The 144,179-nt window shown below is 44.3% G+C and overlaps 1 long non-coding RNA gene across 1 annotated transcript; it reads right to left on the reverse strand.

The window, feature by feature from the left end:
* Positions 1-23,581: 23,581 nt before the first annotated feature.
* LOC138648390 (uncharacterized) lies at positions 23,582-104,268 on the reverse strand. The gene is made up of 3 exons (XR_011315099.1): positions 104,125-104,268; positions 32,549-32,598; positions 23,582-24,787 (listed from the first exon to the last, which is right to left on the reverse strand). It is a non-coding gene; the product is annotated as an uncharacterized lncRNA (long non-coding RNA).
* Between the last annotated feature and the right edge of the window lie 39,911 nt (positions 104,269-144,179).

The following is a 144,179-nucleotide window of genomic DNA, read 5'->3' on the forward strand; positions in this document are numbered from 1 at the left end:
TTTTTTTCAATCTTCTTCTCCTGCAGCGCCGGCCGCCCCCAGCATTGTGCCGCCCGGGGCGGACCGCCCCCTCCGCACCCCCCTTCCTACGCCACTGGAGCCAATTGGTCTGTGTTTAGTCGCCTTATTACATCTAGGTATGGTCTTTATCACCTGTGTTGTTGTGATGTTGTCTACTTGTTTTTAATTGTGTTTTTATCGTTTTGTAGTGTGTTTTTTTTTTGATCTGTTAATAAAATCAGTCTATTTATCTTATTTATTTTGTTTGTATTCTTTGATGGAGTGCGTATTTTTGCAGTAATGCTTTTCTTTTTTGTTACATAGTTTATGTTTATTGCTGCTTCCGCACCCTCATAGTTTTGTATCTATTGGCATTTGTTATTAGCAGTGCGCTCGACTCTTTTGCTTATTGACCGATGTGTGTCCGATGTCTGCCCTGAAGTAGCACCTGGCCTCCATCCGGAGCCAAGTTTAACCCCACCATCAGGGGCTCTAGTGAAGAGTCAGGTGTTCGCTTAGCCACGACCCTCCAGGCTCTCCAAAGTCTACTTACTATGTGCTCAATCAGCGGGTGTAGAAGTTTGCTCAGGCCATGGCGCCTGCTGAGCCCCATGGTCCTTCTCTCTAGGAGATATACCAATTATTGTTTGGCCAATATGTGCAACAGGAAGATATTTTTTTTTATCATCCACAGACTCTGGATACCTGATTGGAAGCCCTGAATTTTGCTGCATCAGCCCAAGGTGCAATTCCTGCAGACATGCTTATTCAACCTGTGACTTGAACTCCTGGAGTGTAACCTTTCTTGTTTGATCCGCCACGGTACGATGGTAATCCGAAGCAGTACCATGGGTTCCTGGAGCAGTACATGCAGCACTACGAATTTTTTGGTCATAATTTTCACTCCGATCGGGCTAAGGTGGGATTCCTTATGTCTTACCTAGCAGGAGATGCCCTAGTATGGCTCAACCCCTTGTGGCAGAGAAGGGATCCTTTTGAGGAGTTTTCGATTAGCCAAGTCACGAATCTCCTGCTACATATTCTCTTCGACATACAAAAGAAATACTCTTAAAAGTTATAACTTTATTAAAGCAATTAAAATCTAATTCCCAAGATGAACAAATTGCACACATGAAGTGTAAAAATATCTAAGTATAACATACATGATTAATTAGATATATGCAAAGGGATACTTTCCCTATGTTGGATTATAGATCCGTTCTTGCCGATTATCGGAGGTTAGCACCACTCTACGGTGGCTCACCCTCATTGCCCCTGATTCACCGTATACATTTGTGAACATTAATGGTGTTTATTAATATCCTAATTATTAGACTAAGGAATCTTGTCACAGAGCAAATGGGATAGTTAGATAACCTTAGTGCGGCAGCTTATAAATTCAAGGACATATTTTCCCTGTCTGTCACCTCACCAAGTGTCTTTTTACTGCTACTATTCATTAGACCAGTCAATACCATCAGAGAGCCAATATTAAGAACCAGATATGGTATCATAACCTCAATATCACTTATCTCAAGCATTAACAGAGTATGTATGTCCTGAGGAACATCAAGGCAGAATAACTGAAATCTGGAATTACATCAGGGATTTCATTCCTAATCATCTGGAAGACTCCTGAGGAACATCTGAAATGAGGGGAAACATTATGGTTATGTGCACACGTAGAATGGTCCACTGCAGATTTTTCCGCAGCGGATTTGATAAATCTGCTGGGCAAAAAGAAAGAAAGACTGAATGGACGAGGGCTCATACCACTGAACACCCGAGCTCTCACCCTGTGGGCAGAACACTACTCAGACAACACAGGGTGAGGGTAAAACAGTGGCAATAATTTATTGAACCGCTAACACACAATAGCATACAGAACAGTCCCAGAAAATACCCAAGATGGTGCAAATTACAAAGTCTCATCCTTCCGCTGACTCGCTGGGATTAGAGCTGCTTCCAGTGTCGCTTGCCCCCACCAGTGGCTCCCCGCTTTTGGCGGGCCCCCACAACACGGAGGTAATAACAAGCTTAAGAAGCTTGACCCGATTGTCCCAACTTGGATTCTTTAAGACATCTCTGGGGTTTCAATGATGGTCAATGAAGCAGTCCTGTGTCCTTCCAGTCAGGTCCGTACTACCCTTAGCTGCGATCCTGAAGAGCCACATCGATCAGAAGAAAAAGTCTCTTTATATAGTTCTCAACTGGCCTTCAACCAGCATCCAGAGGTCAGGGAGAAATGTGAATGAGGCCAACCTGCATTGTTCAATTATGTAATCTATTTGCACAGTTTTTCCTCCTCTGTTTGGAAATGCCAAGAAACTGGCTGGCATAAACAATGTAATTAATCGACATATCAGCACACATTATTCTCCAGTGGCCATGCCTTATAAGGCTAGGTTCATATTGCGTTAGTGCAACCCGTTTAGCGCTAGCGCTAGCGGGTTGCGCTAACGCAATGTTTTTAATGGGGCCGCGTCCCGGGGTCACGGTAACGTCCCCGCTCTCGCAGATCCCCGATCTGCAAGAGCGGGAAACGGACCGCGGGCGCGCCTCGGACGCTGCAAGCAGCGTCCGCGGCGCGCCAGGAAACACCGGCGCGTCGCATAGCGCGTGCCGAACATGGCACGCGCTAGTGCTGCGCGTTCCCATTGCTGTGAATGGGCGCGCTAACGGACGCGTTGCACGGCGTTAATTTCGCCGTGCAACGCTGTCCGTTAGCGCTTTCCCATTAACGCAATGTGAACCCAGCCTAACTGTTTTGCAAAGATAACAGAAGATAAACTGTAGGAGATAATATATTAGAGGTAAATATTCGTCCTACTAGAAGAGTCAATATTTCAGACAATAGTTTATGATTCTGGGCCTACTCAATTTACGTCTGGCATAATTAAGAAGAAATGCTGTGTCATCACATACACCATCCAGAGTTATCGAGGGTAAATCAGGGATAGTGAGAGTGAGCTGTGTGGAGCGTTGGCACCAACTTGTGTCCCTTATGGTGCCAACCTCCTCTGGTGGGTAGGGAAAAGATCTTTAGGCAATAATAGGGAGAGTATCCCCTGACTGTGCATAAATATTGAATTGATGATATTCAATTCTGACCACTGTCACTTTGAGGTAATAACTGTGGAACACTTCAACAGATCCCACTGATTCTGAGATTTTGTTTTTCAAGACATATTGTACTTTATGATAGTGGTAAAATTTCTTCAATATGACTTACGTTTATTTGTGAAAAAAATGGAAATTTGGCAAAAATCTTTACATTTTCAAACTTTTCATTTTTATGCCTTTAAATCAGAGAGTTTTATCACACAAAATAGTTCATAAATAACATTTCCCACATGTCTACTTTACATCAGCACAATTATTGAAACCACATTTTTTGTTAGGAAATTGTAAGGGTTAAAAGTTGACCATCGATTTCTCATTTTTCCAAAAAAATTTACCCCAATTTTTTTTTTAGGGACCACATCAAATTTGAAGTGACTATGAGGGGACTTTGACAGAAAATACCCAAAAGTGACACTATTCTAAAAACTGCACATCGCAAGGTGCTCAAAACCACATTCAAGAGTTTTATTAACCCTTCAGGTGCTTCATAGGAATTTTTGGAATGTGGAAGGAAAATATGAACATTTAACTTTTGTCACAAAAATGTTACATCAGACCCAATATTTTTTATTTACGCAAGTGTAACAGGAAAAAATGGACCCTAAAATTTGTTGTGCAATTTCTCCTTAGCATGTCAATACCCCATATGTGAGGGGAAAACCACTATTTAGGTACATGGCAGAACTTGGAAGGGAAGGAGCACCATTTGATGTTTTGAATCTAAAATTTGCTGGAATAATGAGTGGACGCCATGTTGCATTTGGCGAGACTTTGATGTGCCTGAACACTGAAAACCTCCCACAAGTGACACCATTCTGGAAATGAGACTGCTCAGGGAACTTATCTAGATGTGTAGTGAGCACTTTAAACACCCAGGTGCTGCACAGAAGTTTATAAGAAGTTTCCCCACAGAAATGTTTTTTTAGCCCTAAATATTGCATGTCACAAGGGTAACAGGAGTAACCATGCAATTTGTTGGGCAATTTTTCTTGAGTATGCCGATACCCTATATGTGGGGAAAACTACTGTTTGGGTGCACAGCTATGCTTGGAAGGAAAGAAGAACCATTTGACTTTTTGAATGCATAATTTGCTGGAATAATCAGCGGACGCCATGTCGCATTTGGAGAGCACCTGATGTGCCTAAACAGTGGAAACTCCCGACAAGTGACACCATTTTTGAAACTATACACCTCTTGGAATGTATCTAGATGTGTGGTGAGCACCTTGAACATTGAGCCGTGAAAATTAAAAAATCATATTGTTCCCACAAAAATATTATTTAGCTCAATTTTTTTTTATTTTCCCAAAAATAGCAGGAGAAAAGTTGACCCCAAAATTTGTTGTGCAATTTCTCCTGAGTACACAGATACCCAATATGTGGGGGTAAACTACTGTTTAGACTCACTAAAGGGCTCAGAAAAGGAGTGACATTTTGGAATGCAGACTTTGATATGGAATAGTCTGCCAGTGTCATGTCTTGTTTCGCGAGCCCCTGATGTGCTTAAACAGTGGAAACCCCCACAAATGGCACCATTTTGGAAGTCTGTTGTCACTGTGCAACATTAGTGCTACTTCATTGTTAGTGCCCTGTGTAAATCTATCCGTGTAGGTCCTGTGTGCACCTGTCTTTGTATTTGTCCTGTGCGAACCTGGTCCTGTCTGTCCTGTGTTCCTGTCCTTGTGTTTTTACTGTGTTAACTTGGCCCTGTCTGTTCTATGTGAAGCTGCTCCTGTCTGTCCTGTGGGAACCTGTGGTTCCTTGCCTGTCCTCACTTGCGGTTACATACAGTGGGTACGGAAACTATTCAGACCCCTTTAAATTTTTCACTCTTTGTTTCATTGCAGCCATTTGGTAAATTCAAAAAAGTTCATTTTTTTTCACAAAAGAAAAACTGAACTATCACATGGTCATAAGTAATCAGACCCTTTGCTTAGACACTCATATTTAAGTCACATGCAGTCCATTTTCCTGTGATCTTCCTTGAGATGGTTCTACTCCTTCACTGAAGGCCAGCTGTGTTTAATTAAACTGATAGGACCTGATTTGGTAAGGCACACACCTTTCTATATAAGACCTCACAGCTCACAGTGCATGTCAGACCAAATGAGAATTGTGAGGTCAACCGAACTGGCCAAGGAGCTCAGAGACAGAATTGTGGCAAGACACAGATCTGGCCAAAGTTACAACAGAATTTCTGCAGTACTGAAGGTTCCTAAGAGCACAGTGGCCTCCATAATCCTTAAATGGAAGAAGTTTTTGACCACCAGAAGTCTTCCTAGACCTGGCCATCCAGCCAAACTGAGCAGTCATCAGTGAATAGCCTTGGTGAGAGAGGTAAAGAAGAACCCCAAGATCACTGTCACTGAGCTCCAGAGATGCAGTAGGGAGATGGGAGAAAGTTCCACAAAGTCAACTATCACTGCAGCCCTTCACCAGTGAGACCTTTTTGGCAGTGTGGCCCGACGGAAGCCTCTCCTCAATGCAACACATATGAAAGCCCTCATAGAGTTTGCTAAAAAACACATGAAGGACTCCCAGACTATGAGAAATAAGATTCTCTGGTCTGATGAGACAAAGATAGACCTTTTTGGTGATAATTCTAAGCAGTTTGTGTGGAGAAAACCAAGCACTGCTCATCACCTGCCCAATACAATCCCAACAGTGAAACATGGTGGTGACAGCATCATGCCATTGGGGTGTTTTTCAGCTGCAGTGACAGGACAACTGGTTGTCATTGAAGGAAGCATGAATGCGGTCAAGTACAGAGATATCCTGGATGAAAACTTCTTCCAGAGTGCTCTGGACCTCAGACTTGGCCGAAGGTTCACCTTTCAACAAGACACACAGCTAAAGTAACAAAGGGGTGGCTTAAGAACAACTCTGTGACCATTCTTGACTGGCCCAGCCAGAGCCCTGACCTGAACCCAATTGAGCATCTCTGGAGAGTCCTGAAATGGCTGTCCACCAACATTCACCATCCAACCTGACGGAACTGGAGAGGATCTGCAAGGAAGAATGGCAGAGGATCCCCAAATCCGTGTGAAAAACTTGTTGCATCATTCCCTCATTCCCAAGAAGACTCATGGCTGTACTAGCTCAAAGGGTGTGTCTACTCAATAATGAGCAAAGGGTCTAAATACTTATGACCATGTGATATTTCAGTTTTTCTTTTTCAATAAATTTGCAAAAATTACTACTTTTCTGTTTTTTTCAGTCATGATGGGGTGCAGAGTGTACATTAAAGAGAAAAAAATGAACTTTTTTGAATTTACGAAATGGCTGCAATGAAACAAAGAGTGAAAAATTTAAAGGGATCTGAATACTTTCGGTACCCACTGTACCTGTCCGCATCTGCGATTCCATGCTTATCCCCATCTGCCTGCATCTGCGGTTCCATACCTGTCGGCACCTGCCATCCCTAGTCTGTCCGGACCAGCGGACTATAGCCTCTACTGCCAGTAACCTAGCTTTTCCTTAAGCTGTTTCTGTCTGTCCTGTCTGAACTGGGTTCTACCTGTTCCTGTTGCTGAAGTCGTACCTTCCAGCACCTGACTTCCTGTATAATAAGCTCTGTCCGCTGGCACCTGTCTGCCTGTATAATCAGCCGTGCATGCCAGCATCTGCCTGCCTGTATACCAGTCGTACCCATTAACACCTGCCTTCCTGTATCTCAGCTGTGTATGCCAACACCTGCCTCCCTTTATCTCAGCCTTGTCTGCTAGCACCTGCCTGCTTATAAGCTGTGTCCGCCAAAGCCTGCATGCCTGTATATCAGCCGTGCCCACCAGTAAATGCCTTCCTGTATACCAGCTGTGCTTGCCAGCACCTCCATTCCTGTATTCTTGCTAAGCCTGCCAATACCTGCTGTTCCTGTATACCAGCCGAATCTGTCAGTGCTTGCATACCTCCTTGAGGGTCAGCTGGTATGCGTCCGAGGTCTGCCCTGGAGTAGCACCTGGCATTCATCGGGAGCCAAGTCTAAACCCACGATAAGGGGCTCTAGAGAAGAGTTGAGTGTCCGCTTAGCCAGGTCCCTCCAAGCTCTCCTCGGTCCATGGCACAGTTTGTCCAAGAACCACATGCGCCACCTGTGGGCGTAACAGTCTGCCTTGGACCTGGTGACAAGCAAAGCTCTGTTGCATTGCTGGAACTTTGTTGTACTGCTGTCAGTTCTGCTTTTAACTCTCTGACAATCTTAGCACTTCCACTGAGTCAACTCTGCTTTACCACTGTTCCAGTGCTAACTGGACTCTGTAGCAAAGTCAGCACTGCTGTGCAGTCAACTTTGCTATACAACAGTGCCAGTTTTGCATTGAACTCTGACAAACTGAGCTCTGTCTCAGAACCAAATCTACTATATTATTAGTGAGTGTGACGCAGTGAGGTGGATCATATGCGAGGGGTGATATGTATCCCCCAGGACGTGCATAGAAGCATATTGAGGCCATGGGAGTGCATTGCAGTCACAGACATAGCTGTGATTGTAATGCAAAATAAAAGCAAGTTTTGGTCTTGGGTAAGCTATTTGCCCAAGGCCAATTTTAAGAAAACCCGCCATGGGCTTTTATTTTTGGAGCAGACTACAGGATGGTAGTGGGGCGGTCCGCTTCCTCCCGGCCATGCCTTACAAGTGGCCTATGGCCACAGATTCCTTGTAAAAACCATGCGGCAAAGGGTTGGGTGTGTTAGTCTTGGTTTGCAAACTCGCAGAGTAGGAGGCTCTGCAAAACTTCATCCTGTGTAAAGTAACACGGAGCCAAGCGAAGCCAAAGGCTTGGAACCCCTCAGTGTGACACAATGGTGCAGTCGCCCACAGCAAGCGGTCTTTGTTACGAACTGTGTTGTTTCTCGCCTGCGATCCGGAGGATACCTTTGGTGATCCAGCTGTAAGTTTCTTTTGGACATTAAATTACATTTGTTTTGAACTTTCCTGTGGTCAATGCCTGTCTGTCACACTGCACCAACTCCGATGCACTACATGAGGAATAAAAAATGGACGTTTTTGGCTGACCACGCTGCTGCTGGAAAATAATAATAATAATAATCTTTATTTTTATATAGCGCTAGCATATTCCGCAACGCTTTACAGTTTTGCACACATTATCATTATCCCTGCACTGACTGTCAGTGCCGGCCATAAAGCAGAGCACAGCGGTGACCTCACCGCTGTTACTGCCGGCGCTGACAGTCAGTGCAGGGAAGCTCTCGGCCGGAGCGCGTGCATTAGCAGCGCTACTGCCGAAAGCAGTTTTAACCCTGTGGACGCCGGGGGACGTGACAGACATCGGAATGTGAGTATGTACTGTTTTTTTTTTTACTTTTACAATGGTAACCAGGGTAAATATTGGGTTACTAAGCGCGGCCCTGCAGTTAGTAACCCCATGTTTACCCTGGTTACCCGGGTGCTGCAGGGGGACTTCGGCATCGTTGAAGACAGTTTCAACGATGCCGAAGTCGTTCCCCTGATCGTTGGTCGCTGGGAGAGCTGTCTGTGTGACAGCTCCCCAGCGACCACACAACGACTTACCAACGATCACGGCCAGGTCGTATCGCTGGTCGTGATCGTTGGTAAATCGTTTAGTGTAACCTTACCTTTAGTGAATCCACCTCACCAGATGAGACCTAATAGCAAGGAGGGGGGGGAAAGATTCCAGTGGCCTTCAGTTCATGGTCTCCCAACCCAATATGATAATCAGGGTGCCTTGTTTAATTTTTTGAGGGGCCCTTTTTTTTCAATGCAAGTAGTTATGTATTCAATAGTAGCCACTCTGTTTTGAAGACCAGTGGATTCTAGGTAAGCTGAGCTCAGAATACCACAACAATAAGGGTTAACTTATCAGAAATAATCACGGATTTGGTTATATTAATTTTGGTATGTAGAGTTAGGCTAAAGCCTAATAGGCAGCTGCTTAGGGCACCAGTGAGAGGGACATAATTTATGGATTTTTTGTAAAGTAAAGAGGTGCCTTACGCATCTACCTATTTCTCATCCCACCAATGCCACGAGAATTACACCTGTCTTCATAATAATAATACAGAGGAAATCTGAGTTCTATGTCACCATATATAAAAAGGAGCTTCAGTTCTGTCAAGAAGTTGGCAATTTATTGAGTAGAATCAGCCAAATTGGCATAAAGGGCTGTGGACTTTGATTAGGCGTCTGCTGCTCCAGAAATAATTATCTCTGCTCATTCAATGAGAACCATGTAAGCCAAAAAAGCTCATGATGATTACCATTCTGTTAATGGGCTTGGTTAATAACACACGTGACTGAGGGGAGTCAGTGAGTCCTTATGTGATACATTTTGTATGAGAATCATCTTAGATGTATAAATACAAAAACACATGGAGCATATAATCCAGAGAAAAATTATGAAAAATACTTTTTAATAAACGCTTAATAGTATACATGGCAATACATAAATAACAAAATTGTATCAATGACAGAGCTATCAATTCGAGATCTCAGGTGCACCACAATGTAGTGTAGCACCACAGGCACAGATAATGGCAAAGAGCTTATTGTGCAAATGAATAACTAAATAAAGTGACAGTGCAACTAATTAGAAAAATATAAGAATAACAATAGATTCATAACACCACATAAGGAAAACAATTCAAGGTATATATTTTCAAGTCAATAGTGATCTAAATATTACCCCCAGTAGTGGTGAGACGAATTCTACCGTTAATGGCTCTTACCCATATCCATGTCTGCAGTGCCACCAGCTCCCCAACGCGAGTTTCGCGTCAGCTTCCTTAGGGGGCCAAGATGAGATGTATGCAACTCATCTGAAACCTTAAAAACAGACTTTAATATGTTGAGGCTACAGGACAAGGCGAGTATACAATAACCTAAATGCTTAAAAGTCAGTTTGCTTCAGCTCATGCACTGCATTACAATTTTAAAAAATGTCTTTCACGACCGACACAAGATAGCCCAGCTGAGGACAACACATATTACAACAACGGGATGAAATAGGGAGAGGAAGGCTGTAAATGTAGGGAACGAGGGAAGGGACACCTCCTGACTACAAACTGAGCCTAATAACACAGGGAGAGTGAAAAACACGAGGCAGACAGAAAAAGGGGAATTGTACTTAACTACTGCTTCTGCTGCAAAGCACAAAACATAATAGTATTGAATCAAGCATATTAGATAAATATAAATAGACTAGATGGTGGCCCGATTCTAACGCATCGGGTATTCTAGAATATGTATTTATGTATGTATATAGCAGCCACATAGTATATAGCACAGGCCACATAGTATATAGGAGCCATGTAGTATATAGCAGACAAATACTACGTGGCCTGTGTTATATACTATGTGGCTGCTATATACATACATATTGTAGAATACCCGATGCGTTAATACAGGCCACGCAATATATAACAGTGGCCACGCAGTATATAACACAGCCACGTACTATATAACACAGCCCACGCAGTATATAGCAGCTACGCAGTATATAACACAGGCGACGTAGTATATAACACAGGCCACGCAGTATATAACACTGGCCACGTAATATATAGCACAGCCCACGCAGTATATAGCAGCCACGTAGTATATAACACTGCCCATGCAGTATATAGCAGCCACGTATTATATAACACTGCCCAAGCAGTATATAACAGTGGCCACGTAATATATAGCACAGCCCACGCAGTATATAACACTGCCTATGTAGTATATAGCAGCCACGCGGTATCTAACACAGCCCACGTAGTATACAGCAGTGTGAGCACCATATCCCTGTTAAAAAAATAATTAAAATAAAAAATAGTTATATACTCACCTCCTAGGATCCCCCGAAGCTCCGGCGATACGCGCGCAGCTGCCGCCATCCTCCGTTCCCAGGATATATTGCGAAATTACCCAGATGACTTAGCAGTCTCGCGAGACCGCTAAGTCCAATGGGTAATTTCGCAATGCATCGCCGGGAATGGAAGATGGCGGCCGGCGCGAGCGGTTCGGCGGACTGCGGAGGGTGAGAATAGCAGGTTTTTTGTTTTTTTTATTATTTTTAACATTACATTTTTTTTACTATTGATGCCGCATAAGCAGCATCAATAGTAAAAAGTTGGGGACACACAGGGTTAATAGCAGCGGTTACGGAGTGCGTTACCCACGGCATAACGCGGTCCGTTACCGCCGGCATTAACCCTGTGTGAGCGGTGACCGGAGGGGAGTATGCGGGTGCCGGGCACTGACTGCGGCCATTTTCTTCCGGACTGTGCCCGTCGCTGATTGGTCATGGCTGTTTTGCCGCGACCAATCAGCGACTTGGATTTCCATGACAGACGGAGGCCGTGACCAATGAATATCCGTGACAGAAAGAAGGCCAGACAGAAAGACAGAAAGACGGAAGTGACTCTTAGCCAATTATATAGTAGATTAAAGATGTGCCACAATGGAGATAATGAGTAGCAAATATGCATAGAGGACTTATAGGGGCCAGCTGCCAACAATAATTATCAAAAAGAAAAAGAAGACCAAGCAGCCATAAAGTCCCATAAAATAGTAAACTTTAAACTTTATTAATCAACATTAAAACCACCAAATGAGATACAGTGATGCAACAAAGGGGAATAGACATGCATTCCTAATGGCCATCAATAGCGGGCCAGGACACCAACACAAACCCTGCTATAATGTAATAGTAAGCCACATTGTAATAAATGCCCGTAGCTACAAAAGAAATATTGGATCAGTGCCATAGCATGGGAGAAATTGATGTCTATCAACCGGCATAAGTACATACCCAGTGTATGCAGGATGGATGGATGACCGGATCCGACCCCAACGCGCGTTTCGGAGCAGACAGCTCCTTCATCAGGGGGTAAGTGTGGTAGATATGGCGTGTGTATACATACACTCCACCAACCGGAAGTGTGCAACTCACCCATTCGCCGCAACCGCCAAACTCCATGCATGGTATCCAACACGACCGCCGCTGCCGGAAATACGTGGGGCCCCACATGATCACACGCCGGACGGGAGGAAGGAGCCTGTGCACTGCCTAGCAGATCAGGTGCATGCGCACAAGGTGGAAGCACAAATAGCCATACTGGAATGGGGCAACAATACAGGCAATATAAAAAGTACATAACAAATACAATAGGAGCCAGACAAACAAAGAGAGGTCAAACGATGGACCGAGGTGCATCATAAATGTTGTTATATATGCCCAATCACAACATCAACAATGTAGATAATACTGCTATAAGCATACAATTATAATTGCATATAGTGATTAATGGAAAGGGTAAAGATCTAACAGTCTAACAACACAGTGGAGCTGCATATAGCAAAAGAGAGTATATACAATACTTCTTGCAATATATATATATATGGTATATAAAAAAACAAATCACAAGGAAACAGCCTCTGCCATATAGTAACCATGATACTCAATACATACTGTACAAATAACAACACATATTAAATTGCACCTCATCACATATAAATAACACTAAAAATATGAGAATATATATAAACGCATAAACACATACATTGTTGATCCAAAAAGAATAAGAGGGTCACACCACTAAGACATATGACCGCAAATAGAACCATATAAGTATAGAGCCATAACCTATAAATTATACTAAAGGTGAAAGCCGTTTATGTTGACACGCTGAAACACTTGTTCTAAGAGTGACCAAAAAATTCCAATGGAGCTTCAATGTTCATCAATGGATCCAAGATGGCAAAATACTAAACAACAAGGAAAAACAAACAATGTAAAACCACAACCAAAACAATATAAAAAATATGATAAAAACACTAGGCCATAAGTCACACATTATATGTGTTCTGTGCAACACGTATGTGGATCACAGAAATGGGGCAAATGATATATTTTCATTCAACCCATTAGGGTGAATGGTGCGCAGAGTCCATATCCACCTTGTCTCTAATTGCGCAAGGCGCTTGGATAATCCACCTGTCCTAATATCAATGTTGAGGAAATCAATGCCCCGCACCTTCAGCAACGCTGCATCACAGGAGTGGAATTCCCTAAAGTGTTTTGGTATTATTTTGAGAATAGTAACATCATTACATTCTGCTGCCGCCTGTATGCCAAGAACGTGCTCTCTAACCCTAACCTTGAGTTGCCTTGTGGTCAACCCAACATAGATTAGACCACAAGGACAGGTGGCATAGTAAATCACGTATCGTGAAATACATGATATACATTTTTTGATGACAAAACTATTAGTGCCATCTGAATTAGAGAAAGAAGAGCAACGTTCAATATTTGGGCATGCAACGCATTTGCCACATGGGGTACATCCACCCCGCACAGCAGCACTGCTGAGAAAAGTGGGCACGGACTGGCCAACGTAATGGCTATGAGTAAGTTGGTCCCTCAAATTCCTAGCCCGCCGAAAGGTAATCAATGGATGATCTGGAAGAAACTTCTTGATGGTTGGATCTGCCTGTAGGATTGGCCAAGCCTTCTTCATTGCCAGTCGCACCTGCGCATGTTGGGGATGATATGATGTAACAAATCTTATCTGATTTGATATTAGACCTCACAGTAGTATTCCTATACAGCAGATTATCACAATCCGAATGTTTCGCACGATGATAAGCTTTTTTTAAAACTCGTCTGCTATATCACCTTGACAAAAAGCATGACGTAAGTTCCCTCACACGAGTCTCAAAATCCTGCTCATTAGAACAAATGCGTCGCAGGCGCAGAAATTGGCCAACAGGAATGGCCTTAATCATGTGAGAGGGATGGCACGATGAGGCATGCAGGAGAGTATTGGTGGCAGTACATTTACGGAAAATATCTGTCTGAATCATACCCCCTGCATCCCTACGAATTGTGACATCAAGAAAGTCAATCCTCCCTGTATCCCACACCGGGGTAAGACGTATATTAAGGTCGTTGTTGTTCAAAACAGATATAAATTGCACCAGGTCAATGGAGGTGCCCTGCCAGACAAAGAAGATATCGTCGACATAGCACGTCCATAGAAGGACACGATCAATCGACCCCTGTTTGTCGGAAAGGAAGAGGTCCCTCTCCCACAAACCCAGGAAGAGATTAGCATAGGAGGGCGCGAATGCCACCCCCATAGCTGTCCCCTGGATCTGTATGTGGAAGGAACCCTTAAACACAAAAAAATTGAATGTTAGAGTGAACTCTAATAGCTCCAGGATGAGATCCCTCAAAGATAAAGGAAGAGTGGATGTATCAAGAAAAAAACGAACAGCTTTAACACTAGAAGTCCCAGAGAGGGGTCATTTAACATTTCTACGTTTGGAACCCAGAGACGGGTCGAACGACCTGAAGGATTTTAGCTAACATCCTCTAATCACCGTCTTTTGTTCTGCAATTAAAGCCATTACTGTCGCACCACAGGAGGATGTTGTTTTCCATTGAGTTTAGCCATTTAGTTTCTAGTAAGGGTACCTTCACACTCAGCAACTTTACAACGAGAACGAAAACGATCCGTGACGTTGCAGCATCCTGGATAGCGATCTCGTTGTGTTTGACATGCAGCAGCGATCTGGATCCTGCTGTGATATCGCTGGTCGGAGCTAGAAGTCCAGAACTTTATTTGGTCGTCAGGTCGGCGTGTATAGTCATGTTTGACAGCAAAAGCAACAATGCCAGCAATGTTTTTACATGGAGCGTGAACGATAAGTGAGTCGCCGTTACGTCACTGGATCGTTCCTGCATCGTTCTAGAGCTGCAGTATTTGACGTCTCTACAGCGACCTAAACAGCGACGCTGCAGCGATCGGCTCGTTGCCTATATCGCTGCAGCGTCGCTGAATGTGACGGTACCTTTAGTTCTATTCTGTTTATTGTATTTGATAATATAAAGACTATACATATTGTATTTAGTTTAGTTTTATTTGAGCAAAAAAGCACTGAAACAATGAATCATTTTTTATATATTTTAAATAGAGAATTAGAAATTTTAGAGCAAGGTACAGCTGTGAGTAATGACCAGAAGCATTTGTGTCTAAGGCCTCAAGCACACTAGCGAAAAAAAATCACACAAGAGGACTGAAATTTCAGTGTGAAAAATATACAAAAGAACAACTGTTACCGTATTTGTTTCCATGCTTTCTATTTTTGTTAGAAAAACACTAAAAAAATGCAAGGAATAAAACAATTCCACACATATTTACAATAGGCTGCAGTGGGGGGCTGCATGAGTGTGAGTGGCATGTCCTTCTTGTGTGACTAGCATTTCAGCACTCACTCAGCAGTCTGTCTACACTGTCGGAACATACTTGGCACTGCCTGGGTATGTCCCTGGTACATTTGACACACGTGTACAGTCAGGGCCGCCATCAGGGCATGACAGCCATTACTGCAGTATGGGGCCCGGTACTCAGAGGCAAAAAGGGGGGCCCGAACACGCTGGCAGGTCAATCTGCTCGGGCCCCCTTCTCTTTGTTTCTGTTCATCGGGCCCCTGGACATTTTGATCTGTGTCCTGCTTCTGCCGAACGCCCGATGCATAACAACACTGTGGTGATTTAAAGATACACCTACAGTGTTGTTAATGCATCGGGCGGACGAAAATGGGCGCTGTACCTTTAAGTTGAGACCGGCGGTGCATCATGGTCCTGACATCACGCTGCTCCTGCTCGCATTTCCTCATTCAGTCTGAGCAGAGCAGCGTGCTGTGCGGTGTGCCAGGTGTCGGAGGATAAAGTAGGCGGAGGGGGAGGGGGAGGCAGCGGGCTGTCAGGCAGGCAGAGTGTAAGGAGAGTGCACTGCGTCCAGAGTCTCATGAGATGAGGCTTCAGGTGGCTGCGCCTGGCAGCGTGTGGCTGATGAGGGAAGGCGAGTGGGGGCTGCATCCAACATGGTTCAGTGGGAGGATAGTGGGACTACCAGCCCCCACTAACCTCCCCCTGGGCCCTGCAGCCCCTAGTCCCACTAGCCTCCCCCTGGACCATGCAGCCCTCTAGCCTCCCCCTGCAGCCCCCAGTCCCACTAGTCTCCCCCTGGACCATGCAGCCCCCACCAGCCTCCCCTCAGGGCCCTGCAGCCCCCACTAGCCTCCCCCCTGGGCCCTGCAGCCCCCACTAGCAGCTGCCTCCCCCTGGACCCTGCAGCCCCCCAGTCCCCACTAGCCTCCCCCGTGGGCCCTGCAGCCCCCACTAGCCGCTGCCTCCCCCTGGACCCTGCAGCCCCCCAGTCCCCACTAGCCTCCCCCTGGGCCCTGCAGCCCCCAGTCCCACTAGCCTCCCCCTGGGCCCTGCAGCCCCCACTAGCCGCTGCCTCCCCCTGGACCCTGCAGCCCCCCAGTCCCCACTAGCCTCCCCCTGGGCCCTGCAGCCCCCAGTCCCACTAGCCTCCCCTCTGGGCCCTGCAGCCCCCAGTCCCACTAGCCTCCCCCTGCAGCCCCCAGTCCCACTAGCCTCCCCCTGGACCATGCAGCCCTCTAGCCTCCCCCTGGGCCCTGGAGCCCCCAGTCCCCTCTAGCCTCCCCCTGGGCCCTGAAGCCCCCAGTCCCCACTAGCCTCCCCCTGGACCTTGCAGCCCCCAGTCCCACCAGCCTCTCCTCGGGGCCCTGCAGCCCCCAGTCCCACTAGCCTTCCCCTGGGCCCTGCAGCTCCCAGTCCCACTAGCCTCCCCCCTGGGCCCTGCAGCCCCCACTAGCCGCTGCCTCCCCCTGGACCCTGCAGCCCCCCAGTCCCCACTAGCCTCCCCTCTGGGCCCTGCAGCCCCCAGTCCAACTAGCCTCCCCCTGGGCCCTGCAGCCCCCACTAGCCGCTGCCTCCCCCTGGACCCTGCAGCCCCCCAGTCCCCACTAGCCTCCCCCTGGGCCCTGCAGCCCCCAGTCCCACTAGCCTCCCCTCTGGGCCCTGCAGCCCCCAGTCCCACTAGCCTCCCCCTGCAGCCCCCAGTCCCACTAGCCTCCCCCTGGGCCCTGAAGCCCCCAGTCCCCTCTAGCCTCCCCCTGGGCCCTGAAGCCCCCAGTCCCCACTAGCCTCCCCCTGGACCTTGCAGCCCCCAGTCCCACCAGCCTCTCCTCGGGGCCCTGCAGCCCTCAGTCCCACTAGCCTTCCCCTGGGCCCTGCAGCCCCCAGTCCCACTAGCCTCCCCCCTGGGCCCTGCAGCCCCCACTAGCCGCTGCCTCCCCCTGGACCCTGCAGCCCCCCAGTCCCCACTAGCCTCCCCCTGGGCCCTGCAGCCCCCAGTCCCACTAGCCTCCCCTCTGGGCCCTGCAGCCCCCAGTCCCACTAGCCTCCCCCTGCAGCCCCCAGTCCCACTAGCCTCCCCCTGGACCATGTATCCCTCTAGCCTCCCCCTGGGCCCTGAAGCCCCCAGTCCCCTCTAGCCTCCCCCTGGGCCCTGAAGCCCCCAGTCCCCACTAGCCTCCCCCTGGACCTTGCAGCCCCCAGTCCCACCAGCCTCCCCTCGGGGCCCTGCAGCCCCCAGTCCCACTAGCCTTCCCCTGGGCCCTGCAGCCCCCAGTCCCACTAGCCTCCCGCTGGACTCTGCAGCCCCCAGTAGCCTCCCCCCTGGGCCCTGCAGCCCCAAGTTCCCTCTAGCCTCCCCCTGCAGCCCTTTAGCCTCCCCCTTTGCTCTGCAGCCCTCTAGCCTTCCCTGGGCCCTGTTGGATGTGGCAGCCAGTCATGGACTGGGGCCACATCCAACAGGGCCCAGGGCGAGGCTAGTGGGAACTGGGGGCTGCGTCCAACAGGGTGAGGGGAGGCTGCTCAGTGGAGTGAGGGGAGGCTAGTAGGGGAAGGGTGCTAAGGGGAGTGTGCATTCAGCAGGTGGAGATTGCTAGGGGGAGTCTGCGTCCTGCAGGAGGAATCTGTTGCGGGGAGTCTGTGGAGACGGCGAGGACAACCTGGGCTAGTCGACGATACGTTTCAAGAGGGTGCCAACCTCTGTGAACCGGTAGCAAACAAGAATAGTTGACAATTGTAAAGAGTTGTGGAATTAATGGTGCTATAAAAGTAAGTAAAATAAATAATAATAATTCTTATTTCTATCAGCCAACATATTCCACAGCGCTTTACATTATAAAGGGGACTTGTACAGACAATAGACATTACAGCATAACAATAAACACAAATCAAAACAGATACCAAGAGGAATGAGGGCCCTGCTCGCAAGCTACAATCTATAGGAAAAGAGGAGACACGAGAGGTGGATGGTAAGGGTACCGTCACACAGTGGCACTTTGATCGCTAGGACGGCACGATCCGTGACGTTCCAGCGATATCCTTACGATCTTGCTGTGTCTGACACGCTACTGCGATCAGGGACCCCGCTGAGAATCATACGTCGCAGCAGATCGTTTGAAACTTTCTTTCATCGCTGGATCTCCCACAGACATCGCTGAATCAGCGTGTGTGACGCCGATTCAGTGATGTCTTCACTGGTAACCAGGGTAAACATCGGGTTACTAAGCGCAGGGCCGCGCTTAGTAACCCGATGTTTACCCTGGTTACCAGTGTAAACGTAAAAAAAAAACAAACTACATACTTACCTTCCGTGTCTGTCCTCCGGCGCTCTGCTTCTCTGCACTAGCTGTGAGCGCCGGCCAGCCGGAAAGCCGAGCGGTGACGTCACCGCTCTGCTTTACGGCTGACTGGCGCTGACAGTGCAGAGAAGCACAGCGCCGGAGGACAGACAGCTGAATGTAAGTATGTAGTGTTTGTTTTTTTTACGTTTACGCTGGTAACCAGGGTAAACATCGGGTTACTAAGTGCGGCCCTGCGCTTAGTAACCCGATGTTTACCCTGGTTACCAGGGGACTTCGGCATCGTTGGTCGCTGGAGAGCTGTGTGACAGCTCTCCAGCGACCAAACAGCGACACTGCAGCAATCGACATCGTTGTCGTATCGCTGCAGCGTCGTTTCAGTGTGACGATACCTTAACAATTGCTTTAGTTATTCGGACCAGCCATAGTGTAAGGCTCGGGTGTTCATGTAAAGCTGCATGAACCAGTTAACTGTCTAAGTATGTAACAGTACAGACACAGAGGGCTATTAACTGCATAAAGTGTATGAGAACATGATGCGAGGAACGTGATTATGGTTTACATTTTTTGAAAGGGCCACACCGGGATCATTAGGTTAATGTGTTGAGGCGGTAGGCCAGTCTGAACAAATGAGTTTTTAGGGCACGCTTAAAACTGTGGGGATTGGGGATTAATCGTATTAACCTGGGTAGTAAATAAATGGGTTGATCTCCCCTTTACTGTTGACTACTTTTTATTTTTTATACGATCACTTTGAGTTAAGTTTTGAGGTGTATTTATGTTCTACACTTTATAGATTTTTAATAAATACCAATAAAGATATTTTTTAGTTTTGCATAATAGGTGATTATATATGCAATAATATACACTGTTTCCATTTATTTGGTGGGCAGGCTGAGGCGGCAGCGGTGGGCAGGCTTAGGCGACCATTAGATTCTTCTTGACTGGGTGGTGCGCGCTGTGGCAACATCGGCTGTGTGAGTAAATAACAAGTCCATGTATTCGTTTGTCCACCATTTCAGTATGTGATTGTATGATACAATCATTCCTTTCCCCTCCCACTCCCCAACAGCAATGTATATATGTTACTGGATAAGCCTGAGCTGCTGCAAAACCTAATGCCCAGATACAACATCAGGCAGCAGCTCAGGATCATCCAGTAACTGTTTTGGTTGAGGTTGGGAAGTGGGTGGAGAATTATTGATGCAAGTGAGTCTATATGATTGGGAAGCATCTTTATTATTATGGCAGCATAATGTTCGAAAGGGGAAAATCGGTGCGCTCACACAGCAGTGCATGGATCGGGCACCGATCTCCTGACCAGCATCCTCATACATGCTGTGAGGCTGCTGAGTTCAGGTTAGGAGACCCGCGGCCCGTCCCAAGTGCAGACCGATATTCACCAACGGTTCCACTAGTCAGATTCCTCTAGTTAGATCAAGAGTCTACCTTGTCGTGGTGGCGGCTTAAAAAAATCTTTTGGTTAAAACAAAAGCTGATAGCTATGTATGTGATATGGTGTTAATGTGTGATTGGTGAGGACGGGGTGCAGAAGTGGAGTTTTTCCAAGAGTGGGCGGTGGGACTGTGGAAGGTTCGATGGGTGGAGGCGGAGCTAGGGTGGAGGTGGAACTGGGGGTGGAGCCTGGGCGGAGTTTGAGGGGGGGCCCCGAAATTTTGACAGTATGGGGCCCTGAAATCCCTAGTGGCAGCCCTGTGTACAGTATTTGTAGCAGTCAACACATCTCTCAGTTGCACAATTGTTCGTGCATCGATGGTTGACCTGACACTTCGCCCTTTTGCCAGGGCTGGGTGTGGAAGGTTGTTGCCAAAGGAGTTTCTCCTTGCATGCCTTCTTTCCAGTCACATGAGAGCCACCTAACTCATTTGCAAGCTCAACCAGGAAGTCCACCCGTCTCTCCTGCACCCCAGTGCATGCCTGATAAAGAACATGAGTATTCAGTGCTGCCATGTCAATCATGTTGTAGAACACGGCGACTGGCCATCTCCGTGTTCCTGCATGCACGCTGTACTCCCACACTATTTGGTCCATTACATCCACACCGCACTTTGTGTGGTTGTATTGTGTGACCGTGTTTGGCTTCCTTTTGTTGGTATCCTCAGTCTCAACCACGCTGTGCATGCTGCTGAGAATGTAGACGGCCTTCTTTTGTTTGGGTGCATACACTGTCAGTGTGGCACCAGTGGTTGAAAACACCTGAGTGGTGAATTCAGTGCGGTCCATCTGTCTAGCGGATTGAGGAATTTCCCAGTGACTCTTGTTGACTGTGCCGAGGATAGTGGTTTTTCGGCTAAGCAGTCGTTGTGCAAGTGACAATGATGTAAAGAAATTGTCCGTGGTTACAGTTCTGCCCTTGTCCATGAATGGTTCCATCAGCCTCAACACTACAGTTTCGGACAGGTCTCTCCCCACTGGGACGACTGGGGTCCTTGCCAAGATATGGGAAGACATTACAGATGTACTTTGATTTCAAGTCGCAAGCCACCCACTTGATGCCAAACTTGTCTGGTTTTGTTGCAAAGTATTGCAGAAAGCAGCAGGGAGTCTTTTACAGAAGCAGCTTACACTCTTTTGTTTACACTCTCTTACAAGACCTTTGTTGAGGTGGATCAACACAATTGCCCCCTGCAGATTCCTCAGGCAATGGCCACATTTACAAATGAAAGGATGCTAACTGCAGCCATCAGAGTTGTCAGTTTGGACTTAAGGTACGGTCACACTCAGCAACTTTCCAACCATCACGACCAGCGATACGACCTGGCCGTGATCGTTGGAAAGTCCTTGTGTGGTCACTGGAGAGCTGTCACACGGACAGCTCTCCAGCGACCAACGATGCCGAAGTCCCCGGGTAACCAGGGTAAACATCGGGTTACTAAGTGCAGGGACGTCACCGCTGTGCTCTGCTTTACGGCCAGCGCTGACAGTCAGTGCAAGAAGGTGACGGCGGGGGATGTGACAGACACCGGAATGTGAGTATGTAGTTTTTTTTTTTACATTTACAATGGTAACCAGGGTAAACATTGGGTTACTAAGCGCGATGTTTACTCTGGTTACCCGGGGACTTCGGCATCATTGGTCGCTGGAGAGCTGTCTGTGTGACAGCTCTCCAGCGACCACACAACGACTTACCAACGATCACGGCCAGGTCGTATCGCTGGTCATGATCGTTGGTAAATCGTTTAGTGTAATGGTACCTTAAGGGTCATTTGACCCTCTTTCAAGACATCAGAGGGGAGCTCGAAATTTCTGGGACTTCTAGTGCTAATGCCGTTATGATGTCTGATATTAGTATAGAGGGATTCAACATCAACTGAAGCTAGCAGAGTATCACTCTTCAAACACAGTCCATCGACCTTGCGCAATAAATCACACGTACCTTTGAGGAATGAGGGGAGGGTAGGCTGCAAATAATAATCAATCCATCCGTTCATGCGCTCAAGGAAATTCCCTCTCCCAGACACGATCGGTCTGCCGGGTGGCACCAGAGCATGTTTATGCACTTTAGGTAAAAGGTATAGGGTAGGAATTGTGGGCTCTTTTACGATAAGTGCCGAAGCCAGATCCTTGGTGATAACCTCGCTGTCCAAGGCCCTTTTAATAATAGATTCCAATTTAGAAACAAATGCAGAGAGGGGATTATAAGTTAACTTTCTATAACATGTGGTGTTATTCAATTGTCTAAAAGCTTCCCTCTCATACATTTGTTTCGGCCATACAACAATGTTGCCACCCTTATCAGCTGGCTTCAGCACCACATCAGGTAGTTCTTGAAAAAACCTCAACCGAGCCCTTTCCTCCCTAGTGAGATTATCACCCCCACAAAATTTGGGAATACCAAGAAACTCATTGGTAACCACCCGGACAAAAAGATCAATGCTGGGACAGGAGGAAAATGGGGGGAACTTAGCAGAACATGGACGGATGGATGGAGGGATCTTGCCTCCTTCGTTAGTATGTTCTTCAGCCAATTCCTCCAGGATTCTTACTGCCTCTTGTTCCTCCTCTTTTGGAAAAAGTTTTTGAAATTCATCATTATAAAAGTGTCTTTTGAACAACAACGACCTAGCGAAGATGTGCAAATCCTTCACCGCCGTGAAGGTATCGAACCCTGGAGTGAGTGAAAAGGACAAACCCCTGCCCAATAAAGACAGATCAGATTCATTAAGGACATAACTGCTCAAGTTGATTACCTTATTATCCCGCCTATTCACAGAAGATCCAATAGACGGTCTTCTTTTATAGGGGTATTAAGAGTGGTCCCGCAATCTATGAGATTCCCCTTGGGACGAAATTGAAACAGAAGAAATATCTGATTGTCCACTAGCCGAAGTAACTGAAGTACTTGATAGCACTCTAAGAAGATTCAAGTTGCTTTTATTTCTCCAGAGATACACTCTCTTGTTCTGGTAATCCTTTAGATCTCTATTAAATTTGGATATATGGTTATCCTGAATCTTTTTCACCAGTTGGTCCATAGTTTTATCTAATTCAGATTCAAACTGTAGTAACTTCTCCCCTGGACAACCCTTCTTAATTTCTGCTTGGGCAATGTCAATCGTCTTATTTAATTCTGCAATATCGGTAGAGTTCAAATTAATCAATAGTTGTAGTAAAGTCATTGAACATATATTGCATGCCTCTTCCCATTTCTGAATAAACTGTTCGTCATTAACCGGGAAGGTGGGGATTGCCTTCACCCGTAATCCACGTGGAATCATACTGGAGGCGACATATTTCTCCAATAATAACCTATTCCACCATAGTCTCGACCTTTTCATGAGGTATGTTTTCATCTGCGCACATTGCTGATCCCAACTATGATCCACACCCTGCTGCACATCACCCCCCTGCACCAAAAACCTGATCCAACTGGTTGAGCCAGACTTTTTCTCTCGCTCTGTAGTCCATTTCAAAGAAAAAGAAGACCAAGCAGCTGTAAAGTCCCATAAAATAGTAATCTTTAAACTTTATTGATCAACATTAAAACCACCAAATGAGATACAGTGATGCAACATAGGGGAATTAGACATGCATTCCTAATGGCCATCAATAGCGGGCCAGGACACCAACACAAACCCTGCTATAATGTAATAATAAGCCACATTGTAATAAATGCCCATAGCTGCAAAACAAATATTGGATCAGTGCCATAGCATGGGAGAAATTAATGTCAATCAACCGGCATAAGTACATACCTAGTGTATGCAGGATGGATGGATGATCGGACCTGACCCCGATGCGCGTTTCGGAGCAGACAGCTTCTTCATCAGGGGGTAAGTGTGGTAGATATGGCGTGTGTATATATACACTCCACCAACCGGAAGTGTGCAACTCACCCGTGCGTCGCAACAAACCGCCGAACTCCATGCATGGTATCCAACACGGCCGCTGGTGCCGGAAACACGTGATCACACGCCGGACGGGAGGAAGGGGCCCGTGCACTGCCCAGCAGATCAGGTGCATGCGCACAAGATGGAAGTACAAACAGCCATATTGAAAGGGGGCAACAGTACAGGCAATATAAAAAGTACATAACAAATACAATAGGAGCCAGACAAAGAAAGAGAGGTCAAACGATGGACCGAGGTGAATCATAAATGTTGTTATATATACCCAATCACAACATCAACAATGTAGATAATACTGCTATAAGCATACAATTATAATTGCATATAGTGATTAATGGAAAGGGCAAAGATCTAACAGTCTAACAACACAGTGGAGCTGCATATAGCAAAAGAGAGTATATACAATATTCAAAACTTCTTGCAATATATGTATATTGTATATTAAAAAACGAATCACAAGGAAACAGCCTCTACCATATGGTAACCATGATACTCAATACATACAAATACAAATAACAACACATATTAAATTGCACCTCATCACATATAAATAACACTAAAAATATGAGAATATATATAAATGCATAAACACATACATTGTTGATCCAAAAAGAATAAGAGGGTCACACCACTAAACATATGACCGCAAATAGAACCATATATGGTAAGTATAGAGCCATAACCTATAAATTATACTAAAGGTGAAAGTCGTTTATGTTGACACGCTGAAACACTTGTTCTGAGGGTGACCAAAAAATTCCAATGAAGCTTCAATGTTCATCAATGGATCCAAGATGGCAAAATACTAAACAACAAGGAAAAACAAACAATGTAAAACCACAACCAAAACAATATAAAAAAAGTGTGTACCAATATGCTAAAAACACTAGGCCATAAGTCACACATTATATGTGTTACGTGCAACACATATGTGGATCACAGAAATAAGGTAAATTATATATTTTCATTTAGTGTTACATACTATGTGGGCTGTTATATACTGAGTGGCTGCTATATACTGCGTGGTTACTATATACTGTGTGGGCTGTGTTATATACTACGTGGGCTGTGTTATTTACTGCGTGGCCTATATTAAAGTATCAGGTATTCTACAATATGTATGCATGTATATAGCAGCCACATGGTATATACCACAGGCCACATAGTACTCCTATATACTACGTGGCCTGTCCTATATACTATGTGGCTGCTATATACATACATACATATTCTAGAATACCCGATGCGTTAGAATCGGGCCACCATCTAGTATGCTTATAATAGGGCTTAGAAAAAACAATGGAAGTAGCTTTACCTAGCACATATATTTCTGATTAAATAGACACTTTCAAAGGGAAAAAGAACTGATGTCCTGTAGATTTGGGTATCTCTATGTTATCTTATGATAGCTGAAGTGGAAGGAATGGGGTGGTATATCACCCAGTAATTTATCCCTAATTGTTATGTAGGGGGCTAGAAAAAACTTGCTACATGCGAACGCGATGAAAAGCTTCATTTTGGACATCATTTTAAAGTTTAAAGGGAATCTGTCACCCTCTGGGACACTTTTAAGCTATTACTATGGGCATCTCTGTCGGCAGTAGCAGTGACCAGCTGGCATCTGCTCAGAAGAAGGATGAGGACACCTGCCAAAGAAGGATGCATAAGGTTTGGATAATAGCGCAAGTGTAGGGCGCAGGCACGTATTATGCTACCACAACTGCATGTCACAGGGCAGTGTGACGTATATGGGAAGAGGGTGGTATGATAATGAAGGCAGAGATTTCTACCAAGCACCGCAAGCCCCAGAGCCTGGAAGAAATTAACATATAAGATTAAAACTCAATTTCTCAACAACTACACTGCCGATATGAGGCATAGAGGTAACATTCTATTACCTGTGTAGCAAATGGAAACGGAGGCACAGGTGATGAAGTGCAAATTTGTTTATTGAACTTATTGTGGAACCACGGGACCACTACCCAGGGGGCTCTGAAGGGGACTTGACTAAGCGAACCCCGGACTCCCGTAATAAGACCCCTCAACAGGGCCAGAGTGGAAAGTTCAGGAAACGCAAGGTGCCACCTCCCGTTAGACAACGGGTACGTGGAAGCTGACTCGGCCGGACTGGCGGGCAGGCAGGTACTGCAAGTAGCGGAGAACCAGACAGGAGATGGGCAGCTCAAACAGGTAGCGGACAACAGCTGGAATGGAGAGAAGCAGGTGGTCCAGACATAGCCCCAGAAGGTGAGGAAAGCATGGAGGGTACTCTGACGAGACAAACCAGAATTAGCGAGGTACAAGCTGAGTATTACACACAAGAGCCGGAACCTGAGAACTAGCAACAAGAAACTCTTGTTGCTCAGGCACATCCCTAAGAGAAGAGGTACCTGAAATAGTACAAGACACTCAGCCATTGACTGAGACCTATTTTTGCAAATGGCCCGCTACCTCTTTAAGAGACTGTGAGTGCACGTGCACCTTTAGTGCCAGGCCAGGAGGACTGCAGGATGCACACAGCGTCCAGGAAGCAGCAGAAGGAGCAGGCAGCGCGGGACGTGGAACAGAAGCTCCAGGAGACCGGCATCCCCGCTGGGCACCGCGCTGAAGCCACGGCCCCAAGGACACAGGTGCGGACCGGGGAGCGGACCAGGAAAGCAGCGCTACAGTACCCACCCTTTACACCCCCTCTTTTTCAAGCCTGCAAAAATTTTCTCCAGTAGGAGAGGGGCCTAAATATTCTCCTTGATCTCCCATGACCTCTCCTCAGGACCGAAACCCTTCCAATCAGGGCCAGGAAAAAGGTCTTTCCCCTTACCCTTTTCGTGGCTAAAATATTCGCTACCTTATAGACATCCTCAGACGGATTTACTTAGAGGAGAGCCACACTTTATCTCCAGGCTGGAAGGTTGGATCATCCAGGTGCCTCTTATCGGCATGCTACTTCATACGCTGTGACACTCTCTTTAAAGCGGTCTTGGTATCTCCCCACACTTTGGAGAAATCTTCAACAAGAGTGTCAGCAGCTGGAATGCCCGAAGACCCAGAGACAGGAAGAGGGATTCCGGGTTGGAGTCCGAACACAATCTGGAAGGGAGACATAGAGGACTCACTTACATGATTATTGTAGGAGAACTCTGCCCACGGTAGTAAGTTGACCCAGTCATTGTGGTGCTCGTTGATGAAGTGACGCAGGTACCCAAACACGATCTGATTGACCCCCTTAACCTGACCCTTGGATTGAGAATGATACGCAAAAGAAAAATCCAGCTCCACGTTCAATCAGTATACAGATCGCCCTCCAGAACTTCGAAGTGAATTGGGCACCTCTGTCGAACACAATGTGAAGAGGAATCCCATGGAGACGGAAAATATGCTGAATAAAGTGGTCGGCGAGTTCAGGAGCAGAAGGAATACTAGACAGAGGGGTAAAGTGAGTCATCTTTGAAAAACGGTCCACCACAACCCATATAATGGAGCAGCCAGACGAGACGGGAAGATCCGTAACTAAGTCCACAGCAATGTGCTGCCAGGGAATGAAGGAATTCGAAGCGGAAGAAGACGTCCGAATGGAAGACGCTTCGCAGTTTTATTTTGGGCACAGGAGGGGCAAGCCGAGACATATTCCAAGATGTCCTTATGCATGGTGGGTCACCAGTTATAATGGGAAATGAATTGCAGTCTTCCTTTGCCCGACGTGACCAGATAACTTAGAAGAGTGATCCCACTAAAGAACTCGTCTCCTGTCTGAACTACCTACCTAAGTCTTACCGGGAGGAATCTGAGACAGATTGACAGAGGCTACTGTCACCATTCAGGAGGACTCAATGATGTTTTGAGGTTCCTCCTCCAAGTCGTGAGGCGGAAAGGACCTAGAGAGAGCATCGGCTTTGATGTTCTTGCTAGCAGGGTGAAAATGAAAAACAAAATTAAATCGAGCAAAGAACAAAAACCACCTGGCCTGACAAGACTCTGAACAGACTGGAGATAGGTGAGATTCTTATGGTCGGTGAAAATAATGACCTGGTGTATTGCTTCCTCGAGAAGATGATGCCACTCTTGCAGAGCCAGTTTGATGGCCAGTAACTCCCGATCTCCGATGGAATAATTTCTTTCGGAAGCGGAAAAAAAACCTTAAAGAAGAAGCCACAAGTGACCATTCACCCGGAGGAAGACTTCTGGGTAAGAACCGCTCCTGTGTCTATGGAGGAGGCATCCACCTCGAGAAAGAACTGTTTATCTGCAATTGGCCGATGGAGCACAGGCGCAGAGGCGAAGGCTTTTTTTTAGAGAGGTAAATGCCTCCTCTGCTTCGGAAGGCCAATCCTTGGAATTGGCGCCTTTGCGGGTCAGAGCAGAGTTGGGGGCCACCCGAGATGAGAAATGTGGAATAAATTGATGATAATAGTTAGCAAACCCCAGGAACCATTGTATCACTTTAAGCCCAGTGTGGCAGGGCCATTTGATAATAGAGGCCAACTTTTCAGGCGTCCATCCTCAAACACTGGATGAGACAATGTAACCAAGGAAAGGCAAAGCGGGTTCCTCAAAGTCACACTTCTCAAACTTGGCGTACAGTCTGTTCTCACGGAGTCTCTGTAGAACCTGACGGACATCCCTCCGATGTATGGTCAAATCTGGAGAGTAAATCAAGATGTCATCCAGGTAGATAACAACATAAGAATACAGAAGATCCTTTAAAAATGTCATTCACAAACTCTTGAAAAACAGCAGGAGTGTTACTGAGCTTGAACGGCATAACCAAGTACTCATAATGCCCATCTCGGGTGTTGAAGGCCGTCTTCCACTTGTCTCCCTGGCTTATGCAAATCAGGTTGTAGGCACCTCTGAGATCCAATTTGGTGAAGATCTTGGCCCCCTGAAACGGTCAAAGACCTCCGAAATAAGTGGCAACGGGTATCATTTTTTTTTACCGTGATCTGGTTTAAACCTCTATAGTCAATACAGGGCCGTAAAGACCCACACTTCTTGTTGACAAAAAAGAAACCCGTGCTCGCCAGAGAAGAAGACTTCTGGATGAAACCTCTAGCCAGGTTCTCCTTGATGTATTCCGACATGGCTTGGGTCTCTGCCTTGGACAAAGGATAGATTAGACATGGAGGAGGGGACGTCTCAGGAAGCAGGTCAATGGTCATATGGCCTATGGGGTGGCAACGTCTCTGTTTCCCTCTTATTGAAGATGTCAGAGAAGGACAATTAGGAAGATGGTAAACCCCGCAGGGTAGATGGTGCCACAGGACGGACGGCAGCTAGACATCTGTTGAAAGAGGAATCTCCCCAACGCAAAATCTCACCGGTCTTCCAATTTAACAGCGGCTCGTATGCTTGAAGCCAGGGTTAACCTTGGAGCAAGGGGTGAGACAAACCAGGCAAGACATGAAAACAGGTTCTCTCAGAGTGTGTCAAGCCTACCTGAAGTTCCACTAGTACAGTCTGGAAATGAACGGCTCAGTCAGGGCTTTACCATCCATGGAGGTCATCCATACAGGGTTCTGGAGGCATCAGACAGGAATCCAGTAATGATCCACCACAGTCTCCTTGGAGCGTTCTTGAAACCGGAGATCAAGCTGAGTCGCCAAGGATATCAGGTCATCCAAGGAGGTAGGAACGTCCTAGCCTGACAATTCGTCCTTGATTCTACCGGAAAGATCTTCCCAGAATGTGGCCACCAACACCTTGTCATTCCAGGACAGCTCGGAGGAGAGGGTGCGGAACTGGACAGCGCACTGAGCCACTGAGAGATACTCCTGGCGAAGGCGGAGAAGAAAAGAAGCTGTAGAAGTAGTACGGCTTGGTTTATCGAAGGTCCTGCGAAAGATCCCAAGGAAGGACTGGAGATCATTAACTAGCAGATCCCTCTCTCCCACAAAGGTTTCAGCCAGGTGAGAGCCTCTCCTTTGAGGTGAGACAAGGTGATACATCATGAAGGCTACCTTAGCCCGATCAGAAACAAACACATGGCCCAACAGTTCAAAGTGCAGCATGCACTGATTAATGAACCCCCAACACTGCGCGGGATCTCCGTTGAACCGGGTGGGAGCCACCAGACGAGGTCCTCTACCACAGGTAAAGCCGGATGTCTGGAGCCTGAACAAAGGTGGATGAGACCGAAGATTTTGAAGAGTCCACACGAGCTGACAAGTTCTGTAGCTACATCGTAATCTTCTCCTGCTGGTCTCTCAGACGGGTGACTTCCTGATATAGATCTGCGGCCAGAGGTGATTGGGAGCCAGCGAGTTCCAAGGCCTGAGCAAGCTGTAACGAAAGAAAAAGGAGGCACAGGTCTTGAAGTGCACATTCCTTTATTGAACTTATTGTGGAACCACAGGACCACTACCCGGGGGGCTCCGAAGGGGGAGTGACTAAGCGAGCCCCGAACTCCCGTAGTAAGACCCCTCAAACAGGGCCAGAGTAGAAACTTCGGGAGACACAAGATGCTACCTCCAGTTAGACCCCGGGTACGTGGAAGCTGACTCGGCCGGACTGGTGGGCAGGCAGGTACTGCAAATAGCGGAGAACCACACAGGAGACCAGCAGCTCAAACAGGTAGAGGGCAACAGCTGGCACAGAGAGAAGCAGGTGGTGCATTTGTAGTCCCAGAAGGCGAGGAAAGCATGGAGGGTACAATGAGGAGACAAATCAGAATTAGCGAGGTACAAGCTGAGCATTACACACAAGAGCTGAAACCTGAGAACTAGCAACAGGAAACACTTGTTGCTCAAGCACCTCCCTAAGGGCAGAGGTGCCTGAAATAGTACGAGACGCTCAGCCATTGGCTAAGACCTATTTTTGCAAATGGCATGCTGTCTCTTTAAGAGACCAGGAGTGCGTGCGTGCCCTTAGTGGCGTGCCAGGAGACCTGTGGGATGCGCGTAGTGCCAGCAGGAGCAAGCAGCGCGGGATGTGAAATGGAAGTCCCAGGAGACCAGCATCCCCGCTGGGCACCGCGCTGAAGAGGCGGCCCCAAGAACACAGGTGCGGACTGGGGAGCAGACCAGAATAGCGGCGCTACAACCTGTATGCCCAAAGTAATAGCTTAAAAGCGTCATTGTGCTTCATGAACTCTATATCCGCCTAAACAGTCCCAGAGAATTTGTTTTGCTTTACAGGATTTGGTTTTGGCTTAGAGAAAATGTGATTTTGATTAAAAAATTCTGGACTTGTGTTATTTTTCTTCCTTTTTAAACATTTGTGTCAATTACAATCACTTAATTTTCCTAAAGTTTCTAATAACTCATGCTTTTCATTTACAGGCAGAAAAATTTTAAATTATTACCATTTATTCGGTGATGGGATTGTTTACTTAGCACTAAAGCATGCTAATATGTCTGTATATGGGATAGGATACGTAGATGATGTTTTTTTTCCTTATTGGGGTCACTAGGGAAAGGATAGCGAGGTAGCCATATGCAATAGAAACATTCATGTATATCTTCTATAGTAGATCAGCCAATGTGGGACTTATCTGTTAGCTAAGCCCTAGCCTTTGTTGTAAGCCAGCAAAAAATGGAGAGCTCCTCAGGGGTGGAAACCTTTTTAGTATAGTATGTCTTTTAGAAAGAAAAATAGTCATTTTTGCATCCTACTTTCTGTTTTTCTCATCTATTTCTAGGCAAAAAGGATTGTCTTTTTAAAAGATGATTTGTAATGCAATGACCACTTTGAGGGAATTTTTTTTTCATTTAACAGTCTGTGTAAAAAAAAAAAAGACTTATTTTTCAATGTTCACACTGGTCACTGAAGATACTCTCAGCTCTTAAGGTACCGTCACACTCAGCGACGCTGCAGCGATATAGACAATGAGCCGATCGTTGCAGCGTCGCTGTAGAGACGTCAAACACAGCATGATGCAGGAGCGATCCAGTGACGTAACGGCGACTCACTTATCGTTGTAGCTGGTTGTTAGCTCCATGTAAAACATTGCAGGCATCGTTGCTTTTGCTGTCAAACATGACGATACATGCCGACCTGACGACCAAATAAAGTTCGGAACTTCTAGCTCCGACCAGCGATATTACAGTGGGATCCAGATCACTGCTGCGTGTCAAACACAACGAGATCGCTATCCAGGATGCTGCAACGTCACGGATCGTTGTCTTTCTCGTTGTAAAGTTGCTGAGTGTGAAGGTACCTTTACCGCCTGTTCCTTCAGGAAACCCACATGTACATTAGCAGCAATAGATTGTGAAAAGAGTAGGAGGTGAGCTGGGATATCACCTATTGTGAATGCTGGATCCTGTGTTATCTACTGTATATAGAGGTGTTATGAGTCTTGTACAGGAAGTGTTATCAGTTACTGTAATATTGCCTGTGATGATAATGAGACTGCAGAAGACATCCTATATTGCAGTAAAGAGCTGGAAGTATAAGTCTAAAATAGATCCAATGGCCAGTGTGAAAATTTTTATTTTTTTTAAGCACAGACAAAAAAATTGCCCTTTTTAAAAATATCTTTGCAAAAATCTGATATACACAACAGTTTATTTTCTGCTGATGCATTCTCTTAAAGCTCAGTCTTTTCTGCAGAACTGTTGGAAGCATTTACCGGTACTTGTGAATTTTTGCGACCATGGGAATTGCTTGGAACAAACATTTCTAGAAAAAGAAACACCAAAAGCACAACACTTTTAGAAAGGCTAAAATAACATTTTTATTATAGGTAATATAAAAACACATAAACTGGGAATAAGAGGCATTTGAGGCACTAGAGAGGTATACAATATAACCAATTAAATATACAGATGATGATATGTTGATACCATAATATTAATATATGTGCATAAAAGGTAGTGAACCAGCAAAATATACTGTAACTACTCAGTCCATTAAAGAAACATGTGAAATATCAGATATAGGGAAATAGAACAATTTGTACATAAAAATATGGAAAAAAGACCAGCTTCTATGGACGAAGCTTTCCACAGAGAAAAGTGCGCCATGTTTGGTGAGTCCCTGGCTCTGCTGGTAAATGTCATTACTTTTTATACTTGTCTACCTGCAGGGGTGGATTAAGGGTAGCCAGGGCCCTGGGCTGTTCAGACACTGTGGGCCCCCCCCCCCCGGTCATGTGACGGGGGTCATGTGACGAGGGTCAGGTAGGCTACCTGCATACCTGCTCTTGTCCTATTGCTGGTTGTATGTTATCCACGTCTAGTTACTGTATCCTACTTAATATTTCTGGACTTTTTTTTTACATATTTTTATGTATAAATTGTGCTATTTGCCTATATCTGATACTGAATGTTAGGAGTCGAGTTTCCTCTGCTGCACAGGGGGAATCTCGATCTGTCTCCGCTGCGGTCTCCCATTCTCCTCCAGCCGCAGTGGAGTCTGCTCAGCAGGGACGTCGATCCCAGCGTCTCGCTCAGTCTGACTCTGCGAAGAGTTGCTGCTGCTTCTCCAGTCTCTGTCATTAAAGTCAGTGCTGGTCAGCAGCGAGCGGACTTCTCTGGGACTAAGTCCTTGTCTGCACGTACTGAGCATGCCCAGGGTAAGATCTCCCGTTGGAGATCGAGGGTCATGTGCTCAGGCTCTGCAGCACATTCCATTGGTCCTCTTGGCAGGTCTTGGAAGGGCAAAAGTGCTGTAGCCACTTCCTGTGCTGCAACTATATAAACTGCGCATGACCGCACGGCCATGCGCTAGTATTGTCTCATAACGTTATATGTGTGTGTGTAGATGAATGTATGTCGATGGATGAAAGCTCCTAAATATCCCTCCCTAGAGTTGTTGTCTGCTCGCGGATGTTGGTAGCTATCTAGCGCCCGACTAATCATCTGCACGATACACACATTACAGCGTCCTCTTGCTGTGTCCGCCTGTACGGCGCCGTGCGCTTGCCTTGCGCTTTCCATACCCTAGCCAGTGTGGTTGGTGGCGTCCGTCTGTGCGGCATTGCTCGCACTCCTGTGCATTTATATATTTAAACTTAGTTTCCTTACACACCCAGTTGTGGTGTAGTGCCAGCGAGGGTCTAATCGGACTTCAATCCCAGTTGGGGTTAAGTACGCTGACTACTCGCTCGCGCTTTAGGTGCGGTACCGCGATCCTGTGACGCAACAGGATTGCTCCCTTCACGCTGGTTGAGGTTGAACCCACGTGTATATACTTTAGTGTACCGCCATATAGTCTGTATTTACTAGCAGCAGGTTTTCACCTGCACGGTGGACCCCGGACTGCGAACGCACCTATATCACCTTTCTTGCTGCGTTCCGCCAGTCCTAACACTGAACATGTTTCTTTAATGGACTGAGCAGTTATATTATGTTGGTTCCACTACCCTTTATGCACATGTATTAATATTATGGTATCAACATATCATCATCTGTATATTTTATAATTCATTAAATACCTCTGCAGTGCCTTATACGCCTCTTATTCCCAGAAATACCCACCCCCTTTTTCCTGTACTTGTTCTTTCCCATTCTTTGTTGGTACATACATATACAGTGGGGAAAAAAGTATTTAGTCAGCCACCAATTGTACAAATTCTCCACTTAAAAAGATGAGAAAGGCCTGTGATTGACATCATAGGTAGACCACAACTGAGAGTCAATATGAGAAAACAAATCCAGAAAATCACCTTGTCTGATTTGGCAAAATTTATTTAGTAAATTATGGTGGAAAATAAGTATTTGGTCACCTAAAAACATGGAAGATTTCTGTCTCTCACAGACCTGTAATTTTTTTCTTAAGAGGCTCCTCTGTCCTCCACTCATTACCTGTAGTAATGGCACCTGTTTGAACTTGTTATGAGTATAAAAGACACCTGTCCACAACCTCAAACAGTCACACTCCAAATTCAACTATGGTGAAGACCAAAGAGCTGTCAAAGGAATCTGCAACAGGCAAGCAGCTTGGTGTGATTAAATCAGCTGTGGGAGCAATAATAAGGAAATGGAAGACATACAAGACCACTGATAATCTCTCTCGATCTGGGGCACCATGCAAGATCTCACCCCATGGGGTCAAAATGATCACAAGAACGGTGAGCAAAAATCCCAGAATCACACAGGGGGACCTAGTGAATGGCCTGCATAGAGCTGGGACCACCGTAACAAAGGCTACCATCAGTAACACACTACACCACCAGGGACTCAGATCCTGCAGTGCCAGTCGTGTCCCCCTGATTAAAGGGAACCTGTCACCCCGTTTTTTGAGATTGAGATATAAATACTGTTAAATAGGGCCTGCGCTGTGTGTTACTATAGTGTATGTAGTGTACCCCGATTCCCCACCTATGCTGAGAAATACATTACCAAAGTCGCCGTATTCGCCTGTCAATCAGGCTGGTAAGGTCGGGTGGGCGTGGTGACATAGCTCTTTTCTTCCCCAGCTTTCCGTTGGTGGCGTAGTGGTGTGCGCATGTCCAGAGTTCCGAATCCCCTGCGCGCACGAGAAGCAAAAGCGCGCATTCTGCGCTATTGCCCCTGTCATCGGTGGGGGCGGCCATCTTCCTGGGGCCGCGCGTGCGCAGATCGAGTGCTCTGCTGCACGGGGCTTCAGGAAAATGGCCGCGGGATGCCGCGCGTGCGCATTAGAGATCAGCTCAAACTCAGCTTTGGGAAAATGGCCGCCGCGATCTCTAATGCGCACGCGCACTACGCCACCAACGGAAAGCTGGGGAAGAAAAGAGCGATGTCACCACGCCCACCCGACCTGACCAGCCTGATTGACAGGCGAAAACGGCGACTTTGGTAATGTATTTCTCAGCATAGGTGGGGAATCGGGGTACACTACATACACTATAGTAACACACAGCGCAGGCCCTATTTAACAGTATTTATATCTCAATCTCAAAAAATGGGGTGACAGGTTCCCTTTAAACCAGTACCCGGCCGGGCCTGTCTGAAGTTTGCTAGAGAGTGTCATGGTTGTGATCTGGGTTCTCTCCCGGTCCTCACGAGGTTAACTGTTTTTGTCCTCCTTTTGGATCTGGGAGGGACATATATACCCACACCAGGCTTAGGTTCCTTGTCCGTTATACGTTCATTCTGTCTGTGTGTTTGGCCCCCTGGTGTGTTTGCATACTGGTTGCCTGTGTTACCTTGAGATGCTTTGACCCGGTCCGTTTTCTGGTATTGCGCTTAGTCTTCTGATACAGTATTATCGTCCCGTCTGGTTCTGTCCTTCCGGCTTTACTTCCCCGACTCTGCACCAGTCTGTCCCACTTGTACTTCACCGTTATTTCTGGCTTTCTGACCTCGGCTTTGCATTTGACTTCGCCCACCGTCTCATCCTGCGGTATCTCTCTGACTTCCTGGTTTGACCTCGGCTCGTTCACTACGCTCTGGCCCTGCCGGTCTCAACCGTAACCCAGCGCTAGTCTCCACCTTCGGCCACTCCCTCGGGAGTCACATGTTGCAGGTCCTGCGCTTGGCACACCCCGACTCTCCTCGACCCTTCTGAGACTCAGTTATCCTGTATTCGATCCTCTGCTTAAGATCTACTGCAGGGGTCATGACAGAGAGCATTTGGATTATCCAGAAGAGTATTTGGAGATTGTCATATGGTCTGATGAAACCAAAGTAGAACTGTTTGGTAGAAACAAAACTCATCGTGTTTGGAGGAGACAGAAACACCATACCTACTGTGAAGCATGGAGGAGGCAATATCATGCTTTGGGGCTGTTTCTCTGCAAAGGGACCAAGACGACTGATCTGTGTATATGAAAGAATGAATGGGGCCATGTATCGTAAGATTTTGAGTGCAAACCTCCTTCCATCAGCAAGGGCGTTGAAATGAAACGTGGATGGGTCTTTCAGTATGATAATGATCCCAAGCACACAGCCAGGGCAATGAAGGAGTGGCTTTGTAAGACACAGATGAAGGTCCTGGAGTGGCCTAGCCAGTCTCCAGATCTCAACCCCATAGAAAACCTTTGGAGGGAATTGAAAGTCCGTGTTGCTCAGCGTTACTGTGTCACTGCTCTAGAGCAGATCTGCATGGAGGAATGGGCCAACATATTACCAGCAGTGTGTGCCAACCTTGTGACGACTTGCAGAAAATGTTAGACCTCTGTCATTGCCAAAAAAGGATATATAAGAAAATATTGAGATGAACTTTTGTTAGTGACCAAATACTTATTTTCCACCATAATTTGCCAAATAAATCTTGCCAAATCAGACAATGTGATTTTCTGGATTTGTTTTCTCATTTTGACTCTCATAGCTGTGGTCTACTTATGATGTCAATTACAGGACTCTATCATCTTTTTAAGTGGGAGAACTTGCACAATTGGTGGATAAATACTTTTTTCCCCACTGTATTTGTGTTTTTATATTATCTATAATAAAAGTGTTTTAGCCTTTCTCAAAGTGTTATGCTTTTGGTGTTTGTTATGTTCTCTTTGCTTTTTTGGCTTTGATACCTTCGATTGAGGTTTTTTTGGTGTTTGACAATCATTTCTAGGTAAAATAGTACGCTTTGGTGGGAAACCCGAGAATTTATAGACTGTTGGAGTAGATAGATTTTTATTTGGTTATTCTTTGGCCAAATTCACATATAATGACCAGATTTGTTGTAAAAAAAAGGGTTGAAAAACTCTCAGCTAAATTTTACAACTTATTGCTGTTATTTTGGACCTTCTACCTCTCATCTCTTGTGATGTTTCCTCCATGATACAATGTGGTTTTCCATAGCACAGTTGAAGTGTGTTTTTGTGTAACCCCAAAACAAACTGACCTTTGAGCTTTTCTAAACAACTTGTTTTGCATTGGGAACCACTATCAAATTTTGGCTCTGTACAAAAACGTCCACTTAAGATTTTTGATATGGAAAACTCCAACCAAGCTGCCTTTGATCCGTGACTCATCTATGCCTGAACTCACAGAGGGTATCCGAACAAGGTTTTTAGAGAACAAGACATTTTGGGGCTCATGGCAAATAAATGTTTTTTTTTTTCTGAGAGTTATAACCTAATGGTCAACCATGCTTCAATTACCTTACAACCCTTCACATGCAGTGATAATGAAACAAGTTGAATTTAGTTGGCAGTTTCATAAAGCATCATGGGGAAACCCTGCCAGCAAAGTTAACTGATGGGCCGGAGGTCCATGTCTCCTTTTTAAGGTTTTAAAGAGTGCATTAGATAACAAAACACAGCTGCTGTTATGATTCACATCATCCAAAATAAAGAAGTTAATCATTAAACAAAGTTAAAATCAGGACTGGCGCAGCCAATTTGTGCTTTAAGAATTAAAAAGTATCAACTTAACAACAAGATTGGGAAAATTCTTGGACGTGGTGACTGAACAACTAAAAAAATAAGAAGTTGGATAGCTAATCTGTGTTTTAAATCACATTTAATACAATAGCATGAAGTAAACTTTAAGGCAATGGTCCCCTATGGGCCACTCTTCTTCACAAGCACCTTGAGGTGTTAGAAGTGGACCCTGTAAACACAATGGGTCTGGGTTTTATATGAATGAATGCTGGAGGACATACATTGTGTTTAGTGAAGTTGAAGGGGGGGAGGGTTGCTTTGCTTTTAGGTAGCTAAGTTACGCCACAATTAGTGTTGGTTATACAACATACTATTTCCAGTCCCTTAAACAACATCTATTACCTATTATCACAATCACAGGATTGTGGTAGTAGTGCACATATGTGACCACTATTCCATTCACATACGTGCACTACTGTTTTTGAAGACCCATAGTGGATAGAGTGGTGGTGATGCATGTGCTCTTCTTCCATGGAAGTGAATAGAGTAGTGGTAACTTGTGCACTTCTGCTTCCTTCACGTGAAGACTTTGTGACACCTACAGAACTAGCATTATAGATGCACATGACGTACAATAGACTCTGTAAAGAGATGCAAATATGTAATAGGGTCTTATCAACATTAAAAGGTTGATAATTAAAGGTAGAACTGCTCACCTTATGAGACTTGTGTCAGACACCACAGTTATAGAGCCTGAAAAACTAGATGCAGCAGCTTCCATGAAACTGTAGATTTGAGTAGCAGGATTGGAAGTGTTTCTGGGCTCTCCGGGGGAAGTTTAGTGTGGAGTGGAGGGGGAGATTTAGTGGGAAGGGGTGAGGGAGATTTGTTGTGGGGGGTTAGTGTAGTTGGGGAAGAAAATTTTCACGATGTGAGTGGTGACGTCAGTAAGGTGACTGGAGTTCATCAGCTATAAACTCCGGTTACCATACGTCAGTGCTAGACAGTGCAGGAGCATTCTCCCACTGCTCTCTGTGTGTTCCGGCTGGCTTGCTGAGCAGTCACATCATGCCACCGCTCAACAACCCACCTGGATATAGCAGAGCTGGAGTTCTTCGGGGGGGACAGCATCACGTAGGGATTATCTGTGGACAGGTGAGGATTATTTTGTGTTTTTATTTTGATATTAATAAATTGGTAAAAGATGGTCATGGAGTTTTTATTTCAAATAAAGGACTTTACTCTGTGTTTGTCTTTCTTACATTTGACTATCGGGTTAGCAACTGTCAAAAAGTTTTTTCTAACATCTAATCTGTATCTTCTCCCTTTCAGTTTCATTACATTACTTCTCGTCTTTCCATGTGCAAATGAGAATGATGACCTCTCTACACTGACATCCCTCAGTTATTTGTAGACAGCTATTAAGTCTTCTTAGCCTTCCTTTTTGCAAGCTAAACATTCCCAGATCCTTTAACCGTTCCTCATAGGACATACTTTATGTCATAACTCAGGACGGGGCGTTTCTGGCTCCATCCTGGTCTGGTCAGGGTTAAGTTTTCCCTCTCTTTGGTTCTGGGTGGCTATTTAATGCTGGTAGTTCCTGGGTCCAGTGTCGGTGATACATCCGTTTTCTCGGCTAGGGATTGCTGACCCAGGTTACTCGTCTGTAATCATTGTGCCTCTGTGCATGTGAGCTTCTCTGTGTATGACCCGGTTTGTCCCCTGACTTCTGCATTCTCCTCTGTACTGCCCTGACCTTCCTGGTTCTCTGACCCTTTGGCTCATCTCGGTTCACTCTCTGTCTCATCCATAGGTACCTCTTTCTCATTTGGCTTTGACTTTGATTATGTTTACGTTTTGTGCCCCGTATTCCATGCTCTCAGGAGCTTCCCCGTCCTCACGCGTGGTAGCTCCACCCCCCTGTGATCACGTGACTGTTTAGTGTAAGGGCCTGTGCACACTGCATGCTTTAGCTCTCACACGCCCTGCGCTTGGTTCCAAGACCCCTGCAAGCGCCCCCAAGGCTCCTCAGGTGACACACACCATGTGTCATTATATTTTGCAGTCCGCTTACCATCCTGATAGCTCTTCTCTGAAATTACTCCAGTTTTTCAATGTCTTCTTTAATATGTAGTGCCCAGAAATGGACACAGTATTCCAGATGCGGCCTGACCAAGTAGGAGTAGAGGGGGATAATTACTTCACGTGATCTATAGTAGACTCTATGCATCTCTTAATACATACCAGAACTGTGTTTGCCTTTTTTTTGCTGCTGCATCACACTGTTGACTCATGTGCAGTCTGTGATCTGTTAGTATATCCAAGTCTTTTTCACACGTGCTGTTGCTTAGTTCTAATCCTCCCATTCTAAAGATGTAATTTTCATTTTCATTTAGTTTCGTCATTTCTGAGGCAGCTGAGGGCTGATGTTCTTAGTCTTGGAGGGGGCCAATATCCATAGGGGGACCACACGTCATCTTCTGGGGAGTCATCCTTTGTTAATAACCAATAAAGGCTAAGTATACAGCTGTGAGATGATATTAATAGCCTGGGAAGCTCCATGTTTATTACCCCATTCCCAGACTATAAGCATCAGCCCCCAGGTGACATCTTTCCCTCAGCTGGTTAAGAAAAATATGGGGGACCCATGCCATTTTTGTTCTTTAATTTATTTATTAGCTAAATACATGTACGTAAGATACACACACTGCACCGATTACATATCTAAATTTCCTCTATCACCTATCTAGCTATATCTGTATATAAGGTTGTTTTATTAGTTAGTAAACTAGCTTGAAATTATATAGAGAATTACTGCATGTAAAAGCTGATGTTAAAAACGCATGGCATACGGATTGCCTACGCATGCCAGACAGATGCTACTGGCTAAAAATCACATTGAACTCGTATTATACTTGCATGACACTCGTCCTACTTTTCAGAAACAACATCGGACCATTTTTATTTACTCTGAGTGTGAGCCCTTAAACTCACCTCCGGTTCCGGTGCCATTTCAGACTTGTCAGCACTGGCTCTTCTGAGGATCGTGTGACATTGTTATGTTACGCTATCCCTGCAGCCAATTAGCAGCCAATTCACTCTCCCTTTCCTTGGATAAATTACATACATCCAGAGGAAATGAGAGAGCAGCTGCTTTCACTTTCACTCCAGATGTACAGTACAGACCAAAGGTTTGGACACCTTCTCATTTAAAGATTTTTCTGTATTTTCATGACTATGAAAATTGTACATTCACACTGAAGGCATCAAAACTATGAATTAACACATGTGGAATTATATACTTAACAAAAAAGTGTGAAACAACTTAAATTATGTCTTATATTCTAGGTTCTTCAAAGTAGCCACCTTTTGCTTTGATGACTGCTTTGCACACTCTTGGCATTCTCTTGATGAGCTTCAAGAGGTAGTCACCGGGAATGGTCTTCCAACAATCTTGAAGGAGTTCCCAGAGATGCTTAGGACTTGTTGGCCCTTTTGCCTTCACTGTGCAGTCCAGCTCATTCCAAACCATCTCGACTGGGTTCAGGTCTGGTGACTGTGGAGGCCAGGTCATCTGGCGTAGCACCCCATCACTCTCCTTCTTGGTCAAATAGCCCTTACATAGCCTGGAGGTGTGTTTGGGGTAATTGTCCTGTTGAAAAATAAATGACGGTCCAAATAAACGCAAACCGGATGGAATACCATGCCGCTGCAAGATGCTGTGGTAGCCATGCTGGTTCAGTATGCCTTCAATTTTGAATAAATCCCCAGCAGTGTCAACAGCAAAGCACCCCCACACCATCACACCTCCTCCTCCATGCTTCACGGTGGGAACCAGGCATGTAGAGTCCATCCGTTCACCTTTTCTGCATCGCCCAAAGACACGGTGGTTGGAACCAAAGATCTCAAATTTGGACTCATCAGACCAAAGCACAGATTTCCACGGGTCTAATGTCCATTCCTTGTGTTCTTTAGCCCAAACAAGTCTCTTCTGCTTGTTGCCTGTCCTTAGCAGTGGTTTCCTAGCAGCTATTTTACCATGAAGGCCTGCTGCACAAAGTCTCCTCTTTAAAGTTGTTGTAGAGATGTGTCTGCTGCTAGAACTCTGTGTGGCATTGACCTAGTCTCTAATCTGAGCTGCTGTTAACCTGCGATTTCTGAGGCTGGTGACTCCGATAAACTTATCCTCAGAAGCAGAGGTGACTCTTGGTCTTACTTTCCTGGGGAGGTCCTCATGTGAGCCAGTTTCTTTGTAGTAGCGCTTGATGGTTTTTGCAACTGCACTTGGGGACACTTTCAAAGTTTTCCCCATTTTTTGGACTGACTGACCTTCATTTCTTAAAGTAATGATGTCCACTCGTTTTTCTTTACTTAGCTGCTTTTTTCTTGCCATAATACAAATTCTAACAGTCTATTCAGTAGGACTATCAGCTGTGTATCCACCAGACTTCTGCTCAACACAACTGATAGTCCCAACCCCATTTATAAGGCAAGAAATCCCACTTATTAAACATGACAGGGCACACCTGTGAAGTGAAAACCATTCCCAGTGACTACCTCTTGAAGCTCATCAAGAGAATGCCAAGAGTGTGCACAGCAGTCATCAAAGCAAAAGGTGGCTACTTTCAAGAACCTAGAATATAAGACATATTTTCAGTTGTTTCACACTTTTTTGTTAAGTATATAATTCCATGTGTTAATTCATAGTTTTGATGCCTTCAGTGTGAATGTACAATTTTTATAGTCATGAAAATACAGAACAATCTTTAAATGAGAAGGTGTGTCCAAACTTTTGGTCTGTACTGTATGTGATTTGTCTGAAGTCAGGGAGAGGGAAGTCAGCACTGACTGGTTTTATGGATCGCGTGACATAGAAGGCATTAGCACAGTCTGTATGTGTCTGTACTTCTGTCTCTGCTTATCCCTCTTCCCTTCTCAGAAAATTTCAATAAGCAACTTTAATCTGTCTAAATAAGTCAGTGAAGAGCTACCAACAATACAAAATGAGATGAGTATAACAGAAAAAAAAATAAAGTTAGCAAAGTTGTGAAATTTTATAATTTCCTACAAAAACTTAACTTTTAAAGACGTAGAAATCTTTATTCTTTAATTAGACCCTTTAAAATATTCCCCAGCTTTTAAAGACCCGCAAAAAAAGTCAGGGCCAATTTGCTTTTCTCGAGAAGTGAGCAACACCAAATACATTACAATTTCTAATGGTTTCCATTAAATGAAGTTCCAAGTAAACAAGTTTCATGCATTTGGCTCAGCCACAAAAATAAGAAGAAAATTTTCTGCTGCAATTCTGGGCACAGAACTCCGGGAATTAATAAATGGATTTCCCAACTTCTCCTCTTACCATATAATTGTATTATTAACCTCAAGGTTAACGGACTCCATATAAAGCCTCTTTTTAAAAATTATTCCATTCATATACAACTATTGGTTCTGCTTAGCTCTAAGGGTACCGTCACACAGTGGCACTTTGATCGCTAGGACGGCACGATCCGTGACGTTCCAGCGATATCGTTACGATCTCGCTGTGTCTGACACGCTCCTGCGATCAGGGACCCCGCTGAGAATCGTACGTCGTAGCAGATCGTCTGAAACTTTATTTCGTCGCTGGATCTCCCGCTGACATCGCTGGATCGGCGTGTGTGATGCCGATTCAGCGATGTCTTCACTGGTAACCAGGGTAAACATTGGGTTACTAAGCGCAGGGCCGCGCTTAGTAACCCGATGTTTACCCTGGTTACCAGCGTAAACGTAAAAAAAACAAACACTACATATTTACCTTCCGCTGTCTGTCCCCGGCGCTGTGCTTCTCTGCACTCCTCCTGCATCCTGTGTCAGCGCCGGCCAGCCAGAAAGCACAGCGGTGACGTCACCGCACTGCTTTCCGGCTGACCGGCGCTGACAGTGCAGAGGAAAGCACAGCGCCGGAGGATAGACACGGAATGTAAGTATGTAATGTTTGTTTTTTTTACGTTTACGCTGGTAACCAGGGTAAACATCGGGTTACTAAGCGCGGCCCTGCGCTTAGTAACCCGATGTTTACCCTGGTTACCCGGGGACTTCGGGATCGTTGGTCGCTGGAGAGCTGTCTGTGTGACAGCTCTCCAGCGACCAAACAGCAACGCTGCAGCGATCGACATCGTTGTCGTATCGCTGCAGCGTCGTTTCAGTGTGACGGTACCCTAACTTCAGATCTCACAGCAGCCTCCTGCTGCTTCAGTGTCTGCACTACTCCAGTGTTTACACCAGATAATGCCAAATCTCCTAGATTGCAGACCCTAATTTACACCCCTAAATTCATGTACATCAGCCAAAACAAGCTACTGGTGTATGTTGGCCCTCAAGTGACTTAAAGTGGTATTCCTGTATAATAAAATGGATTGATTCAGGCTGTAATACCGATATCCAATGCATTTGTGAGTAATGTTTGATTGGTGTGGGTCTGTCTGATCACCAGAATGATGGAACTTGTGTTCTCCTTCTTTTGTTGGCTGCAGAAATTCTACTAAATGAAGCTGAATGGAGTGGCAGACTGGACTAGAGTAGTAGCGCACATGTGCAACCATGCAATATAAAGCAATGTTCTCTCAAGATTACTCAAAGCTTATAAATAAACCATAGAGTGATGTTGAAATGGGGGATCACAAAGCTTCTATGATGATTACTTCAGCTTCACGTAGTAGCAACTTTGATGAATAAATACATTGTTGCTTTTTAAATGGGTTGTCCTGAACTTTAACAATGATAGGCAACCCTTAGGATAGGTCATCAATGTATGGTTGGTGGGGTTGCAACACTCGGCACCCCCGCCGATCAGCTGTTCCTGCCTGATGCCGGTGTCGGCCGGAACTGCACAGTTGCGGAGATGCAAAGCTCCGTTCACTGTATAGTGGCTGCGACCGGGTACTGTACATCTGCCTCCTATACAAATCAACAGGAAGTGGATGTTCAGTACAGTATAAGGCTGCAGCCATAATTCCATCGACAGAACTGTGCTGTGCAGCTCCACAACTGAGTTGATCTATCCTAAAGATGTTAAAGTCCCAGTGAGCCCCTTTAAAGTTTCTGTATTTAAATGAGCTCTTCCACTGATTCTGAAACATTATTTTTTGTGCTCCTCTTATCCAAAGTTTTGTTCCGGGAACAAAGATGCAAAATTTCCCTTCAAACAACTGGGCATATGCCAAAGAACTTCTGTCACAGAGGACAAAAAGCAAACACCCACATAGAAGTCCTGTGGTTTACATCCAATTGATAAAAGGGAAACTTTGCATCATTATTTCCTAGTGGCATTACTTTGGAATGAATGGTCATAGAAAAAATAGAAAAACTGTTCCAAAATCAGTGAAAAAGGAACAATTGGAGGATATACTCATCTTAAGGGCTCATACTCATCTGCGTTTATAACAGACGAGTGCAATCTGTTAAAAAAATCAGATTGCACTCTGACTAATGTTAGTCAATGATTCTGTGTTCATCTGCTATTTTTTTCTCAGATCGGATCGTACTGGGAAAAAAAAATTGCAGCATGCTGTGAGTGGCCGTGTATATTGGATAAGACTCAGCAATGCAAGTCAATGGGTGCAAGAAAAATCTATTTTTACGCACCCATCTCATAGGAAATCTGACATTTCATCAGCCAAATACAGTAAATTCACAGCCCAAACCGTCAGAATAGAATAGATATATAGATAGAATAAAAGGAAAAAAAGGAGTGGGGTCCCCCATATTTTTGCGGTGGAAAGTGGGGTAATAGTATTGGGGTTGATGTCAGCTTTGCAGTGCCAACTGACATCAATTCCAGGGGTTGGTAATGGAGAGGCGTCTACAAGACACTCCCATTACTAACCCCATAGTCAAATATAATAAAGACAAACACAGAATAAAGTCCTTTATTTGAAATAAAAACTTCCTGACCCTCTTTCATCCATTTATTAACCCCTTTCTGCCATCCAATTTACTATTCTGTCCATGTGACCTGGGCTTTACTTCCCATGAACGGAATAGTATGTCATAGTGATTAGCCGCGATACGGGTGGTGTGCGGTCGATCGCTGCCAGGTGTTACCTGATTCTCACAGCTGACACACAGAACTAAGTGCCAGGAGTGGTCACATAACACTTCCAGCAATATCTAATGGATGCACAATGTCTGGGGTGGCGGAGGGCTGATGTTCTTAGTCTGGGGGCTAATGTTCATGGCCCCTTCCTAGGCTATTAATATCAGCCCACAGCTGTCTGCATAGCCTTTGCTGGTTATTAATAATAGGGATGACCCCACGTCATTTTCTTGGGGATCAGCTTTTGTTAATAAAAAGTAAAGGCTAAATAGATAGCTGTGAGCTGATATTAATAGCTTGAGAAGCTCCATATTAATTCCTTCCCAGGCTATTAAGACCAGCTCTCAGCTGTCTACTTTCACTCAGCTGGTTAATAAAAACTAGATGGACCCCATGCCATTTTTTTTCTTTTATTTATTTTTAAATAAATACAAGTACAGAAAACTTAATGACATCTTTCTAGATATCTATTTATCATCTATATTTGCATATAGCATTGTTTTATCAGTTAAAAGACTAGCTTAAAATGACAGAGAATTATTGTATTTAAAACCTGATGTTAAAATCGCATTGCATACATATTGCATACGCATGTCCGATGAATGTCAGGTGGATGCTACTTGCTAAATGTCGCATGACACTCGTCCCACTTTTTAGGAACAACATCAGACCGATTGTATTTATGCTGATGAGCGCGAGCCCTAATTGTAAAAAAAAAAATCCTCTTTCAAATAAATTTGGGAAAAAATAGTAAATGGATAAACAGAGAGGTGCATTATGGTCTGAGGTACTGTAGAAAACTGTACTCAGTCAGTATTTGTTTACGGCACTCTGTGGTAATACCGCAGGTAGTAGGCGGTCGGTCAACAGGTAGCTCTAATAGCATTGCATGTTGTCACTCAACTCTAGTGATCCCAACCAGAGCAACCTATGTAGGAATTGCAATCTAAGAGATTGTCGATCACTTTCGGCGGCAGAGTGATTCTCCATTGTACTGTCTTTCCCTTCTTGGGGATGATGTTAGTTAGTAAGGCGTAGGACGCTCACTCCCAAATGCCGCTGAAGGCTAGTTAAGACAAAGGTTACTGCGCAGACACTTGGACAGGGGCCACTGCAAACAACTTGTCCTCATTCCAGTCGAGCAACTGTATGCTGGGACATTTTCCGCTCAGGCCATCTAGGGACAGGGTGAACGATGGGATTGGATTAAAAGGAACTTGCATAAACACAGGGTTATGGGACTCAGCCTGTATCAGCCACAGTTTATTAACAAGCAAATGTGTTTTACCACCCATAGCGCAAATACTGTCACACCTTCCTGCCTCACAATGCACGGCTGCAGTCTGGCACGCAGTAACTGGCACATCACATATCAATAGGCATTGTTCAGATATTTGGGAAACTGTCAACATTTTAGGACCTCAAATGTGTATAGTTACTGCAATAGTCCTCACTACATTCACTGGTAGAAGTGACGATAATGCTGAGTTTTAGCATACAGATGTAGCAGAGCAGGATGTGTAACTTTTCTGAGTTGAATTGGTTTTGCTTTTTAATTTTACAGTAGATTTATGGTCAGGGTAATTACCCCCAGAGCCTCTGCTACCTACAGGCCTCCAACACATCAAGAATGACCAAAAGTGGAAAGGGAACCAATGGTTTCTGGTCTTCTTAAATGCATCCTGCATAGGGTATGTGTGCAGGTTAAACATTTGGTGCAGAAATTTCTGCATCTCTTGGCAGAAAAAAAAACGCAGAGAAAAATAGCAATGTTTTTGCTGCAGCTTTTTCCTCGCTCGTTAGTATGGGAAAAATCTGCAGCAAAAACACTGAAGGGTATTGACATTGCAAATTTAAATATGCAACTTTGTTCTATCGTTTCTTTCTTCTCCTGTCTCTTTTGATTTACTGATGCAATCCCCATCTTTTCTTTCCTGTGTCTTTTTGTACGCTATGTATAGAAGTATTCCTATACTATAGCTGAGTGCCTGGAGCAGCAGCCACATTTCTTGGCACTGAGCGCCTCCCATATTGGCTGCGACTCCTTCCCCTGATTGTATAGCACGTGTGGAATTTCATTCATTACATTAGGTTAGATAATCTTGCTGACTTAGTCATAGTGTTACGTTTCCTCCTCATGTATGTCAGTAAACAGTATACAGCCGTTGCTGCAGCTTACATAACAGAGGAAGGCAGGTACATTCATACAAGTAATAGTAATGTCGAATGCAGGATATCAGGATTACCAGGCATTGCCCCTGTCATGGCAAATGAACAGAAAATATATTTCCTTTACAAGATGTACAACATTTAATCTAGATGTCTTTTTTTCTAGTGGGTTTCCTTAGTTTTCTTAATGGCAAGTCTGATACTATAGTGACATTGCTGCATTACTATGTTTCCAGTCCAGGAAGCTCAGCCACAACCAATATGTCCTCCATTACCAGTACTTCAGTAATTTTCACATAGCATTTTATAGGTATGATTGATAAATCCACTTGCATCCCCTTCTCATGTTAAACATAACTGAATTTTCCAATCAGGAGTCTGGAAACCGGTTTGATACCTGAAAGTCCCTATTATAAGTCAACATTAACCATCTCGTATCCTATAAATGGGTCTATCATAACGAGCATATGTAATGTTAAAACTAGAAGCTGTAACACTGTTATTATACTACAACTACTAGTACTGATAAAAGTCACATTAGTCATAGCATTAATAGCAATGGTATTAGAAATCTTATAATTATTGCAGATATTAATACTTCTGATGAAAGGAGTATCGTATTTGTAGTTATTATTATGACTAGCAGTAGTAATAGGAGTAATATGATTAACACTATTAAAACATCTGAGGAAAGTGAAATATAAACACAAGAGACCCCAATCAGCATTATTAAAGCAGCAGGGCATCAAAGAGTATATTCAACCATAAGGGAAATGTTATTGACAATGATTAACACGTAATAAAACAAGTAACGACAGAGTATCACTACCAACGCAGGACTAAATAAGGGATCAATAGTAAAAAGTATAACCAGAGTGCCAAAATATGTTATATTGGAATAACTGCTGACCAAGAAGAAATAAAGTTTTCATCAGGCAGTTAATCAATGTATATATGCAGGGGGACACTAGAAAGCTAATGTCAGCACAAAGCCATAGTTAGGTCTGATACTCACTCATAAGTCCCGAGCACAGGGTGAGGGGGTGGATGTCAGAACCTAACAGGATGTCTGCTTCTCAACAGAGTAAAGTGCGTGCGGTGCAGAGAAAAAAGTATTATAAAGTGCATGTGCTAGGCTAAAAAAATATTTAGAATTGAGAGTCCTCAGTGGTTGATACCTTTTAATAGCCAACTGAAAAGATGGTAGCAAATTGCAAGCTTTCAAGACTACAATGCTTGCAATTTGCTACCATCTTTTCAGTTAGCCATTAAAAGGTATCAACCACTCAGGACTCTCAATTCTAAATATTTTTCTATCTACTGGCTAACACGGTATGACGATATATATCTTTTTTGCTAGGCTAATATTTACAAAGCGATTAAAAGATCCTTGCCTGCCGCTCCTAGGAGCCGAGATCTTCTAATCACTTTGTAAGTATTAGCCTAGCACATGCACTTCATTATACTTATTTCTCTGCACCGCACGCACTTTACTCTGTTGAGACGCATGCATCCTGTTAGGTTCTGACACCCACCCCCTTACCCTGTGCTCGGGTCTTATGAGTGAGTGTCAGACCTAACTATGGCTTTGTGCTGACATTAGCTTTCTAGTGTCCCCCTGCATATATACATTGATTAACTGCCTGATGATAACTTTATTCCATCTTGATCAGCATCTATTCCAATATAACATACAGGGCCTTACAATTTAAACTTACTAGAGCTACATATTGGTACTCTGGCTATACTTTTTACTATTGACCCCTTATTTAGTCCTGCATTGGTAGTGACACTCTGTCGTTACTTGTTTGTATTATGTGTTAACTTATGTCAATAATATTTCCCTTATGGTTGAATATACTCTTTGATGCCCTGCTGCTTTAATAATGCTGATTGGGGTCTCTTGTGTTTACATTGCTTGTTGAGTTTGGACCTTTTAGAAATCCTACTTTCTTTGGGAAACCTTTTTGCCTCGCGATCTGAGGAAAACTGCAGTAGTTATAGTGTTACTGTTATTAGTAGTACAAACACTATTCTTGATAAAAGTAGTAGTTATTATTATTAAAAGTAATACTCTCAGTCAAAGCAGCAGAAGTAATAACATTACTAGTTATTGTAGTTCCAATATTATTTTTAGTTTATTATTGACACTCGTCCTCCAACAGAGTACTAGTTGTAGCTATTAGTACTACTAGTTGAAATAGTAGTAATAATTATTAATACCTCTAATACTACTAATTCTCTAATTAGAAGTAATATTCATACCATTGCTACTTCCAATAAAAGTATTATAAGGCGTTGTAATATTATGAATAGTAAAAATAGTGGTAGTAGTATGATGATTAATACCTTAATGCTTCTGATGACAGTAGCAGTAGTTGTAGTGATGCTATTATTATTTCTAGCAGTAATATTAATTCCTATACTACACCTGAAAAAGTAGCAGGAGTTGTTATTACATTATTCCAAATAATACTGGTGGTAGTATCATAATTTCATTTGTTTATACCACTAATACCCCTGGTGAAATTAACAGTAGTAGTTATAGTTATTATTACCAGTAGTAGAATCAGTAATGGTAGCAGTAATATGTAAAAGTAGCATTAATAGCAATGGTAGTAGACATGTTATAATTAAAGATATTACTACTTCTGATGAAAGTAGTGGTAGTTGTAGTTATTATGACTAGTGGCAGTAATAGTAGCAATGTTAATAATACCATTACTACTTCAGAGGAAACCGGTAGTAGTTGTAGTCTTACAATTAGTAATATTAATACAAATGCTACTCTTAATAAAAGTAGGGGTAGTAGTTATTATTAGGGCAAGTGTAGATGGCCATAGACTCTCTCATCTGGGTGAATTGGGAATTGAATTATTTATATCACTTAGTAGTAGTGCTCCTAGATATGTTAATTTGGATGACAAATTAATAATAATATTTATTATTTATTTCTCTTAGGTCAACATTTCTAATTATTAGCATTAATGATTCTAGTGGTAACACTAATATCATTGCAAATTGTCCTGATTAGTTGTCCTATGGTATAATCGTCTAATGTTGGAAATAATATATTATATTATTATGTATTGTTAGTGTTAATAAAGTAAATATACTTATGCAATATTCCTATTACTATGCTAATTATACATTTGCATATTCTGCAAAAATTCTTTTTTAGATTAGACTGGGCCCAAAACATGGTAAAAGTAGAAATCTTTTCAATATATTTATTATTTCAGCTACTTATCCAGCTTCCTATGTGATATGAGAGCAGGCCCCAGGCTTGCTATGGGTTTGGTCACATGCATATGACCTTTCAGAAAGCCATTAAATGTGTTTTTTTGATAATGACAACTGATTTTTTTGATCCCATGATGACAACTGATACCATTTTGACATCAGTTGACACCCAAGAATGGCAATATGTGGTCCAGATGCAACAGATATTTGGATACCTGGTCTATTGTTGTCATGTCTTATCAGGGGTATTTTAAAGTAATTTTTAAAAGCAAGAAGTAAGTTCAAAGTCATAAAGAATTGCATCAAATTTACTTAACGTGCATGACCCCTACTCTGGAACTCTCTACCACAACACATCAGACTCTCACCTGCCATCGAAACCTTCAAAAAGAACCTGAAGACCTACCTCTTCCGACAAGCCTACAACCTGCAGTAACCACCGATCGACAAAACCGCTGCATGACCAGCTCTATCCTCGCCTACTGTATCCTCACCCATCCCTTGTAGATTGTGAGCCCTCGCGGGCAGGGTCCTCTCTCCTCCTGTACCAGTTGTGACTTATATTGTTCAAGATTACTGTACTTGCCTTTATTATGTATACGCCTCCTTACATGTAAAGTTCCATGGAATAAATGGCGCTATAACAATAAATAATAATAATAATGATGTTTAGTAAACCTTCTGTCTAGAGCTGTTACTTCAGCTTTCACTCCATCCTCCCTACTGAAGTGAGTTTGGCAACTTTTTTTTAAAAATTAAAGTTTTAAAAACGGTCCCAAAACACTTGGTATGTGACGAAAAAGAAAGAAAATTTGTCACACATGGATTATTATTATTTTGGTGCATTTTAGAAAACCACCACAAAAATCTTCATTTAGCTGCGAATAATTGGAAGTAACAACTGAAGTGTTCTTGTAGTGTAGTTATATTCATAGTAGTAATATCAGTACTACTACTGTGGAAAGTAGCAATGGTAGATGTAGTAGCGCGAAGGTACTGCATTAATACTACTATGACGAATAATAATAATTATTATTATTAGCAAGCCACTGTGGCAAAAGTGGTATTTTAAATATTAATTACTATAAGAAGTAGCAAAAAAGTACAATAATAAGAATATGAAATCACAATTATTAATTGTTGATATATATATATATTTATAGTGTTCGTGTGTATATATATTTTTATTTATGTAAGTCTGTGTGTTGATGTAGCATAGCTGTGTATATGTGAGTATTGATGTATTGTTTTATTATCATTAGCCATCATTATTGGAGACCCTCCACTTTTTAAGGGATTTTTATTTGGATTGTTTTTCTTCTTCTTCCATAGCAATAGACAGCGTTCTATTTTATAGAGCCTAATGAAAGTACTTGTATACCTTAACTTTATGTGCGGTTTCCACTGCGGTTTTAGACACCTGCGGATTTTTAATATGGAGCAGGTGCCAAACCGCTGCGGATTCCGCACAAAGAATTGACACGCTGCGTTTCCGCGCGTTTTTTTCCGCAGCATGTGCACAGGGGTTTTTGTTTTCCATAGGTTAACATTGTACTGTACACCGCATGGAAAACTGCTGTGGATCCGCAGCGTCAAAAACGCGGCGGATCCGCAGCAAAAACCGCAACGTGTGCACATAGCCTTAAAGTTAAAAACACCCATCAATGTTTTAAGCCAAAGACAAAATTGTACCCAGAAAGATACAAGAAATACATCCTTCTTGTGTATTTAGCCTTGTTTTTATGTCGACTTCCAAAAAATTGCATGAAAAACTAAAGAAATATTTTTCGCCAAAAAAATGTTGAAACTACCCTAAAGATGAATAGTTTCCATCAGGTTACATATCAAAACGATGTAAATAAATCGGAAAATACATATCACTGCTATTTATCAAAATGTTACCTCATTTCATCCCCCTCAAATATGAGCTGCTGTGACACAGTCAAATCGAGGTATGGTTATAAACATATAAAAGTCTGTTTTAAATAATTCATTATATATAGCAGAGGCAAAACAATCAGGGCTGTGGAGATGGTAAACCAAAGTTCTGACTACAACACTCCTATTTTTCCCCAATTCCGTATCCGGCATCATCATAAAAGTTTATAATAATATTTACGATATTAAAAATGATAACATCACTGCATTGCTTTTTTTAAAATAAATAAATAAATAGGGGTTTTAGATTGATAGAACAGAACAAAATATTTGTAATAACACTTCTAAGCTTGTGTAAAGTTCCTATGAAAGGTAATAAATTATTTAACCTATATTAATAAAGGATAATATGTATTTTAAAGCTGCAGATGACGTACAACCAACTCCACCCAAGACAAGCTCCAACTCTGACTCCACAGCTCTAAACAAAACAAAACCAGGTTACATACTAACAAAACAAGCTACATATTCCACAGCTATAAACCTATGTATCAATCTATCTCTATTTATCTAGCTATCTCCTATCCAAAAACATATTTCATAGTGAATTTAGTTTGTGAGCTTTAATGGGAACAGTGATCATAATGTCAGAAATATGGTGGCAAAGCATAATTATTAATTAAATAAATTTCATCTATTTCCATAAATATATACTATAAATGTACTTACATGTGTTTATGAGTTTTATGGTTATGCTGTATATATATATATATATATATATATATATATATATATATATATATATATATATATATATATATATATATTAAAAAGTAGGCAAATATAAATATATATGTATGTATATATATAATAATATAATATATTGAAAAGTCAATCATTGCATGTCTTTTGGTTTGGTAGATATATGTGATTCATTACTTCAGTGCTCTATTTTATTTAGAACAAAATGAAATGTATATATATATATATATATATATATATATATATATATATATATATATATATATATTGGTTTGGTAGATATATGTGATTCATTACTTCAGTGCTCTATTTTATTTAGAACAAAATGAAATGTATATATATATATATATATTTTATTTATTTATTTATATATTTACATGAATCACATATATCTACCAAACCAAAAGACATGCAATAATTGACTTTTCAATATATTATTTTTGGTTCTGCAATTGGTGCATTTATACAGTCAACTTGCTGCTTGTTAGATATATATAGATATATATATATACACACACACACACACACACACACACACACACACACACACACACACACACACACACACGTAGAAAATATGCTGTATATAAGTCTACATGCAATATTAAATAACCAAAGGCTGTATATATATCGTTTGGTTGTTTGGTTATTATATTTATCATTTGATTATATACACACACATATTTGTTATTTGTTACAGATATATGGATAAATATCTGTGTATATATCTACATACACAACACGCACATATATATGTATAAATATATATTTACATCTATATATTTATATGTATGTTGTATATGAGTCTAAATATAATATTAGAGAAAATGGAAGGACTTTGGTTAAATAATACTACAAAAAATCATGAATTCTCAGACTACTTGGGTACAACTATTGTATTTTGGGATAAATGCATAAATTCATAATCCTAAAAATTCTACACAAAGTATGGTAGCATTAATAATAATAGTCATAGCATGAATATTTATAATATAACTGCACATCTGCATAAAGATATATGTATTTCATTTTAGCAAAACTGTGTTGAGCTAGAGCAGTCCCAGGACAGGATTTTCGCCTTTTTTTTAGTCTGCAGCTCTAAAAATAGCAGAGCAGACTGTTCACATCGCAGCGTGATCATCATCATCATCATCATCATCATCATCATCATCAGCTGACTCATCTGCACTGAGCACAGTCCTACTCCCGACAAATATCTGCAGAGGGGAAACCACTAAAGAGGATCCAGGATTACAAAAAAAAATAAGTGTTATTACTCTCCATTTATAGTATTCTAGTTTTAATTGTATTTAATTTATTTTTCAACGTTTATACCTATTTAATTTCGCAGAAATATATTTCTGAGAACTGAACAAAAAGATTTAATCCATTCCAGTTGTATATGTAACCATTCGTTTGTCATTGTTTTCACTCTTCGCTAAAACTGACATGTTCAGAATTTTCCTTCTTTTAAATGCCCCATATTAACTCTGAAATATCCACCCTTTTTTTTTATTGCTTCCCATTGCAAAGTTAAAATAAGATACACTTAATTTTATTGTATTTTGAGACATATTTTGTAATGCATTTTCCCGAAAACGTGTTCTAATAAATGGAATAAAACGATATGTTCTGCTTTTAGAATTTCCTAAATGCATACTAAATAAAACACTTTTCAGCACAAGTCATTTTGTAATTATTTTATCGGTTATACTGTTTGGATTTTTTTTGACAACGTATTGTATGTATTTAACTTGATTTTTTTTGTGTTATAGTATATTTGAATTTTCTGAATTTGGTTTCTATTTACCTTTTAAAATATGATCTGCATTTAAGCAACATTTTTAATTGCGTTTCTATAGTTGTATGATTTAATTTATGCATTTTACTACAAGTATTAAATACATATATATATATATATATATATATATATATATATATATATGTTTCTACAGTTATATAAGCATCTTTAATGTTTTTTTTCCCCTGCAACTGATGACTTGCTCTAATCTAAAACGAAATAGACTTTCATAAACGAAGTGAGAGTATTTCTGTGGGCAGAGGACTACAAGGAAGAGAAGAGCTTCCAGCAGCAGGAATATAAAGCCTGATTCTTCATCTTAAGGAGCCTTCTGGAGTCTGACTGTCGGCCAGAACCTTCTCGTTTATTTTAAGAATAATACAACTATTCTCTGCCTAAAAATAGGAAAAACTTTCCAAATAAAGCAGAAAACTGGTGTCACAATGCACTGGATTATACTCAGCACGTTCAGGTAGAAACTTCCAAAAAATATGAAAGTGTTGTTTGGATAGGTATAATAAAATATGTTAAAGAAATCGTCAAATAAATGGCTTAATCTGTTGGAAGTCTGGAACTTTTTAAAGGAAACTTATGGAATCTCTATTTATTGTCTATTTTTTTTTATCTCTCTTTTGATTTTTTTTAACCCTTATCTATCTATCCTAATGTAATCTATTTATCGATTATCTATCTAAAAAAAAATGGAACAGCACCAGCTTCACACTTAAGAATAGGTGCCACAAATTGTAGCCTTAAACAAGATAAAATAAAAATAAATGAATGGATAGAGATAGATAGATAATAGATATGATAGATAGATAGATGATAGATAGATAGATAATAGATATGATAGATAGATAATAGATAGATATGATAGATAGATAGATAATAGATAGATAATAGATATGATAGATAGATAGATAATAGATAGATAGATATGATAGATAGATAATAGATAGATAATAGATAGATAGATAGATAGATAGAAGGATGGATGGATAAATAGAAAAAAAAAAACAAGCAGCACTAACAATTAATTATTATCAACAATGCAGTGACATTTTTAATAAGCCATGAGTGCATCAGGCAAGTTTCAACTCCATAGAGCCTTTCCCAATTTTGAGAAAGGATGTATGGAGCTGAAATGTTGACTGTTATACCTACAACTTATTATTTCACTGGACTTTTGATAGCTTCAATTTTTTCAGTGCTGCTTACATTTTTTTTTAAATTTATCTATTGATTTATCTACCTATTTATCCATCCATCCATTTTTATATTATTTGGTTTTTGGGCTACAACCAGTGGTGGGCTGGCACCTATTCTTAACTCTGAAGCTGGTATTGTGCCATTCTCACTGGACTTGTGATAGTTTTCAGAAAAGAACTGATGCTAACAAGAACTGGTGCATTGAGAAATACAATATCTTGTGTCGATCTACCAAGAAGAAATAGGGCTCCGGACTCTAAAAAGAACTGAGGTACTAGATGCCAGAAAGAACTGCTTTCCAGTTATCTACTACAGTAATACTGTCAGATGACAACACAAAACTTGGCTTTTGATGTCAACAGGAACAGGTGTCTAGCTGACAACTAGTACTGGACCAGAAGGGCATAACATGAGCAAAGGCACAGGATGCCAACAAAAGCTGATGTACAAGAGTCTAAGGGTATGTGCACACAATCAATATACATTGAGGGTTGGAAGCTGCTTACTTGTGCAGAGTCCAACCAGCAGCGGCCAGATGTTACAACATAGTGGATGGGATTTCAAGACATCCTTTACCCACTATGCATTCACAAACGCTTTCAGCTCACCTGTGGAGACGGACATGTTGCACGTCTCTCCAGACTGCGGCATGTCTATTTATCTTGCGGAGATGCTAGGTCAGTGAACACATGTATTCACCTGTGTTCAATAGATGCTGCGTCCAAAGCGCTGTCACTTCCGGATCGTGTGTACCTGGCGTAACAAGAATTTGTGTCCAGCTACTAACTAGAAGTGAACTATTAGGGTATGTTTCCACGGTCAGTAAACACTGCGGGTTGGACGCTGCGTACATCCGCAGTGTCCAACCTGCAGCAGCCAGATGTTACAGCATAGTGGATGGGATTTCAAGAAATCCCATGCCACTATGCAAGCACAGGCACCCACGGCTTACCTGCGGAGACGCACATGCGGTGCGTCTTTCCAGACCGCAACATGTCTATTTATCTTGTGGAGAAGCTCCGTCTCCGAAGATAAATTTCACCCATGCAATGTATTGGATGCGGTGATTACGCATGGTTCAATGATCACATGCGGAATCTTCTCTGTTCAAAAGCCGGCAGCGCTTTGGATGCAGTGGACATTTGCTTCGTCCATAGCACTGCGTAATACTGAACGTGTGGATATACCCTCAATAATAAGGGATGCCCAGCTGCCAATGTGACCTAGGGATCAAATATTAACTGGAACCCGGCCATCAGATCCTAAACCTGAAGTGCAATTCCTATTGCCAATGTTATGTCACAGTCCTTAAAGGGGTTGTCCACTACTAAGTCAATCCATTTTCAATCTAAATGTTAAAGCTTATACTCACCTCCTGTGCCATTCCAGTTTCAGCACTTGCGTTCCTGGGGCTCTCGTGTGGTCACTATGATATGGGAGCCTGGTGCCCATCAACATCAAGAAGAAGTGAGAAAGCAGCTGTAACCCTGAATTCCTCAATGCAGTTGAGGTGTGTATGAGAAGGGGTTGTTCAAGTAGTGGATAACTTCTGTAAGTTCTATTTTTTTAGGTTGTTTTGCTGGGCATTACTGGGGGCATGTCATAGGACACTTGTTACATTTATTGGAACTTTGATATGTATGGGAAGATATAATGGCTGCTGCGAACCCTTGTGTTATTATTCAACAATCTAATTTGAATGGCCAGTTTTAAAAGTCTGAATAACCCCTTTAATGCTCCCTTCTTCTCGTCTTGAACATCTGAGAACTCTAAGCTAAATACTCACTGTATTCTTGAACATAGTTAAAACATGCACCCGGCATATACGTTAACATTTCCTTAGGCCCCCATTCACATACTGACTACCTAGCCAGTATTCATGAGCATACAATCTGGAGGAGTGCAGAGGCAGTCGTTATAGAAAAAACGTACACTGTGCAATACATATTTTTTGGCAATGGATCCCTATGGAGGTCAAATGCTTAGGAAACCATCCAGATTGTGACCATTGTTAGTTATGTACACCATGAGTGTATGAGTCCAACAATACTCAAATATAACAGTGTGCGCTTAGCTTAAGAGTGTGTTTACATAGTGGCTTTTCTATGCGTTTTTTTGCCAAGGATGCCAAACAAATTTCCACATCAAATATTATTTAAAATCTGCACCGCGCACATTATGGGTTTTTTAACGTGTTTGAAAAAGGCTCATGTCGATTCTTTCAATTCGTTTTCCCTGTCTAAATCGTGGCAAACCACGTGCTTATGCAATGGTTTTTTATCATGTTTTTTATGCATTTTTTTTTTTTATGGAAACACGCTATTGCTACACATTATATTTTATTTACAAACATGAAAATATGCAGAAAAAAAATCAAAGACAACATAAAAGCAGTGTAATACCCGAATGTTCATAAAAAAAACCTGTATCAAAAACCACATGACTAGAATCAGTATTTAGATGCAGATTTTTCACCCTTTAAAATCCACTTCCAAAAACTTTGTGTGCACATACCTTTATGCAGACTGATTGCGGGGAATTTTTTCTGCAACTGATAGAATGTATCGATGGTGATCATGTCTCCATAGCAACCAGCGTGTTAATTAAACATGACTCATTGTCTATTAGCTCTGTGCTAAATGCAAGCAGTGTTTTCTCATCTCAGGCAGCATTATAAATCATATTTTTTGTTCTATTAATGTAAAGTGATTCTGTCTATGGTAATACACTTAATAACTAAATTTGAACAAATTAATGGAGTTGGGTGTTTCTAAGGTTTTTTTTTTAAGAGTGTACAAAGTGTCTGTTGCCTGAGGCGATGCAGTTGCCTCTCTGCTGCAAATTAAGACATGTGCCATAAAGAGCACATACAAAGTGGGGTATTAGTGTTGCAATAGCACACAAGCACCGGAGTCCAGGGGGGGCCTAAAAAATCCTTTTGGACCATATGCAAAGATCATTTATACAGAAGACCCTTAATGGTTGAGAGCTGTGAGAGAACATTCTTCATTGTGTCTCTGTGTATGCCACTTGTCTCATGACTCTTGTTTCATTTTGGCAAAATAGTTAAAATTGCTGGGCAGATAAGTTTCACAATTCTGTTCAGCCATAAATTCCTATTGGATGACTATGGCTATTGAAGCAAGGGTAGAGGGCATCATCTTTTGATGGGCAGTTTTCTTTGTTTGTGACAGTATTAAAACCCTTGTCTGTCTATGTACATCATCCTAATGTTGTGTTGATTACCTAAGCGCTCGCAACTACAGCAGCTTACTATTTGGAGTTCAAAAGGCAATAGAAGCCAGTTGACTTTTGCTCACAGGGCCCGATTGAAGATTTTTAATTTGGGTGCACAAACTTCATGTTGTGCTACTGAAGAGCATGGCTCATTCTAAATTTTGCGTTGTGAGACAGAATATTTAGAGGAAGGAAACTTCTGAATCGCTGGATGAATGGAACTCAGGTGCGCATACTCGATCTCCACTCGATTCAGTAACTTCAATCTCTATTTACCCTCCAGTTGCCACTGAATGATCCTGGCATAGTTCCAGTGGTTTGGTCGATCAATCCAGTGCAGTTTCTCTCAGGTAGCTTCCTGCCAGTATAGCTGTGCTCGGCTTCATTTCTAGAATGGAGCTTCTAGTGTGAGTAATAGGGTTAAGGAAATGGGTGAACTAGTCTTCATTACAGTCCAGAGCTCATACCAGGAAGCAGCACTGTGCAAATGTGCTGTAACTAAGGAGCAATGTTCTGCAGGATGGACTATATATAGAGAGGCTGAGAATAGTGATATACTGCATGATAGGGTTGTATATAGAGAGGCTGACAGGAGTTATATACTGCAGGATGGGGCTGTGCATAGTGAGGCCAGAATTAGTTGAGCTGTTTTTGTTGCCTTTTGCTGAAAAGATTAGTGAGTTGAAACGCCAAATGTTGCTTCGTTGAGGCATATGTGTCATGACACAGTTGTCCGTGACCTGGGGCACCTTCTCTGTCCCTAACACTAGGGGGTGCCCTAGCTCGCCCTTCTCCCTGGGATACTTCAGATGGCAAAGATGCCGGGCCTCCACCCTTGCCTTATCTCCTTAGTTAGCCCTCCGTCTGTTCTCTTCCCTCACCCAGGGAAGAGGGGACGCTACTGTGTACCGCAGTACACCAACCCGACAAACAAGGCAACACAGACAAGAGTTAACAGAAAACTTCAGACATACAAAATATTCACTCACATATAACAAAGGAATGCATCGGGGTGTGAACATAGGGGAATAAACCAAAACAGAGAAAGATAAGGAATTACCACACATACAAACCAAGCAACGGTCACTAATAACTCCTTCAACTCTCCTTCTCATACAAACTCCTCTCCATCCGTTAGTCATGCAGCAATAAAGCTAGCTCTGACAAGGATTAGTATCAGAACCCAGATTATAAAGGGAAAAGGAGTGGCTAACCGAGCACAGCTGTGAGAGCAGGGATTTCCAAAATGGCTGATTAACCACTGTTCTGCCAGAAGGAATAAACACATTTAAAATGAAGGAAAAGTGCTTCTTCTCAGTGCCGAAGTAGGAGCAATCAGATGCTGTGCTCTTCTGGCTCCACACTGTCATGATAACCCCGTAACTATATAACGGAGAATTGTCTTCTGCCATATGCATCAATAGAGCAACATTTGCAGTTTCACAAAACTGATCTCTCAACAGCAGACAACAAACATAACTCTAAACTGCCCCTGTGAAGAAATGCAGCAAAGTTGAGCTCTCCTTAGAAGCAGCCAACAATGATGTATAAATACACATATACACATAAAGATGAGAGAAGATAAAATCAGCCGGGCAGAGTAGTGCACGGGAGCATAAGGCCGGGGTTACACTAATGTAGAATACAGACGACTGCTATGCGAGAAGACATCGCATAGCACTCGGACAAGTGTTAAACTATGGGGCAGCTCACATCACCGTATTTTTTGTCCAGCGTATTCTACTTGCTTGTAAAATCGCAGCATGCTTCGATTGTCACCGAGACTCACCAATGCAAGCCTATGGTTACGAGAAAAAAAATAGCACAACACTCGAACCATGCGAGTGTGGTCCGATTTTTATGCACCGGTGTCCTTTGAAAAGCCGGCAATTCATGTGCTGCATACAGTAACATCACACTGACAGGTTAGAATAATATATACTGTATATATACACATAGAATACATAGATCTATATATATGTCAGTGACACACACATATGTGTATATGTACAGTACAGACCAAAAGTTTGGACACACCTTCTCATTTAAAGATTTTTCTGTATTTTCATGACTAGCAGTTTCCTAGCAGCTATTTTACCATGAAGGCCTGCTGCACAAAGTCTCCTCTTAACAGTTGTTGTAGAGATGTGTCTGCTGCTAGAACTCTGTGTGGCATTGACCTGGTCTCTAATCTGAGCTGCTGTTAACCTGCGATTTCTGAGGCTGGTGTCTCGGATAAACTTATTCTCAGAAGCAGAGGTGACTCTTGGTCTTCCTTTCCTGGGGTGGTCCTCATGTGAGCCAGGTTCGTTGTAGCGCTTGATGGTTTTTGCCACTGCACTTGGGGACACTTTCAAAGTTTTCCCAAGTTTTCAGACTGACTGACCTTCATTTCTTAAAGTAATGATGGCCACTCGTTTTTCTTTGCTTAGCTGCTTTTTTCTTGCCATAATACAAATTCTAACAGTATATTCAGTAGGACTACCAGCTGTGTATCCACCAGACTTCTGCACAACACAACTGATGGTCCCAACCCCATTTATAACGCAAGAAATCCCACTTATTAAATCTGACAGGGCACACCTGTGAAGTGAAAACCATTCCCGGTGACTACCTCTTGAAGCTCATCAAGAGAATGCCCAGAGTGTGCAAAGCAGTCATCAAAGCAAAAGGTGGCTACTTTGAAGAACCTAGAATATAAGACATAATTTCAGTTGTTTCACACTTTTTTGTTAAGTAAATAATTCCACATGTGTTAATTCATAGTTTTGATGCCTTCAGTGTGACTGTTCAATTTTCATAGTCATGAAAATACAGAAAAATCTTTAAATGAGAAGGTGTGTCCAAACTTTTGGTCTCTACTGTAGATAGATAGATAGATAGATAGATAGATAGATAGATAGATAGAAGAAAAGCCGATAATTAATCTGCTGTGTTCAGTAAAATCCCTGCAGAAGCAGACAGGATAGAAGCGATAGATTACATACAGTAAATACAAATGGAATAGGTAGATATATAGATGTCAGTGACATCTAGATGTAGTAGGGAATGGGCGAGGTCGTAAGTATAGTTTAATTAAGAATTTTAAAGGAGTCTGTGTCATTCTTTCATTAAAGGACTTTTTTCTGGGTGTCTGTGTTTTCTTACAATGTGACTATGGGGTTAGTAATGGGGGCGTCTTATTGACACTTCTCCATTACTAACCTCGGGGCTTGATGTCACCTGACAATACAAAGGTGAAATCAACCCACCCCACTATCACCCCACTTGCCTCCGCTACAGGGCAAGTGGGAAGAACGAGGCTAAGTGTCAGAATTGGTGTATCTTAGAGATACGCCTTCTCTGGGACAGTTGAGAGCTGATGTTTTTAGCCTTCCGAGGCTATTAAATTGTCACTGACATCTATATATCTACCCATTCTATTTGTATTTACTGTATGTAATCCATCTCTGATATCCTGTGGGCTCCTGCAGTGATTTTACAGAACACGGCAGATGAATTACCGGCTTTTCTTCTATCTATCTAATATGTGTGTGTGTGTTTTGTTGAATATTTCATTTGAAAATGATGTGTACATGATATGTTAAAATTGCATTGCAATCGGATAGCAATCGCACTGCATTCGGATGTAAATCGGATGCTAGGTGTGAAATATTGGATTGTACTCGCATGACACTTGCATTAAACTCGTGTGACTCTTGGTAGGGAGACTCGAACCGATTTTTCATATGTTAAGTGTGACCCCGGCCTAAGGTGAATTCTGCATTGAGAGGTGGGCCGAAACTGGAGTATACAGGAGAGGGAGACATCTTCAACACTGAAAAGATGCAAATCCTACTAGGAAATGTAGCATTAGGAAATAATAGGACCACACATGCAGCTATGTGAAGAGGGGTAGATAGGAATGAAAACACAAAATCTACAGAAAATAAACTTTGTTGTGCTTACTTTGAAAATTAACAATAAGTATACATTTGTTTTACTTTGTGAAAAATTATGTAATTTTGGTAACAACAATTTAAATTTTGTCTCTGTTAAAGAATAGCTGAACTTTTTAGCAAAGTGTGTAACCATGGAAACAAGCTACAAATCTCACCAAATATTTCTATCTAAGGAAGGTCAATTATCTCTGTTCTACCAAAATATCGAACCAACATGCGAGTTTACCCAGGAGTCATCTGCAGGCAGAAAATTGATGTGTGGGGGACAATGTAGAAAAATCATCACCAACATGTAACATCAATTCTACCCATGAAAATAATTCAGAACACGCAATAGTCAGGCTTTAATATTTTTATTGGTTCTTAGTCGTAGTCGCCGCAAATGCAAAATTTGCTATTGTCTGAGAAAAATGCAATGCACATGAAGAACCATACAAAGGAGTTTCCAAACAAGCAATCACATGGCAAAGAAAATAAAACAGAATGTCACATGGTGCAAAAAAATTCCTCACAATTTTCAAGATCTCTGCTAGCTGTCTGAAAATGTGTGCAAGTGTGTTTTCTACAATTGTGTGCAACCTAGATCTAGCTGCATACAACCTAGACCTAGACATGTGATGACAGATTGTAGTAATTGTGTTTACAATGTTAATCTCACAGAATATGGTCTACAATGGATATAGTTGCAGCAAAATCTTGAGGGGCATTTACACTACTATACCTTGTCGTGTAACCTGGCTGCTGGTCACCTGATGAAAGAGCGTTTTGCACCATAAAAGATTATTGTTCTTGCTGGTGCATCATCCTGTGTAAACAAGACTTGCACTGCCGTGAACGACAGTAGCCTGAGTGCACTGAGCGATCTAGTATAGAATGCTCAATGCACATTATTTACTTTAGTCTGCTTGTGTAAACAGGAGTTCAAACGACCGTCGACTGGTAAAAATGTATCTATTGGCGGTTGTGTCATGCCACTAGTCAGGCTGTGTAAATGGTCTATCAGGTTTGTAGCCTTTAATTGATCCCATTCACATACAGCAAGCAGATATCTTAAAGGCAACCTGTCCCCTAGATTCATGCTGCTCAAACCACAGCCAGGTCTCTTTTCTCTGAAATATTCCATCGCTATGGAGAAATTTTACTTTAAGGCCGGTGTCACACTTGCTAATGCAATGCGAGAACTCGCGCATCAATACCCAACACTGCCGCCAAAGGTTGAGACTGGACCATTCAGCGGCATTGAAATACATGCAGCTGAACGTTCCGGTCCCAAGTGCTAGAGGCAGTGCCGGGTACTGATGCGAGAGACTCATCATGCTAGTTTCTCGCATTGCACTTGCAAGTGTGACATCGCCTAAAGATCCAGCTGGGTATCAGAGCTGGAGATAAGATTGTTTCGGTTGCAGTTCTCCCAGCAATGCTCCAGGTAGTTGACAGGTCTCTCGTTTGTAGGTGATTCTTGCCTGTTTTTTAGTTCTGCTCCTTTAAGACACAAAAATGACCAGTAAGGCTACTTTCACATTCAGTCTTTCTGCTATCGTCGCAATACGGCGATTTTTGAAAATGCAGGATCCTGCAAAAAAATTGTCAGGATCCTGCATTTTCCCATAGACTTGTATTAGCGATGTATGGACTCACGTTTTGTCCGCCGTACACTGGATCCTGCAAAATGTGACGGCCCGTCTTTTGCAAAAAACGTTCAAGGGAACGTTTTTCTGTACGTTGTATCCTGTGTTTCCGACTGCGCATGCCCAGCAGGAAATCTCGCTCTCTCTCTCTTTCCTCCCCGGGACTTTATACTGGACAGTGGACCTGTTGAAAAACTGCGTCCGCTGCTCACGATAAACACTATTTCACAATCGTCCGTCGGTGCGTCGTGCCGAAGCTTTGTGACAGCCAACTACCGACGGAAATGTGAAACTAGCCTAACTCGAGGTTTTCTGCATTGTCCATTAGAATCTATGGTAGGTTGAAATCCACCCCTGTAACAGGAGACTCAAACAGACAATCTGCTACTTCTCTATATTCTGCAGAGCAGCTCTGCAGTGTATGAGCACAAGCTCAGCAGAACATCAGTAACTGGATTTCCAGAACAGCAAAAAAATAATTTTAGGTAAATAGGACACAAAGACTGAACAAAATGAGCCAAATACAGATGGGGTTTGGAGTTTTAATTGTTTATAAATTGGGCAAATGTTGCTATGTTAACCCCTTCCCGACAAGAGCCGTATATGCACTGTTCAGCGGGACCTGCATTCCCTCAAACAGCAGTACATGTACGGCGGCACAATCATGCGGCCTCACGATGAGCACCATGGCGATCGGGTGCGGGTGTCAGCTCTGTGTGAGAGCTGACACCCTGCAGCAATGCTCACAATCAGTGCTAGCACCGATAGCGGGCATTTAACCCTTCTGATGCCACTGTCAGTAGTGACAGCAACATAAAGGAGCATCCCTGCACACTTCCATCAGGACAACGCAATGCGATCGCGTTGTCCTGATAGTCTCCATGGAGACCCCATGCCTCCTTCCCCGCCTGTCAGATGCTAATGTGATCCTCTGCAGTGCAGAAGCATTGCAGAGTATCAGATCAGCGACCTGACACACTACAGTGATGTCCCAGGATGGGACAATGTAAAAAAAAAAAAAAATTTAAATCCCCAAATAAAGAAAAAAAAAAGAAAAATATTTTTCCAATAAATACATTTATGTAAATAAAAAATATACAATAAAAGTACATATATTTGGTGTCTCTGCATCTGTAACGACCTGCTCTTTAAAACTGTCCCACGTGTTATTCCCTTCAGGGAACACCGTAAAGAAAAAAAGAAAAAACAAGGTAAAAAACAATGCTTTATCATCATACCATCAAAAAACAAGTACAATAAAACACGATCAAAAAGACGATTGTAAGTAAAAACTGGTACCACTGAAAACATCATGTTGTCCTACAAAAAACAAGCGGTCATACAGCTCCATCAGCTGAAAAATAAAAAAATTATAGCTCTCACAATAAAGCGATGCAAAAATAATATTTTTTTCTATAAAATTGTTTATATTGTGTAAAAGCGCCAAAACATAAAATCAAGTATCCTGTAATGGTACTGACCCGAAGAATAATGCTGCCTTACAAATTTTACCACACGCGGAGCTGTATAAGAAAACAAAAAGCAATTTCTGCACTGCTAATTTTTGTTCATTCTGTCTCCGAAAAATCAAAATAGAAAGCGATCAAAAAATGTAATGTGCCCGAAAATAGTGCCAATGAAAACATCAGCTCGTGCTACAAAAAACAAGACATAACATGACTCTGTCGGCTGAAATATGGAAAAATTTAAGCTCTCAAAATTAAAGCTCTCAAAATATGGTGATGCAAAAACTAGTTTTTAGAATAAAAAGTGTGTTTTAGTGTGTGAAAGCAGCCAAATATAAAAATCTGATATAAATCTGGTGTCACGATATGGTATGAAATATCATATAAGTAGTTTCTCTTGCAGCAGGCTGGGGGCTAAAAAGCCCCCCCCCTCCCTTTCACTCAGCCAAGAGCTGCTTTGCCAATGTACTGGGGGGAGTTTTATGGCAGAAAGGTATTTACGACCAGGTTAGAATCTTCCTCCAGCTGGAACTGGAAAAATGGCTCCAAAATTCATGAAAGATTCTTTGTTTGGTTTTTGTACGATATTATGCACAATGTTTACGTTAAGAACACGAAAATATATATTCGTATTCCCACTCGGTGTATCTACCCATCCCTTGAAACTCGGGCTTCTAACTCCATCTGGTAAAGAAGTAGGGATTTCTCTGTAAATATGTATCCCAGATAGGACATATTTGATCTCATTAGAATGCTCACGTTAATCCGAGATGAATGATGGGTTTGTTATGACTCTGATATGTTTTCTAGTGAAGTTATAGAAATCAGAGAAAATAGTTTAAAGTTTACTCAGAATGTAGAGAGAGGAGGGTCTGGATAAACCAGCCTTTCTGTGATGTCACAGCCTTAAGGTTTTAAGTGTCTGGCAGGCTCTGAGGAGTTACTTTTTTCTTGACTTCTTGTCTTCTCCTGTTCTAAACCGTACCCTAAGTCTTCTGAAGGGAAATACGCTACTGTTACTGTTGTGTTGGGTTAGCTTCAGACCCGTTTAATCGAAGCTGGTGACAGCGATAATGTGCAGACTGTTGAGTGATGCTGTAGCGGCTGCGGCGTTGATAATTATTGTTCCTGCCTGAGTGGGAGTAGTTATCGCGTAGCTGCAGCGTGCCCAATAGCCAGTACATAGCAGGCAGCCTTTCTGGCGACTAATTACCCAGGGTGCAGTACCTAATCTGACCTGAGAGTAAGGGGGCGCCAGAGAGCTGCAAGTGTTAAGTGGAACTGTAAGCGGGATATACATAAATCCCTGCAGTTTGTGGTATATTGAAAAGCAGTGGGATACCTGGAATAAGCCCCTGCTGTAAACTAAGAGGTCAATAGCCTTGTGTGTGTTTTCTCATCACATTGTTAGCAGTGGAGGGATAACTACGATAAGCCCCCCTGCACATGTGATAGCCGTCTGTTGGCCCAAAGTCACCCCGACCCGTGACGTAGGGGTGACGGTCACGGTGTGAATCGTGACAAATTGGTGGCAGCAGTCAGGGGATTCCTGACAAATTGGTGGCAAGGCGGTGGGATATCTTAGAGCATTAGTGAATTGGTTTGAGTAATCATTCCTCTCACTAAAAACTTGCAGAAAGTTCTTGCGAGGACTCTGCACAAATAAGTTTGGAGAACGAACTCAGTGTTTTATTAGTCTTGAGACAATTGCGTACTGGTAATTATCCCCTCCCTTTCTCTTCGTTTTTCTATCCTATCTTTTATTTGGCAACTATGGCTGCGAAAGGGGAAGCCTGGTACAACCAGCAGAAGAAGGACATTCTTGCTGGGATATGCATGTACCACAGCCTGAACCCCCTGGACAAGTCCAAGGCTCAAATGGTCGCTGACCTGGTGCAATTTGAAGCTGACCAAGCCAGGTCACAGAGCCCAGAGGCCGCAGACGCCAGCACCAGCGAACATGGTGCTGCAGCAGAGGTCCAACCACTGAATGCTGGCCCTGTTAGCGATCCGGGCGAATTGGACCCCCACCTGCAGGCGGCCCTGAAAGAATTCCCCACTGACGACCATGAGGGACGTCGGCAGCTGATTCAGCAATACCGGCAGGAGGCCCAGCAAGCCGAGAGAGAGGCCCGAGCTGAGAGAGAGGCCCAGCGAGCCAAGCGGCAAGCGGAGCGGGAGTATCAGCTGCAGTTAGCCCAACTGCGAATGCAGGGGTCGTCCCAGACCAACCGTGAGCCCAGCAGCGCTCAGATACCTAAGCCCCGGCCCGATCACTTCCCTGTTATGGAAAAGGACGGAGACTTGGACACGTTTCTGCGGGCCTTTGAGAAAGCCTGCAGACAGTACCGGCTGCCTACAGATGAATGTGCACGATACCGTTTGCTGCCCTCCCTCAAGAACAAGATGGTGACTATGAGGCCATCAAGCAGGCTCTGATAGCCAAGTACCAGCTTACACCCGAGGTGTACCGTAGAAAGTTCCGGACCCTCCAACGTGGCCCACACGACAGTTACAGTGATGTGGTGCATGGACTGGGGACCCACTTTGACCAGTGGATCCAAGGACTGTCAGTGACCACCTTTGCACAGCTGCGAGACCTGATGATCAAAGACCAGTTCTTTCATCTTTGCCCAGCTGAGGTGCGACAGTTCGTGATGGACAGAGAACCCAAAGACGTGACGAAAGCAGCGCAGATTGCCGATGCCTATGAGGCCAATCGTAGATCGGAAGTGCGGAAGCCAGTCACCACCAGCTGGAGAGGGGGTAAGCCTACAACCAACGCCAGTACCCCTGCCAGCCAACACACCAGAGGTCCTGGCCCCGTGGCCAACAGCACCAGACCTACCACCGAACCTCGCAAGTGTTACACCTGCAATCAGACTGGTCATCTCAGTTCCTCCTGCCCAACCAAGCAGAAGAACACCCCAGCCAAGGCCCCTGGGCCTAATGCAGCAGTTCTTTTGGTGGGTGGTGTGGTTGGGAGGGTGTGTGACAACGTACAGCACGTCACTGTGGGAGGCCATGTTGCTACAGGCCTCAAAGACACCGGGGCTGAACGAACCCTCATCCGACCCGAACTGGTGGCCCCTGAAGAAATCATTCCGGGGAAAACCCTAACTGTCACTGGGATTGGGGGCATCAGCTGTCCCTTACCGATGGCCCAGGTTTTTATTGATTGGGGTGCCGGGAGCGGGGTGAAAGAAGTGGGGCTGTCTGATAATTTGCCCACTGATGTTTTGTTGGGGACTGATTTGGGGAGGTTGGTTGCATACTACGTCCCTGACACCCCTCCCCAATCTACTAATAAGGGTAACGTTAACCCTGATGATGATGATGATGATGGGAAATCGCATGTGTTACCTGACCATGCTTTATCTTGTAATGATGCATCTAATAACCATTTTTTCCCTAGGATTGATGGTGAAAATGTTGTACCTGTGCCAATTGAACCTGATAATGATTTTTCTGTGAAGGTTAATGTGTCCATAGGTACAGGCGTGCCCAGCCACGTCGCTCTGCGGAGTGAGACGGCTGAGGAACCCCTAACAGGGGCAAGTGTCGGTGCTACAGGAAATGGGGAGATGCATGGGAACCGTGAGGAAGGTGATGCCATGAAAGTGACCAGTGCCACCGAGGAAGGTAACTGGCCCATAAGTAGCACTGCCCCTGGAGTGTTGGGGGTGGATGGGGAGGTAGAGCCCATAGCAGCGCCGGCTGATGGGCCTGTAGAATCCCCCAGGGAGACAGCCTACGTAGCTGCTGTCACACGCAGTCAGAGTGCCCGGAACGCAGATAACTGTCTGCCTTCCGGACCCTTCTCAGTCATCACTGTGACTGAACCAGAGGTGGACCCAGAGCAGGTCCAAGAGGGTTCCCGTGGGGAAGGGACCCTGACATCGCTTCTGGCTTCCCCTAGCCAGGAGTTTCAGGCCGCTCTGCACACAGATGCGATCCTAGAGAGTTTGAGACAACTCGCCGGGACGCGCTTCTCCGAGACTGATAAGGAGAAGGTGTTCCGGGAACAAGGAAGGTTGTACCGGGAGACAGTGCCCAGAGAATCACAAAAGGAGTGGTTGAGGGAAAGACAGCTGGTCGTCCCGCAGCAATTCCGGGGTGAGTTGTTGCGGATTGCCCATGAGATCCCGCTAGCTGGACACTTGGGGATCAGCAAAACTAAGGCCCGGCTGTCTCAACACTTCTATTGGCCTAAGATGGGGACAGATGTGTCAAACTACTGCCGCTCCTGTGTCACCTGTCAAAGGGTGGGGAAAGCGTGGCCTGCTATTAAGGCTCCCCTCATCCCTTTGCCAGTGATAGAGGAGCCTTTCCAGAGGATCGCGGTGGACATTGTGGGCCCGCTGGCCGTCCCCAGCAGCTCTGGAAAGCGATACATCCTTACTGTGGTAGACTATGCTACCCGGTACCCAGAGGCAGTAGCTCTGTCGTCAACAAGGGCAGATAAGGTGGCGGATGCCCTGTTGGCTATCTTTTCACGTGTTGGATTTCCCAGGGAAATGCTTACTGATCAAGGGACCCAATTTATGTCTCACCTAATGGAGGCTCTCTGTAAGAGAATGCAGGTGAAGCACCTGGTATCGAGTGTGTATCACCCACAGACCAATGGCTTGTGTGAACGCTTCAATGGTACCCTCAAACAGATGCTACACATGCTGGTTGAGACTCAAGGGCGCGACTGGGAGCGGTACCTCCCACACCTGCTGTTCGCTTACCGAGAGGTTCCGCAGGCCTCGACGGGGTTCTCCCCCTTCGAGCTCCTGTACGGCAGGTGAGTCCGGGGACGCCTTGGGTTGGTGAGAGAATCCTGGGAAGAGGAGCCGAACCCTTCTGAAGTGTCCATAGTGGAGTATGTCATGTGCTTCCGTGACAAGATGCAGACCTTGACGCAGTTGGTGCATGACAACATGACGCAGGCTCAGGCTGATCAGAAGCACTGGTACGACCAGAACGCCCGGGAGCGGACCTACCACGTGGGTCAAAAGGTGTGGGTGCTGGTCCCCGTACCAACGGATAAGCTTCAGGCAGCCTGGGAGGGCCACCAACAGCTCAACCCGGTCACTTACGTGGTCACACTTGACCATGCTCGGGGTAGGCGAAAGGCCTTTCACGTCAACATGATGAAGGCTCATCACGAACGTGAACCTTTCGTCCTACCGGTCTGCAGCTTGCCCGAAGACGGTGAGGAAGACACCCTCCTGGACATGCTGGCTCAAGCCAAGGCCAATGGGTCCATCGAGGACGTGGAGGTAAGCGCCTCGTTAACTGAACCCCAGCGGTTGCAGTTGCAAACCACACTGGAACCCTTCCGGGTCGTGTTCTCGAACCGACCTGGGAGGACTCAGTTAGCAGTCCACGAGGTGGACACCGGGAATCACGCCCCACTACGAACACCCTATCGAATCTCTGACCAGGTGCAGCAGATTATGCGCCAAGAGATCGATGAGATGTTACAGCTGGGGGTGATTCGACGGTCAAAGAGTGCGTGGGCATCACCTGTAGTTCTTGTGCCAAAGAAGGACCGGACCACCCGGTTCTGCGTGGACTACAGGGGGCTCAACGAGATTACAGCCTCTGACGCGCACCCCATGCCGCGCATCGAGGAGCTGCTTGAGAAGTTAGCTGGCGCAAATTACCTAACAATAATGGATCTGAGTCGAGGATACTGGCAGATTCCCCTGAGCCCTGAGGCACAGGAGAAGTCCGCCTTTATCACACCCTTTGGACTGTACGAGTCCACGGTCATGCCCTTCGGCATGAAGAATGCCCCTGCCACTTTCCAGCGGATGGTCAACCTCCTGCTTCAGGGACTGGAGAAGTACGCCGTGGCGTACTTGGATGACATTGCCATCTTCAGTTCCTCCTGGGAGGAACACCTGCAGCATCTCGAGGAGGTGCTCAGGCGAATTCACCAAGCAGGACTGACTATCAAACCCGGAAAGTGCCAGATGGGCATGAGGGAGGTTCACTACCTGGGGCACCGGGTAGGTGGGAACACCCTGAAGCCAGAGCCGGAGAAAGTGGGCGCGATCGTGAACTGGCCCACTCCCGTGACCAAGAAACAGGTGATGTCCTTCCTGGGCACTGCAGGGTACTATAGGCGCTTCGTACAGCACTATAGTAGCCTGGCAAAACCTTTGACGGACCTCACCAGGAAGAAGCTACCCCACATTGTCAACTGGACAGATGGCTGTGAGGGGGCCTTCCAGGCGTTGAAAACCGTACTGTGCAACGCCCCTGTGTTGAAAGCAGTCGAAAGCAGTCGACCGTTCTTGGTGCAGACCGACGCCAGCGAGTTTGGCCATGGTGCTGTGCTCAGCCAGGTTGACTCGGAGGACCAAGAGCACACCGTGTTATACCTGAGCCGGAAACTTTTGCCGAGGGAAATGGCCTACTCCACCATCGAGAAGGAGTGCCTGGCCATATTCTGGGCCCTGCAGCGCTTGCAGCCCTACTTGTACGGTCGCCCCTTCACTGTGGTGATCGACCACAACCCTCTGCGCTGGCTAAACGCCATGTGTGGAACCAACGGCAGGTTGCTACGCTGGAGCCTTGCCCTTCAGCAGTTTGACTTCACCATTGAACACAAAACGGGCAAAGAGCATGGGAATGCAGATGGACTCTCCCGCTAGGGTGAACCTACTGAGGTGCCCATGGAGGCACACCGTGGGGTACTGCCTCCCTAGCGCACACCAAAAGGGGGAGGTGTCACGATATGGTATGAAATATCATATAAGTAGTTTCTCTTGCAGCAGGCTGGGGGCTAAAAAGCCCCCCCCCCCCTTCCCTTTCACTCAGCCAAGAGCTGCTTTGCCAATGTACTGGGGGGAGTTTTATGGCTGAAAGGTATTTACGACCACGTTAGAATCTTCCTCCAGCTGGAACTGGAAAAATGGCTCCAAAATTCATGAAAGATTCTTTGTTTGGTTTTTGTACGATATTATGCACAATGTTTACGTTAAGAACATGAAAATATATATTCGTATTCCCACTCGGTGTATCTACCCATCCCTTGAAACTCGGGCTTCTAACTCCATCTGGTAAAGAAGTAGGGATTTCTCTGTAAATATGTATCCCAGATAGGACATATTTGATCTCATTAGAATGCTCACGTTAATCCGAGATGAATGATGGGTTTGTTATGACTCTGACATGTTTTGTAGTGAAGTTATAGAAATCAGAGAAAATAGTTTAAAGTTTACTCAGAATGTAGAGAGAGGAGGGTCTGGATAAACCAGCCTTTCTGTGATGTCACAGCCTTAAGGTTTTAAGTGTCTGGCAGGCTCTGAGGAGTCACTTTTTTCTTGACTTCTTGTCTTCTGTTCTAAACCGTACCCTAAGTCTTCTGAAGGGAAATACGCTACTGTTACTGTTGTGTTGGGTTAGCTTCAGACCCGTTTAATCGAAGCTGGTGGCAGCGATAGTGTGCAGACTGTTGAGTGATGCTGTAGCGGCTGCGGCGTTGATAATTATTGTTCCTGCCTGAGTGGGAGTAGTTATCGCGTCGCTGCAGCGTGCCCAATAGCCAGTACATACAGTGGGGCAAAAAAGTATTTAGTCAGTCAGCAATAGTGCAAGTTCCACCACTTAAAAAGATGAGAGGCGTCTGTAATTTACATCATAGGTAGACCTCAACTATGGGAGACAAACTGAGAAAAAAAAAATCCAGAAAATCACATTGACTGTTTTTTTAACATTTTATTTGCATATTATGGTGGAAAATAAGTATTTGGTCAGAAACAAACAATCAAGATTTCTGGCTCTCACAGACCTGTAACTTCTTCTTTAAGAGTCTCCTCTTTCCTCCACTCATTACCTGTAGTAATGGCACCTGTTTAAACTTGTTATCAGTATAATAAGACACCTGTGCACACCCTCAAACAGTCTGACTCCAAACTCCACTATGGTGAAGACCAAAGAGCTGTCAAAGGACACCAGAAACAAAATTGTAGCCCTGCACCAGGCTGGGAAGACTGAATCTGCAATAGCCAACCAGCTTGGAGTGAAGAAATCAACAGTGGGAGCAATAATTAGAAAATGGAAGACATACAAGACCACTGATAATCTCCCTCGATCTAGGGCTCCACGCAAAATCCCACCCTGTGGGGTCAGAATGATCACAAGAACGGTGAGCAAAAATCCCAGAACCACGCGGGGGGACCTAGTGAATGAACTGCAGAGAGCTGGGACCAATGTAACAAGGCCTACCATAAGTAACACACTACGCCACCATGGACTCAGATCCTGCAGTGCCAGACGTGTCCCACTGCTTAAGCCAGTAAATGTCCGTGCCCGTCTGAAGTTTGCTAGAGAGCATTTGAATGATCCAGAGGAGTTTTGGGAGAATGTCCTATGGTCTGATGAAACCAAACTGGAACTGTTTGGTAGAAACACAACTTGTCGTGTTTGGAGGAAAAAGAATACTGAGTTGCATCCATCAAACACCATACCTACTGTAAAGCATGGTGGTGGAAACATCATGCTTTGGGGCTGTTTCTCTGCAAAGGGGCCAGGACGACTGATCCGGGTACATGAAAGAATGAATGGGGCCATGTATCGTGAGATTTTGAGTGCAAACCTCCTTCCATCAGCAAGGGCATTGAAGATGAAACGTGGCTGGGTCTTTCAACATGACAATGATCCAAAGCACACTGCCAGGGCAACGAAGGAGTGGCTTCGTAAGAAGCATTTCAAGGTCCTGGAGTGGCCTAGCCAGTCTCCAGATCTCAACCCTATAGAAAACCTTTGGAGGGAGTTGAAAGTCCGTGTTGCCAAGCGAAAAGCCAAAAACATCACTGCTCTAGAGGAGATCTGCATGGAGGAATGGGCCAACATACCAACAACAGTGTGTGGCAACCTTGTGAAGACTTACAGAAAACGTTTGACCTCTGTCATTGCCAACAAAGGATATATTACAAAGTATTGAGATGAAATTTTGTTTCTGACCAAATACTTATTTTCCACCATAATATGCAAATAAAATGTTAAAAAAACAGACAATGTGATTTTCTGGATTTTTTTTTCTCAGTTTGTCTCCCATAGTTGAGGTCTACCTATGATGTAAATTACAGACGCCTCTCATCTTTTTAAGTGGTGGAACTTGCACTATTGCTGACTGACTAAATACTTTTTTGCCCCACTGTAGCAGGCAGCCTTTCAGGCGACTAATTACCCAGGGTGCAGTACCTAATCTGACCTAAGAGTAAGGGGGCGCCAGAGAGCTGCAAGTGTTAAGTGGAACTGTAAGCGGGATATACATAAATCCCTGCAGTTTGTGGTATATTGAAAAGCAGTGGGATACCTAGAATAAGCCCCTGCTGTAAACTAAGAGGTCAATAGCCTTGTGTGTGTTTTCTCATCACATTGTTAGCAGTGGAGGGATAACTAAGATAAGCCCCCTGCACATGTGATAGCCGTCTGTTGGCCCAAAGTCACCCCGACCCGTGACGCAGGGGTGACGGTCACGGTGTGAATCGTGACAAATTGGTGGCAGCGGTCAGGGGATTCCTGACATCTGGTATCGCTGTAATTGCACCGACCCAAAGAATAAAGTCGCCTAATCACTTATACCGCATAAGGAAAAAATAAATAAAACCAATTCTTCACATGCTGTTAATTTTTTCATTCTGCCTCCCAAAGATCGTAGTAAGGCTTGGCGCACATTTATACTGCGCTCTGCACTGAGCGCTTACATCGAGGCTTCCGTGTAAACCTCTGAAATATGTGATTCAGACAGAACCTCCAGTGGAAGATTCCCTATAATGAGGCAGATGGAGGCATTGTGGACGCCATAGGACCTGTGATCCGGCGGGTCTGTCTTTTTAGGATTGCATAAAAGTGCCGTAGGCCACAGTTTTGTGCACTTCTGAAAAGAAGGACACCGTGGAACAGAGGCCAGACGGAGTTAAGAGTAACTCTGCTGCATCATTATAGTGAATGGATCCATTGTGGGTTTTATCTGTCACGTCATTCGGAGATTTAGATGGAAACCCCAATGTAAGTACTCAGCATAGAGCACCAGATAAATGTGATCATAAATGCTATGTAAAATGTTCCCAATAAAAGCTTCAACTCAATCCACAAAAAATGCAAGTCCCCACTCAGGTCCGTCATCTGTTAACAGAATTATAGGGGGCTTCCACGTTACTGGAAGCACAAAGGTTCTGGAAAAGTGGAAAAGTGAAATGGCACTTCGCCCCTCAAAAGAAATTCAGCAAATTCTCCGCTCCCAAATCCAAATGCCCCCCTCCTTCTGAGCCCCACAGTGTGCCTAAACCACATTTAGCATCCATGTTTGGAATTTCTGTAGCGATGAGTGTGTCTCTGGAAGCATGAGCTGGGCATAATGTATTGGTCACTACTATTACAGTTTGCAATTTTCACTCAGTAAAATCCACTGCTGCTTGTTTCTGGAAAACACCAATGGAGTCAAAATTGTCACTATATCTGTAGATAAATTCCCAAAGGGCTATAATTTCCAAAATGGGGTCACTTGAGGGAGAGATTCTGCTTTTCTATCACCTATGGGGTCTTTATATGGAATCCGCAAACTAGTCTAGGAATATCTGCACTCCAGGAGGCAAATAGCGCTTTGTTCCTCCCGAGTCTCTCCGTATGGCTAAGTAGCACTGTACAGCCACATATGGGGTATTGCCATGTTCAGTAAAAATTGTGGGACAGATTTTGGTACCACTTTGAAAATGTAAAACTAGAGGCTAACACACAGTCTTGGTGGTAAAAACGTAATTTAATTTATCTTCACTGCCCAATGGTATAAAAGTCTGTACCAAACCTGTGGTGTCGATATAATCACTGCACCTCTAGATGAATTCATTGAGAGGTTTAGTTTGCAAAATGAGGTCACTTATGGGGGTTCAGCTGTTCTGGCACCTCTGCCAATGTAACAAGGCACCCTCAAACAAGTGCAGCAAAATATGCACTGTAAGGCCGGTTTCACACGTCAGTGGCTCCGGTACGTGAGGTGACAGTTTACCCACGTACCGGAGACACTGACTCACGTAGAATCACGTAGTAAAAGATGTAAAAAACAGGGTATTTGGTATACCCTGTTTTTTACATCTTTTACTAGCACTTGCGGATTACTGCAACATTTTTAAAAGATGTAAAAAACAGGGTATTTGGTATACCCTGTTTTTTACATCTTTTACTAGCACTTGCGGATTACTGCAACATTTTTTCAAACTGAGTGTTTTTGGTTTTACTATTCTCTTTTGTGTCTTCAGGTTTCTTGGTGGTGTGTGAACATGATCATACAGACTTGTTCACTGTGCAAGTAGCCCATGTGTTCCTGTTTCCATAATTGTTCTCTTGTGTCTACAAGACTGGGGAGTTCCACCACTCCTCTTGGGCTATCTGCACAATAGCTGTTCTACCCTGTATGCACACATGGATTTTTCCTCTCTGAACCCTGTTCACACAGGTTATATACAGATGATCAGGTTTTTAAATACATCAGATAGGGATTGCATACATTAGTTAGGACTGCTCTGATAAGGGTATACCGTGAAGATTGGTAGAGCAGCTTAGTATACATTTTTTGCAAAAAACGTATCAACCAAATACCCTGTTTTTTACATCTTTTACTAGCACTTGCGGATTACTGCAACATTTTTTCAAACTGAGTGTTTTTGGTTTTACTATTCTCTTTTGTGTCTTCACCCTTATGATAATGCAAAATTTAGAGCTAAAAAAGATTTATCTGGGAAAAATTTGATTTTTTTTTATTTTTACGGCTCTACGTTATAAATTTCTATGAAGTACCTGTCAGTTCAAGGTGCTCAATACACATCTAGATACAGTTAGGTCCATATATATTTGGACAGAGACAACATTTTTCTAATTTTGGTTATAGACATTACCACAACGAATTTTAAACAAAACAATTCAGATGCAGTTGAAGTTCAGACTTTCAGCTTTCATTTGAGGGTATCCACATTAAAATTGGATGAAGGGTTTAGGAGTTTCAGCTCCTTAACATGTGCCACTCTGTTTTTAAAGGGACCAAAAGTAATTGGACAGATTCAATAATTTTAAATAAAATGTTCATTTTTCGTACTTGGTTGAAAACCCTTTGTTGGCAATGACTGCCTGAAGTGTTGAACTCATGGACATCACCAGATGCTGTGTTTCATCCTTTTTGAAGCTCTGCCAGGCCTTCACTGCGGTGGGTTCCAGTTGCTCTTTGTTTGTGGGCCTTTCTGTCTGAAGTTTAGTCTTTAACAAGTGAAATGCTGCTCAATTGGGTTGAGATCAGGTGACTGACTTGGCCATTCAAGAATATTCCACTTCTTTGCTTTAATAAACTCCTGGGTTGCTTTTGCTTTATGTTTTGGGTCATTGTCCATCTGTAGTATGAAACGACGACCAATTAGTTTTGCTGCATTTGGCTGGATCTGAGCACACAGGATGGCGGCTCTGAATACCTCAGAATTCATTCGGCTGCTTCTGTCCTGTGTCACATCATCAATAAACACTAGTGACCCAGTGCCACCGGCAGCCATGCATGCCCAAGCCATCACACTGCCTCCGCCGTGTTTTACAGATGATGTGGTATGCTTTGGATCATGAGCTGTACCATGCCTTGGCCATACTTTTCTCTTTCCATCATTCTGGTAGAGGTTGATCTTGGTTTCATCTGTCCAAAGAATGTTCTTCCAGAACTGTGCTGGCTTTTTTAGATGTTTTTTTTGGCAAAGTCCAGTCTAGCGTTTTTATTCTTGATGCTTATGAGTGGCTGACACCGTGCAGTGAACCCTCTGTATTTACTTTCATGCAGTCTTCTCTTTATGGTAGATTTGCATATTGATACGCCGACCTCCTGGAGAGTGTGGTTCACTTGGTTGGCTGTTGTGAAGGGGTTTCTCTTCACCACAGAGATTATTCTGCGATCATCCACCACTGTTGTTTTCCGTGGGCGCCCATGTCTTTTTGCATTGATGAGTTCACCAGTCCTTTCTTTCTTTCTCAGGATGTACCAAACTGTAGATTTTGCCACTCCTAATATTGTAGCAATTTCTCGGATGGGTTTTTTCTGTTTTCGCAGCTTAAGGATGGCTTGTTTCACCTGCATGGAGAGCTCCTTTGACTACATGTTTACTTCACAGCAAAACCTTCCAAATGCAAGCACCACACCTCAAATCAACTCCAGGCCTTTTAACTGCTTATTTGAGAATGACATAGCGAAGGGATTGCCCACACCTGTCCATGAAATAGCCTTGGAGTCAATTGTCCAATTACTTTTGGTTCCTTTAAAAACAGGGTGGCACATGTTAAGGAGCTGAAACTCCTAAACTCTTCATCCAATTTTAATGTGGATACCCTCAAATAAAAGCTGAAAGTCTGAACTTCAACTGCATCTGAATTGTTTTGTTTAAAATTCATTGTGGTAATGTCTATAACCAAAATTAGAAAAAATGTTGTCTCTGTCCAAATATATATGGACCTAACTGTACGTTCCCTAAAGCAGGGGTCCCCAACTCCAGTCCTCAAGGCCCACCAACATGTCATGTTTTCAGGATTTCCTTAGTCTTGCCCAGGTAATAATTGCATCACCTGTGCAATGCAAAGGAAATCCTGAAAACATGACCTGTTGGTGGGCCTTGAGGACTGGAGTTGGGGACCCCTGCCCTAAAGGGTCTAGTTTCCAAAATGGTGTCACTTGTTAGGAGTTTCCACTGTTCAGCCACATCAGAGGCTTTCAAAACATGACATGGCATCCACTAATTATGCCAGCAAATTTTACATTCAAAAAGTGAAATGGCGCTCCTTTCCTTCCAAGCCTTGACGTGTGCCCAAACAATACATTTCCCTCACATATGGTCCATTTTATCCTGTTACCCTTGCAAAAGTAAAAAAATGAGGACTAAAAGAACATTTTTGTGAAAGAAACTTAAATGTTTATTTATTCCTTCCACATCCCAAACAATCCTGTGAAGCACCTGAAGGGTTAATAAACGTCTTGAATGTGGTTTTGAGCACATTGAGGGGTGCAGTTTTTAGAATGGTGTCACTATTGGGTATTTTCTGTCATATAGGCCCTTCAAAATCACTTCAAATGTGATGTGGTCCCTAAAAAAATGATTTTGCAAATTTTGTTGTAAAAATGAGAAATCGCTGGTCAAATTTTTAACCCTTATAACTCCTTAACAAACAAAAAAATATGTTTCAAAAATTGTGCTGATGTAAAGCAGACATGTGGGAAATGTTATTTATTACCGTAACTATTTTGTGCGATATGACTCTCTGATTTAAGGGCATAAAAATTAAAAGTTTGAAAATTGCAAAACATTCAAATTTTTTGCCAAATTTCCGTTTTTTTCAGAAACAAATGCAATTCATATCAAAGAAATTTTATCACTTTCATGAAGTACAATATGTCACGAAAAAACAATCTCAGAATCAGTGGGATTCATTGAAGCGTTCTAGAGTTAAGACCTACTCAAAAAACTTGACATATGTTCCTCAAAATGTTGAGCCATTTTATTAGGGTATGTGCACTCGTTGCGGATTACTCTGCGGATTTTTCCAGATTGATTTTGGTAAATCCGCAGGTAAACCGCATTGCGGATTTCCTGCGGAATTACAGCGATTTTGGGGGGGATTTTGTGCGGATTCCACCTGCGGTTTTAACCCTGCGGATTCTTATTATGGAGCAGGTGTAAACTGCTGAGGAATCTGCACAAAGAATTGACATGCGCGGAATAAACAACGCTACACTTCCGCGTGTTTTTTTCCGCAGCATGTGCACTGCGGATTTTGTTTTCCTTAGGTTTACCTGGTACTGTAAACTCAGGGAAAACTGCTGCAAATCCGCTGCGGCTCCGCAGCAAAATCCGCAACGTGTGCACATACCCTTATACTCCAGAGTTGCACGCAAGATTGTGATGGTGCACTCACTGTGTACATACATTACATTACTGATCCTGTACTGATCCTGAGTTACATCCTGTATTATACCCCAGAGCTGCACTCGCTATTCTGCTGGTGCAGTCACTATGTACTGTAAGACTCATGCTGGTGTGGTAGTTGGAGGCAGATATATCTCGCCCAGGCGTTTGTCCTATGTGAATTAGGCCACTCAGTATCTTCAGGGTGCTAATGGGTTAATGATTGCAGGAATAAAAGATGACCAGCTGGGTGTTTCCAGTGTCTGCCTGGGGCACACAGATTGCCTGCCTGTGTGAGACAAACGTGAGTGAAGAGCTCTGCTCAAGAATTGTGTGATGTTAGCTGGGTGGGAGAAGCCCCCCCAGTTGTTGAGATACGTGCCCGTACCAAAAGCCAGATCAACCCTATCAGCATCATCACCAACTCCAAGAACCCCACCCCCCGCCAACGCCACTGTGACGATAATACATAATTCTTGACCTTCAATAAATCAAACAGCAAATAAAACATAATTTAAAAGACCCCCCCTTTTTTTTTTTTTTTTTTTTACATTAAGAATTGACGAACTCGCAGACCTCGACTAAAATTACGTTGCCTCATAGTACCACTAAAAACAGGGAGGGTGGGAGGGACTCACTTCGCCCGTCTAAGGTGACTGATCTCCCTTTTCCCGCACTTTCCCAAGCCCCCACCTCCCTTTTTGCATAAATCCCCTCCCCCAATCCTACTCTTCCAATCCCCGGGCCCCTTTTCTCCTAATTTTAAAAAACCTACTGCACTGCTCCCATGGCAACGCAGTCATGTGGGGGCCTCCTTTTAGCTGCGCCCCATACAGCCCCCCTCTTGACCGCGTATGGCCAATAAAGGATCCTTTCCGTAAGGCATCCCCCACCCCCAACTACCCTGCACCCTCTTAACCCTTCCATTTATTACCCAAGAAAACACACCACCACGTTAATTTCTTTTTGGATAATTTGGCCACAGCGGCCATTTTATTAACAAACAAATACATAAATAACAACATGTAAACAGTAAATATAAAACCTCGAGGGGGGGGCTCTTGGAGCTAAAAAATCTGGCTCATAATAGGCAGAGAGCCTACCCAAAATTTTGACCAAAAAACACGTATTTACCCTCAGCCGTAACCACCAGCTCGAGGGCACCATGTAACCCATTTCGGGCAAACCAACCACAAAGCTCCCGAGGTAAACACCCCGTCCAGAGCCCGTACCAAAAGCCAGATCAACCCTATCAGCATCATCACCAACTCCAAGAACCCCACCCCCCGCCACACACGCACAGCCCTGACCACCTCAGGCTCGTGAGTGCCCCACCACCGCCAAAGCTCTTTCTACTCCTTCCTGTAGACCGAGCGCCCATAAATCCATCCCGATCTCGTTAAGATGCACTCCATCATCCCTCCAGAAATTACCGACCCCGGCCTCTAGCTCGAAATGCCTCACGGCAATACCCCCATTCCGGGACACAAAACTCGCCACCATCCTGTTCAATTTTACCCTGGCTCTGTTAATCCCTTTGTGGGAACGGGCCTCCCGCCACGTCTTCCGTGGCACAATGTCCGACCACACTGTCAGCATACCGGGAAAAGATACCCACAGCCTCAACAAGTCGTAACGGATATCCCGAATGAGTTCCCTCACCGGTTTTGCCCCCAAATCATTACCCCCCAAGTGAACCACTAGAATATCCGGGGGGCGATCCAGACGGGCGGCGCGGGAGAATTCCGGCAAGAAACTACGCCACGACATACCACGAATCCCCATCCAACGGATGATCACTGCCTCCCGGCCGAAACCCAGTTGCCTACCATTCGCGCGCGCATCGGCCCCGAGGGCGCCCCAATATACGAAAGAGTGTCCGACAATCCACGCCAAAAGAGGGGCACGACCTGGAAAACACAACCACAATTAACAATCCGCAAAAAACGCACTTCTTCACCCAGCATTGTTGATTTAATGCCGCACATAAGACAGGTAACGATTAGAACTCCACCTGCCTATTTTCTTGATCACCTCCGGCCCGAGGCCCAAACCATCGGCCTCGGACGCGGCCCCAATCCTAAAAGAGTGCGAGCTGAAATTCTCCGGGTTAACACCCAGTAAACCCAAGCCCCTCTTCAAAATGGCTACAAACTGGAAACGTGACAAGAAATCCCCTTCTTGGTGTTGCAACAGAGGGCCTGACCTGACCGATGACAAATTACAATATGCCTCTAAGCAGCGTTGCGGACACATCCCGCTACCCTCCACCCTTCCTAGCACTACTTTCTTTCCCCTACCTAGCTGATCCGTCTTTGAACGCCTTATCCAAAAAGCAACTCCCCCTTCCCAAAAAACCACATCTTCCGCCAAAAAACCACCCGACCTGTCCTTGCTCGGGGAAACCAATTCACCCAGACGCAAAGCTCCAAAAAACGCTAAAGAAAAGGCCAATCGAAACAGTACCACCTCAAACTGAGATGAACAAATGACGCCCAAGGCCTCCCCTAACCGCTGCAACATCCCAAAAGAAATGGGCCTACGTTTATCAAAAGTCGAATTACCCTTACGAAAACCTTTCAACGCCTGCTGTATAACAAAGTCCTTTGTGACGTCCCTCAATCCTTGCAACTGAAAACCAAAAGCCAAACCTGCTATAAACTTGTTTAACCTAGACACGGACCAACCCGACTCCACGACCTTACCTACCAGTGCCAATAACGCCATTGCCCTGTCGCTATCTGACTCAGCCGAGCCGCATTGAAACAACCAACTTTCCCACATGGCCCATGACGCCGCATAATCTGACCATGTCCTGTTTGACACCGAGGCTTGGATCAATCGGCCTCCCCTTCCGTAACCACCTGCCACAGATGCAAAGGACATGCTGCTCCTGCCGCCTCCGAATCTGGAGCCAAATCCCGGAATCGGTCCCACTGCAAACGAGACAAAGCGTCAGCTATATTGTTCTGAACTCCCGGCACGTGCACCGCCGAAATCCATGCATTCAACTCCAAGCATCTCAAGACCAACTCCCTGACCAGCCTAATTACTGGGGGGGAAGAAGAAGATAAGCTATTAATCACGGACACCACGCTCGAGTTATCGCAATGAAAACGTACTCGCCGGTCACGAAAGCTGTCACCCCAAACAAACACCGACACCACAATCGGGAACAACTCCAACAATGTCAAATTCTTGGTAAGCCCCTTTTTTCGCCAATCCTCTGGCCACACCCCGACGCTCCATTTTCCTCCACAGTAGGCCCCATAACCAACTCCACCTGCTGCGTCTGTGCAGATCTCGCAATCAAAAGCATTCAGATCCTCCTGCTGAATAAGCGACCTGCCGTTATAGCCTTCCAAAAAACGTTGCCAAACAAGAAGGTCATCCTTATGCTCTCTACCCAAACGAATAAAATGATGAGCCGACCGGACTCCCGCCGTCGCCCTGGACAATCTGCGGCAAAATATCCTGCCCATTGGCATAATACGACAAGCAAAATTCAGGCGGCCCAGCAGCGACTGCAACTCCTTCAACGAAGTCTTCTGCAATTTTCCAATCCGACTCACCTCTTGCTTAAGCAACTCCAACTTATCATCCGGCAACCTACACTCCATTTTTTCAGAATCAATGAGAATCCCTAAGAAACTCAGGACCGTGCAGGGGCCCTCCGTTTTTTCCTGTGCCAAAGGAACACCAAACTGTCCGGCCACCCATTCCATGGTACCAAATAAATGACCGCACACTGCTGAATCCGGTGGACCAACAAACAGAAAGTCATCCAAGTAGTGAATGACAGAAGGAACGGCCGATACGTCTCTCACTACCCACTCCAAAAAGGTACTGAAAGTCTCAAACAATGCACAGGAAATCGAACATCCCATAGGCAAACACCTATCCAAGTAAAAACCACCCTCCCACCAACAACCTAACAGAGGAATGCTCTGCGGATGCACCGGCAAGAGCCTAAAGGCCGACTCGATGTCCGTTTTTGCCAGCAATGCTCCAGGCCGTACTTTCGCACCCACCGAACAGCCGCATCAAACGATGTATAAACAACGGAGCACAACTCCTCCGCAATCCCATCATTAACTGAGGATCCTTTGGGATATGAAAGATGCTGAATTAACCGGAACTTGTTCGGCTCCTTCTTGGGCACCACCCCAAGCGGGGAAACAATTACTCCAGCCATGGGCAACGAACTAAAAGGCCCCGCCATTCTTCCCAGTTCAACCTCTTTTGCCAATTTAGCCGAAACAACCTCCGCATGCAAGCTAGCTGATCTCAATCCCACTGATGGCTTACCACGTGATTTCTTGAAACACTTAGCGGCTCCGTGAGAGGCCCCATTGCAATGGGAGCACACATGTTTAAATTTACAGGTGGTGCCATACTTGCACTGGCCCTCATTAAACTGCCAGCATGTCCCAGATTTTTCCTTTGAACCCTGAGACCCGTGTCCTCCACTTTGTCCTGACTGCTGACTGCTACCCCCCCCCCCTCCCCCCTGAAAGGACTGCCCATAATGCACCGGAGCCATCACCTTCAACCACAACCCGATGTCTTTTTGGTCCCACCTTATCTCCGGCCTCACTGCTTTTCGCTGCCTGAACTGTTCATCGTATCTCAGCCAAGCCTGGCCCCCGTAGGTACGATGCGCTTCTCCAATAGCGTCCAAATAACAAAACAGGCCTGAGCAATTCTCGGGGAATTTCTCCCCTATAACACTCGCTAGAGTGGCAAAGGCCTGCTGCCAGTTAACGAACGTCTGAGGAATAAGGCGCCAACGCCTCTTTTCTTCCTCCTCCTTTTTGCTGTCGTCTTTCTTTCCTTTATCCAAGTTAAATTTTTCTAAAGGAAGGAGAGAGAAAATCTCTACGTATTCATCTTTCCAAATCCTTTCCCTGACCTCCTTCTTCAAATGGGCCCCCAGCGGACCCTCAAAACACACATAGACCTCGCCTTTTGCCCTGTCGTCTAACTTAACGGTATCACCTTTTCCCGTTTCCGTTTGCACCGACACCGACACCCCCGCCGCAGAAACAGGCGGCCCACTACCCGAGCTCGCAATCTCGCTCGAACCCCCTGCTACTCCCCCAGCAACCGACACCCAGGCCCCAGCGGGCGACGATCCCACACTATTAGCAACTGAGCTACCCCCGCCCCCATCCAATCTACGCAAAATCTGCGACATACCCGCTAAAAGCTCTCTAACACCTGGAACCTCATTACTGCCCCCACCCCGCTCCACTACACCCGAAACACCCGGCACTGGAAAAATACTGGACATGTACTCACGTGGCTGCGCAGGTGCTGTGTCCCCACCAGCCGTGTTTCCTGAATCCTGCTGGTCCATTTCGTCGCGATGTTCGTTCCCGGAATCATCGGTGCCGCTCATCTGCCCCAGGCCCGCGCCCCTGGCCTCCACGTCACCAGGGGGGACCGAGACTGGCGAAGGCGACCGGTCCCTCGACCTTCTGCTGGATCTGGATCTGTCCGGCTCCGTGAGTCCTCTGTTTCCTGACGCTGGGCTGTCTCCTCTGGACGCCGCTCCTGCGGTGCGACCGCGACCCGCTCCCTGCCGTGATGCCGCTGCCGTCCAGCCCGATAATCTGCTCTGCCGTCCTGTCGCAGAGCCAGGTGCACTGGGGGGATGGGATCCGGGTGCACCCGCCACAATTGCACCCGCCGCAATACTCCCCGGCTCCTGCCTCGTGGATGCTGCCGCCGCCGCTGGGCTCCTTCCCTGCCCCGTCGCTCGCATCGCCGCCACCGCGGGAGATGCTCCCCGGCGGGTAGAGGCTGCCGTTCTTGGTGCTGCGGTGCCGCCGCGCCCTCTGCCAGGCCGCACCGGAAGTGCGGCCCTGGCATCCTGTGCAGCGCCAGCGTCCTGCCGCGTCTGCACCACTCGCCCAGCACCGCGCCGCCTCGCGCCGGCAGGGCCGCCGGGTGGATTCCTGCCGAGGAAGGGGGCGGGCAAGGTGGATCCGCCGTGTCCCCCAGCCCCCGCAGGGTCCCGGGAGGGGCTCCGCGGCCTGCGCCTGCCGCGCGGTGTAGTGTCTGGGGACAGCCTGTCTGGCGGCCTTGTCCGCCTGGTTCTGCTGCCCCGGATCCCGCTGTCCTGGCTCACACTATCGCCGAGCAGCCCTGTGAGCTGCTCCTCCAGCCATCCGGCCCTCCTGGATCTAGCCTCCCGGCAAAGCTGAGCGACCAGGCTGTCCACGGTAGACATGGTAAGAGGCTGTGGCAGCAGGTCCACTCACTTCGCCCGTTTAAGGTGACTGATCTCCCTTTTCCGGCACTTTCCCAAGCCCCCACCTCCCTTTTTGCATAAATCCCCTCCCCCAATCCTACTCTTCCAATCCCCGGGCCCCTTTTCTCCTAATTTTAAAAAACCTACTGCACTGCTCCCATGGCAACGCAGTCATGTGGGGGCCTCCTTTTAGCTGCGCCCCATACAGCCCTCCCTCTTGACCGCGTATGGCCAATAAAGGATCCTTTTCGTAAGGCATCCCCCACCCCCAACTACCCTGCACCCTCTTAACCCTTCCATTTATTACCCAAGAAAACACACCACCACGTTAATTTCTTTTTGGATAATTTGGCCACAGCGGCCATTTTATTAACAAACAAATACATAAATAACAACATGTAAACAGTAAATATAAAACCTCGAGGGGGGGGCTCTTGGAGCTAAAAAATCTGGCTCATAATAGGCAGAGAGCCTACCCAAAATTTTGACCAAAAAACACGTATTTACCCTCAGCCGTAACCACCAGCTCGAGGGCACCATGTAACCCATTTCGGGCAAACCAACCACAAAGCTCCCGAGGTAAACACCCCGTCCAGAGCCCGTACCAAAAGCCAGATCAACCCTATCAGCATCATCACCAACTCCTCCAAGAACCCCACCCCCACCACACACGCACAGCCCTGACCACCTCAGGCTCGTGAGTGCCCCACCACCGCCAAAGCTCTTTCTACTCCTTCCTGTAGACCGAGCGCCCATAAATCCATCCCGATCTCGTTAAGATGCACTCCATCATCCCTCCAGAAATTACCGACCCCGGCCTCTAGCTCGAAATGCCTCACGGCAATACCCCCATTCCGGGACACAAAACTCGCCACCATCCTGTTCAATTTTACCCTGGCTCTGTTAATCCCTTTGTGGGAACGGGCCTCCCGCCACGTCTTCCGTGGCACAATGTCCGACCACACTGTCAGCATACCGGGAAAAGATACCCACAGCCTCAACAAGTCGTAACGGATATCCCGAATGAGTTCCCTCACCGGTTTTGCCCCCAAATCATTACCCCCCAAGTGAACCACTAGAATATCCGGGGGGCGATCCAGACGGGCGGCGCGGGAGAATTCCGGCAAGAAACTACGCCACGACATACCACGAATCCCCATCCAACGGATGATCACTGCCTCCCGGCCGAAACCCAGTTGCCTACCATTCGCGCGCGCATCGGCCCCGAGCGCGCCCCAATATACGAAAGAGTGTCCGACAATCCACGCCAAAAGAGGGGCACGACCTGGAAAACACAACCACAATTAACAATCCGCAAAAAACGCACTTCTTCACCCAGCATTGTTGATTTAATGCCGCACATAAGACAGGTAACGATTAGAACTCCACCTGCCTATTTTCTTGATCACCTCCGGCCCGAGGCCCAAACCATCGGCCTCGGACGCGGCCCCAATCCTAAAAGAGTGCGAGCTGAAATTCTCCGGGTTAACACCCAGTAAGCCCAAGCCCCTCTTCAAAATGGCTACAAACTGGAAACGTGACAAGAAATCCCCTTCTTGGTGTTGCAACAGAGGGCCTGACCTGACCGATGACAAATTCCAATATGCCTCTAAGCAGCGTTGCGGACACATCCCGCTACCCTCCACCCTTCCTAGCACTACTTTCTTTCCCCTACCTAGCTGATCCGTCTTTGAACGCCTTATCCAAAAAGCAACTCCCCCTTCCCAAAAAACCACATCTTCCGCCAAAAAACCACCCGACCTGTCCTTGCTCGGGGAAACCAATTCACCCAGACGCAAAGCTCCAAAAAACGCTAAAGAAAAGGCCAATCGAAACAGTACCACCTCAAACTGAGATGAACAAATGACGCCCAAGGCCTCCCCTAACCGCTGCAACATCCCAAAAGAAATGGGCCTACGTTTATCAAAAGTCGAATTACCCTTACGAAAACCTTTCAACGCCTGCCGTATAACAAAGTCCTTTACGACGTCCCTCAATCCTTGCAACTGAAAACCAAAAGCCAAACCTGCTATAAACTTGTTTAACCTAGACACGGACCAACCCCACTCCACGACCTTACCTACCAGTGTCAATAACGCCATTGCTCTGTCGCTATCGGACTCAGCCGAGCCGCATTGAAACAACCAACTTTCCCACATGGCCCATGACGCCGCATAATCTGACCATGTCCTGTTTGACACCGAGGCTTGGATCAATCGGCCTCCCCTTCCGTAACCACCTGCCACAGATGCAAAGGACATGCTGCTCCTGCCGCCTCCGAATCTGGAGCCAAATCCCGGAATCGGTCCCACTGCAAACGAGACAAAGCGTCAGCTATATTGTTCTGAACTCCCGGCACGTGCACCGCCGAAATCCATGCATTCAACTCCAAGCATCTCAAGACCAACTCCCTGACCAGCCTAATTACTGGGGGGGAAGAAGAAGATAAGCTATTAATCACGGACACCACGCTCGAGTTATCGCAATGAAAACGTACTCGCCGGTCACGAAAGCTGTCACCCCAAACAAACACCGACACCACAATCGGGAACAACTCCAACAATGTCAAATTCTTGGTAAGCCCCTTCTTTCGCCAATCCTCTGGCCACACCCCAACGCTCCATTTTCCTCCACAGTAGGCCCCATAACCAACTCCACCTGCTGCGTCTGTGCAGATCTCGCAATCAAAAGCATTCAGATCCTCCTGCTGAATAAGCGACCTGCCGTTATAGCCTTCCAAAAAACGTTGCCAAACAAGAAGGTCATCCTTATGCTCTCTACCCAAACGAATAAAATGATGAGCCGACCGGACTCCCGCCGTCGCCCTGGACAATCTGCGGCAAAATATCCTGCCCATTGGCATAATACGACAAGCAAAATTCAGGCGGCCCAGCAGCGACTGCAACTCCTTCAACGAAGTCTTCTGCAATTTTCCAATCCGACTCACCTCTTGCTTAAGCAACTCCAACTTATCATCCGGCAACCTACACTCCATTTTTTCAGAATCAATGAGAATCCCTAAGAAACTCAGGACCGTGCAGGGGCCCTCCGTTTTTTCCTGTGCCAAAGGAACACCAAACTGTCCGGCCACCCATTCCATGGTACCAAATAAATGACCGCACACTGCTGAATCCGGTGGACCAACAAACAGAAAGTCATCCAAGTAGTGAATGACAGAAGGAACGGCCGATACGTCTCTCACTACCCACTCCAAAAAGGTACTGAAAGTCTCAAACAATGCACAGGAAATCGAACATCCCATAGGCAAACACCTATCCAAGTAAAAACCACCCTCCCACCAACAACCTAACAGAGGAATGCTCTGCGGATGCACCGGCAAGAGCCTAAAGGCCGACTCGATGTCCGTTTTTGCCAGCAATGCTCCAGGCCGTACTTTCGCACCCACCGAACAGCCGCATCAAACGATGTATAAACAACGGAGCACAACTCCTCCGCAATCCCATCATTAACTGAGGATCCTTTGGGATACGAAAGATGCTGAATTAACCGGAACTTGTTCGGCTCCTTCTTGGGCACCACCCCAAGCGGGGAAACAATTACTCCAGCCATGGGCAACGAACTAAAAGGCCCCGTCATTCTTCCCAGTTCAACCTCTTTTGCCAATTTAGCCGAAACAACCTCCGCATGCAAGCTAGCTGATCTCAATCCCACTGATGGCTTACCACGTGATTTCTTGAAACACTTAGCGGCTCCGTGAGAGGCCCCATTGCAATGGGAGCACACATGTTTAAATTTACAGGTGGTGCCATACTTGCACTGGCCCTCATTAAACTGCCAGCATGTCCCAGATTTTTCCTTTGAACCCTGAGACCCGTGTCCTCCACTTTGTCCTGACTGCTGACTGCTACCCCCCCTCCCCCCTGAAAGGACTGCCCATAATGCACCGGAGCCATCACCTTCAACCACAACCCGATGTCTTTTTGGTCCCACCTTATCTCCGGCCTCACTGCTTTTCGCTGCCTGAACTGTTCATCGTATCTCAGCCAAGCCTGGCCCCCGTAGGTACGATGCGCTTCTCCAATAGCGTCCAAATAACAAAACAGGCCTGAGCAATTCTCGGGGAATTTCTCCCCTATAACACTCGCTAGAGTGGCAAAGGCCTGCTGCCAGTTAACGAACGTCTGAGGAATAAGGCGCCAACGCCTCTTTTCTTCCTCCTCCTTTTTGCTGTCGTCTTTCTTTCCTTTATCCAAGTTAAATTTTTCTAAAGGAAGGAGAGAGAAAATCTCTACGTATTCATCTTTCCAAATCCTTTCCCTGACCTCCTTCTTCAAATGGGCCCCCAGCGGACTCTCAAAACACACAAAGACCTCGCCTTTTGCCCTGTCGTCTAACTTAACGGTATCACCTTTTCCCGTTTCTGTTTGCACCGACACCGACACCCCCGCCGCAGAAACAGGCGGCCCACTACCCGAGCTCGCAATCTCGCTCGAACCCCCTGCTACTCCCCCAGCAACCGACACCCAGGCCCCAGTGGGCGACGATCCCACACTATTAGCAACTGAGCTACCCCCGCCCCCATCCAATCTACGCAAAATCTGCGACATACCCGCTAAAAGCTCTCTAACACCCGGAACCTCATTACTGCCCCCACCCCGCTCCACTACACCCAAAACACCCGGCACTGGAAAAATACTGGACATGTACTCACGTGGCTGCGCAGGTGCTGTGTCCCCATCAGCCGTGTTTCCTGAATCCTGCTGGTCCATTTCGTCGCGATGTTCGTTCCCGGAATCATCGGTGCCGCTCATCTGCCCCAGGCCCGCGCCCCTGGCCTCCACGTCACCAGGGGGGACCGAGACTGGCGAAGGCGACCGGTCCCTCGACCTTCTGCTGGATCTGGATCTGTCCGGCTCCGTGAGTCCTCTGTTTCCTGACGCTGGGCTGTCTCCTCTGGACGCCGCTCCTGCGGCGCGACCGCGACCCGCTCCCTGCCGTGATGCCGCTGCCGTCCAGCCCGATAATCTGCTCTGCCGTCCTGTCGCAGAGCCAGGTGCACTGGGGGGATGGGATCCGGGTGCACCCGCCACAATTGCACCCGCCGCAATACTCCCCGGCTCCTGCCTCGTGGATGCTGCCGCCGCCGCTGGGCTCCTTCCCTGCCCCGTCGCTCGCGTCGCCGCCACCGCGGGAGATGCTCCCCGGCGGGTAGAGGCTGCCGTTCTTGGTGCTGCGGCGCCGCCGCGCCCTCTGCCAGGCCGCACCGGAAGTGCGGCCCTGGCATCCTGTGCAGCGCCGGCGTCCTGCCGCGTCTGCACCGCTCGCCCAGCACCGCGCCGCCTCGCGCCGGCAGGGCCGCCGGGTGGATTCCTGCCGGGGGAGGGGGCGGGCAAGGTGGATCCGCCGCGTCCCCCAGCCCCCGCAGGGTCCCGGGAGGGGCTCCGCGGCCTGCGCCTGCCGCGCGGTGTAGTGTCTGGGGACAGCCTGTCTGGCGGCCTTGTCCGCCTGGTTCTGCTGCCCCAGCTCCCTCTGTCCTGGCTCCCACTATCGCCGAGCAGCCCTGTGAGCTGCTCCTCCAGCCATCCGGCCCTCCTGGATCTAGCCTCCCGGCAAAGCTGAGCGACCAGGCTGTCCACGGTAGACATGGTAAGAGGCTGTGGCAGCAGGTCCACTCACTTCGCCCGTCTAAGGTGACTGATCTCCCTTTTCCCGCACTTTCCCAAGCCCCCACCTCCCTTTTTGCATAAATCCCCTCCCCCAATCCTACTCTTCCAATCCCCGGGCCCCTTTTCTCCTAATTTTAAAAAACCTACTGCACTGCTCCCATGGCAACGCAGTCATGTGGGGGCCTCCTTTTAGCTGCGCCCCATACAGCCCCCCCCTCTTTACTGATCCTGCACTGATACTAAGTAACATCCTGTATTTTATTCCAGAATTATCATAGAGATTAAACTCTTCTTTACTAATTTGTTGACTTCAGAGTTGTAATCTGTGAAAAGTCTCTAGTTGTTCATTCCCTGCACATTGCTAGTCATGGTGATTTTGTTTCTGTAAAATGGTAATTTCTAAAACAGGCACTGCACAGTGATTTAATCAGGGGTGTCACTATATTGAGTCCATGGGTTGCTGTTGCACCTGGGCCCTTGGAACTTTTTGGCCCACATGAGAAGACCAATACTAGTAAGTGATAGTTGGAGGTTATATTGGCGATTACATAGTGGATGCTTTCCTGAAACGGAAAGTACTTGCAAGCAGCATAATACAAAAAATAGCAGGTTTACCCAGAATCTTTTGCAGTAGGCGGAGCTATGCAAATCATCTCTTTTCACCCCAGTCTAATCCACAGCGCTTGGAACCGCCAAGCGTGCAATGCTGCGGATTAGTTTCTAAATTTACACAGCCAACCAATTCCTACCTGTCGACACGTGTTTCGGGCTTTAGGCCCTCATCAGCACAGGGCTGGAATTGTATTGGAGATTATACATTGGGACTCTGGAGCTTTAAGTTATGCCAATGCATCTGATGTATGGTAAACTGAACCCCTGCATTATAGAAGCTCAGCTAAATGTATACGATGTGACTGTAGAAGCTTGCTCACTATTTTCAATAACAACTATAGGATTACAAATAGAGCTCTGCAGTATAACACAAGTTGTAACTAGGATTCAGCATATCTATGGAAGATCAATAAATTCCAGAGTTGTCATGTCAAACATACTCTACCCTGGAATTTACGAATGACCTTTTAGAGGATGTAATGTCTTGGCAAATTAAAGGATTGGCACAGAAGATTTGGATTAATGTTTTCCTTTAGTGGTTAATATTTTGTAAATCTGACAAGAAGAGTGTTCAGCATGGCGGCACTATTTATGTGTTATCTTTACCCTCTGGATGGCACAGGGCCACACTTCACTAAGTAAATGTCATTAGTAATACAGGAAGCGTACAGGTCCTGGTACAGGTAGGGATCAGCAGGAAGCCGGGAATTGGGTACACATTGTACAATATCAGCTGTGTTTATCTGGAAAACAAAGGAGGAAAATGTGGTGCAGAGATGCAACATATGATTTGGTGTAAGGAGTGGTATCCAGCCACCCATAGAGAAAGAAAAGAGCTCTTTGCTGCTTAGATACAGTGCTGCTAGATGCCATGATGCTTAAATACAGTGTGTTGCTTAGTTGCGTGCTTAAATGTTATGCTGCTTAGGTACTGTTATTTATTTTTTTAATTAGATATTATGCAGTTTAGATACTGTGCTGTATTTACAGACCAAGCAGAATAATATGGAGTTTAGTTGATTTGTGACTTACGGTAGATATTGTGCTGGTACCGTGTTTGCCTGAAAATAAGTCCTGACCCCAAAAATAGTATGCTTGAAATATAAGCTCTACTACAAAAATTAGCCCTGATTACAGTCAGGGCCGGTGTTAGGGGGAAGAAAACTGGGTAACTGCCCAGGGCCCCCAGCCTCTTAGGGGCCCCGAGCATTTCTATTCGGATGTTAAAGGGAACCTGTCACCCAAAATGGAAGTTGAGCTGCGGCCATCGGCATCAAGGGCTTATCTACAGCATTCTGTGATGCATTCTGTAATGCTGCAGATAAGCCCCCGATGTATCCTGAAAGATGAGAAAAAGAGGTTAGATTATACTCACCCAGGGGCGGTCCCGCTGCGGTCCAGGCCAATGGGCATCGCGGTTTGGGGCCTCCTATCTTCTTACAATGACGTCCTCTTCTTGTCTTCACGCTGCTGCTCCGGTGCAGCCGTACTTTGTCTGCCCTATTGAGGGAAGAGCAAAGTACTGCAGTGCGCAGGCGCTGGGCCTCTCTGACCTTTCCCGGCACCTGCGCACTGCAGTACTTTGCTCTGCCCTCAACAGGGCAAAGTACGCCTGCGCCGGAGCCGCAGAGTGAAGACAAGAAGAGGACGTCATCGTAAGAAGATGGGAGGCCCCGGACCGCGATGCTCATTGGATCGAACCGCCTGCCCAGGTGAGTATAATCTAACCTCCTCCACTAGGCTACATTGCAGCTCGCAGGGACATGGGGCGACTTCTAAATGACTGGCTAGGGTGAAGTATTAGCTTGCCTTGGTTTATGACCTTATCTGTCTGGTCCCTTCCAGGACTTGTAAATATTTTGGTTATATTTTGTTTGTTAAGATTGATATTAGTCCGATTATTGTTATACAGGGTTCGGAGGTTGATATGTATATACCCCAACAAAGCTATATGGAACTGAAGGGTGCAAAACAATGTGAGTGTTCAGGTTTTATTGTATCTAGTCCTATGATGGAGGGTGTTGTAATTGGTAGAACCTGTTTGTAACATCATGCACCAATCCTGCAACAACAAAATATCTGTGTAGCCAGTGGTTGAACTATTCATATTTATTTTGAATTTCATATTCTGTATATTGGATCTATTATGTATGTGCCTTTGTGGATGTTTTAGATGTTTTTAAATTTGTGAGTGTTTTTCTGGTTTGGAAAAAAATAAACACTTTTTGTATTGTGTATATAGTGGAGATCCTGAATTTATGCATGGGCTTTTTCTTCTTGGTTCAAATGGTTTCTGGTAATTCATGCATTTTGGTGATCAGACGAATATATAATGTCTTTATTAATAGTTAATAGATTGGTTTATAATCTAACCTCTTTTTCTCATCTTTCAGGATACATCGGGTGCTTATCTACAGCATTCCAGAATGCTGTAGATAAGCCCCTGATGCCGGTGGGCTTAGCTCAACTTCCATTTTGGGGGTGACAGGTTCCCTTTAAGATTGCTTAAGGACCTTTGGTGACATCACAGTCATGTGACCATGATGTCACCAAAGGTCCTTTAACTGTGGGAGTCTAGAAGAACTGAAGAGGAGACAGGCTGGTATGCAGGGCCGGACTGGCCATCTGGTAATTATGGCAAATGCCAGAAGGGCTGCCTTGTCTGCTACATTGTTAACAGAATCAATGTTCACGAGACATCCATACTGTTAAAAGTTGAGACAAAGCACAAAGTGGCTGACTTCGTCACTTACCCCAGCAGGCCACGGGTATCATTACAAATATTGGTCTTGTAGTAAATCTTGCTTTCCTCCATCCAGGGTAATATTAGTAATATATTCCATTTGGTTCATGGGGACGGGGACAACATGAGCCTGTGTGATTTCAAATACCAGGGTTGAATTTCAGCCCCAGTCCGCACCTGCTGGTATGTACAGGTCCTTCTCAAAAAATTAGCATATAGTGTTAAATTTCATTATTTACCATAATGTAATGATTACAATTAAACTTTCATATATTATAGATTCATTATCCACCAACTGAAATTTGTCAGGTCTTTTATTGTTTTAATACTGATGATTTTGGCATACAACTCCTGATAACCCAAAAAACCTGTCTCAATAAATTAGCATATTTCACCCATCCAATCAAATAAAAGTGTTTTTTAATAACAAACAAAAAAAAACAACAAATAATAATGTTCAGTTATGCACTCAATACTTGGTCGGGAATCCTTTGGCAGAAATGACTGCTTCAATGCGGCGTGGCATGGAGGCAATCAGCCTGTGACACTGCTGAGATGTTATGGAGGCCCAGGATGCTTCAATAGCGGCCTTAAGCTCATCCAGAGTGTTGGGTCTTGCGTCTCTCAACTTTCTCTTCACAATATCCCACAGATTCTCTATGGGGTTCAGGTCAGGAGAGTTGGGAGGCCAATTGAGCACAGTAATACCATGGTCAGTAAACCATTTACCAGTGGTTTTGGCACTGTGAGCAGGTGCCAGGTCGTGCTGAAAAATGAAATCTTCATCTCCATAAAGCATTTCAGCAGATGGAAGCATGAAGTGCTCCAAAATCTCCTGATAGCTAGCTGCATTGACCCTGCCCTTGATGAAACACAGTGGACCAACACCAGCAGCTGACATGGCACCCCACACCATCACTGACTGTGGGTACTTGACACTGGACTTCAGGCATTTTGGCATTTCCTTCTCCCCAGTCTTCCTCCAGACTCTGGCACCTTGATTTCCGAATGACATGCAAAATTTGCTTTCATCAGAAAAAAGTACTTGGGACCACTTAGCAACAGTCCAGTGCTGCTTCTCTGTAGCCCAGGTCAGGCGCCTCTGCCGCTGTTTATAGTTCAAAAGTGGCTTTACCTGGGGAATTCGGCACCTGTAGCCCATTTCCTGCACACGCCTGTGCACGGTGGCTCTGGATGTTTCCACACCAGACTCAGTCCACTGCTTCCTCAGGTTCCCCAAGGTCTGGAATCGGTCCTTCTCCACAATCTTCCTCAGGGTACGGTCTCCTCTTCTCGTTGTACAGCGTTTTCTGCCACATTGTTTCCTTCCAACAGACTTACCATTGAGGTGCCTTGATACAGCACTCTGGGAACAGCCTATTTGTTGAGAAATTTCTTTCTGGGTCTTACCCTCTTGCTTGAGGGTGTCAATGATGGCCTTCTTGACATCTGTCAGGTCGCTAGTCTTAAGGCCCCGTCACACATAGCGATGCTTGAGCGATTCCGACAACGATACGACCTGTCAGGGATCGCTCAAGCGTCGCTATGTGGTCCCTGGTGAGATGTGAAACAGTGAGATCTCACCAACGACGCAGCAGCGATGCGGCGACCTGTAGCGACCTGTAGCGACCTGTAGAACGATGCTATTTCATGATGATTCAATGGGACATCCTGTCAGCGAGGTCGTTGGTAAGGTGTCAAACACAGCGATGTGTGCTACCCAGCGGGACCTCAACGATCAAAAAATGGCCCAGGCCATTCCGACACGACCAGCGATCTCACAGCAGGGGCCTGGTCGCTGCTACGTGTCACACATAGTGAGATCGCTACTGAGATCGCTGTTGCGTCACAAAACTTGTGACTCAGCAGCGATCTCGCTAGCGATCTCGCTGTGTGTGACAGGGGCTTTACCCATGATGGGGGTTTTGAGTAATGAACCAGGCAGGGAGTTTATAAAAGCCTCAGGTATCTTTTGCATGTGTTTAGAGTTAATTAGTTGATTCAGAAGATTAGGGTAATAGGTCGTTTAGAGAACCTTTTCTTGATATGCTAATTTATTGAGACAGGTTTTTTGGGTTATCAGGAGTTGTATGCCAAAATCATCAGGAATAAAACAATAAAAGACCTGACAAATTTCAGTTGGTGGATAATGAATCTATAATATATGAAAATTTAATTGTAATCATTACATTATGGTAAATAATGAAATTTAACACTATATGCTAATTTTTTGAGAAGGACCTGTATGTATATGATGTGTGTATACACATGTGTATGTGCAGTGTGTGTATATACATGTGTGTGTGATATGACAATTGTATTTGAATAAATGTAAATTGGTTGTTTAAGTAAAAATGTGGATTGTTGTTCATGAAAAAAATACAGTCCCTGAGAATAAGCCCTAACCTATCTTTCGGAGCCAAATATAATATAAGACCCGGTCTTCTTTTTGATGAAACATGGTACATATGGGGCTATTTAGATTTTGTGCTGTTTAGATAGCATTCTGCTCACTTTGCTGCTGAGACATTGTGTTACTTAGCTATAATGCTGCTCTATGCTCTGCTGCTGATACATTGTGCTACTTAGATATAATGCTGCTCTGTGTAGAGCTGTATAGATACAGTGGGGCTATGACACCTGCATTTTAGTCCTGCTTACATGCCTTATTGAATACTTAGCTAATTTACTGCTTAGATACTTGTATGTGTTGCTATCTCATGTTTGCTTCTATCCTATTTATCTAACAATTCTCTATCTATTGATCTGATATCTATCTATATGCAAATGCAGCTGAACCCTGTGTGTGCCAAGCTATGTGCAGATCTTGTCTATAGGAATATTGTGTGTTGCCACACTCTTCGGTGTGTATATACTGCAGTCACAGCAGCTTGCATCTGTTCACATTTGCTTCATTCTGTTAAAAGGTGCAGGTCAGATTTCGTTTAATCTATCAAACTATCTCCTAATAATACCTGATATTACGCCTTCTAATTTCTCTTCGATAGTAGCACAGTATCAACGTGCTGTATGTTTAAGGAGATTCGTTCTAGATCATCCCCCAGAATCGCATTGGAATAGGAGTTAAAAAAGGAGCCCAGAATATCGGAGTCACCTGAGGATAAATGTATCTGTGAAGATTCTCTGAGAAAATCATATTATTGGCTCAGTGGAGTTGTACTAAAGAGTCGGTCTCGCTGTACTATCAGGGGGGGTACTAATTAGGACACTATAAGGAAACTAGTAATTTGGGGTGATGAGTGGGGTACACAGTGGCTCTCAATATTCACATCTGAGCGCTTTTTAAGGCAGGTTTATGGCTGTATAGACATTTGTCCTTGTGCTTTTGGTAGCCCTGGGGGGTTGTCAGTCTTCTCAGCTCCTAATTTGTGGGTACAAATTACAAGGCTCGCTATTTTAAGCTGCCCTTTAGTGAAATGTACTGGGTTTTATTTCAGCAGCTTGTTCTGAGCGCGGCTGGTGAGATCTCGGATCTAAAGCGTGGGAGTCTTGTGTGCTTCACCTCAAATGTCCTCTCTCTGAGAGCAAACGAGAAGACGGGAGAGCGAAACGGCAAAATTACTGCTAATTCCTGCAACAGTGCAGCACAGACAGAGATCTATTTACAGCTGACGCTGCCCTATGCACCTCACAATATTAAAGTACCACCATAGTGCTGTAATTCACCAATAGACCCTATGGCATTAGAGCCCGATTTGGCAATTTAACCCCCAACCTTTTAACCAATCATTCACTATTCCCTATACATTAAGATTATAACTGTGGTAAATGCACCCTAAATTAGCAGTGGCCCTCGTTAATGCTTACAAGCCGTGACCCTATGCACCCTCACACTATCCTTTACAAGGCTTATACTTAATGCTGATGGTGTCTTGTAGACCTTAAGGCTATGTGCACACTTTGCAGATTCCACTGCGGATTTTTCCGCAGCGGAATTGCAAAATCCGCAGTGAAAACCCATCGCGGTTTTTACTGCGGATTTATCGCGGTTTTTACTGCGTTTTCTTCTGCGGATTTTCAACTGCAGTTTTCTATTGGAGCAGCTGAAAATCCGCAGAAAAGAAGTGACATGCTGCGGAATGTAATCCGCAGCGTTTCCGCGCGGATTTTTCTGCAGCATGTGCACAGCGTTTTTTGTTTCCCATAGGTTTACAGTGAAATGTAAACTCATGGGAAACTGCTGCGGATCCGCAGCGGTCAAATCCGCTGCGGATCCGCAGCAAAATCCGCAAAGTGTGAATATAGCCTTAGGCTGCTGTCCACGTTCAGTATTTGGTCAGTATTTTACCTCAGTATTTGTAAGCCAAAACCAGGAGTGGGTGATAAATGCAGAAGTGGTGCATATGTTTATATTATACTTTTCCTCTGATTGTTCCACTCCTGGTTTTGGCTTACAAATACTGAGGTAAACTACTGACCAAATACTGCTAGTGTGAGGGCAGCAAGTGTTTGTCCTACTTCTTGCAGTATCCACACCCTTTACAGTCCAATTGTTGTATGTACTAACCTGTAGCTCCTCATTCATTATACCACATAAACAAAGACTGGTGATAACTTGAGCGCCGTGTGTGACAACACCCCTAATTAGTCAAGCCCCCTTCTCTTACAGATACATGGCCACTTTCATTTTTATCATACTCTACCATGTTAACCATAATTATAATGGTATAAAAATCCCCCAAACAGCTCAGAAAAAAAAATGATAAACATTTCCAATTGGTATCAGGTATTAGAATAGGTGGCTGAAGGCTGGTGCTGAGTGAGAGAAGCCTGTCAAGGCTAAAACGATGCCGAGCTTGGGCAAGTGACGTACACTGATGTCACAATGACAGATTTTAAGGAAAACTCCCCTTAATGTCACTGCAGGATAGGATGAACTCTACCATGACGTGTTAATGATAAATCTGCATCGCGGCGCTGACTTGTAGGTCACCCATAGTTTAATATATTACCATGTGTGTGTCCCCTTTGTGTCTGTCCATTTACTCCGTGCTTCCTGTGTATTTCCTACTCCTATGACTTGAGTAATGTCAGGTTATCCCTGAATAAATGTGCAGTATATCACTGAAATGAAATGCTTCATGTCACCCACAGCTTTATAGGCCGTGAAGTTATGAGGTGATTCATCAAAAATGTCTGACTTTACGAAATACAGGAATTAGAACCGTGCCAGGACGTATCCATGAGAAAGACCGGAAAATATCCGCTCCGGACTGGTGTGTCTGTCAGTCCGGCTCATATCTATCTTCTCATTTCTCACCCACAGCTACTGTTTTACGGGCCCAAGGTTTTATTTCCCACTTTACGAAACTGAGGCACAACCCTAAATTAACGCATGTATCTATCTATCATCTATATCCGTGTCATAGCTAACGTATCTATCTAAAAAAAGATAAGTAGGAGCGGCACTAGCAAATGGTCAGCCCAAGCCTGCAATAAGCAGAAATGGAGGCAGCACGCCAATTAGAAACTTTAGCCAGAAAAGTCACCATTATGGGTGTGCTGCCTACATTTTTCCTTATTAACTATCTCATATCACATCCATCTTTCTTTTTCTCCTTGATATCTATTATTATTTACCTCATTATTTCCCCATGTTTTACATACAATTATTATTTATTTATTACGCTTTGCTTATATAGCGCTAACATATTCCGCAGCGCTTTACACACATTATCATCGCTGTCCCCAATGGGGCTCACAATCTAAATTCCCTATCAGGTTGTCTTTGGAGTGTGGGAGGAAAGCCATGCAAATAGGGGGAGAACCTACAACCCCCTGACAAATGTAGCCCTGGTGGGATTTGAACCCATGACCCCCAGCTAACCACAGTGCTGCCCTTTATTTTCTAATATTCCATTACCTATGGGTGATCTATTCTGTGATTACTATTCATGTTTAATGTATTTGTCTATATTTGCCTCGTATTCACATGTAAAGCGCCATGGAATAAATGGCGCTATAAAAATGTATAATAATAATAATAATTACTGGTGCTAGGATGGGCCTGTGTGGGAGCAGAGAGGGGCAGCCATAGTCATTAGGAGGTAACCATGGCGTGCTAGCAGCGTCTGGTTCTCTTCGGTTACAGCAGTCCTTACCAGGATAGCACATCACATGGCTGCTGCGGCCACGCATTCCTACCTGCTGGAGGCGCTGTGCGCAGGGTGGCTGGCAGATGCGCCACTTGTTGCCCTCCCCTCCCAGTTGGCAGATGAAGCTGGGAATCATTTACATGTCAGCCCTCCCATGGCTGTAGTACGGCTCATCCTCTGCGCCCCCTCTCAGCACCCCCACCTCCGCACACTCCGGGGACAAGCTCCGTATTATTATATTAGTATAATTAGGGCCCCATTATTTTCTTACCTTCCGACTGCGGTGCGTCCTCCTGCGTCAGGTCCGGGAGAGACGCACCTGGGTCGCAGGCATGTACCTGTGTGAATGCAGCCACCCACGCTCCCTCCGCTGTCTGAACTCTGGCAGCCTGAGCGAGTTCATGTGAGGACAGCACTGCAGAGATCCGGGGCTGCCAGCCAAAGTCTCCGGAAAGGCAGCCGATGACTCTGCAAGCGCCTGAGGATGGGGGCAGGAGAGGGGGAGGCAGAGGAGTGAGAGACGAGCTGCAGAACGACTGCTCCAGGCACTAGGAACACGGGCATACCCCTGCAATAGCCAAAATCACATAGTGCCCACCATAACTGCATCACCCATGTAATGCTGCAGTACACCGTGCACTCCTACCCAAGTCCTACAATGACCAAATAGTGAATCCCCTATCCATGTAATACATCAAATCAAATAGTGAGCCCCCTACCCATGTAATACGTCAGATCAAATAGTGAACCCCCTATCCATGTAATATGCCAGATCAAATAGTGAACCCCCTAGCCATGTAATACATCAAATCAAATAGTGAATCCCCTATCCATGTAATATGCCAGATCAAATAGTGAACCCCCTACCCATGTAATATGCCAGATCAAATAGTGAACCCCCTACCCATGTAATATGCCAGATCAAAGAGTGAACCCCCTACCCATGTAATATGCCAGATCAAATAGTGAACCCCCTAGCCATGTAATACATCAAATCAAATAGTGAATCCCCTATCCATGTAATATGCCAGATCAAATAGTGAACCCCCTACCCATGTAATATGCCAGATCAAATAGTGAACCCCCTACCCATGTAATATGCCAGATCAAATAGTGAACCCCCTACCCATGTAATATGCCAGATCAAATAGTGAACCCCCTATCCATGTAATATGCCAGATCAAATAGTGAACCCCCTATCCATGTAATATGCCAGATCAAATAGTGAACCCCCTACCCATGTAATATGCCAGATCAAATAGTGAACCCCCTACCCATGTAATATGCCAGATCAAATAGTGAACCCCCCTATGCATGTAATACACCAGATCAAATAGTGAACTACCTACCAATGTAATACGTCAGATCAAATAGTGAACCCCCTATGCATGTAATACGCCAGATCAAATAGTGAACCCCTACCCATGTAATATGCCAGATCAAATAGTGAACCCCCTACCGATGTAATACGCCAAAATCACATAGTGCCCACCATAACTGCATCACCCATGTAATGCTGCAGTACACCGTGCACTCCTACCCAAGTCCTACAATGACCAAATAGTGAATCCCCTATCCATGTAATACATCAAATCAAATAGTGAGCCCCCTACCCATGTAATACGTCAGATCAAATAGTGAACCCCCTACCCATGTAATATGCCAGATCAAATAGTGAACCCCCTAGCCATGTAATATGCCAGATCAAATAGTGAACCCCCTACCCATGTAATATGCCAGATCAAATAGTGAACCCCCTACCCATGTAATATGCCAGATCAAATAGTGAACCCCCTAGCCATGTAATACATCAAATCAAATAGTGAATCCCCTATCCATGTAATATGCCAGATCAAATAGTGAACCCCCTACCCATGTAATATGCCAGATCAAATAGTGAACCCCCTACCCATGTAATATGCCAGATCAAAGAGTGAACCCCCTACCCATGTAATATGCCAGATCAAATAGTGAACCCCCTAGCCATGTAATACATCAAATCAAATAGTGAATCCCCTATCCATGTAATATGCCAGATCAAATAGTGAACCCCCTACCCATGTAATATGCCAGATCAAATAGTGAACCCCCTACCCATGTAATATGCCAGATCAAATAGTGAACCCCCTACCCATGTAATATGCCAGATCAAATAGTGAACCCCCTATCCATGTAATATGCCAGATCAAATAGTGAACCCCCTATCCATGTAATATGCCAGATCAAATAGTGAACCCCCTACCCATGTAATATGCCAGATCAAATAGTGAACCCCCTACCCATGTAATATGCCAGATCAAATAGTGAACCCCCCTATGCATGTAATACACCAGATCAAATAGTGAACTACCTACCAATGTAATACGTCAGATCAAATAGTGAACCCCCTATGCATGTAATACGCCAGATCAAATAGTGAACCCCTACCCATGTAATATGCCAGATCAAATAGTGAACCCCCTACCGATGTAATACGCCAAAATCACATAGTGCCCACCATAACTGCATCACCCATGTAATGCTGCAGTACACCGTGCACTCCTACCCAAGTCCTACAATGACCAAATAGTGAATCCCCTATCCATGTAATACATCAAATCAAATAGTGAGCCCCCTACCCATGTAATACGTCAGATCAAATAGTGAACCCCCTACCCATGTAATATGCCAGATCAAATAGTGAACCCCCTAGCCATGTAATATGCCAGATCAAATAGTGAACCCCCTACCCATGTAATATGCCAGATCAAATAGTGAACCCCCTACCCATGTAATATGCCAGATCAAATAGTGAACCCCCTAGCCATGTAATACATCAAATCAAATAGTGAATCCCCTATCCATGTAATATGCCAGATCAAATAGTGAACCCCCTACCCATGTAATATGCCAGATCAAATAGTGAACCCCCTACCCATGTAATATGCCAGATCAAAGAGTGAACCCCCTACCCATGTAATATGCCAGATCAAATAGTGAACCCCCTAGCCATGTAATACATCAAATCAAATAGTGAATCCCCTATCCATGTAATATGCCAGATCAAATAGTGAACCCCCTACCCATGTAATATGCCAGATCAAATAGTGAACCCCCTACCCATGTAATATGCCAGATCAAATAGTGAACCCCCTACCCATGTAATATGCCAGATCAAATAGTGAACCCCCTATCCATGTAATATGCCAGATCAAATAGTGAACCCCCTATCCATGTAATATGCCAGATCAAATAGTGAACCCCCTACCCATGTAATATGCCAGATCAAATAGTGAACCCCCTACCCATGTAATATGCCAGATCAAATAGTGAACCCCCCTATGCATGTAATACACCAGATCAAATAGTGAACTACCTACCAATGTAATACGTCAGATCAAATAGTGAACCCCCTATGCATGTAATACGCCAGATCAAATAGTGAACCCCTACCCATGTAATATGCCAGATCAAATAGTGAACCCCCTACCGATGTAATACGTCAGATCAAATAGTGAACCCGCTACCGATGTAATACGTCAGATCAAATAGTGAACCCCTACCCATGTAATATGCTAGATCAAATAGTGAACCCCTACCCATGTAATATGCCAGATCAAATAGTGAACCCCCTACCGATGTAATACGTCAGATCAAATAGTGAACCCCCTACCGATGTAATACGTCAGATCAAATAGTGAACCCCCTATCCATGTAATACGCCAGATCAAATAGTGAACCCCTACCCATGTAATACGTCAGATGAAATAGTGAACCCCCTACCGATGTACTACGTCAGATCAAATAGTGAACCCCCTATCCATGTAATATGCCAGATCAAATAGTGAACCCCCTATCCATGTAATACGTCAGATCAAATAGTGAACCCCCTATCCATGTAATATTCCAGATCAAATAGTGAACCCCCTATCCATGTAATACGCCAGATCAAATAGTGAACCTCCTACCCATGTAATATGCCAGATCAAATAGTGAACCCCCTACCCATGTAATACGTCAGATCAAATAGTGAACCCCCTATCCATGTAATATGCCAGATCAAATAGTGAACCCCCTATCCATGTAATATGCCAGATCAAATAGTGAACCCCCTGTCCATGTAATACGCCAAATCAAATAGTGAACCCCCTACCCATGTAATACGCCAAATCAAATAGTGAACCCCCTACCCATATAATACATCAAATCAAATAGTGAATCCCATATCCATGTAATACGCCAAATCAAATAGTGAACCCCCTACCCATGTAATATGCCAGATCAAATAGTGAACCCCCTACCCATGTAATACGCCAAATCAAATAGTGAACCCCCTACCCATGTAATACGCCAAATCAAATAGTGAACCCCCTACCCATATAATACATCAAATCAAATAGTGAACCCCCTACCCATGTAATACGCCAAATCAAATAGTGAACCCCCTATCCATGTAATACGCCAAATCAAATAGTGAACCCCCTACCCATGTAATATGCCAGATCAAATAGTGAACACCCTACCCATGTAATACTGCAGTTCAAATAGTGAACCCCCTACCATGTACTGTCTCAGATCATAGTGCACACCTACCCATCTAATACAACAGATCAAATAGTGAACCCCCTACCATGTACTGTCTCAGATCATAGTGCACCCCTACCCATATAATACTGCAGATAAAATAGTGAACCCCCTACCATGTACTGTCTCAGATCATAGTGCACCCCTACCCATCTAATACGCCAGATCAAATAGTGAACCCCCTACCATGTACTGTCTCAGATCACATAGAGCACCGCTACCCATCTAATACGCCAGATCAAATAGTGAACCCCCTACCATGTACTGTCTCAGATCGCATAGTGCACCCCTAACCATGTAATACGCCAGCTCAAATAGTGAACCCCCTACCATGTACTGTCTCAGATCACATAATGCACCCCTACCCATGTAATACGCCAGATCAAATAGGGAACTCCCTACTATGTACTGTCTCAGATCACATAGTTTACCCCTACCCATGTAATACCGCAGATCAAATAGTTAACTCCCTACTCATGTAATACCCCTAAACACATAGTAACATAATTATTAAGGTTGAAGGAAGACTTTAAGTCCATGTAGTTCAACCCATAGCCTAACCTAACATGCCCTAACATGTTGATCCAGAGGAAGGCAAAAAAAAACCCATGTGGCAAAGAGTAATCTCCACATTGGGGGAAAAAAATTCCTTCCCGACTCCACATACGGCAATCAGACTAGTTCCCTGGATCAACACCCTAACAAGGAATCTAGTGTATGTACCCTGTAACATTATACTTTTCCAGAAAGGTATCCAGTCCCCTCTTAAATTTAAGTAATGAATCACTCTTTACAACATCATACGGCAGAGAGTTCCATAGTCTCACTGCTCTTACAGTAAAGAATCCGCGTCTGTTATTATGCTTAAACCTTCTTTCCTCCAGACGTAGAGGATGCCCCCTTGTCCCTGTCTCAGGTCTATGATTAAAAAGATCATCAGAAAGGTCTTTGTACTGTCCCCTCATATATTTATACATTAAAATAAGATCACCCCTTAGTCTTCGTTTTTCCAAACTAAATAGCCCCAAGTGTAATAACCTATCTTGGTATTGCAGACCCCCCAGTCCTCTAATAACCTTGGTCGCTGTTCTCTGCACCCGCTCTAGTTCAGCTATGTTTTTCTTATACACCGGAGACCAGAAGACATACTCACATTCCGTTGTCTGTCACGTCCTCCGGCGTCACCTTCCTGCACTGACTGTCAGCGCCGGCCGGCCGTAAAGCAGAGCACAGCGGTGACGTCATGACGTCACCGCTGTGCTCTGCTTTACGGCCGGCCGGCGCTGACACAGTCAGTGCGGGAAGCTGATGCCGGGGGACGTGACAGACAACGGAATGTATGTAGTGTTTTTTTTTTACATTTACAATGGTAACCAGGGTAAACATCGGGTTACTAAGCACGGCCCTGCGCTTAGTAACCCGATATTTACCCTGGTTACCAGTGAACAGATCGCTGGATCGGCGTCACACACGCCGATTCAGCGATGACAGCGGGTGATCAGCGACCAAAAAAAAGGTCCTGATCATTCCCAGCGACCAACGATCTCCCAGCAGGGGCCTGATCGTTGGTCGCTGTCACACATAACGATTTCGTTAACGATATCGTTGCTACGTCACAAAAAGCAACGATATCGTTAAAGAAATCGTTATGTGTGACGGTACCTTTAGTGGTTAAAGCTCATTTGCCATTTATCAGCCCAAGCTTCTAGTTTACATAAATCATCCTGTAATATAAAATTGTCCTCCTCTGTATTGATTACCCTGCAGAGTTTGTTGTCATCTGCAAATATTGAAATTCTGCTCTGAATGCCCCCTACAAGGTCATTAATAAATATGTTATAAAGAAGAGGGCCCAATACTGACCCCTGTGGTACCCCACTGCTAACCGCTACCCAGTCCGAGTGTGCTCCATTAATAACCACCCTTTGTTTCCTATCCCTGAGCCAGCTCTCAACCCACTTGCACATATTTTCCCCTATCCCCATTATTTTCATTTTATGTATCAACCTTTTGTGTGGCACCGTATCAAAAGCTTTTGAAAAGTCCATATACACTACATCTACTGGGTTCCCTTGGTCCAATCCGGAACTTACCTCTTCATAGAAACTGATCAAATTAGTCTGACATGAACGGTCCCTAGTAAACCCGTGCTGATACTGGGTCATGAGGTTATTCCTCTTCAGATACTCCAGTATAGCATCCCTTAGAATGCCCTCCAGGATTTTACCCACAGTAGAGGTTAAGCTTACTGGCCTATAGTTTCCGAGTTCAGCTTTTGTTCCCTTTTTGAATATTGGCACCACATTTGCTATACGCCAGTCCTGTGGTACAGACCCTGTTATTATGGAGTCTTTAAAGATTAAAAATAATGGTCTATCAATGACTGTACTTAATTCCTGCAGTACTCGAGGGTGTATCCCATCCGGGCCGGGAGATTTGTCAATTTTAGTGATTTTTAGACGCCACCGTACTTCCTGCTGGGTTAAGCAGGTGACACTTAATGGTGAATTTTTGTTATCACTGATCATATTGTCTGCCATGGGATTTTCTTGTGTAAATACTGATGAAAAAAAGTCATTTAGCATATCGGCTTTTTCCTCATCCTCATCCACCATTTCACCCAGACTATTTTTAAGGGGGCCAACACTATCATTTTTTAGTTTCTTCCTATTTATGTAAGAAACGGCCGTCGTCCTCTCCTCACTCCCCGCACCCTCGCCGTTACCTGCCGCCTCTCCACTAATGTCTGTTCCTGTATGAAGGTGATTAAAGGACACTGAATTTAGCGTACTTCGGGTGAGTGACACATCTGTTTTATCTCAGCATCCATTGTGATTCTATTTTCCTGATACATGTTGAGCACCATCCTTTAGACGCATATAACAGTCGTGTGAAAATAAGGGTCTTTAAAAGAATCGATCCTCATTAATCCAGCCTGTGAATAAGCCATCACCTAGTGCCGTTCATTTCTGATTCTATTGTTAACCTTACTATTTATGTAGTTAAAGAATATTTTGGGATTGTTTTTACTCTCTCTGGCAATGAATCTCTCTGTCTCAATCTTTGCTGCCTTGATTTGCTTTTTACAGAATTTATTTTTTTGTATTTATTTAATGCCTCCTCACTACCTACTTCCTTTAATTCTCTAAATGCTTTCTTTTTGTCACTTATTGCGCCCCTTACAGCTCTATTTAGCCATATTGGTTTCCTCCTATTTCTAGTATGTTTATTCCCATACGGTATATACTGTGCACAGGTCCTATCCAGGATGCTAATAAACGTCTCCCATTTTCTTTGTGTGCACATAGTGCATCTTTTTTCCCTTGCCTCAGATCACATAATGCACCGTTTTTTCATGTAAGGCCGGGGTCACACTTACCATATTGAAAATCGGTCCGTGACCCCCTGCCGACAGTCGCACGAGTGTTCTCCGTATGGTCTCCGTGTGTGATGCGTTTGCAATGCGATGATGCAATTTTCTCCCACCCATGTATCCATATGACATTATATGGCTTTACATTTCTCACTGACTTTCCCCATTGAATTAAATTGCTCAATGGACTGAAATGAGGAAAATGTGTTTGTATTTCTCGCAAGGTACATGGATGGTCCGTGTGGCGTCCGAGTTTTTCTCGCACCCAATAGGCTTACATTGGCAAATCTCTGTACGTGTACATCGTCTATCGCAGCATGCTGTGATTTTACACGCACGTCAGATACACCTGAAAAAAATCCGGTGATGTGAGCTGCCCCATAGATTAATAGTGGGCCGAGTACTATGTGATGTTTTCTCGCATAGCTCTCGCCCGTATTCTATGGTAGTGTGACACCAGCCTAAGAACCCATGCAATACTTCATAACACAAGTGCACCCCCTACCCATGTAATGCTGCAGAAGACATAGTGAACTGCCACGCAAGTTATCTACCAGCTTGCACAGTACGCCCATTTCCAGTGTAATTCCTCAGATCGCATAGTGCACCATTTACCCACACTATACCCCAGATCACATAGTGCATCCCTACCCAAGTAATGTGCCAATCAAATAGTGAACACACTACCCATATAATATCCCAGATTACCCAGTGCACCATTTATGAAATAGTGCACTCCCAAGCAATATAATACCCCAGAACACAGTGCATCTCGCAAGCCTTGTAATACCCAAGATCACATAGTACCCCATTTACACATACAAACACATAATGCGCCCCATATCTAATATATCTGATCACACTACAGCTCACAACCAGTGTAATACCCCTGATGACACTATAGACACCTGTAACAATTGTACCCCCCCACACCCGTTCATATTCTCATCAGCATGATGTACTCATGTAACACCACCCCTCATCAATCTGCAGCCCTCTGCCCATGTGTTAACATCTGAACAAAAGACATCCCACATCCATGTAACACCTTTTAAAATCTACATCCCTATGCCCAAACTAGAAAAGTTTTACCAAGCCAATCTATCTAATATATAAAGCTGAATGTGTATGTGTGTGTGTATGTCTGGGATTGGCATCTGCACCGTCGCAGCTACAGCCACAAAATTTTGCACAGTCACACGTTGGACCCTGAGAGCATCATAGGCTATGTTGTGAGGTGAAATTTTAACCCCGAAAATCCAATTCACCAAACAATTTTGCCCCTATCTACATAATGGGGAAAAAGTGAAAGTAAAAGTGTTGGAGGCAAATTGACAGCTGCCAGATGTGAACAAAGGGGACTTAAAGAATGAGAGCGATGGCGCCAAAGACTATATACCGTACAGTTGCTAAGGTGGGGCCCCAACATGGGATACTCACCACACACAGGGATATGAACACACACACAAAATGCGCCACAAACTCGCCACGTGCAAAACTCGCCATGCGCAAAACTTGCTGCACACAACTTGCTACACTAACCTGTCACATGCAACTCGACACACAAAAAGTTGCTACACGCATGTCGCCACACAAAACTCATCTCACAAAAGTCGCTACATGCATGTAGCCACATGCAACTCAACACACACAACTTGACAGATGAAACTCGCCCTAAAACACACACAAGTCTGGTATTATCCTTCAAAAATAAAAATCTTATTAATAAGCAGACAAACTACAAGAGCAACAAATGTACCATATAGGAAATACGGCAGCTGTCAGTCACATGACTTGTCTATTATGTGTATGTGTGAGCTAATATATACTGCCAGGGAGAGGGCTTCCTGTTGGCTGGCGATTTATCAGGATTTGCCAATTTAGCTTACAAATACTGAGATAAAAATACTGACCAAATAACGTGGTCACATGACAGGAAGAGATGACATACAGATATATACTATATTCAGGGGAGATGACACACAGATATATACTATATACAGGAGAGATGACACACAGGTATATACTATATACAGGAGAGATGACACACAGGTATATACTATATACAGGAGGAGATGACACACAGGTATATACTATATACAGGAGGAGATGACACACACATATATACTATATACAGGGGAGATGACACACAGGTATATACTATATAAAGGAGGAGATGACACACTGGTATATACTATATACAGGGGAGATGACATACAGGTGCATACTATATACAGGGGAGATGACACACAGGTATATACTATATACAAGGGAGATGACACACAGGTATATACTATATACAGGGGAGATGACACACAGGTATATACTATATACAGGAGGAGATGACACAGATATATACTATATACAGGAGGAGATGACACACAGGTATATACTATATACAGGGGAGTTGACACACACATATATACTATATACAGGGGAGATGACACACAGGTATATACTATATACAGGAGGAGATGACACACGTATATACTATATACAGGGGAGATGACACACGTATATACTATATACAGGAGGAGATGACACACAGATATATACTATATACAGGAGCAGATGACACACAGGTATATACTATATACAGGAGGAGATGACACACAGGTATATACTATATACAGGAGGAGATGACATACAGGTACATACTATATATAGGAAGAGATGACACAGGTATATACTATATACAGGAGCAGATGACACACAGGTATATACTATATACAGGAGGAGATGACTTACAGGTATATACTATATACAGGAGGAGATGACACACGTATATACTATATACAGGAGGAGATGCCATACAGGTATATACTATATAAAAGAGGAGATGACACATAGGTATATAGAGGAGGAGATGACATATAGCAGGTATATACTATATACAGGGGAGATGACATACAGGTATATACTATATACAGGAGATGACATACAGGTATATACTACATATAGGAGGAGATGACATACATGTATATAGTATATACAGAAGAGATGACATACAGGTGTATACTATATACAGGAGGAGATGACACATAGGTATATACAATATACAGGAGGAAATGACATACAGCAGGTATATACTATTTACAGGGGAGATGACATACAAGTAAATACTATATACAGGAGATGACATACAGGTGTATACTATATATAAGGGAGATGACAAACATGTATATACTGAGGGGAAAATGAGAGGTGTGAGGTGAAAATGAGGGGTGTGAGGTGAAAATGAAAAGGTGTGAGTGCAAAATGAGAGGAGTGAGGCAAAATAGTGGAGTGATCGGAAAATGACAGATGTGAGGTCGAAATGACAAGTGTTAGGGGGGAATGAGAGGAGTGAGGGGGAAAATAAGAGGAGTGAGGGGGAAAATGAGAGGTGTAAGGGAGAAAATGAGAGATGTGGGGGAAAATGAGAGGCGTGATGGGAAAATAAGAGAAGTGAGGTGCTATAACTAACCACAGATATTTACTATGCCCAGGCAACGCCCGGCTCTTCAGTTAGTCTATATATATAAAAACGAGTGTATGTGTGTATTGACGATGATGACATAATGGTTGCTATGATGATGATGATATAAAGGTTGCCATGGCGAAGATGTCATAATGGTTGCCATGGTGACGATGAAGTCATAATAGGTTGTAATGGTGACGGTTATGTCATAATGGTTGCCATGGTGACGAAGATGTCATAATAAATTGCCATGGCGACGATGATGTCAGAATGGTTGCCATGGCGAAGATGATATCATAATAGGTGTATGGGCACGGAACTATGGGATGGAGGATATGTGATGGGTATATGGGCTCGGAACTATGGGATGGAGGATATGTATGATGGGCATATAGGCACAGGACTATGGGATGGAGGATGTGTGATGGGTATATGGGCACAGGACTATGGGATGGAGGATAGATATGATGGGCATATGGGCACGGGACTATGGGATGGAGGATGTGTATGATGGGTATATGGGCACGGGACTATGGGATGGAGGATGTGTATGATGGGTATATGGGCACGGGACTATGGGATGGAGGATATGCATGATGGGCATATGGGCACGGGACTATGGGATGGAGGATGTGTATGATGGGTATATGGGCACGGGACTATGGGATGGAGGATGTGTATGATGCGTTTCAACTAACGTCTTAATCATGATTAAGACGTTAGTCGAAACGCGTCGGAAGAACGCTGCCATGTGTGCATAATGCTGTAAGAAATTATACTTATTTACAAGTGGTGTACCATAGGATACAACCCTTTCCTTTTTTTAAATAAATGAAGAAATAAATTTATTGATTTTACTACATTCCTGCTGGATTCATCGATTTTTCTGTGGACTGAGTGCTCAACTTTTCCGTGCAGGAACAGGTGTGGAATAGCCGATATTCAGGTGAGCTGACTATCTTTTGTTTTTTTGTGGATGTGTATGATGGGTATATGGGCACGGGACTATGAGATGGAGGATGTGTCTGATGGGTATATGGGCACGGGACTATGAGATGGAGGATGTGTCTGATGGGTATATGGGCACAGGACTATGGGATGGAGGATATGTATGATGGTTACGGCGCGCGAATTTTTGCCTGTAGGACATTATTGCAAGAGAGCTTGGCTGAGTAGATTACACAAGAAGGAAAACACACAGCAAGTCAGCAGGATCTAGGAGCAACATGGCAGATGTGACAACCTACATGGTGAGCTGCAGCATGTGCTACATGTTCACAGATCGACCAGAAGAAGAATCCAATTTCACCTGTCAGAAGTGTAGACTAGTGGCCCTTTCAGAAGAAAAGGTGCGGGGTCTGGAAGAAAGAATAGCAACTTTGAAACTCATCAAAGAGAATGAAGACTTTCTAGACAGAACAGAAGCATCTCTACTGGTCACAGAAGGTGAAAAAATTGTCAGAGAACCTCCAAAAGCAGATGAGTGGAAGCATGTGACCAAAAGAAGCAAGAAGACCATGGAGAAATCACCAACCACACAACTGAAGAACCGATATCAAATCTTTGTAGAGGATGAAGATGGCACACCTAAGAATGAAGCAATACCAGCAAGCAAAAAAGAAAAGGGCACACAGCAACAAGTGACAGCAAAAAGTACAGCCAAGAAGCAACGAAGAGTGGTGGTGGTGGGAGACTCACTACTGAGAGGCACAGAAGCAGCCATCTGCAGACCGGACATAACTGCAAGAGAAGTATGCTGCCTTCCAGGTGCGATGATCAAGGATGTGACCGATAGGATACCAAAGCTCTTCAGCTCCAAGGACGTCCACCCATTTCTTCTGATACATGTTGGCACCAATGACACGGCAAGGAAAGACCTACCGACAATCTGCAAGGACTTTGAAGAGTTGGGGAAGAAAGTAAAGGAACTGGATGCACAGGTAGTTTTTTCTTCTATCCTTCCAGTAGACGGGCATGGCACCAGGAGATGGAACAGGATCCTTGATGCAAACAACTGGCTAAGACGATGGTGCAGACAACAAGGATTTGGATTCCTGGACCACGGTGTGAATTACTGGTATGATGGACTCCTCGCCAGAGACGGACTACACCTCAACAAACCTGGGAAACACACATTCGCCAGAAGACTCGCTACACTCATCAGGAGGGCGTTAAACTAGAAGAAGAGGGGACGGGAAGAAAAACATTAGACTCGAACAAAGACGACCCAGGAAAACATACTCAGAAGGGAGGTAAGAACATTTCTAAAACAATCCACAGTGAGGAGATTGGAACAAAACAAAATCCTCTAAACTGCATGCTCGCAAACGCCAGAAGCCTGACAAACAAGATGGAAGAACTAGAAGCAGAAATATCTACAGGTAACTTTGACATAGTGGGAATAACCGAGACATGGTTAGATGAAAGCTATGACTGGGCAGTTAACTTACAGGGTTACAGTCTGTTTAGAAAGGATCGTAAAAATCGGAGAGGAGGAGGGGTTTGTCTCTATGTAAAGTCTTGTCTAAAGTCCACTTTAAGGGAGGATATTAGCGAAGGGAATGAGGATGTCGAGTCCATATGGGTTGAAATTCATGGAGGGAAAAATGGTAACAAAATTCTCATTGGGGTCTGTTACAAACCCCCAAATATAACAGAAAGCATGGAAAGTCTACTTCTAAAGCAGATAGATGAAGCTGCAACCCATAATGAGGTCCTGGTTATGGGGGACTTTAACTACCCGGATATTAACTGGGAAACAGAAACCTGTGAAACCCATAAAGGCAACAGGTTTCTGCTAATAACCAAGAAAAATTATCTTTCACAATTGGTGCAGAATCCAACCAGAGGAGCAGCACTTTTAGACCTAATACTATCTAATAGACCTGACAGAATAACAAATCTGCAGGTGGTTGGGCATTTAGGAAATAGCGACCACAATATTGTGCAGTTTCACCTGTCTTTCACTAGGGGGACTTGTCAGGGAGTCACAAAAACATTGAACTTTAGGAAGGCAAAGTTTGAACAGCTTAGAGATGCCCTTAATCTGGTAGACTGGGACAATATCCTCAGAAATGAGAATACAGATAATAAATGGGAAATGTTTAAGAACATCCTAAATAGGCAGTGTAAGCGGTTTATACCTTGTGGGAATAAAAGGACTAGAAATAGGAAAAACCCAATGTGGCTAAACAAAGAAGTAAGACAGGCAATTAACAGTAAAAAGAAAGCATTTGCACTACTAAAGCAGGATGGCACCATTGAAGCTCTAAAAAACTATAGGGAGAAAAATACTTTATCTAAAAAACTAATTAAAGCTGCCAAAAAGGAAACAGAGAAGCACATTGCTAAGGAGAGTAAAACTAATCCCAAACTGTTCTTCAACTATATCAATAGTAAAAGAATAAAAACTGAAAATGTAGGCCCCTTAAAAAATAGTGAGGAAAGAATGGTTGTAGATGACGAGGAAAAAGCTAACATATTAAACACCTTCTTCTCCACGGTATTCACGGTGGAAAATGAAATGCTAGGTGAAATCCCAAGAAACAATGAAAACCCTATATTAAGGGTCACCAATCTAACCCAAGAAGAGGTGCGAAACCGGCTAAATAAGATTAAAATAGATAAATCTCCGGGTCCGGATGGCATACACCCACGAGTACTAAGAGAACTAAGTAATGTAATAGATAAACCATTATTTCTTATTTTTAGGGACTCTATAGCGACAGGGTCTGTTCCGCAGGATTGGCGCATAGCAAATGTGGTGCCAATATTCAAAAAGGGCTCTAAAAGTGAACCTGGAAATTATAGGCCAGTAAGTCTAACCTCTATTGTTGGTAAAATATTTGAAGGGTTTCTGAGGGATGTTATTCTGGATTATCTCAATGAGAATAACTGTTTAACTCCATATCAGCATGGGTTTATGAGAAATCGCTCCTGTCAAACCAATCTAATCAGTTTTTATGAAGAGGTAAGCTATAGGCTGGACCACGGTGAGTCATTGGACGTGGTATATCTCGATTTTTCCAAAGCGTTTGATACCGTGCCGCACAAGAGGTTGGTACACAAAATGAGAATGCTTGGTCTGGGGGAAAATGTGTGTATATGGGTTAGTAACTGGCTTAGTGATAGAAAGCAGAGGGTGGTTATAAATGGTATAGTCTCTAACTGGGTCGCTGTGACCAGTGGGGTACCGCAGGGGTCAGTATTGGGACCTGTTCTCTTCAACATATTCATTAATGATCTGGTAGAAGGTTTACACAGTAAAATATCGATATTTGCAGATGATACAAAACTATGTAAAGCAGTTAATACAAGAGAAGATAGTATTCTGCTACAGATGGATCTGGATAAGTTGGAAACTTGGGCTGAAAGGTGGCAGATGAGGTTTAACAATGATAAATGTAAGGTTATACACATGGGAAGAGGGAATCAATATCACCATTACACACTGAACGGGAAACCACTGGGTAAATCTGACAGGGAGAAGGACTTGGGGATCCTAGTTAATGATAAACTTACCTGGAGCAGCCAGTGCCAGGCAGCAGCTGCCAAGGCAAACAGGATCATGGGGTGCATTAAAAGAGGTCTGGATACACATGATGAGAGCATTATACTGCCTCTGTACAAATCCCTAGTTAGACCGCACATGGAGTACTGTGTCCAGTTTTGGGCACCGGTGCTCAGGAAGGATATAATGGAACTAGAGAGAGTACAAAGGAGGGCAACAAAATTAATAAAGGGGATGGGAGAACTACAATACCCAGATAGATTAGCGAAATTAGGATTATTTAGTCTAGAAAAAAGACGACTGAGGGGCGATCTAATAACCATGTATAAGTATATAAGGGGACAATACAAATATCTCGCTGAGGATCTGTTTATACCAAGGAAGGTGACGGGCACAAGGGGGCATTCTTTGCGTCTGGAGGAGAGAAGGTTTTTCCACCAACATAGAAGAGGATTCTTTACTGTTAGGGCAGTGAGAATCTGGAATTGCTTGCCTGAGGAGGTGGTGATGGCGAACTCAGTCGAGGGGTTCAAGAGAGGCCTGGATGTCTTCCTGGAGCAGAACAATATTGTATCATACAATTATTAGGTTCTGTAGAAGGACGTAGATCTGGGTATTTATTATGATGGAATATAGGCTGAACTGGATGGACAAATGTCTTTTTTCGGCCTTACTAACTATGTTACTATGTTACTATGTTATATGGGCACTGGACTATGGGATGGAGCATATGTATGATAGGCATATAGGCACGGGACTATGGGATGGAGGATGTGTATGATGGGTATATGGGCACGGGACTATGGGATGGAGGATAATCATAATTTGTTATAACTAACCACAGTTAGTTACTATGCCCGGGCAATGATGGGCTCTTCAGCTATTTAAATATAAAACCCCTGTATTGCATTATGGCTATGTACTCTCACTGTGCTAAATAGATACACATACTCGATAATTTGTTTCTAAAATGTGAACTTTAATACAAAATTACTATACCAGCTTTAAAATAAAGAAGATATAATATCCCTTCAGCGTAGAAATATCCTACAATTCTTGGTCAGTTTGCTCTGGCTCAGGCTTTAATCCTTAGATGTTGGCATTTAGTGGAATGATACGATTTCTTATAACATTTACTTCGATGTATTATAATGATGTCCGGACCATACACAACAAGCACTTTTTACCTATTGTATGCCCTCTATTTCCATGTAGATTGTAACCTTGCGAGCAGGATACTCACACCTCCTGTAACTGGTGAATTATGCAATACTTTGTGATGTCTTTATTGTCTGTATATGTCCACCAAATTGTAAAGTGCTGCAGAATATGTTGGCGCTACAGGAATAAAATAATGGTTGTCATTATTAAGGTACTAATTTCTGTATTTGAGTTCTGCATTTTCACTTTGTATGAACTGAAAAGGACTGTCAAGAGAAAACAGAATAATCAAACTGTCTTAATTCAGGATGTGAAGAAAAATCTACTAAAATGATCAAGAGAGCCAGATTTCAACGATATATATGACATGCTGCTCTGTGATTGGTTACCTTCATTCTCTATGCCTGGTACTTTAATAATTTAAATAATTTAATCATAAGACCCTTTGGAAATAGTTTTACCATTTTTAATTGTATGGAACCTTCAATATTTGCAATAATTTTTAAGGGGTGTTTTATGAATCTGAAAGTTGCCAAGAAATCCTTTGTTGTAAGAGTCTTAAAGGAACCCTAAATACCAAGATCCAGTTCTTAATGAAATATGCGCTTGCACGCGTGGTCTTCCCACCAGTTGGGCTTGTAAAAAATCTTCACAGCTCTGTTCAGAGGTGTGAGGTTGTAACTAATGCCCTAAAGGGCTGCACCTGAGGAGACCCCAAGCTTTACCATGTAACCCCACAAAGTTAAACTTCCTTTTTAGAAAATGAATCAACACAAACACCTGTGCCTGTCCCAGATGGAGCAGCCAATTTTAGGGTAAAGCAAAGCAGAAAAATAATCTGTTTCCATTTACATTTTAGTACTTCAAAAATGTAGTTTCTTAAAGGGGTTCATAAATTTAACATCGATGGCCTATTTTTAAGATGGCCGTGGCTGGGTACTGCATATCCGCCCCCTATTGATGTGAATAAGGCTGGTTTCACATTTGCGTTTTTTGCCGCTGCGTTTTAGCGCAAAAAAACGCATGCGTTTTTTTCCTATATTTAACATTAAAAACGCATGCGTTTTTTTGTATGCGTTTTGCCGCGTTTGACGACGCATGCGTCGTTTTTATGCTTGTGTTTTGTTGCGGAAATGCAACATGTAGTAATTTCTAGAGGCGTTTTTTTGCCGCAAAAAAACGCATGCGTTTTTTTTGCGGCAAAAAAACGTATTGCTGTCTATGTAAACGCATGCGTTTTTAAGCACATGTGTTTGATTGCGTTTTTAAACACATGCATTTCAATAGAAAAAAACAAGAATACACACTGATAAGCCACCCCCCACCATCAAGGTGATAAAGGGATCCAAACCCTAACCCAAACCCTAACCCTAACCCTAGGGATCCAAACCCTAACCCTAACCCTAGGGATTCAAACCCTAACCCTAGGGATCCAAACCCTAACCCTAACCCTAGGGATCCAAACCCTAACCCTAACCCTAGGGATCCAAACCCTAACCCAAACCGTAACCCTAGGGATCCAAACCCTAACCCTAACCCTAGGGCTCCAAACCCTAACACTAACCCTAACCCTAGGGATCCAAACCCTAACCCTAACCTTAATCCTAACCCTAGGGATCCAAACCCTAACCCTAGGGATCCAAACCCTAACCCTAACCCTAGGGATCCTAACCCTAACCCTAGGGTTCTAAACCCTAACCCTAGCTATTTCTATTTATAGTGGGTTTTCTAGTTGATTTTGATGATTGGCAGCTGTCACACACTTCTCATCATGCGTTTCAAAAACGCAAACGCAGGAAAAAACGCATGTAAATGCGTCAAAACGCCATGTTTTTTTTACCGCATACGAAAACGCATGCGTCTAAAAAACGAAGCGTTTGCAAGCGTTTACATGCGTTTTTTTCACCACCTGCGTTTGCGTTTGAAACGCTGCGTTTTTAAATGCAAATGTGAAACTAGCCTTACGGAGGGTGTGCAGTACCCAGCTGTGGCCTCTATACAGTCGCTGGAGCTGTGCAGCTCCATAGCTGAGCAGTTCTGGCCGGGACTGGGAACAGCTGATCGGTGCACACCCCCCCCCCCCAATCAGACATTGATGACCTATCCTACTTACAGGCCATCAATGTTAAAGTCATGGACAAACCCTTAATGATCTATTCTAAGGCATATTGTTCCATATTTTTGATATAGAGCTTCAAATCCTCTCTTAGTTTGATAAAAGTTTGCATGTGTGTAGCCACCACTAGGGGGAGCATTCTCTATACTGATGTATTTTTATTTCAAGCTCCCCCTAGTGATGGCTGCAGGCTGAAAGATTTTTAACTATGCTTATGAAGGGTATTCTACTGTATCAGTAAAACGGCCCAAAAATACTAAGAAACTAATTAGAGCAGAATTTTAGACCAGCACAGGTGAATGCTGGATATGAAGTGTAGACACAGTGATTGTTACTTAATATCCCCCTAAAAAGTCCAAATGTTTTTAATGCTAATGTTTAATATTTAATTCTCATTAAATAGACCAGTCTGGTATATAATTGCATTATAACTAGGCAGTGCTGATGTGATAATTATTAAAACTGGCTCTATTTAAGAAGAAAGAAAAGTCTCTCATACAAGTTACCTGGTTTAAATAGTTTTCCTCTTTTTGGAGGTAGAGAATAATATGAGTCACTGAGTAAATATCCAAATTTATTTTTTCGAGTCAATCTTCTATTTTCTAAAACCCATTTACCAATATGACAGCTCAGTGGTTACAGAGTTTTTTGATTAAACATCCAAAGAAACAAGACTCCTAATTTTTCCCAGATATAATAACTTTAGTGGCAACAAAGTTAAGTCCGACTATTTAAATAGAATTTTTTTGGATAACCATATGATAAGAATAAACTCAAATCTTAATTTTTTTTCCCCAAACCTCATACATCTTTTCTTCCATGTACTTGGAAACTATTTTTTTCCCAACGTCTCAGACCCTCGAAGGGCATTATTTGTTAGCTACTTGGTATGTGTCCGCCCTGGAAGTAGTGAGTTTGTGGGTGCCTGAACTTGTCACTGATTTAGACAGAAATCTGACTGTTGTATTGAAGTTTGAACATGTGATATCATTTGTTTCATCAGTGTGGGACTTGGTATTCAACGCTGCCATTCATCACACAAAAAAACGTTGAAAAGGTCCCTTGTTTTGTGTATCCACTTTTTTCCTTTGTGAGGGAAGTCATTCAGGACACTGTTGGCTGAGACCATGGATTATTTCCAAAAGAATGATGCTATCTATGTTTGGAAGAGCAGAAAAAAAAAATCAACTGCTGCACTGCTTCTACCCTCTGTAAATTATTGTGAACCATCTTGGGTTGGAGGAATATAAGGGTAACCCAGGGACATTTAAAGGGGAACTCCAGGATTTGGTCTGTAAAATAACAACAATTAATAGAGGGCTGTTTCAGAGAGTAGAGAGTCACTACACTAGGCTTTGCTTTCTCTGGAGGACGTAACACATGTTAATGCTTCATTTACCCTGTGGGGATATTAGGGTATGTGCACACGTTGCGGATTTGGCTGCGGATCCGCAGCGGATTGGACCATGTAAACCTATGGAAAACCAAATCCGCAGTGTCCATGCTGCGGAAAATACCACGCGGAAACGCTGCAGTTTATTTTGCGCAGAATGTCAATTCTTTGTGCGGATTCCGCAGCGTTTTACATCTGCTCCTCAATAGGAATCCACAGGTAATAATAATAATAATAATAATTTTTATTTATATAGCGCCAACATATTCCGCAGCGCTTTACAAATTATAGAGGGGACTTGTACAGACAATAGACATTACAGCATAACAGAAATACAGTTCAAAACAGATACCAGGAGGAGTGAGGGCCCTGCTCGCAAGCTTACAAACTATGGGGAAAAGGGGAGACACGAGAGGTGGATGGTAACAATTGTAAAAATTGTAAAAAGGTGTAAAAATGCAGATGAAATCCGCACAAAAAACGCAGAAAATCCTCGGCTAATACGCAGGTAAAACGCAGTGCATTTTTTTTAACCAAAAACAGTGCGGAAAAATCCGCACACAAATCCGCACAGAAATCCGCACAGAAATCCGCAACGTGGACACATAGCCTCATAGGTAAATTTAACACTTGTTGCCAGGTTTCTTCATAAGTGATAAATGCTATCCTAGCTGCCAAAATCCATGTGATCAGTAGGGATGAGCTTTAATATTATTATTATTATTATTTATTATTATAGCGCCATTTATTCCATGGCACTTTACATGTAAGGAGGGGTATACATAATAAAAACAGGTACAATAATCTTAAACAATACAAGTCACAACTGGTACAGGAGGAGTGAGGACCCTGCCCGCGAGGGCTCACAATCTACAAGGGATGGGTGAGAATACAGTAGGCGAGGATAGAGCTGGTCGTGCAGCGGTTTGGTCGATCGCTGGTTACTGCAGGTTATATGCTTGCCGGAAGAGGTAGGTCTTCAGGCTCTTTTTGAAGGTTTCGATGGTAGGCGAGAGTCTGATATGTTGGGGTAGAGGGTTCCAGTGTAGGGGTGATACGCGAGAGAAATCTTGTATACGATTGTGGGAAGAGTAGATAAGAGGGGAGTATAGAAGGAGATCTTGTGAGGATCGGAGGTTTCGTGCAGGTAAGTACCGGAGACGAGGTCACAGATGTATGGAGGAGACAGGTTGTGGATGGCTTTGTATGCCATGGTTAGGGTTTTGTACTGGAGTCTCTGGGCAATGGGGAGCCAGTGAAGGGATTGACAGAGGGGAGAGGCCGGGGAATAGCGGGGGGACAGGTGGATTAGTCGGGCAGCAGAGTTTAGAATAGATTGGAGGGGTGCGAGAGTGTTCGAGGGGAGGCCACAGAGCAGGAGGTTACAGTAGTCGAGGCGGGAGATGATGAGGGCATGGACTAGGGTTTTTGCAGATTCTTGGTTGAGGAATGAACGGATTCGTGAAATATTTTTGAGTTGAAGTCGGCAGGAAGTGGAAAGGGCTTGGATATGTGGTTTGAAGGAGAGATCAGCGTCAAGGATTACCCCAAGGCAGCGAGCTTGTGGGACTGGGGAGAGTGGGCAGCCGTTTACTGTAATGGATAGGTTCGTTGGGGGGGTCACGTGAGATGGGGGAAAGATGAACTTGAACCTGAACACCATAGAAATCAATGGTGAGCCGAACTTTGGTGCTGAGAAATCTCTGTCTCCTCATCAAACTTACAAACGGTAAGGCTATGTGCACACGTTGCGGATTCTTGTGCGGATTTCTCCGCACTGCGTTTTACCTGTGGATTTACTACGGATTTATCGCTGAATTCCTGCGTTTTTTGTGCGGATTTCACCTGCAGTTTACCCCTGCGGATTCCTATTGAGGAGCAGGTGTAAAACACTGCGGAATCCGCACAAAGAATTGACATGCTGGGGAAAATACAACACAGCGTTTCCACGCAATATTTTCAGCACCATGGGCACTGCAGATTTGGTTTTCCATAGGTTTACATGGTACTGTAAACCTGATCGAAAACTGCTGAGAATCTGTAGCGGCCAATCCGCTGCGGATCCGCAGGCAAATCCGCACCGTGTGCACATAGCCTATAACAGACTTCAGGAAAAATCTGTGTTCAGTGTTCAACGAACCCCGAATTTTACACTTCAGTTTTGCTTATCTCTAGTGATCAGCTTATTTTTGAGGGACCCAAGTAACCAAACTGAATTATCGAAAGCAGAGCAGAAACTCTTTAATGTTGCAATTCCCTTGAACTTGGAAGAGGAGTTGCCTGAGCATAAAGCAGAAATATCAATATCCTATTGAAATGTCAATCCACTCCTATGTTAGTCCTTAGGTCCCCCCTAAAGCTGGGGGGAAGCTGTTAAACTGTAAAGTGCTGCGGAATATGTTGGCGCTATATAAATAAAGATTATTATTATTATTCCCCTACTTTCTCTCTCTCTCTCTTGTCTTTCTTGTTCTTTATCTTGTTGCCTGGTATGATGTACATAATCTCTGGTTCTCCATAAGTAAGTATGGTTGTTAAGATGTTTTAGTTGTTTTTCTGATTTACATTGAGGTTTGCACCCTCTTCCCTTGATAAGGGTTGAGTGACTTGGCTGAGAGGCTTATTTACAGCTCCGCTACAACTACCAGATTGTTCCCTTATTTAATAAGTTTAACAGATACGGAGGACTTCCTAAATATCTTAAGTGCAATTAGAATAATAACAGAGTCCTGTATCCAGCTACTGATGGTTTTACTACAAAAGGTAATTTTGAGTGAAATGGTGAAAATACTCTATCAGGACTCATACTATAATTCTATAGTTGTTTACTTCCTCTAAGTTGACGGAGTTATGGAAATCAAAAAGTTGGACTGTTGGTATGCCTATAACTTGTAATGTTCTCTACAGTTTATGACTATACGAATGTTCCCTTTTTTTCTCTGCTATACTTAATAAACAAAGATTGAACCATAAAAGTTCAGTCTTAATTTATTTACAACTAATATTCAACACTTTGGCAATGAGTTTATCAAGCATCGGCCAGTGAGCTTGTTCTACCAGGAGAGTTTGTAATCCTGTAATCTGTCTTTTTCCAAGCTCTTCTCTTCTGATTTATGACCGCAGGCCACATCAAAGTGGTAACCAGTGGCCTGTAAAAGCCAAACCTTACAACATTTTAACCTCCAAGGGTGGTTTGCACGTTAATGACCGGGACAATTTTTACAATTCTGACCACTGTCCCTTTATGAGGTTATAACTCTGGAACGCTTCAACAGATCATGATGATTCTGACACTGTTTTCTTGTGACATATTGTACTTCATGATAGTGGTAAAATTTCTTTGATATTACCTGCGTTTATTTGTGAAAAAAATGGAAATTTGGCGAATTTCCAACTTTGAATTTTTATGCCCTTAAATCACAGAGATATATCACACAAAATACTTAATAAGTAACATTTCCCACATGTCTACTTTACATCAGCACAATTTTGGAACCAACATTTTTTTTTGTTAGGGAGTTATAAGGGTTAATAGTTGACCAGCAATTTCTCATTTTTAAAACACCATTTTTTTAGGGACTACACCACATTTTAAGTAACTTTGAGGGGTCTATATGATAGAAAATACCCAAGTTTGACACCATTCTAAAAACTGCACCCCTAAAGGTGCTCAAAACCACATTCAAGAAGTTTATTAACCCTTCAGGTGTTTCACAGGAATTTTTGGAATGTTTAAATAAAAATGAACATTTAACTTTTTTTCACAAAAAATTTACTTCAGCTCCAATTTGTTTTATTTTTACCAGAGTAACAGGAGAAATTGGACCCCAAAAGTTGTTGTGCAATTTGTCTTGAGTACGCTGATACCCTATATGTGGGGGTAAACCACTATTTGGGCGCATGGCAGAGCTCGGAAGGGAACTAGCGCCGTTTGACTTTTCAATGCAAAATTGACTGGAATTGAGATAGGATGCCATGTCACGTTTGGAGAGCCCCTGATATGCCTAAACATTGAAACCCCCACAAGTGACACCATTTTGGAAAGTAGACCCCTAAGGAACTTATCTAGATGTGTAGTGAGCACGTTGACCCACCAAGTGCTTCACAGAAGTTTATAATGTAGAGCCGTGAAAATAAAAAATCATATTTTATCACAAAAATGATCTTTTCGTCCCCAATTTTTTGTTTTCCAAAGGGTAACAGAAGAAATTGGACCCCAAAAGTTGTTGTGCAATTTGTCCTGAGTACGCTGATATCCCATATGTGGGGGTAAACCACTCTTTGGGTGCATGGCAGAGCTCGGAATGGAAAGAACGCAGTTTCACTTGTCAATGCAAAATTGACTGGAATTGAGATAGGACACCATGTCGCGTTTGGAGAGCCCCTGATATGCCTAAACATTGAAACCCCCACAAGTGACACCATTGGGGAAAGTAGACCCCCTAAGGAACTTATCTAGATGTGTCGTGAGAACTTTGAACCCCCAAATGTTTCACTACAGTTTATATCGCAGAGCTGTGAAAACAAAAAATCTTTTTTTTCCACAAAATTATTTTTTAGCCCCCAGTTTTGTATTTTCCCAAAGGTAACAGGAGAAATTGGACCCCAAAAGTTGTTGTACACTTTGTCCTGAGTACGCTGATACCCCATATGTCGGGGGGGGGGAACCACCGTTTGGGTGCATGGCAGAGCTCGGAATGGAAGGAGCGCTGTTTGGAATGCAGACTTTAAGGGATTTGTCTGCAGGCGTCACGTTGCATTTGCAGAGCCCTGATGTACCTAAACAGTAGAAACCCCCCACAAGTGACCCCATAATGGAAACTAGACCCCCCAAGGAACTTATCTAGATGTGTTGTGAGAACTTTGAACCCCCAAGTGTTTCACTACAGTTTATAACACAGAGCCGTGAAAATAAAACATCATTTTTTCCCACAAAAATGACTTTTTAGCCTCCAATTTTTCTATTTTCCCAAGGGTACAAAGAGAAATTGGACCCCAAACTGTCCTGAGTACGCTGATACCCCATATGTTGGGGTAAACCCCTGTTTGGGCGCACGGGAGAGCTCAGAAAGGAAGGAGCACTGTTGTACTTTTTCAATGCAGAATTGGTTGGAATTGAGATCGGACACAGTGGAACCCCCCAATTCTAATTCCAACCCTAACCCGAACACACCCCTAACCCTATTCCCAACCCTAACCACACCCCTAACCCGGACAGACTCCTAACGCTAATCCCAACTACACCCCTAACCCCAACATACTCCTAACCCTTATCCCAACCATAACCCTAACACTGACACACCCCTAACCCTAATCCCAACCCCAATCCCAACTGTAAATGTAATCCAAACCCTAACTTTAGCCCCAACCCTAACTGTAGCACTAACCTTAACTTTAGCCCCAACCCTAAACCTAACTTTAACCCAACTCTAACCCTAACTTTAGCCCCAACCCTAACCCTAACTTTAGCCCCAACCCTAACCCTAACTTTAGCCCCAACCCTAACTTTAGCCCCAACACTAACTGTAGCCCCAACCCTAACTGTAGTCCTAACTTTAGCCCCAACCCTAACTTTAGCCCCAACCCTAACCCTATCTTTAGCCCCAACCCTAACTGTAACCCAATCCCTAACTTTAGCCCCAACCCTAACCCTAATGGGAAAATGGAAATTAATACTTTTTTTAATTGTATTATTTTTCCCTAACTAAGGGGGTGATGAAAGGGGGTTTGATTTACTATTTATAGCAAGTTTTTTAGTGGATTTTTATGACTGGAAGCTGTCACACACTAAAAGTCGCTTTTTATTGCAAAAAATAGTTTTTGCTTCTCCACATTTTGAGAGCTATACTTTTACTATATTTTGGTCCACAGAGTCATGCGAGGTCTTGTTTTTTGCGGGACGAGTTGACGTTTGTATTGGTACCATTTTTGGGCATGTGACATTTTTTGATCGGTTTGTATTCCGATTTTTGTGAGGCAGAAGGACCAAAAACCAGGAATTCATGAGTTTCTTTTTTTTTTTGTTGGGGGGAGGGGGGGTAACATTTATACCGTTCCACCTTTGGTAGAATTGACAAAGTAGTTATATTCTTCGGGTTAGTACAATTACAGCAATACCTCATTTATGTCATTTTTTTATGTTTTGGCGCTTTTATACGATAAAAACTATTTTATATAAAAAAAGAATTACTTTTGCATCGCTTTATTCTGACGATGCTGTATGGTGGCTCGTTTTTTGCGGGACAAGATGACGTTTTCAGCGGTACTAGGGTTATTTATATCCGTCTGTTTGATCACGTGTTATTCCACTTTTTGTTCGGCAGTATGATAATAAAGCGTTGTTTTTTCCCTCGTTTTTTTTTTTTTACGGTATTCACTGAAGGGGTTAACTAGTGGGACAGTTTTATAGGTCGGGTCATTACGGACGTGAGAATACTAAATATGTGTACTTTTATTGTTTTTTTTATTTAGATAAAGAAATGTATTTATTGGAACAATATTTATTATTTTCTTTATTTAGGAATTTGTTTTTTTACTCATGTAAATATTTTTTTTACTTTGTCCCAGGGTGGGACATCATGCTATAGTGTCACCAGTGCTTTGCTTTGCAAAGCACTGTGTCAGATCAGCGATCTGACAGGCAGTACAGTAGGCTTGCCGGCGCCTGCTCTCAGCAGGCGCTTGCAAGCCACCTGCCTGCAGGACCCGGAAGGAGTCCCGCAGCCATTTTCAATCCGGGACCTGTAGAGAGGAGATGCTTGGAACAACGCGATCACATCACATTGTACCGAGGGTCTCAGGGAAGCACGCAGGGAGCCCCTTCCCTGCGCGATGCTTCCCTATGCCGCTGGAACGCTGCGATCATGTTTGGGTTAATGTGCCAGATGCCAGCTGTAATAATCAGCTGACACCCGGCGGTGATCGGCCGCGCCCTCCCCCCCATCGTGAGCGCAGCCGATAGCCTATGACGTACTAGCACCTCGACGGGATAGTACGTCAAATAGCAGAAAGGGGTTGAATTAAGCTCAATTCCAAAAATGAATTTTTAGCCCAAATACACATATTTATGTAAAAATAATAATAATCTCCAAAGGTGGACAACCCATTTATACTGACAGAGAACTGGTGACAGTAGATACAACTGCAGCAAACTCCCAGCCTTGTGAAGTATCAGGTTCCCATTCACTGACAGCAAGCAGAGAGATCGAAAACCAGGGCCGGACTGGCAATTCTGGCAAATGCCAGATGGGCCTGTCTGGTTGTAGGCCACGGGTATCATTAGAAATATTGGTCTTGTAGAAAAACTTCCTTTCCTCTATCCAGGGTAATATTAGTAATCTAAGTTAGTAATTAGTAATTTTTGTTTTGCCCATTCTGAAAATTCAGCGCGCTGATCTGGCATCAATCGAACATCCCTTCGGTGGATATTAGCTACTCACAAATGTCACCCTTACAAAATCCAGCTGCTGCAGCATCTCAACGAGGATGACCCAGATAGGCGAGCTGAATTTGCAGAATGGGCAAAACAAAAATTGGAACAGGACCTTGAGTTTACACAGACTTTTTTGGGTGGGCCATTTATATGGATACACCTAAATAACATGGGAATGGTGACAATTTTCTTGCGTAGGGTGTCTTGCATTGAAATCTGCTGCAATGACCCGGGTACTGCGTTCACCAGACATCAACACAATTTCTATCCTCTCCTCACGTGTTAACCTCTGCGACATGTCTATGGCTGTAAACAAAGAGAAACTTGTAAATAACTCATTAAAGAATAAAGTTATTTTAAAACCAAGTACACCGTTGTTTTTCTTGTGAAATTCTCAATATGTTTGGTGTGTCACATGACCCTCTTCCCATTGGAAAAAATAAAGTTGGATCCAAAATGTCCGACTTCAAAATGGCCGCCATGGTCATCACCCATCTTGAAAAGTTTTCCCCCTCCCATATACTAATGTGCCACAAACAGGAAGTTGATATCACCAACCATTCCCATTTTATTTAGGTGCATCTGTATGCATGGCCCACCCTGTACAGTATATTACATAGTCTCCTTTATCATGTACAGTGGGGCAAAAAAGTATTTAGTCAGTCAGCAATAGTGCAAGTTCCACCACTTAAAAAGATGAGAGGCGTCTGTAATTTACATCATAGGTAGACCTCAACTATGGTAGACAAACTGAGAAAAAAAAATCCAGAAAATCACATTGTCTGTATTTTTAACATTTTATTTGCATATTATGGTGGAAAATAAGTATTTGGTCAGAAACAACATTTCATCTCAATACTTTGTAATATATCCTTTGTTGGCAATGACAGAGGTCAAACGTTTTCTGTAAGTCTTCACAAGGTTGCCACACACTGTTGTTGGTATGTTGGCCCATTCCTCCATGCAGATTTCCTCTAGAGCAGTGATGTTTTTGGCTTTTCGCTTGGCAACACGGACTTTCAACTCCCTCCAAAGGTTTTCTATAGGGTTGAGATCTGGAGACTGGCTAGGCCACTCCAGGACCTTGAAATGCTTCTTACGAAGCCACTCCTTCGTTGCCCTGGCGGTGTGCTTTGGATCATTGTCATGTTGAAAGACCCAGCCACGTTTCATCTTCAATGCCCTTGCTGATGGAAGGAGGTTTGCACTCAAAATCTCACGATACATGGCCCATTTATTCTTTCATGTACCCGGATCAGTCGTCCTGGCCCCTTTGCAGAGAAACAGCCCCAAAGCATGATGTTTCCACCACCATGCTTTACAGTAGGTATGGTGTTTGATGGATGCAACTCAGTATTCTTTTTCCTCCAAACACGACAAGTTGGGTTTCTACCAAACAGTTCCAGTTTGGTTTCATCAGACCATAGGACATTCTCCCAAAACTCCTCTGGATCATCCAAATGCTCTCTAGCAAACTTCAGACGGGCCCGGACATGTACTGGCTTAAGCAGTGGGACACGTCTGGCACTGCAGGATCTGAGTCCATGGTGACGTAGTGTGTCACTTATGGTAGGCCTTGTTACATTGGTCCCAGCTCTCTGCAGTTCATTCACTAGGTCCCCCCGCGTGGTTTTGGGATTTTTGCTCACCGTTCTTGTGATCATTCTGACCCCACAGGGTGGGATTTAGCGTGGAGCCCCAGATCGAGGGAGATTATCAGTGGTCTTGTATGTCTTCCATTTTCTAATTATTGCTCCCACTGTTGATTTTTTCACTCCAAGCTGGTTGGCTATTGCAGATTCAGTCTTCCCAGCCTGGTGCAGGGCTACAATTTTGTTTCTGGTGTACTTTGACAGTTCTTTGGTCTTCACCATAGTGGAGTTTGGAGTCAGACTGTTTGAGGGTGTGCACAGGTGTCTTTTTATACTGATAACAAGTTTAAACAGGTGCCATTACTACAGGTAATGAGTGGAGGAAAGAGGAGACTCTTAAAGAAGAAGTTACAGGTCTGTGAGAGCCTGAAATCTTGATTGTTTGTTTCTGACCAAATACTTATTTTCCACCATCATATGCAAATAAAATGTTAAAAAAACAGACAATGTGATTTTCTGGATTTTTTTTTCTCAGTTTGTCTCCCATAGTTGAGGTCTACCTATGATGTAAATTACAGACGCCTCTCATCTTTTTAAGTGGTGGAACTTGCACTATTGCTGACTGACTAAATACTTTTTTGCCCCACTGTATATTGCTGTCCCTTATTATACAGTGCCCTCTCTTGTTATTTATAGCACTGTCCCTTACTTATTGGATTATATAGAGCCCTGTTTTTTATTACATACCGTCCTGTCTTGTTAGCTGTATAATACAATGATGGCTGATGGAGAATGGGAAAGCTTCTTTTCTAATGGAGGAGCTGATTGACTGGTAGTCTGGTCACCGGCTCCTCCATCAGCAGTCATTTTATATCTAACAAGAGAGGGGACTATGTAATAAACTTCACTTATTCATTCTCGTCTGGACTATTGTAACTCTCTACTAATCGGTCTCCCTCTTGCAAAACTCTCCCCGCTCCAATCTGTCCTGAATGCTGCTGCCAGGATCATATTCCTCACCAACCGTTACACCGATGCCTCTACCCTGTGCCAGTCATTACACTGGCTACCCATCCACTCCAGAATCCAGTACAAAACTACTACCCTCATCCACAAAGCACTCCATGGCTCAGCACCACCCTACATCTCCTCCCTGGTATCAGTCTACCACCCTACCCGTGCCCTCCGCTCCGCTAATGACCTCAGGTTAGCATCCTCAATAATCAGAACCTCCCACTCCCGTCTCCAAGACTTTACACGTGCTGCGCCGATTCTTTGGAATGCACTACCTAGGTTAATACGATTAATCCCCAATCCCCACAGTTTTAAGCGTGCCCTAAAAACTCATTTGTTCAGACTGGCCTACCGCCTCAATGCATTAACCTAACGATCCCTGTGTGGCCTATTTTTAATAAAAAAAAAAAAAAAAAAAAAAAAGGTTCCTCGCATCATGTTCTCATACACTTTATGCAGTATTAGCCCTCTGTGTCTGTACTGCTACATACTTAGGCAGGTAACTGGTTCATGCAGCTTTACATGAACACCTGAGCCTTACACTATAGCTGGTCCGAATAACTAAAGCAATTGTTACCATCCACCTCTCGTGTCTCCCCTTTTCCTCATAGTTTGTAAGCTTGCGAGCAGGGCCCTCACTCCTCCTGGTATCTGTTTTGAACTGTATTTCTGTTATGCTGTTATGTCTATTGTCTGTACAAGTCCCCTCTATAATTTGTAAAGCGCTGCGGAATATGTTGGCGCTATATAAATAAAATTATTATTATTATTATTATTATAAATGAGGGTGCTGTGAGAAACAAAAATAACAAGAATACACTATGTAAGACACAGCACTGTACATAACAGCAGAGGAAGCTATATAATAAGGGACGGCAGCATATATAACTAGAGAGGATGATACGTAATAAAGGACGGTGTTATACATAATAAAAGAAGAAAGTATGCAACTAAGGATGGCGCTATACATAATAAGTGAGTACACTATATGCTAAGGGACTGTACTATGCATAATAAGTAAGTACACTATATACTAAGGGACTGTGCTATACATAAGTGAGTACACTATATACTAAGTGACTGTGCTATACATAAAAAGTGACTACACTAGATACTGAGGGATGGTGCTATACATAGTAAGAGAGTTCACTATATACTAACGGACTGTGCTATACATAATAAGTGAGTACATGAATACACTACATACTAAGGGACTATGCTATGTATAATAAGTGAGTGAGTACACTATATACTAAGGGACTGTGTTAGACATAATAAGCAATAATAATGTCTTACTCCACCCCCTGTTCCTAAATCCATTATAAATCCCTCTTCCCATCCCAATCAACCCCACCCCTCATTGCCCTCCTCCCTCTGCATCCCATTATTGTCCTCTCCCCCTCATTGCTCTCTTCACCACCTCCACCATTTCCTTCTCCACCACCTCCATCAATTGCCTTCTCCCCCACCACCCCCATTATTGCCCATTCAACCACCTCTATTACTGCTTTCTCCCCCACTACCTCATCATTGCCCATTCCACCACCTCCATCCTTGCCTTGTCTTCCACCACCCCATCATTGTCCATTCCACCACCTCCATCATTTCCCCATCCCCCACCACCCCCATTATTGCTCTTTCCACTACCATCATTGTCCTTTTCACCACAACCATCATTGCCCATTCCACCACCTCCATCATTGCTTTCTCCCCCACCTCCCCATCATTGTTCTTTCCACCACCTCCATCATTGCTTACTCCCCCACTCCCCCACCACCCCATCATTGTCCTTTCCACCACCCTCATCATTGCCTTCCTCCCCATCACCTCCATCATTGCCTCCTTCCCCACCATACCCATCATTGTCCTTTTCACTGCCAACATCATTGCCTTCTCCCCCACCACCCCCATCATTACCCATTCCACACCTCCATCATTTCCTCCCCCACCATCCCCATCATTGCCCTTTCCATCACCATCATTGCTTTTTCCCCCACCACCCCATCATTGCCCATTCCACCACCTCCATTTCCTCCTCCCCACCACCCCCATTATTGCCCTTTCCTCCACCAACATGATTATCCTTTCCATCACCTCCATCATTGCATTCTCCCCCACCACTACCATCATTGCCCATTCCACCATCCCCATCATTTTCTTCTCCCCCACTACCCCATTATTGCCTTTTCCACCACCCCCATCATTGTTCTTTTCACCACCTCCATCATTGCTTTATCCTCCACCACCCCATCATTGCCCTCTCCGTCACCCCCATCATTTTCTTCTCCCCATCACCCCCATCATTGCCTTCTCCCCATCACCTCCATCATTGCCCTCTCCTCCACCTACACACACACAGACACACACAGCACCATTCACCTCTCTGCACGTTCCCCCACAGCGATACACATGCACACACAGACATACACACACAAGAGTATGTACACACACACAGCACCTCTCACCTCTCCGCATGCTCTCCTGCAGCATCACCGTCGCCGGCAGCTTCCTCTCTCTAGCACAGCCGCGCGCTGAATGATGATGTCATCCAGCCGCGCTGCTGACGCTGTGTGTGACAGAAAGTGCAGGCAGGAAGCAGGACAGATAGCTGCAGCTCCGCTCCACTGTCATTTTCTCTTGTAGGCAGTGGAGCTGCAGGGATCTCTCCCTGCTCGCCACACATGAGGGCAATCTGGCCAGGGGCCAGCCTCAGAGCTAGATGAACAAGCCAAATTGCCCTCATTATTAACTGCCCTGCAGGGGCCCCCTCCAACTCTGGGCCCCGATGCAGCCGCACCGGCTGCACATGCAGTATATCCACCCCTGGACTATTACCTCACTTCACATGAGCTGCAACAACAACCATAACACGAACCATAAATCATCTGGTGACATGATACAGGGACATGGATTGTCATTGGATACTCTGAGATGAAAATGTCGGCAGAGCAGAGGACACGGACAACTTTCACCACCAGAAACTACCACTAGTAACTCCAGTGACGGTAAGAACGTAATTCCTCCACTATCCTGTACCAACCACAGGGGCCCTGTATGTAAATCATTATGTATCTGTACTTTGTGTTTCATATCCTGTCCGTTTTCCATCTCTCTACTTGCTGTCAGTGAATGTGAACCTAATCCATCACAAGGCTGAAAAGTTTGCTGCAGCTGTATCTGCCGTCACCAGGGTTACAACTTTTTAACCCCTTCCTGACATCCATCATACATGTACGCTGTATGTCGGCTGCAGGTGTACGGAGCTGCAGGTGCTGGCTGTGGTACTTGCTTCATACAGTAGTGATGGGAGCTAGCTCTGATCGCTGTTGTTTAACCACTCATGCAGCTTTCATTTTTTGACACCTTCGACATCTAAAGGGGTCGTCTACCTTTTGTGTACAAACTTTTTTTTTTTTTTTTTACTGAAATGCATGTAATTGGGGTGTAAAAATAATTTTGCAATTAGGTTTCATTAAAAGTGTTGCACTGTTTGGCTTTTACAGGCTCGTAGTTTCTCTGAACATTCAATTTTGATATGGTCTGTGGTCATAAAGTTATAACGACTTCATTGGTACATTCTCAGTAACTCATTAAGCAGCTAACAATTGATGATGTAGCCCTTGACGCTATAGAAGGAAGGCAAACGATGCAAAGTTTTTTTTTAAACCCAATTGCAAAAATGATTTTTGGCTACGTCATCAATGTCTGATCGGTCGATCTGGGTGACGGTAGCTGCCTGATGGAAATGATAAATAGCTCTGTCTTCTGACATTGGCCGCGGCAGAGTACTGCACATCCACCTCCTATTGATTTAAACAGCTGAACTGCGGGGTGTGCTGCTGTGTTGGACCCTGACCAATCAGGCACTGATGACATCTTTTAAGGATAGGTTGTCAATGATACAGTAGTGGCCACTCTCTTTAACCCCTTTCCGACGTTGGTCGTAACCATACAGCTATGACAGACTTTCTCCCTTTTGATGTGAGCTCCGGCGCTGAGCTCACATCTTTCCCAGCACGTCAGCTATTTTGAACAGCTGAGATGTGCCGCTAAGGCCTCGTTCACACGTCTGTGTGTCCCGTACGTGTGGTGGCAGTTTTCACACGTACCGGAGACACATATGTAGACCCATTCAAATCGGTGAGTCTGTGCACATGTCAGTGTGTTTCCACGGACCGTGTGTCCATGGGCAAAACATGGTGACATGTCCGTTTTTTACCATCAGCACGGGCCGCAAAATGTCTCGCACACGTGCACACGGAGAACACACATTGATGTAATCCGTGTGACACGCATTGGCAAGGGGGAAGAAGCGCAACAGTAAGTGCTGTCCCCCAACGGCAGGTGCTTTAGATGAATCTCATCAGTCTCCCCTGCTCTGCCGGCGATCGGCGCGAGCAGAGGAGAATGATGAGCTATATTAAAGTCAGAACGATGATAGCAGGTGGGGGCTTTTGGGACTATTACTCCCATCAACCTACACTTGCTGCCGCTAAGAACTGTTATGGACCTGGTGGTTAGGAGCACCCGGAATGACCTGATGGTTAAACTAACACAGGACAAGCTCTGGGAAGTGGGAGCTCTGCTGACCGCAACCCCTAATCCTATCACACACACTAGAAATAGCCGTGGAGCGTACCTAACTCTGCCTAGACGCCTCTTCACAGCCTAAGAGCTAACTACCCCTAGACATAGGAAATAAAGCCTACCTTGCCTCAGAGAAATTCCCCAAAGAAAAAGGCAGCCCCCCACAAATACTGACTGTGAGTTAAGATGAAAGACACAAACACAGGAATGAAACAAGTTTCAGCAAAGGGAGGCCAGACTTACTAAACAGACTGAGGATAGAAAAGGTAACTTTGCGGTCAGCACAAAAAACTACAAAAAGACCACGCAGAGTGTGCAAAAAGACCCCCACACCGACTCACGGTGCGGAGGTGCCACTCTGCATCCCAGAGCTTCCAGCTAGCAAGGCAAAATCATGATAGCAAGCTGGACAAGAAAACAAAGAACAACAAATAAACTTAACTTAGCTTCTGCTGGAGTAGACAGGTCACCAGAAAGATCCAAGAGCGAACTGAACCAGTACTAGAACATTGACAGCTGGCATGGAGTAACGATCTCAGTGGAGTTAAATAGAGCAGCCAGCCAAAGAATAAACTAGGTCACCTGTGGAAGGAACCTCAGAACCAGCAGCTCCACTCACAGCCACCAGAGGGAGTCCATGGACAGAACTCGCCGAAGTACCATTCATGACCACAGGAGGGAGTTCGATAACAGAATTCACAACAGTACCCCCCCCTTGAGGAGGGGTCACGAACCCTCACCAGAGCCCCCAGGCCGATCAGGACGAGCCAAATGAAAGGCACGAACCAGATCGGCAGCATGAACATCAGAGGCAACAACCCAGGAATTATCTTCCTGACCATAACCCTTCCATTTGACCAGGTACTGGAGTTTCCGTCTCGAAATACGAGAATCCAAAATCTTCTCCACCACATACTCCAACTCCCCCTCGACCAACACCGGGGCAGGAGGGTCAACGGAGGGAACCATAGGCGTCACGTATCTCCGCAATAACGACCTATGGAACACATTATGGATGGCAAAAGAAGCTGGAAGGGCCAAACAAAATGACACAGGATTGAGAACTTCAGAAATCCTATAAGGACCAATGAAACGAGGCTTAAACTTAGGAGAGGAAACCTTCATAGGAACATAACGAGACGACAACCAAACCAAATCCCCAACACGAAGTCGGGGACCAACACAGCGACGGCGGTTATCGAAACGTTGAGCCTTCTCCTGGGACAATGTCAAATTGTCCACTACGTGAGTCCAAATTTGCTGCAATCTGTCCACCACAGAATCCACACCAGGACAGTCCGAAGGCTCAACCTGCCCTGAAGAAAAACGAGGATGGAAACCAGAATTACAGAAAAAAGGCGAAACCAAAGTAGCCGAGCTGGCCCGATTATTAAGGGCGAACTCAGCCAAAGGCAAGAAGGACACCCAATCATCCTGATCAGCAGAAACAAAGCATCTCAGATATGTCTCCAAAGTCTGATTGGTTCGTTCGGTTTGGCCATTTGTCTGAGGATGGAAAGCCGAAGAAAAAGACAAATCAATGCCCATCTTAGCACAAAAGGACCGCCAAAACCTCGATACAAACTGGGAACCTCTGTCCGAGACGATGTTCTCCGGAATGCCATGCAAACGAGCCACATGCTGGAAAAACAATGGCACCAAATCAGAGGAGGAAGGCAATTTAGACAAGGGTACCAAATGGACCATCTTAGAGAAGCGATCACAAACCACCCAGATGTCCGACATCCTTTGAGAGACAGGGAGATCTGAAATAAAATCCATGGAAATATGCGTCCAGGGCCTCTTCGGGACCGGCAAGGGCAAAAGCAACCCACTGGCACGAGAACAGCAGGGCTTAGCCCGAGCACAAGTCCCACAGGACTGCACAAAAGAACGCACATCCCATGACAAGGAAGGCCACCAAAAGGATCTAGCCACCAAATCTCTGGTACCAAAGATTCCAGGATGACCAGCTAACACCGAACAATGAACCTCAGAGATAACTCTACTAGTCTACCGCCTCACCAACACCGGAGCTACCGCCTCACCAACACCGGAGCTCCTGCAACCCTCAACCTACTGTCTCCTTCCCCATAATCCTGTAGAATGTAAGCCCGCAAGGGCAGGGTCCTCGCCCCTCTGTATCAGTCTGTCATTGTTAGTTTGTTTACTGTATGTGATATTTGTAACTTGTATGTAACCCCTTCTCATGTACAGCACCATGGAATCAATGGTGCTATATAAATAAATAATAATAATAATAATAAATAATAAATAATAGTCCATCTATCAGGGACAAACAGTTTCTCCGCTGGACAACGGTCAGGTCTATCAGCCTGAAATTTCTGCAGCACCCGCCGCAAATCAGGGGAGATGGCAGACAAAATTACCCCCTCTTTGAGAATACCAGCCGGCTCAGGAACACCCGGAGAATCAGGCACAAAACTCCTTGAAAGGGCATCAGCCTTCACATTCTTAGAGCCCGGAAGGTATGAAACCACAAAATCGAAACGGGAGAAAAACAGCGACCATCGAGCCTGTCTAGGATTCAACCGTTTGGCAGACTCGAGATAAGTCAAATTCTTGTGATCCGTCAAGACCACCACGCGATGCTTGGCTCCTTCAAGCCAATGTCGCCACTCCTCGAATGCCCACTTCATAGCCAACAATTCTCGATTGCCAACATCATAATTGCGCTCAGCAGGCGAGAACTTTCTAGAAAAGAAAGCACATGGTTTCATCACCGAGCCATCAGAACTTCTTTGAGACAAAACAGCCCCTGCTCCAATCTCAGAAGCATCAACCTCGACCTGAAACGGGAGCGAAACATCTGGCTGGCACAACACAGGGGCAGAAGAAAAACGACGCTTCAACTCCTGAAAAGCCTCAACAGCCACAGAGGACCAATTGACCACATCAGCACCTTTCTTGGTCAAATCAGTCAACGGTTTAACAACACTAGAAAAATTAGCGATGAAGTGACGGTAAAAATTACCAAAGCCCAGGAACTTCTGCAGGCTCTTCACAGATGTCGGCTGAGTCCAATCATAAATGGCCTGAACCTTAACAGGGTCCATCTCGATAGTAGAAGGGGAAAAAATGAAACCCATAAATGAAACCTTCTGAACTCCATAGAGACATTTACACCCCTTCACAAACAAGGAATTCGCATGAAGGACCTGGAACACCATTCTGACCTGCCTCACATGAGACTCCCAATCATCCGAAAAGACCAAAATATCATCCAAATATACAATCATAAATCTATCCAGGTACTTTCGGAAGATGTCATGCATAAAGGACTGAAACACAGATGGAGCATTAGAAAGCCCGAATGGCATCACCAGGTACTCAAAATGGCCCTCGGGCGTATTAAATGCTGTTTTCCATTCATCGCCCTGTTTAATACGCACAAGATTATGCGCCCCTCGAAGATCTATCTTGGTGAACCAACTAGCCCCCTTAATCCGAGCAAACAAATCAGACAGTAGCGGCAAAGGGTACTGAAATTTGACCGTGATCTTATTAAGAAGGCGGTAATCAATACAAGGTCTCAAAGAACCATCCTTCTTGGCCACAAAAAAGAACGCTGCTCCCAACGGTGATGACGACGGGCGAATATGCCCTTTCTCCAAGGACTCCTTTATATAACTCCGCATAGCGGCGTGTTCTGGCACAGATAAATTGAACAGTCGGCCCTTAGGAAACTTACTACCAGGAATCAAATTAATAGCACAATCGCAATCCCTATGAGGAGGTAGGGCACTGGATTTGGGCTCATCAAATACATCCCGGTAATCCGACAAAAATTCAGGGACTTCAGAAGGAGTGGAAGACGAAATTGACAGCAATGGAACATCACCATGTACCCCTTGATAACCCCAGCTGGACACAGACATTGATTTCCAATCCAACACTGGATTATGGACCTGTAGCCAAGGCAACCCCAAAACGACCACATCATGCAGATTATGCAACACCAAAAAGCGACTATCCTCCTGATGTGCAGGAGCCATGCACATGGTCAATTGAGTCCAGTACTGAGGCTTATTCTTGGCCAAAGGCGTAGCATCAATTTCTCTCAATGGAATAGGATACTGCAAGGGTTCCAAGAAAAAACCACAGTGCCTGGCAAACTCTAAGTCCATCAAATTCAGGGCAGCGCCTGAATCCACAAATGCCATAACAGAATAGGACGACAAAGAGCAAATCAGAGTAACGGACAAAAGAAATTTAGACTGTACCGTACCAATGGTGGCAGACCTAGCGAACCGCTTAGTGCGCTTAGGACAATCGGAGATAGCATGAGTGGAGTCACCACAGTAAAAACACAGCCCATTCTGACGTCTGTGTTCTTGCCGTTTAGCTCTGGTCAAAGTCCTATCACATTGCATAGGCTCAGGCCTCTGCTCAGAGAATACTGCCAAATGGTGCACAGCTTTGCGCTCACGCAAGCGCCGATCGATCTGAATGGCCAAGGACATAGACTCATTCAGACCAGCAGGCGTGGGAAATCCCACCATAACATCCTTAAGGGCTTCAGAAAGACCCTTTCTGAAAATTGCCGCCAGGGCACACTCATTCCACTGAGTAAGCACAGACCACTTTCTAAACTTCTGACAATATACCTCCGCTTCATCCTGACCCTGACACAAAGCCAGCAAGATTGTCTATGCCTGATCCACTGAATTTGGTTCATCATAAAGCAATCCAAGCGCCAGAAAAAACGCATCTACATCACGCAATGCAGGATCTCCTGGTGCAAGGGAAAATGCCCAGTCTTGAGGGTTGCCACGCAACAAAGAAATAATGATTTTTACTTGCCGAACGGGGTCACCAGAGGAGCGGGGTTTCAAAGCAAGAAACAGTTTACAATTATTTTTGAAATTCAGGAATTTAGATCTATCCCCAGAAAACAAATCAGGAATTGGAATTCTAGGCTCTAACATCGGATTCTGAACTACAAAATCTTGAATGCTTTGTACCCTTGCAGTGAGATGATCCACAGAAGAGGACAGACCTTGAATGTCCATATCTACACCTGTGTCCTGAACCACCCAGAGGTTAAGGGGAAAAGAAAGACGAAACACACTGCAGAGAAAAAAAAATGGTTTCAGAACTTCTC

Source organism: Ranitomeya imitator, chromosome 1, assembly GCF_032444005.1.
Source record: "Ranitomeya imitator isolate aRanImi1 chromosome 1, aRanImi1.pri, whole genome shotgun sequence".
NCBI classification, from domain to species: Eukaryota; Metazoa; Chordata; class Amphibia; order Anura; family Dendrobatidae; genus Ranitomeya; species Ranitomeya imitator.